The 144,179-nt window shown below is 40.6% G+C and overlaps 3 protein-coding genes across 4 annotated transcripts; 1 reads left to right on the forward strand and 2 right to left on the reverse strand.

Moving 5' to 3' along the window:
- Positions 1 to 19,646: 19,646 nt before the first annotated feature.
- On the reverse strand, positions 19,647 to 68,491 carry STXBP4 (syntaxin binding protein 4). Its single transcript, XM_010211745.2, has 22 exons — positions 68,415 to 68,491; positions 65,649 to 65,722; positions 65,370 to 65,465; positions 64,317 to 64,386; positions 63,367 to 63,441; positions 61,857 to 61,942; positions 60,987 to 61,116; positions 60,307 to 60,439; positions 59,234 to 59,340; positions 58,684 to 58,864; positions 57,408 to 57,486; positions 55,396 to 55,487; positions 54,796 to 54,892; positions 54,037 to 54,149; positions 53,457 to 53,543; positions 52,851 to 52,916; positions 49,526 to 49,702; positions 48,194 to 48,310; positions 46,856 to 46,905; positions 45,597 to 45,730; positions 32,585 to 32,642; positions 19,647 to 19,936 (listed from the first exon to the last, which is right to left on the reverse strand). Exons 1-22 carry the CDS (start codon positions 68,480 to 68,482, stop codon positions 19,825 to 19,827), a joined length of 2,202 nt encoding a protein of 733 aa, XP_010210047.2. The 5' UTR covers positions 68,483 to 68,491; the 3' UTR covers positions 19,647 to 19,824.
- Positions 68,492 to 73,864: 5,373 nt separating this feature from the next.
- On the forward strand, positions 73,865 to 76,181 carry COX11 (cytochrome c oxidase copper chaperone COX11). The gene is made up of 4 exons (XM_088535951.1): positions 73,865 to 74,116; positions 74,193 to 74,348; positions 75,229 to 75,354; positions 75,861 to 76,181. Exons 1-4 carry the CDS (start codon positions 73,865 to 73,867, stop codon positions 76,041 to 76,043), a joined length of 717 nt encoding a protein of 238 aa, XP_088392077.1. The 3' UTR covers positions 76,044 to 76,181.
- A 2,611-nt stretch (positions 76,182 to 78,792) lies between these two features.
- TOM1L1 (target of myb1 like 1 membrane trafficking protein) lies at positions 78,793 to 100,657 on the reverse strand. 2 transcript variants are annotated; one of them, XM_088535948.1, is made up of 15 exons: positions 100,526 to 100,657; positions 100,272 to 100,356; positions 98,030 to 98,108; positions 93,060 to 93,209; positions 92,466 to 92,585; positions 90,827 to 90,937; positions 90,023 to 90,139; positions 86,781 to 86,914; positions 83,896 to 83,956; positions 82,466 to 82,586; positions 81,982 to 82,078; positions 81,472 to 81,532; positions 80,729 to 80,816; positions 80,376 to 80,448; positions 78,793 to 79,415 (listed from the first exon to the last, which is right to left on the reverse strand). In XM_088535948.1, the coding sequence occupies exons 1-15, from the start codon at positions 100,581 to 100,583 to the stop codon at positions 79,349 to 79,351; spliced, it is 1,422 nt and encodes a 473-aa protein (XP_088392074.1). In that variant the 5' UTR covers positions 100,584 to 100,657; the 3' UTR covers positions 78,793 to 79,348. The 2 variants fall into 2 exon arrangements, with proteins under 2 accessions (XP_088392074.1, XP_088392075.1); XM_088535949.1 differs by lacking the exons at positions 98,030 to 98,108; positions 100,272 to 100,356; positions 100,526 to 100,657 and adding an exon at positions 94,285 to 94,307.
- Between the last annotated feature and the right edge of the window lie 43,522 nt (positions 100,658 to 144,179).

A 144,179-nucleotide genomic window follows, 5' to 3' on the forward strand; every position in this document is an offset into this window, starting at 1 on the left:
CGCCATTGGCGCGGCGGAGGGGCCCGCCCCCTGCCCCCCCGCGGCTGGCGCGCGCGCTGCGGCCGTTACCGCCGCCTGGGGCGGCCGTTACGAGGCGGCGGCGGCGGGAGGGGGACGGCGGCTCCCGCCCTCCGCGAGCCGTTTCCCCCGGTAACCGGGAGGAACGTTAACGCGCTGAATGTTTGACCCGGCTCGAGGTAACGGGCGAGCAGGCGGCGGCCGCCCCGCGGGAGGCGCGTGCCCCCCTCGGGGAGCCCCGAGGGGTCGCAGCTGATCACACTTTATCTGTTTCTAAAGAAAACAGTTTCGGAGCTCGCGAGCGTTGAGCTCTAGACAGGAGGGATCTTCTCCCACCCCTAATTTCCCCAAGAAGGCTGCCCCTCACACCAGTTAACCACCGGTACCAGGGCTTCACCGTTACCAAGATTCCCAGCGCCTAGTCTGTGTCCTCCATCTGAAGAGCGTCTCCTGTTTCTGCTTGCGAGGCTGCTGGGTGCACACGGAGCTGGTTTTCCAGCTGCTTTGGCCTTCAGCCGCCCTCTTTGCTCTATTCAACAGCTGCTTCTTGCTGGGGTAGCTTCCCCCCATCAGATACCTGTGGGCAGTGATAGCTCCACTTCTCATCTCTTTTGGGGAGACTTTTTGCCAAGCTGAACCACCCATACCCGGATTCTACTATTCTCTGTTTAAAAGTCAATTCTTTCATGACTTACACTCCCTATATAAGCTTACAGTGATTATTTGTGATTGTGTGTAGGTATATTTCCAGAATTTATTAACTCAAACATAAAATATTTAGACATAAAGGCACAACACTGAGGAGCAGGAAGCTGCCCTTAGCAATTACGTTCTCTGCTTATTGCCCAGGCAAAACATACCCAAATGCATCCCAAGTCTGTGCATTTTCACTAGTGTGTGGTCAGATGATCCGGCAACCAAAGCCCAGCAACCAGAGTCCAAAGTACGTCCAAATCAAGAGCATAATCACAGAGCCATAACCAAAATACGAAGGTTGAAAATTGCAATCAAAAGGCCCTTCAGAACCAGAGACAGCGTAATATTAACATACGTAGGGAGAACAACTGAGAAGGGATTAGGAAAGAACCTTGAAATGCTACAGATCTAGCACGGTTCATGACAGGAAGGGCTTCATGGAGTAATATGATAATAGCAGCAGAACAATTTGCAAGTCACCTACCCAGGAGAAAAAAAAAAAAAAGAAAAGGGGCACTAGATTATTAAACGATTAGACACATAGCAGTGTTGCCTAAGATGGCCAAATTGCTAGTTATTGGAAACCTCTAATTACGTAAGTACAGAGTGAATGATACAAAAAGGAGGGCAGTGATTGGCAATGCATATGTCGATGTGGCACAGATTTTTTTTTCTGTGCAGTGTAAAAAAACAACAACAAAAAAGAACATTTGGGAGATAGGGAAAGCCTCAAAGAAGAGGAGCAGAAATAGAAGATGTGAAAGTAATAGGACCTAGGGAAACACCAGTGAGAAATAAGATTGGAAGGAGCTGGGAGTTTCCCCATGGAGAAAAGTGAAACAATTCTTTCCAATGTATAGACCGGCCAGAAAAGCTGGGACAAGTACCAGGGAGTATTTACTGTGCCTGAGCAGTTCTTTTCAGTTTCATGCTGTAACAGAAGCAATAATTTAACTCCACAGTCCTGCCACATGGACAGTTTTCATACCAAAGAGCCTAAATTCATAATTTGTCAGGAGAGGAAGCTGTTTTTAAACAGCAGTGTTATGTCTACCTGCAATCTTTACTGGCTACACTTTCTCAAGGGTGATCTGCAATTAATCCATACTACTTCTAACAGTGGCTGACCCGACACGCTTCAGATAAGCCTAACACAACCAAAATAGAGCTAATTATACACTCACTGGATTTCTGCACTTTCCAGTTAGTCAAAAAATGCCATTTTTGGCATGTATTCTTAGCAAAGTCACCAAAAGAATGTTTACAGCTTACGAGGGACTACGGCAGTTATGTATTTATTTTGTTTCTGTATAGAAAACACCTTGTTTGAGCCCTTATTAAGGGAAAAAAAAAAGCCTCAGCCAACGTTTATGCTTCCGCTCCCGTTGTTTTCCTCACAGATGAGCTACGCGGTCCAAAACATGCCATTTTTTCCAATTAAGCGCACACAAGCTCATCCACGGCTTTCCAGCATCCTGACCGCACGTAATTCTTTCCCTCTCCAACGGCGGCAGTCGGAAGGGGCGGTTTAACCCTCTCACCAACCACCCCGGGAGCAGCCGCCCCGAGCGCCGACCCCTCCGCCCGGCCCCGCCGCCTCACGCGGGGCTCGCGGCCGCGCGGGGGCGTCACGTGGGCGCGCGCGGGGGCGTCACGTGGGCGCGCGCTGACCTACTTTGGGCCAATGGCGAGGGCGGGGCGGGGCGCGCGGCGGCTGTTAGCCCTGAGGGGAGCGGGGAGGCCGCTCATGGCCCCCGGCGCGTAGAGGCCGTGGGGAAGAGGCGCCGCAGCCCGCACTGCGGCCTCGCCTTGGCCCGGCAGGCCGCGGTTTGGGGCTGGTGTGGCAGCTAAGTGGCCGCAGTGGCTTCCCAGTATGTGGTTACAGAGGTACCCTAGGGAAAAATAAGTAGGCAAACAAACCCTTGAGGTACCATTCACCAGCGTTTTAAGCCTTATGACCAAAAACTACCCAATCCCTACCTTCTTTGACATAGCTGGTCTTCTATTAGGTCTGATAATCATTTCTAAATCTACTTACACGGATTTTTTTAAAATGGAGCTACAGATACTGAGCTGCATAGTTTGTGATGGTAATTGGCAATTCTGCTCTGAAATGTACTCTGGAAACAACAGCACAGTTTTTCTTCACACATAGAATAGAAAGCTGAACAAATATTTCTCTAAAGATCCATCTAGCGAGGGGGGTCCTACTGGTATTTTCTCTGTAAACATTGATAAAATAAGATGGGCTGGGCAAGGAGGACTGCACAGGAATCAGGACCAAGCATAATGTAGATACTGATAGATGGAAAGATCACTGATGCGGCTCTATACTAAGTATAATCAATTTATAATCTACATATCAGCATTTAATTTGTCCTAAAAGAAAGAAGCGAGCCCATTTCAGCTGGGGCTGCCCTCTCTCTGAGGGCACATCATATGGTGTATACATACAGAGGTCCCGAGGAAACCAAAAATATACATTTAGATGCCCTCAGCCTAATTGGTGCTAAGCAGCAGCAGCAGCTTTTGGAGGCCGGTTCAAGAAGCACCAAGGAACACTTCCTTCTTCCCCAATCGTAAACACTCTGGAATTAGCCCTTGCTTGGCTTTCCAAGCAAAATCCCTTACCAACAGTGTGGAATTACTTAGACATTGATGTTTGTTGTCCACTTGGTGTGCAGCTGAGCAAGCTGCAGTGGCTCTTCATAAGAGGGAAAAAAATGCTTTTTGAATGAACCATGATCTGCCCCCATTTTATTTTATTTTTTTTCTTTTAAATTGAATGCAGCAGAGACAGGTTTGGAACTGCTTTTGGATGATGGCAGAGGAACTTAAGTAATCTGGGATGGTTCCAAAAGGCATTCCAGTTCTAAGAAAAATAGGTATTACTAGTCATTGCTTATATGCTGTGAGTTGAAAGATAAATACGTTTTTCCCTGCCAAAGCTTACAGTCAGCCCTTAACATGACAGTAGATCAAATACACATACTTGCCTGGGCAGCTGACCTGGTTTGAACCGAACAAGAGCTACTCTGAGTGACGACTACATTTTTGGAACAAACACGTTGCTATGCTTTTTAGAGCAACCTTAACCTTGCAAAGCACTGACCAGCCTCGCGCTCACTTCGAGTGCACAGACCCCTCGCTGCCCTGGGGGAACATTTAGACTCAAGAGTTACGACTGGCCAGTTCAATAAGATGTCACGACTATATTGAGACAAGTGATAATGCAGTAGCTGGTCCCTCTTGCTGCCGAACCTCTCGCCAAGTAAGGACAGCTCCCAGTTGGTGCTAACAGGAGAGACTACTCGATCCTGCCATGTATTCTTCTGCACTCCGCTCCTGTTCCTTCCTCCCCGCTAGCTTGCATGCGGCAGAAAGACAGTTAGAAATAGCTGTTCTTACACGCTCGGGCTGTTTGATTTTGGAAGCTGGCACTGGTTTTACTGCATAGAGGAGAAAAGCACCCACGAGCACAGAATAAAACAGCCCTTCCGCAAGCAGAGCTGTAAGGTAGGAGAAGAGCGAAAGGTGAAGGAGCTGGGCATCTCCTCTGTATTGAAGCAGAATTTCTATTGAACTCGATGACCTAGATTTCTCTGACTTCAAATGACTGCTTTCAGAAAGCTTGCCGGAGGCACAGTGCCAAGGAAGGTCAGGGCAGAATTTAGCCCCAGGTATTTTGTGAACATAGGCTTACCAGAACCGATCCATAAAATTCAGTACTGAGTCCCCAGCTTTTTCAGTGAGGTCAGCGACAGTCACTGAGGTGCCTGGTGCTCCTGGGCTCCAGAGTCCTGTAAAGCAGTTGTCCCGAGTTTGTGATTTAATCTGTCACATTTCTGTCTTCAGCTCTGTGTGTCTTGCTCCCAAGTTCTCTCTTAAACACACACTCTTTAGGAAAGAATCATCATTGTGGCACGTATTGAAAGAGAGCAGGAAGCAGTTGCAGTAGTTCACAGTATTAATCTCTGTGCAGTTTGTCCAGTAGGATTGGATCCATTAAGACTTACAGATGAGATTTTGTACTTACTCTCACTTGGTTATATCCAGCACCAACACAACAATTTATAAATACTAATTTCAGACCAGAGTACCCCCATCTGCAGTCCAAACAGCAGATTTCTGTTAGAATTAATCCTCTTCTGCCTCTTATTGATCATTTTATTCTGCTTAAACCTCACATCAGATATTTAATTTGAAACCTATTTGCTGTGTCAGCATCTGACTATACACACTGAGTGTGTTCAATATGACTCTATTAGGGCCTCTCATTTTTTTGAGCCCTATTTTTGCAAATATTATAACAACATACAGACAGTATCAACAGACACTGACTTGAAGCAAACGTAGGCTGGCTTCGGTGCACGTATTACCCTACTTCATTTGATACAGAAAGTCAGACTGGATGTCTCAAAGCTATATAGGCTTGAGGGGGAGAAAAAAAAAAAAAGTATGAGGAACTTGAATTTTTTTTAATGTATTTTCAAACACAGAATCAGCTTTAGCAGCACTCACTGCGCATCCAAAGCTGGATTTCAGTTGTATGCCCCTCTCTGTTTATCTGCAGCAAAAGGAGGTATTTTCCCATAATCATGTTGGCTTTGTCTGAGCACAGTCCCAGGGCTGCCACTCGCGATGACGCAGGAGGGAACAGCTGCGTCCTGGGAATTCGGCTCGGAGTGAAAGGGAGAGATTCCGCCTGCTCAAACCCACGTCCTGCCCTAGACAGCAGCCCTCTGCGAGAGGCATCGCTGCCCTCGTTAGCGCCAGAGGAGCCGACTAATTACTGATGACCCCTATGAGGAGAAATGGGCACCGAAAAGGTGCGCATTGAGAGACACACACACAGCATTTGCCATTTCAAACAGTGTTTATCTCCATCATATCATCTTTGTAGAAATGTTTTCATGCATTAAAGTAAAATGCATAAGCTAATTAAGAAAAATAAAATGATACTTTATCATACAAACCTTGACTATGTGTGCAGACAAGAGAAACAATAACAATTGCTACGGTTTGTTGCTCCATTCTGCCTTCAAGCATGTCAGACTTCTTTTTTTTCCCTCCTTTTCTTTCTTTTTTTTTTTTTTTTTTTTTTTTTTTTTTTTTAAAGTGATGACCTGATCTGCAGAAACAGAGCTGCATAATTGACTGTATTTAGGCTAAACATATTCTTCTGTGCATGTTTCTGTGGGCAAGCATTTAGATTTTAAGCTATACTGAAAGCATCAGCCATAATTACTTTTAATAATATGCACCTCTGACAAACCTTTTTTTTTTTTTTTTTTTTTTTAAAGTGAATGGGGATAAATTATCAACTCTTGAAACTAACTGATTGCCTTGCAGAATAAGTTAGTTCTGAAGGCACAGAACTAGCACTTTTGTAAGCGTTTTTAATTGCCCAAGGGCATAAACATACAGTTTTCTACAGCCATCTGACAGTGCATGAAGGGAAATTAAGATACCCTCTTGTGTTTTCCCTTCAGTGGTTTTGACCTGGAGAACACATTATTTTGATTGACTGGCATAAAAAAAAGCTGCAATCTTATTTTTACTGTTTATTATAGCTATTTCAAACATAACAAAGGAAGAAATAGAGGCTTTTTAGATGGCTTCTTGCCAAAATATTTAATCAGAATTTTAATGATTGAGACTCAAATTATATTTGAATAACAACATATAAAGCAAGTGTACAGTGCCAGAAAAAGGACAGTCTATTGTCTGTTATATGGAATATGTTTTGAGCTCTTTACAAATAGAAATGTTAAACAAAACACATTTTAGTCCATTTTAAATATATGCAGACATCTTATTGTTATGCCTTAATTAACAAGTTGCCTTTAGAAAAATGTGGTCCTATACTTAATAACATTCAAGTCTCTGAAGGGGAAAAATGAAGTGCATGGCAGAAATGGCTGATCCCCTCCATATGATTTCCATTTATTTAATAGACTCCTGAGAAGTCCGGTCCAGCGCACGCCACTTCCACAAGATAAACTGGGCTTTTTTACTTCCCTTAAGTAGCCCTTCTGCTCCCATCACATCTATGGGCAGAGCACGTGTTCCTATTGCTTGTGGGCTGGATTACCGGCCCGCGGCTCCCGTTTCCCAACCAGCTCAAAAGGCACCGCTATATTTAGTCTCCACACACTGTTTTTCTCCAAACATCTAAGGCAAAAAATGATTAATAACTACAAAACACCACCCTCAAAAGACAGCATTTTTTTCCCCCCTCCCCAAAACTCTGCCTGCTTCAAAGAAAGAGGGGGATAAATCAAAACAACTTCCTTGTTTTCCCCTTGAAAGATACTGTTGTTACTTATGGTGCGATAGTTCTGTTTCCTCATTCTCTAGCTTATCTGGAGCATGTGAAATACTTTAAAAAATAAACTGCATCTGTTTAAAGATGGTTTAGGTGCATTAAAAAATGCACCTAAAAGCATGAAATTGCAGCCTATGCCTGAACAGGCTATTTTATTCACATGCCGAGACAGTTACATAGGAAGTTTCTTGCAAAGCTTTTCTCCAAATGTCATATCAAGTAAACAAATCCCATTTCTTTATTCCAGCTGCATCGATAATATCTTTTGATTCATTTAAGTGATGAAATTAAAGATGAGGAGAAGTACTAGCAATGGGGGGGGGGAAGAAAACCCGAAACACAGCAGAATAGAATGAATACAAAAAAAAAAAAAAAAAAAACCACCACAAATCTTCCCCCATAAACTCCAATTCACAAACACCTTGAGTTTAAGTGCACAGAGCACTTGAGAAGGAAACTTAAGGGTTGCATTAGACCTGGTTTATCCGCAAAGCTGTTACTAGAGTTTATACTAAATGGTAGCATATATATAGTTAATGGAATAGTTCAAGGCTATTGGTTTCTTCATAGGCTAACATGAGATGCATTCTAAGTTGCTTAAATACACATTTCAAATGTGTATTTCTAGAAGTGTGTAAATAAATATATTCACAGCAATTTTAAGGACGGAGCCAAACCACAGGACAGAGTGAGCCAGAATCATTTTGCATCTGTTACAACACTCAGGATAACATTTCGGTTGATTTATAGTGGAAATATTTGTTTTTCAGCTGGAATTTTGGTAACTCAGAACAGATGTTCAACAGCAGTGTTGGAACACTGTCTACCCATCCTTCTCTGTTGGTTCCTGTTATATGTTTAAACTAACCTAAGTTAGTTTAACCTGAAATATAATATACCGTGAAACTATTCATTCCAAGAAAAGTACTCAGTAAAGGGGGTGCTGATGGAATATAAATTCGGTTAAGTTTCCATTGTATCAGCACCTCAGTCACACAATAATGCATGCAAAAAACAGAGCTAATTTCATTAATTCTGTGCATCTGGGTGGAGAAGCAGCAGTTACCTATTAAAAAAAGGAGGCACCTTATATTCCCCTCTCCAAGTGCAAGCATCCAAAGGTATTTGCTGATGTGAATTGCAGATTGCCAGGGAAATTCTGCCTGATCGCTTTCCCTTATGATTTCTGTTGTTTCTTCTAGGAATTTTCAGCTACTTTACTGCAATGTTCCTGCTCCCCAGGAAAGATCCAAGTAAACTGCCATGGAGCTCTTGAATGTTTGTTCCATTACCAGCTACATTTCTTTCCAGGTGCATCGCTATATTCTTAAGGGCTGAAAGCATTAGTAGTGTCAGAGAAGATGCAGTTCCTCATTTCTGTGGGAGCAAAAGCCTTGAATTACACTTGTGCATTAAGCTCTGGAAGATGCACATTAAGATGCACACTAAGATGTTTCCCCTGCGATGTGATGTCTCAGCCTGGTGCCAGTGGCTCCATGGGGTTCAACCTGTGGAGCTGTCAGCTGAGAAAGGGAGAGGTAGGATGTGTGCAGGGGGCTCTTCTTTGGCCCTCAGCTGTTTTGAGGTTATCCACCTATTAAACCTTTTTATTAAACACATGCTGCTGCTCTGCAAGATACACTGCATATCCTTAACATCTCAAAGATCGGGATAGCAGCACAAGCCTGTTGTGCAAATCCATTCCACGCGCAGATTTTAGTGAAATGGTTTCTTTTCAAGCGAGCTGGTATTTATAGCAGTGACATGAATCACCTTCTCAGATACCATGGATACAGCACTTCAGCTGGTAGCTCCATTAAGCACAAGCAGCTTTTCGCAATATTTCACACTCGAAGCCGACGGTCGTCCGTTTGCTCCTCTGGGCGCTCCCCTGGCGTGGTAGGACCTCCAGCCAGGAGGTGTCAAACACGGCCAAGGAGCCTCCGTGCACCAAGGAGAAAGGCTCCACACAAGCAGCCGTTGTTCCACAGGCTGCTCCAGCACTTCTGCCTTGCTCTGACCTCCATCATCATTATTTTATCCTGGTCCTTACTAGCTGATCTCTACTAGAGAATTCTTCTTTGGAAGAGCTGTCCCTTCTGCAGGCAGTGCCATTCTGGATCATTATTTGGGATTTCCTTGAGCTTTAGATTCTTTAGGCATCTCTGAAGTCTTGGAGTGCTGTTCGCTCAGCTAGCTGCCTCCTGCCCTCCTCCCCCTGTGCTCGCCAACGGCATTCACGGGTGCGCTGTTCCCGATCCATTGAACCGGGGTTTTCATTTCAGAGAGTAGGAAACAAAACTTGGTACATGCGAGAAATCTGTTTGAAACATCACAGAAACCACCCCAGCTTTTCTATATCAGGTGAAAAGGCCAAAGCATTTTTTTTCTTTTTTAAAACACTTTGAAGAATAAGTTTCTCTTCCAGTTTTAATATTTACCTCGTGTCCCTGATCAGCAGCCTTCATTTCACAAGCCAGTTTAGTACAGCAGGTAAAACACTACGTTTTACCTGCTTTTGAGCACTCATCTCCAGCCAGTTCCACCAATGAGCTGTGTGACCTTGGCAGGTCCCCCTGTTCCTGCCAGTGTTATGTTTCACTGTTGGTCTCTATCTGTAGCTGAATACTCACCCAAGTTGGCTGCATTAATTGATATATAAAGGTAGTAACAAGGTCTATTATGGCATTGATGGAATGCAAGTTTCTTCTGCACAGCAGTTGGATACTCGTTTCTCATGAGAGGTTCTGCAGCAGTAGACGATACTTGTTTCAACCTCACAACAGAATCCTCTTGCCTTCTCCCTCACCACCTTTTAATGAGGTGCTCAGAGGTTGAAAGGCAGCATCTGCTTAGTAACAGAGTTGGTATTGATCTTAGTTATTACGAATTTATGCACTTTGCTAGCACAAGCAGTGTAATAATTGCTCATTATAAGAACCGGAAACTGTTTAGACCCCAGTTAGACCTCCAGGCTTTGGTCCCACCAGGCGCTGAAGGCTTCTCAGCCCCGAGCAGCCTTCAGTCCACCCGAGAGAAGGGAAGGCGCCCGGCACAGCGCAGGGTCAGCCTGGCTTGGCAGGTCTGTGCAAGACCTTGTCCCGCAAGGAAACACTTCGATTGTTCACAGCAAATAATAGTAAATACAAGTAAATTATTTATGAGCTCCACTGAGGTCCTTCGGAAGGAAGTCAAAGGCTTAATTATGCTAAGGTTAATGGCTTGTAAATAAACTCTCCTAACACAAAATCACCTGCTAGGCTGTTAAATTTGACAGATATCACATCTTACTACTATATGGGCTGTTTTTTTAAAGCTGATAGCTAGACAAGATGTAACTACAAAGAAATCTGTAGAACCACTGTATTTCTGGCATAAAGGTCAGCAAAAGGACCCATCATTAGCTGGGCAGCTCTCTCTTCTGCAAGGCTAAGACTGGTTTTATTTTAAGATGTCAGAAAATCTAACATTTAAGTTACTTAGGCATGTTTCTTTTTGCTAAAATTCATAAGTCAGTTGACTAGGATTCTACACCTCTAGCACACAGTGAAGTTGCAGAGACAAAACTTAGCCTATTTGGTTAATTCAGGAGATACACGCTTCAGAAGTCAGGGTTACCCTCACCATACAACATAGCAAAGGCAACACTAATGAGAAGCTATAAATCAACTAAGAAAAAAAAAAAAGCTTCTTAGTGAAAGGAATCTGCATCTCCTGTTGTCTATTATAAACTATGTAGAACAGGACCTCTTAAAATCAAGATGGTCAAATCAATTCAGCATTTTTCCTCCCAAAGAACACCACAAATAAAAGCTAAATGCATGTAATGATCATTTTGTCTTCACACTGAAAAGCAAATGCTTCAGCACGCGATGCACAACAAGAACAACTTAAGGCCAGTTTGTCAAGAAGCAAAGTGTTTTTTTTTTTAATGTTTGCAAGCATAAGCAAATAAAAGTTACACAAACTACAAATGTACTACAGCATTATTCATAGCACCACTTCCATCGATTTTAAGAGAGAAGAGACTTCACTGACCTCTGAGATCTTCACAACATATATTAGATTTAGTGACTTCTCCTCACGACTCAGCACTTGGACAATAAGGATATAAAGTTTTCCAGCTTTCAGATCCACACAGCTCACAGGAGGCACCTCTAACACTTGGTACTGTTAGCACTGGTACCAGCAGGGAGAGGTCACCTAGCAGCCTTCCCAACTTCTCCACACTTAGGGAGGGAAAGAAGAAGCAGAGCAAAGAGGAGAGGACTCCATACTGCTGCCACCCTTCCCTGATGAGGGTCAGAACTATCTCCTCTCCTTCTGGGTTATTCAGTCTTTAAACAGGTGTTTCAATGTGCTCCCAATGGGAGACAGAGCAGCCCCGTCCCCTCCGCCCTCAGTGGATCCAGCTGACTTGAATCTGTGAGCCCAGGAGTTCACATCTACTGGTTGGGCTTTGCTTTTCTTCCCACTGCTTTAAAGCACTAATTTCAGTTTGCAGCTTTCATGTTTCTCTTAGTCTGGGGCAGATGAAAAGATAAACATAGTTTTATTTCAGTTTGAGGTAAACTTTCAGGTTGGGATTGGTTCAAAACTGCTCTAGGTTTATCTTGATTTGGTGATCCAGAGACACAGAAGTTGCATTTGCAAAATCCACTTAAGCTCTGCTCTGGTGCAGACATGTGACACAACACACATGGATCCCCCTGACTCGCTTCTGCACCCACGAGTCTCCTTCCCCACTCTCAAAACCTTCAACCTCCATGAGAGAGCTACACTTCCTCTCACGGTATTGGGGATTAGAGCAAACTCAGCAGCATTCCAGTCTTTCCCTTGGAATGCCAACAGGGAAAAAAAGCAGTTGAGAACAGCTTAAAACTAGGGGAATAACCAGAACTGGATAGAGTAGGAAAAACACCAAACCTGTAGATGGACTGTGGCATGCGTGGTCCAGTGTCCTTGGTTTTAACAAGGAATTATGGACACATCTCAACTGCATCAAGCTTCCTGCCTAGAATTAGCATCTGACAGAGCCCTTCTGGGAAGAGGGCTCTCGAGTGTGGCAAGAAGACCTTCCCTGGCAAGGCCTCTTCCTCAGGAACGAAATCTCACACCCTGCTTAGCGGAAGGAGGGGATACCCCCACCAGACACGCTGTTTCCACCCCCAGCTACACAAGGTCCCTCACGAGCGGCTGGAGCAGCAAAAAGGCGGGAGGTTTCGCTCCTCCTCTGGCAGAGCCGCCATTTCCTCAGCCCCGTCTGAGAGCAGCTTCCAGCTGCCCCGCTCAGGGCTCTGGCACAACCCAGCCCTAATCCTGAGGGCTAACAAGGTTTCCTATAAGGGAGAATTGATATATTTATGAACACAGTGAAGCTGTTAAGGCTTTTTCCTCCCATTCCCTGAAACCGCATCCACTTAGAAGCAAATTTATTTGTATACACATAGCGCTCAGGACAAGCAACACAAAGAAACCGTGATTGAAACAGGCTCTCACAGCAAATAATCACCAATCCCAACAACAGAAGAGACTTTTCAACTCATCTGCATCCAGTCCCAGGGATGTCTTGTTAGTTTATATTTACTGCTCTTTTCGTTTTTTTTTTTTTTTTTTTTTTTATATATATCAGTTGTTGTGGAAATCTAAATGATCTTTGGAACAACCTGGTCCCAATTATTGTGCTGCTTTAGCATCTAAAATCAGCATGAGTTAAGCACCTACACTGGAGAACTTAGATGAGTAGATGGTGTTCCCAAAGATGAGCTGAGAAATGAACAACATGAGATTAATTACATTTACATGTTTTTCTTCTAAAGACAAAATGCTTCATTTTGGCAGCTTCTTCTGGACATCCAAATAACAAGACAATAGACTTTAAGCCAGTTGGTGTCCTATTTCCTCTTCCTCCTTATCTTTACCCTTTTTTTTTTTCTTTTAGGTATTTAATTTGATGGAATAACACGTTCTGAGCATGACAGGCAGCTTTCTTAATGGGCTTGTCTGCTCTTGTTCACACCATGGCATCAATTATACACAGTTGTCTTTGACTTGGAACGTTAACTCCCCTGGTGACTAATTACAGTACCTAATGTTAGGGTCCCAAGTGGCACAGACTGGAGATTAATAACTGCAGTTCATCCTGCTGCTCGGGGACTGAAAACTTAACTATCCCTGGAGATTTCAGTGCTCCTGGTTTTCTCAGACCTTAAAAGACGGAAAGGAACTGCAATGCATTACCAGCTTTTGGAGTGAAAATGAAAGTTTAGAAGGAATTTCAACACTGTGCCTTTCCCAAGATCCCGTCTCTTTCCCCTATCAGTCCTGTTATATTTTTGTTTTAGGCCACAAACATAATTTCTTTTTCCATTCAAATCATGTATATTTTAATGAGTTCTCCCCACAAACAAGAGTTGCTTTTAATGATTATAATAATTGGGACACAGGGAAATACCACTGCTAAATGGCTGAAGAGCAGTGTACTTAGAAGGAGATTAAGACATTCTTGGTTCTGAACTGTTTGTGGCTTCTGGTGATCAGGGCAGAATCCTGACTTGTCCAAAGTTAGTGGCAAAACTGCTGATTTTGCATAGTTTTAACAAGCAGCCTAGCACACAAATTATATTCCCAGAATGATTTCAGGCTACTATTTTTAGCTTAGCTCACTTCCCTTATCCCCAAAGTAATCTAAAAGGGATACGTTCATTTTTGTTTTGGAGTACGTAGTCTTGCCCAAACAGATGTCCTACATCAGAGACATCCCAGGTGTCACAACTTACCTGTGAAAAGCCCCTTTTTTTTTTTTTGCCTCCAACTGTGGTGATTCTTGTGTGACAGGAATGGTAAATGCTCCACAGGTTTGCAAGAGTTAGAGACCACCAGCTCTTGGAGTGCTCAAACCTTGCAAACTCTGTGTAGAAAAATGGATGAATGATACAAGAAAGTTTTCCTCATATCTCTGATTTGAAGCTTCAGAGACAACAGTATTAACCGGTCTGTCAAGTTATGTGTTAAGATCAGTCTTCAGTGTCTTTCTTGAGAAGCTGGATTCTTCCTTGCCAAGACCAGCGAACGCAGCTCCTTTGGAGAGAATCGTCTGCCAGCGAACCCCAATTTGCAGCCCCCAGTGAATAGTAAAGTAACATGTAATTGCAGTCCCATATTGTAATATCCTATTCCTGTGAGCACACAGGCCATGAATTTTTTTGGAGAAGAGGTTACACTCTTGTCTTCAAATAAGATAAGAGTCTTCAGGACTTAAATATGCTTTTTTTTTTTTTTTTTTTTTTAAGGAGTAATGTACATTAGGCCCTTTTAATGACAAAAATCAAACTGCGGAACAGAGCAAGCAGTTGGTCACAGCTTCTGCAGCGATTTAGCGGCAGAACCGGAGCGAGTCCGTAAGCCTCAAGTGTCACCCTACCCGCTACGCAGATCATCAGCCTCTTCCTTACGCTGAGAATAGCTGAACACACGCGATGCACACGCCAATTCAAGAACACATCTTTAGGCTGTATCCAACCCTATATATATTTAAGCTCAGCTAATCCTGGAATTTTTAAATAGAGACATTTATAGGTAAGATTATATATGTAATTATGGCCTAAGGTCTATACTTTGGAATAGAAGTCGGAGAGAGTAAACTTACCTGCTCAAAATGTTCACAAGTGGGCACAGCTGGGAGCAAGAGGAAGAAAAGTACTTTTTCATATACTCTTTTTTAATCAAGAGCCTTAACTGTTTTGGATTTGACTCACAGTACCATGGGGACAAAATCAATACTGGCTATTAGACCACAACTTCTCATCCCAATATTCAGAGACTCTGATTTTAATATATTTTGACCCATTCTGTTTATTTTTTTTTCAGCCAAGTGAATTAATGATGAATGATGCAAAACTCTGTCTGATTACATCCTTGTGGGAAGAAAATTCAATAATATTATCCTGCAATAAGTTATCTCAAAAGAATGTTACAAAAATACCAACTTATTAAATCCACAGTAACATCAACCACTGTCTAGGGGGGAAAAATATAGAATGAGCAGCAAATAATCAAGCTGCCAAAAATAGGAAAAGAGTTTGGAATGGTTTCACACAACCTGTGAAATGGCTGGTATTTTTTGTATTACATGGAAACAATCCCTAGGGAAAAGCAAAACCAGTTACAGAGGACAAAGGTTAGGACAAAGGTTATTCATTAGTATTTGATTTTTGGTGCAGTATCATTGCAAGCAGTAGGGGGAAAGATTTGCTAAGGTATTTAGGTACCTAAAGATGCCTAGCAGCATTTATAGCAGCATCTAAGTAGGTTAGGTGCCTAATTCCCATTAACTCCATCAGCATCTTTAAGCTGCTAAACATCTTTGCCAATCTGGCCCCAGGGTCTGAGCTGGCAGGTGTCTCTATCGACACTGATGGGGCTGTGTGTGTTTGCAGCAGCTCCTGCTGCTCCTCTGAGCAGAACTGACCCCCCACGGGGACCTGTAGCCAGAGGGGCCTTGAGGTCTGAACCTGTATTTGCCTCCCAACTTGGGCTAGAACATTTTGGAAGTCACTTGCCCGCTGTTTGCAAAGAAACCGCTGAATTTTGCTGCTAGACTTGGGATAAGCGTTAAGATCTTTAAGTAGCTCCCAGGGAGTTTAAGCTGAGTGTTAAACACCCTGTGACTTCCCACAGAAGTCAGGATTCCGCAGGCCAAGTCATAACTGAATTTGCTGAGCTTTAAGAGAGCCTTTCCCACTAATTAGTGGAAACAACCTTGACTATTTAACAACCACAAATTGTATTCTTAAAAGGATTTTCCTAGCCTTCAGTAAATGGCAATAGACACTCTCTGACTTGTCAGAAACAGGCCTAAAGAAATACCACATCATTTGTTTCGGGTTCATAAAACTGCCTGTCATGAGAGGCATTTAAATAGATGGTGAACATTACGTGGGATAGATCAACCTGTGTTAAACACTTAGCTTGACTGAAGCTGTCTCTCGGTATTCCAGCTTGTCAGCTTTATCTTCCACAGCAAAACACATACAGTGAACTGCAATTTCTTCACTGTGAAAACCCACTTCTCTCTGGCAATGAAGTAACTCCAGTGGGTGTTATGGAGAGGATAACTTGCTAACTCCAGTTTGTGCAAGGGGTAGATGAGGCCATGCAACAGATGGTGCCTATGAACCAAACATATTCTGATGTAAAGCAGCTAATTAAGAGGAGCAGTTACAGATAGGAAGTTTTAGGGAAAAAAGAAATTGCCCATTTATTATATTTTATTCTAAATAATTTCTAATTGCTTAATTTAAAGGAGAGACCAAAGCCACTAACCAGTTCCTAGATAGGATTCCATTAGCTTCTTAAAATCCAATTCTGTGGAGTATAAGTGAAACGTGAGGCTCATTGAAGACCAGCAGGGACACCTGCCCGCTACACGAGGATGTGGGTGATGCTGGTGGAAGGGCAGGTTTATGTGCGTATATTTATCTGGGGGGCTGATGAAAGGATCATCTAATTTATTGCGACACTGAGTCGTGATACTAGGAAGTTATTTAACACCTACTAAATTGAGTATCTAACAGGCCTGTGTAGATACTTGTGTCAAGCTACTTGCTTTGATCATGGGGCATGGGCTGTTTTAAATTTACTGGAGTATCTGTAGTGTTTGCAGGGTAGCATGCTGCGAGTATTCAGGTATGGATTAACACCAGGGTGTGCCAGAACAGTATTTCTCACAGTATCACCTTCACACAGAAAATAAATGCAGGTGGAGGTGTCAATTTTAGCCATTATTTTAAAGGATTATCAAGTTGAACTTGCATATTTTTCCACTTGTTTTATTGTGCAATAAAAATGAAAAGTAGCTGTTTATAGTGTTGCATGTTTTGACAACTGTTCTTTACAAATTCTTCTTAAATTATCCTAGAACCATTTTCTCAACATACACCGTACAACTTAATCAAAATAGTTTTGCAAACTATTTCACAGAAAGGGAGAGAGAAGGGGAGACAGAGAAATAACCTAGGAAACAAGTATGCCAGCTTACAAAAATAGATGAGAACATTTGGAGATTGTAGGGATGAAAATGTAGTCTCAGTAGTGGAGAATGTGAACTAGTAGATTATCTGAAGAGGTAATACTTACCGGAGGAGAAGCTAGATGGATGCAGGGATCCATACCTAAAGTGTCTTTAATTTCTAGGCAAAATTATAAGCGAGAGGGAGAAACTCGTTGTCAAGTTTCTGAAATGTTCTCAGCTGTGGGCGGAGAGAGTAAGCAGAGCAGGCGGGATGCCAGCGCTCTGCCTGGGTTTCTGCCCTCTCGTGCGCAGCAGTGCGCGTTGCGTGCCTGGAGCCGGAGATCATTCCAGCTCCTCGGGGAGGGCAGGCAGGACGCGCAGGGCTGTCCTCCTCCGAACGATCCGACAGGAGGACAGCTCTGAATTGCTGTTAGCCTCTAGAGTCTCTGCTGATGAAGCCTGCCTGCTCCGCAGGCTCTAGCTCTGTCCCTAAATAGCTTCTCTTAAGTGAATCGCTCAGCTGGCTGTCACAAAGCCACTAGCAGAATAAGCCAAGACTGTGAGGTCAGGTGGAGATTCAACTTCTCTTGCACGGAACTGCTAAACTGGAGTCTACATGTGATCTGCCTATCATAAAAGTATGAACTGAAAGCTCCTGTCATATAGAAAGCACCCTAACTGCTGCTAGGACTACAGTAAATACTGAAATCCATAATCTTATATATCTGCTGTGTATTATGAGTCTGGACCACTTTCAGAAAGGGATTTAAATAATAATCTAAATAATATATATAGTGTGTAACCCTGCACCTGAAGCACGTGCTTTGCACCTTCAGCTTGTGTTCTGGGGGAACAGAGAGGAAAGATGAAGTATGTGAGAGCCACTGGAGCAAGACAGGGCTGAAGCATTGCCACCTTAAGGGCTACTGCTGTGTACGAGGAGTTTTCTCAGAAATGTAAGTTACTGTGGACGTGCTGAGCAAGCTCTTCTTCCTAATCCACACCACCTGTGCAGATTCGTGGAAAAATTGGTTCTGACCTAGTTAAAAATACAAAACAATTTTTCTTATTTGCTTATTGAGTATATCCTGACACCTACTTCCAGCAAAGTCTGCAAAAAGCTCTTTTTCTGAGCTGGACTTCACTCCTGTACCTCTTCCTCCACCAGACCATTTTTGCACAGCTCACAGGCCACACGCAATAGATTGCTGCACTGCTGTTCAAAGAAGAGGCTAAAGTGTAAATTATTTTTGATTCAATAAGGCCAACGGCTACAGTGTAGCTGACTCGGCGCCGCTCTGTAATGCAGAGGTTGTAGAAAGAGTGGTAGAGCCATGGGCCTACTTAGGAGTACACTGATTTTTAAATCCTACCTGCCAGAGACAGACTCCAAAAAACGTGACACTGCAGCCTCCTTCTTTTGTATCATCCAAGAGAGAGGAGCTGGGGTGGGGAAGGGTGCCTGAATCTTTCCAGGCAAGTTCCCAAGTCCGTAACTGCAGGTTGCAGCCCAGGCCTTCCTCACATGCTTAGAGTACTGCCCTCCTCCTTGGCCTTAAGGTCACACATAGTTTTCCTTTGGCATATTCACTAATGCTTCAGCGAAATTGCAGGTCCTTAGCTCACTCATTAGTCAAAAGCTACCATATATATAATACATACACATATATATACACACATGTATATGTATATACACACCCACGCATAGAGTCTCCAGATGCTCCAGCACAGAATCAGGCATTGGGCAGAGCAGGCATCAGATGTAGTGCTGTAAATAATGAGATTTAAAGTATCCTGTGCTAGTGGGGTACAGTGAAACCCGTTCATTAGGTTGGAGCAGTGAAAGTTGTTCATTAGGTTGCAGTAGCACCCCCGTTGTTTTCTTTATCCTCTTTAAATCATCACCCATGTTTACAACAAGATTTTGTTCTACTTAAGGACCAACTTTGAGGAGGTGACTGATTTCTGCTGATCCTGGAGGTGGCTTCACAGGTTTCATTGTACTTGAAACTTCACAGCTTCCTCTGAAATGTTTGATGCATGTGTGTATCAGTTTAGCAGAGTACAAAAGTAGATTTTCATTCTTGCCTAATATTGTTGACAGAGTACAGGGTCCTCTACCAAAACAGTTTCTTTTTACTTGACAGCTTACAAAAACTCATTATCCTAAAGCCCAATCACCAGTATTAATAAAGTACTTCTTAAAAGAGTCATCTGGGCTCAGATACTTGTAATAATCTGCAAATATTTGTTAGTAATAAAATAAATTCAGAAATTTCTTTTATAAAAATGAGATAATATTCAGTAGTTATAGAAAAGGCATCTATGTTACACCCACTATCAGTGGTTAAAAAAGAAAAAAAAATGCTCACCTTGCATGTTTCAGTCAAACATAACTGGCAATTGCCATGTGAGCCACAGCCAAGGGCCCAGCCCTATTCTCCTGGGCCAAGTTGTGAAGCTCTCAGTGGATTGGAGTTATACCAATAAGAAAGTCAGGAGAGGACAGGATCAGGCCCTAATGATGCCTGCACTGCAAACTGGGGCAAGTAAAGACTGAAGGGAGTCTTCTGCAGCACCTGCATCTTTCGCAGGGGGAATCTCACCCACGGATAAAAACCTACCTAAACGAACAGAACACATGCTGACTTCAAGGGGAGGAGTATCACCAGGTACTACTATGTTAGACTAGGAAGTATATCAGATCAAGAACTGCACGTCTTCTCACTACCGTGCTGCAATCACACAAACTTTCTGTCAACTGACGTCCTCAGCTCTTGGACCCGGGAGGATCTCTTATTCCATCGTCGTCATCCTCGGGGCCAAACAGGCTTAGTGCACTTGTTACTGGATGGATCCAAGAGGTTGTCTGTGTTACATGACTGAAAAGAAACAAGAAAGTTAATGCTTATTTTCATCAATTTAATTAAATATGAAGTGCCATGATAGAACTTCTCTGGATTTACCTTCTCAAGTGAAAACAGAATTTGCCTTTCTGTCTTCAAAAATCCTCTCCTAAAACATCTAATTACGGATAGTGATACTTTAACGAACTGACTTGGGAGTCAATGTTGCACTACAATAGCTTACAGGCATGGGCAGCACTTTTCAAACAACACGACTGTGCTATAGTTAGGAGAAAAAAAAATCTATGATCACTGTGTTACAACATCTTGAGCTGCAGAACTCATTCCAGCAGTTGGAGAACCATGGAAGTTGAATGAACTAGACTCCATCCAGTCTGTTTTTCTGCCAATGCAAGATTTACCGCCTGCAGCACTATTTTAAGTGATTATATTGCCAGCTTTTATCAAACCAATTCCTAGAAATTCCTTACACAATATAACTAAGATTTTTTTTTTCCCCATTCAGGGTCTGTAGATATCCCTGTCCTAGCATGCCTTGATCTGCTATGTACTTTGTCTCTATTTTCTCCTGATTACACAGCATCAACCTTGAAAAATGAGAGAAAATGCAATGAAATACAAGAGTTATGTGGAAAAGCACTCGTGGTTCTTTGATGTAATGAATTAAAAAAATCTTCATTAAGTGTTTATTCTTCAGAGGATCCTCCTCCTACATACTTTAGGACCAAGGGGCGAAAGATAGTTACTTTCTGCTAACTGCTGTAAGAATTTGATTTTGTTCTTTTAGGAATAAATGCAAAAATTCTTATGATCTTTAATAGTGCAGCGCTGCAGCACTTAAATCAGGAGTAATTTTGCTTTATTCAATAGCATAACTTTGTTCATTCACGTGTAGGAAAAGAGAATTAGTTTTCATCCATTTTCAACCTATGTCGGCCACATTTTGCTCAAATGTCCATTTGCTGTAGATGCCTCTGATGTGAACTGAGTTGTTTCAGCCCTGCACTGGACTTTATCCCTTGAGCACTGCTAGTGGGATGGTTTGTTTGAAACTCTTAGCCGAAATCCTTACTAAGAAAAGAACTCTTAGAAACATTAAGTCCAGATACTGTCTCGCACTGTAGAACGACACGCAGATTATTTAGGTACAAAACAAATGTATAGCCACCCCTCCACCCTGTTTATTTTTAGTTCTCCACAAGTGCTGGTGCTGGGCTAAAGAGCTTTGACATAATCAGTTCGAAGAGATAATCCCAGATTACTGGTTTGCAGAACATTCTTGTATTAGAGATACATCCTCTCTGATTTGTATGTTAGAGCCAGCAATAAAAGTGAGAGGGAATGCAAATCTACCTCCAGGCTTTGCTTAACTGAAGAAGAAACTACTTTGAATATTGCAGGAAGATTTGGAAGGCTAACATTACAAATTCTAAATGTAAAACACTTTCCATTTGCAAATGTTCTTGTTCAAAAGACCCTTTTCACCACATTTTCAGAGCAATTAACAATATCTAAAGATTTTTAGGTTTTCAAACAAATTACTGCTTATTGGAGGGCAGCCAAATTCATTGTTGGGAAACAGAAATATTTGATTTGAGAATACAGCAGTGGCTTATTCTGCCTTTTTTTTAAAAATATATTAGGAAATTGCAGGACAAATTTTAGGCCTTGTAAAAACAAAATATGAGAACACAAGATTGTTTTGGCAAATAAATGGTAGTAAATTATTTAAAATGCCATTATGATTATTTTCCTTATGACTCTTACTTCGTGTGGAAAATGGTTTCTTTTAAAAACGAGAATTCAGGACATTCTTTTAAGAAAAGAATACTTCAAAGGTAATACAAATTAATGGAACAGAAAGTCTATTTGTTAGACTTTGAGCATTATCAAGGCATATTCTTCACCTTAAGTTATGTTCTCCATCAGGGCCAGCCTCTGGAGCCTCACAGGGGATGCAGAGAAGCCTGGCGGACAGCGGGATGCGGAGCTACGGAGCGAGCACGTCCCGCTCCGTGGAGGTTACTGTGTCGTGACAGGGGCCGTGGCCGTAAGTCTTGCCTTATTCTTCCAGCCCACCAGGGTTTCTGGGCTGGGGAAGGAACAATCTTGTGCAAGAGCCGTTTGTTTGAGAACTGTTCAGGCAACATGATGCAGCCTTAAACCATTAATTAGCCAAACTCTCATAATGAATGGATTCATTAGGGGCCACTGAATGAGTTCTGCCAAATAGGATTTAGTTGTATCTGAACTCGGAAAGCCAAATTCTGGCCTCATATGAACCCTGTGCTTCTCTATTAAATTGCGTGGCATTGAAGACGACCCCAGTGAAAGCAGAATTCTGCTCAGCTGAAATGGAAGACTGAGGTAACTCCTTTTTTCTCCTTAAATGAACACACCCAATAACCTAATCCATTTAATCTGCAATTGTAATTTTGCTAATGTCTAACCTTTATCTAGTTTTGTATTTCCCAAACTATACTAACCCCTCAAAATGCAATAATGATTTACTAGAGAGCATGGGTGCTTGCTGGAGCTTTTACTGATCTGTACCAACTGCAGAGTTTTGCAAAGCCACTGTTGAAACGCAGCTACCGCTGACTGGTTTAAGACAAACACAAAAAACCACATACTCCAAAAGCTTTAGCCTTTAATACTTAACGTTTTTGCTACTAACATGATCACGAAAGAATCAAAAAAAAGCAAATAACACTGCTAGCTATAAAGGCAATGGTTTGGAAATGGGCACGAGCTATACTACCCAGAATATGGTCCACATGTGCCCTTTTGGACAGCCACACTTAGCCCAGTGCAAAAGGGGGACGTGCCCACTGCTGGCTCTGTGGGGGCCTATGTGGGTTTCTTTGCTATACATTAATGCACAGTGGTGACTTGGGGGCTAGTGAGAGCTAGAGCAACAGGAAAATAAAGTGAAGATTCTGAAGCCTAATCCTGCACCTGTAGGTTACATCATCTTCTGTGTTTTCTCTTGCACAGAATCTGTCTGGACTACACGTGGGTTTTCAATAATGGCTTTAATTAATCTCTTTGTCTTTTATTGTTGGACCTTTCTAGTTTTGCTTCTCTTATTCTCAGGCTAAGGTTTGCTTTGAAAGGATTTATTTTCTCCTTAAAATTCATCCTCCCAAATCTTACATCTATGAGGAGGCCCTCTGTACTTTGCTCTTTCCCTTCCATTTCACTCATATTTCTCTTCCTCTGAAAACCTCTACGGTTGGGATCAACATCCCTCATGCACCTGCTGAAAGGTGCCTAATGGTACCGCTTTCAAAAACCTGCTCCTGCACAAGTGGATGGTCCTCATTTGACCCAGACACCTTGGTAGACCTTCACGTGCTGGAGAGCTGGGACAGAATCACTCTTCCTCGTGCCACCAGATGGCAATGGAGCATCCGAGGGAGTCCCAGGGACCTGCTGCTCCTCAAGGAACTCAGCTAATTCTGTTGCTCTTCAATCTCTACCAGATCACGTTTCTAAATCACTCTACGGTCTGAATAAGCAGACTAATACAACGTGTAGCTACTGGTACTGCACCTAACAAATTTTGTGAATGCAGTCCTAATTTTATTTAGGATTGCATGCATTTTGGGAACACAACTGTTCCTTAGCTTTTAATACTTTGCTGTTGTCCCTTATGAATTTGAACTTGTTATTCATTTTTTATTTCCTTAGTGTCAATGTTTACCATGAAATAAGTTCTCCAAACCAGCATCCACTTATAGACCCAGTTATGGTTTTTGTCATGTTTCGTATCCCCTTTGAAAACGTCAGCAGTTGGGAGGCTTGGAAGTTGGAAGTTAAATGCTGTCTGGATACCCAGAGTAAAGCATTTGCAAAGACTCTTGCTATTTTGAAGTGCAAATGCTGGGAGGATCTGCCAGGAGTAACTACTACTTATCTGTAACTAAAGAATTTTAGTTTTGCAGACAAGGGATTGGGATAAAATGAAATAACTAAGTGAAGTTGACATTAGCATAGTCAGTCAATCCTGAGAGCATCTAGGGAAGAGACTTTCCAGACCTGAAACCTATCAACAGTTTGGGAAGGGATTTTGTATTGCATCTATCAAAACCTGATTATTTGAAATCAATTTCTCTTTTTTTTTTTCTTTTTCATTTTTGTTAAAATGAGCTTGAAACTAGACTCGCTTTCAAGACTATGTATCATAAGAAACATACTGCGTATAAACTACTCTAAGAGAGGCTAAGCAGGTCCTGAAAGATGGCAGTGACCTTACGTTTATTGGCTGTAATAAGACTGAGAGTACTTGTCACCTCATTGGACTGTGCCCTAAGGTGACGTAAATCCATTTTTTATTTCCCTCAGGGACTGCAGATTTTGCTTCGACAATGATTAAAAACAGGGGATACAAAGTGAAACTCTAGTAGAGAGTCTCACTATTTATTCCTTGATTAAACCAATTAAGCATTTGCCTATCATGAAAAAAATATATGAGCAATTTCAGACAGCAGTTATCTCTGGAAAAAAGCATTTATTCATCCAAATAGCCTACTATATTATTAAAAATCTTCAACAGTAATGGCTCAGTCTAAAACCAAACCAGTAATCTGATCAAACAAGTAGGATCTGAGCCAAGGGTAAGGTGAAATGCTTCAGTGATAGCATATGCAAACGTTTCAGCTTTAAAGCTCTCACTGAAGTGCATCTCATCCCTGTATTAGCCAACTGCTGCTGCTCTCAAAGTGCTGTTTTAGTAATAGACGTGGTTACTCCCAATCCTGGGTCTGTACGTGTCAACACCATAAAAATGTATTTTAGTGCAGCATATTTACAGTGGCAGCAGGACAAGGATGAGCGGTGCCAGCTCTGCACGTTCAGCCAAGCAAGGCCAGCACAGCTCCAACGCGGGATGGGAACCCAGCCCGTTCCCAGGGCAGGCTGAGGGGGATCAGGCCCCTTCCCCGCGTGCCCATCCTGCAGGCAACACAAAGGGTCCTTCTAGGAGGAATCGTGCCACCAGTTTGCCCACTTCCTCTCAGTCCTATCAGCATAGGCCTGGTATCTTGATGGGATGGACACCGCGGACTCAAGCCAAGATGAGGTCAGATGTTCCTGCCACGGTCCGGAACATGCACAAAGCTGCTGCTTAAACCACTTGTGCACTAAAGGGGATTAAAGCCTGAATGATGGTTCAGGTCCAAGATTCAGAGGAAACACACGCAGAGGACACCTGTGCACCGTGTTCCTGCTTCTAACAGCTCTCCCAAACCCCAGGCAGATCTCAGGAGAAGGAAAGGTGTAGAGGATAAAAGGGATAGGGGTTAAAAAAAACAACAAAACTCCCAGAAAAACAAAACAAAACCTCCAAAAACTAACCAAAATCAGCTTAAAGTCTTAACATTCTTGTATTACAAACTAATGTTATCATAAAATCCAATGCTAACCTTCCTAGCATTACCACTGAGGTTTCTTCTTCATAGTCCTGCAAAATGGCTTCAGTGAAACATCACAGTAAATGAATTCCCAGCAATCACAATATTTGCAATTAAACCATTTCTAGATCCAATAAATTATTTTGATTTTCCATTGCATCCTGGGTATCTCCAAGTCTTCATGAATTTGCATTTAGCAAATGCCTTACACTAAATCATTGCTTTGCCTCTTAATAATGAGTCTTATTTCAAATAGTGTTTGTGAACAAAGAACAGCCAGGGGACAAACTTTTTGGAGAGAAATACTGTTTCTGAATACATTTATTCTTCATAACCATCTTGAGACACAGCAAAGGATCATGTAATTCAGATGACAGACATTAAACACTTTATGAAAATAAAAGTTCTCTGAGATGTCTCAAGGTGGTTATCCAAATAAAAAACAAAAATATCAGGATTTATGAACCATAAATTCATATGGTTACTTCTGAAAGCTCTTGGATTGATGCCGAGTTAAAGTCTGCATGGAACATTTTGGAACATTATGCATTAAAAACTTTCTATAAAGAAATAATAATAGTTAGCACTTGGTTAGGGCTGAATCAGTCTGATTTAAATATTTGTGTCTGTATAACTATTATTACCTCTATTTTCAGATAGGAGGATTTGAGGATGAGAGGTAAAAAGAAACATTCTCAAAAGCAGCCTGTTTTTGAGTGACAAATGTGAAAGAAGAAGGGTCCAATTTTCAGAGAGGTAAAGTACTTGCCTCTTTCTTTGAACTCAACGGAAACAGAATATGCCATGCCTAAAAATATCTCTTCTGCTCACAAATCCAAAGTTATTAAGATGGGGACACCTACAATGCTGATTTTACTGATTGATAATTCTGGTGCAACTGAATTGCCTACTGCTATGCAGGGAACTAGGAGAGGAGAAAGGAGCTTTGTGCTTTCAGTGTAGCATGAAGGAAGTAAAAGCAACTGCGATTTATTTTCCTTTTATGATGATACCTTTAGTCCTGGTTTTATAAAACATGAGTGTTTATACTAGAGAAGTTCTTCATCTATCACATGCTTTGCTATTCTTAGTTCAGTCATAAAATAATAAACAGTTTCTGCGAATGACCAAGTTCCAGTAAAATTAATGATGGCTCCTCCTCAAGCAAAATAGAATATTATAAAAACGAATAAACATGATGTGTTGGCTTTCAAAGTGGAAGTCTGATTTGTTCAGTATGATTTCAAAAGCTACTAAAACGCATCAAATACATTTTTATTAATCTTTTGCATGTATTGTTTCAGTTTAGATTGTTACTTAACATGAACCAAGTTCTATTCCCTGTTATACCAGCATATTTTCAGAGTATTTCACTGCCTGCTCTGTCACATTAAAGCATGCAGGCACAACTTCTGATTTCTACATATATTATGGGAGCAGAAAAAAAGCATAAATCAAATACTACTCTTTCCCCTTTGGTATAGGATAGAAAACTCTCAGGCCCTAATATATCTAAGGGAGAAGAAACAAAAAGATTAAAATACTTGGGAATTTTTACTTATTTTTTAAGAGAATTTCATTTTAAATAAATATTCCCTCATTGCTTGAAGAAAAAGACAGTTCATGAGGAAGAAACAGTGTTTACAGGGGCAAAATTCACAGCTGGTCCTTACAAACTGTACACATATGCAAGCAGTGGGTGGCAGTGGGAGGGAGAATAGCAAGGCCCTACCTAATTTTAGGTGCCGGTCTCATGATACAGAGCTACCATATGTTAAAGGTGAACAAAGTGGGAGGATGGAAGAAATCAACTGCAATGGGTTTCTCTGGGAAATAATTTGGTGTTCCAGCCATGCTTTTTTATACTGCTCTTAGGGGACTCTAACCAAAACAGTGTATGTCCATTAACCAATTAGCAAAGATAATACAACATTGGGAGAACAAAGTTATACACAGCTTTACTTCTGTAAAATTCATACTCAGGAGATGCCGATTCACAAAACCCATTCGATGTCCTTGCATTTGCCCTCATGTAACAGCATGACTTAGTAAACTCACTGAACGTTACATGTGGACTAAACCTGGGCAAAAACAGCCACATGACCAGCTTCGAAAGGGAGCAAGATGAATTTTCTCTTACTTAATAAATAAATAACTAAACAATCCTTCCCAGCTCACTGTGCATTTCACACACCTGAATGTAGGTGATGATTTATGAACCTGTACAAGCCCCTTTGTGTATCTGGGTTGTATGGATAAAACATTTTGGCTGACAGGAATTTCTATCAGAACATCAGTAACTGGATTTCTCATACAGAACTGCCTTAATCACCTAATAAATAAAACTCTATTAATAATCAACTTTTTTACCTGATTATGCCTCTTCAACACATTGGCCCCTCTGAGTTTGAGAGGCATTGAAAAATTGAAGGGGATCCAGTGGGAACACAAAGATGGTTGGAGCGTTGGAGAACTTGACACATGAAGAAAGGCTGAAGGAAAGGGGTTTGTCCAGGCTAGAGGAGAGGAAGCTCAGGGGGATCTAGGCATTCTTCCAACACCTAAAACGTTTATAGAAAAGACGCATTATCAGGTTCCAACTACTCAACATTAGCAGTGTTAGCTGGAACCGGATCCTGTGAAAAAGCCAAGGAAACAGTGTTGTAAACACAGGAACAGCTTGCCCAGACAAGTGGTCTCCCTTACTGCAGACATCCAAGGCCTGGTTTAGCAGGGCTTGGGATAGCTTACTTTTCAATAGAAGGTTGGATAAGGTGATTTCCAGAGATCCCTTCCAACCCACACACTTCTCCAATTCTATTCTATGATTGTGCTAATCCTACTGATTACTGAAAACTCTGTGTGGCTACATTCAACTGTCATTTTGATTAAACAGACTCTGTAAACTCAACTCTTCTGAACCAAATTTGACATGAATGTTGATAAAATTATGAAGTGTAAATTGGTAAGAAAACAGGCATGGGCAATGTGTTTCCATTAGGTATTAATTTTTGGGGGCATAAGTCTGGTATTGAGTATGACTGACCAACTGTATTGGTACATGCAAAATACACTCGTATTTTCCCTCTTCATTACTTTAAAGTACACCAGATAAAGTCCAAAGTGCATCTGGGGCCAAAGTTGCTCTTTATCCTTAGTACTGCAACAGAAGAAAACCTCAGCTCTACTAGTAACAAACCCCACACCTACTTTTAAATCAACAGCTGTAATTTTTTGCCTTTCTGATAACTGTTAATAATATTTTTAAGACACTTGAGCTTAATTTTCTCCAATACACACTGAGATGTAATTCAGAGACTTACATTGCTATTTGATACTACACAGAAAATCCACACACCTGACCTGAATGACTAGCACAGACTCATCTGAGTTTGTGACAAGCTACTGCAGTGTAAAAAGTCATTTTTTGACACTTGCCAATACTTAGCAAGCAGGTTGTTGTTAAGTTAATGGGAGACTGAAATGACCTCCTGTATAAAAGAGATGGCTTCAAAAATTGTCTTAAACTGAGCATGCATGTACAAGATGCAGCTTGCTCTGATAGCTCTACAGAAGCGTTCACTCCCTAAGGACTAAAGCCATGTAAATGTTTTATTCATGTCAGTTATTCACATAAGTGGGTTTCACTTTAGTGTGTAACACAAGCCAGCTGGTTTGCTTCTTTTAAACTCTGATTTCTCATGCACTTCATATTGCTACACCCCCTTCAGAGATATTTATGGAAATTTCACAGCAAGCTGTCTCAAGCTTATGTGCTATTAAGATGCCATTCCAGGGTGTTTATTGCATTAGACTTATAACATGGATTTATGGACTCTGCTACTTGAAGGACCAATAAAACACTCTGGACATGAATTACTTCCACCTATTAATTAAATGACAGCTATTAATTAAAAAAAAAATTGACTGTTGGTAGCACATCCTAAAACTGCTGTGGATTTAAACAGTGCCATTGCAGCTTCTGTATGTCCTCACAACATAACTGCATAGTAAAAGTGGCAATTCATATATGAGTTTATTTGTGGCAGCATTTAGGGAATTACAACCTTTTCTGTTTGTTATATAGATTGTAGAGGGTTAGTGTTGAAATAGTCTTAAATCCTTCATGGCTTTGCCTGTTATAAATAACAAAGAACGAAAGGACTAAAATTCACAGCCAAACAGCACAAGAAGGTTACAGTATTAGTGCCAGAGCTGAAAAGTATCAACTATTCTGCTAATTCCCATTCAAACAATTGGATTAAGTCTTATTGAAGATCACAGCCTGATAAAATGCACCTCCAGCTAAGTTCCTCCTGGAATGTTTTCAATATGAGGCACAATTTTCATGCTGAAATCTCTTCCATTCTGTGTCAGTAACAAGGGACTTGCACTACATTTGCTCCTTGCTCTAACTAACTTTCTCAAACAACTTGAAACGTATCACAAACAGCAGCAAAAAGTATGAATTCTTAATCACACAAAAAGCCTTACAGTCTGTACAGACTTTTGGAAACAGCGCTGCAAGCAAAATAAGGAAATAGGTGAAAGGAATGTTAATTACTCTGATCTCTTACTGAACGCTCAGTTAAGTTTGTTCTAATGAGCTGAAATAAGAACTGTTAGCCCAGCTCTTGCCCCCTTCTCGACAATTAGAACTGAGAGATTTTCCTTCTCTGCCATGGAAGGACTGACAGGGGGGGACTCCTGAGCACTGACTGCAGAAGGTGACGACAGCAATTCTGGAGCGGGATCGTCTGTAATGCTGGGAGCACATTAGGAAATATGGTGGGAAAGACATTCCAATTCAAGGTTCAGCAGTCAAAGATCAGATAGGCCACAACTCCTAAAAAACCTCCTGCCAGCCAGATCTGTAGCTTCAGCAAGGGGGATGATACAAATATCGGACGCTTTCTGCAAGTTAAGCTCCCACCACCTGGATTAGCTGAGATTCAAGCTCTGCAATATGAACATTTGCAATAATTCAGCTTCCAAATGCAGCTCTTTTAAAAGACAATTCTCAAGCATACTCAGCAAATCTAGATTCCTTTTAAGGACCAATGGAACAGTGCTCTATTCTAATAGTTTCTTTTGTATTTATTTAAACTGCTAAACAATTGACTTTCTGCAGGACAGCAAGACTCTTTTTAATTTCCTAAGTTATTTTTCTGCAATATTTCTGCTATAACCCCATGTACTAACCTACATCTGTCTGAAAATAAAAGCCACCCTTTGATTAGAGCTGGAATGTACTATCATACATGGTGTGTTTGAAAACCTCTGCAGAAAAAAAAAAGAAAAAAAAAACATGTCTGCTTTAATATATCTAGCTCGAGGCACCATGGGGTTAGTTAAGGACAACGGAGCAGCCAGTTTGGAAAAAAAAAAAAAAAAGAAGAAAAAAAAAAGAAAAAAGTCTCTGCTTTTCTTGGCTGCCTAATGCACAAACTTCAATGCTATTTACGTGACTTTGGTAAAAGTCTGGGATTAGAGATCTATTCACTACCCTTCTTGTATTTTAGGAGTGTTGATAGAAGCTCACCTTCAAAATACCATCTTTTTATATGCCATCTATAGGAATTAAACAATATGTCAAATGCAGTTGATAGAAAAACTGGCTATTAAATAATGGCTCATTATATCTACATATATACAGAATAGAGATGAATTATAATTTTAGCAAATTGCTTCAATCTTTAACAGAAATAATAAAAAGCTACTACACTTACATGGTTACACTTTCACTATCTTCTAGAAAAAAAAAGCAACAATCTGCCCAGTTCACTACCGGGAGCTTCTGGGAAACATAACATGAGCTGCTGCTTTTTGATGCATTTTTACTCCTGAACTGCAGAACACAATTAAAAATAATCTTTCCTTTCCTATAGAATAGAAAAAAAAATCCCACAGCTTTTATGAAGTAGGTCTTGGTAAAGAAGCTTGCAATTCTCTGCCTGCTGGACATTAACAAAATTTAAACCATACTGCATATTTTGTAGTCAGTTAAAAAATAATGTCATATTTTCTTCATTTGTTGTATATAATGAACTTTCTTTCATTAAAGAAGTCTTTTAATTAAGAAAAGCTGAAAAGCAAATAACTAGAAGGTCCCAGTCTTGGTGCTTTCTTTTTTTTTTAAATCTCTCTTCAGATGGTTACCGGTTTTTAAAGCTTTTGTAGAGATTTTCTTTGTGCACTGCATTATTGTAATATCTCTTCAATGTCACCCTTCCTCTAGCCCCTGGAGAGATTTGTAAAACGTATTTGTTTGAAAGAGCTTCCATACAATTACAGTTAGCTCCTGATAGAGACATATTTTTCTACTTTTTTTTTTTTTTTGCAGGACAGTATAATAGTTCCTCACTCTTACATCTTTCTGAACACTAAATGAAATTCACTATTGGTGAAGTAATGAAATAAATGAAATAAATTCACTAAATGTTTCTAATAAGCCACTTACAGTAAAAGGTATGGCTCTATCTTTGACAATACCTGCCAAATAAAGAGCAAACCCGTGGACCTGTAGGTATAATTTGCGTAGAGTAGAAATTCAAAACAATAAAGATTTTTTAAATGTATTTTGGGGAATACTGGAGTGAAGATAGTCTTGTTTAGTGGCTTGAACTGCTAGATTTGCATACATGTGACTGAGGCTTTCAACAGGCCTAATCTGCATGTCTTGACAAGTACTTATACATGCAGAATGAGAAATGCAACTTTGTAACAGGCAGTTTCAGTGGCACTGTCTATAGAAAGAAAGTTCTTAACCTGCAGGAAATGATCAAGTGAAATACCAAAACTCTGTGAAGCTCAAGTTAACTAAGCTATGGTTAACATCTTAGATGCTAAACCTACAGTTTAATGACTTTTGTCTAAATGAATGGTGCAGCAGCTTGACCTGTCTTGATCATTTAGGAATCATAACTAAGTGTTTTCAGTCCTTTTCTTTCATTCTCTTGCAACAACAAAATGACCTATTTCCAGACAAGGAAGCAAGATGTGATTTCAAGAAAACAACTCTGCTATGTTCTGATACAACCATGGATAGTTTAGGACACAAATGAATTTGCTGCTTAAGAGATACCCCACATGATTTTAAGTGATAAGTGATGGCAGTAATAAAGCTGGGCATAAAACATATCATAGCTTTGTAATTTTACTAAGCTTTCTGTTGATTCCAGGTTTAGAAATGCTTACCTTGCTGGGTTTTTATTTTACCTCCAACACGTTTTTCCCCAGAAATACTCACTTGATGAAGTATTTGATTCCATCAGCTGTATAAGCTTCTTCCCATCCATAAGGTAGACCTAAGGTGAAAGAGAGAAATAAGATGACTTGCAAAGATAGGGAGCCACAAGAACCATACAGTTTTGAAATCAGGCATAAAAAGATTATACAGGAATTCTTAACACTTTTGTGACGCCTAATATAAACATTAAAGTCTTTTCCCTTTTTAAATTTTAATTGTTGTGCTACAAAGCTATAAGCCATTAGACAAGACTTTTTCTGCTAACAATTATTTTGCAGAAGCTGACAGTTTGGTAGAATTACAGAGTCCAGCAGATGGAAATTCCTCTCCATGGGGAAAATCAGTAATACTCTTAGTAGGGTACTCTGCTATAGCTCTTAAAACATTCAGTTTTCATAGGAAGTCTTTACCGTTTTTCTTACTGTTGGTTCCACACTAACTGTTCACAGAGCTTGAAGAGCTGGAGAAAGCAGCATCAGCCAGTGTGCAAAAATGCTCCCCATGTATTCTGTTGTGATACTATATCATAATGTACATAAAGTGCAAGGTCCTAAAAGCAAATAAAACCCCTTCAGCCTCACCCATTTTAAAGGCTAGAAATAGCTATAAAAATAACACATGTATAAATATTTGTTCCTGTGCTTTAGCTTGAAAGTCATCTGGAAATGTTAGTGTCTTAGGAGTTAAACTACTTTTTTTCAAGTCACAATATATCTCCAAGACCAACTCATTAGTACCATCTGGGAGCCTGCTTTAGATTTAAAACTTTTATTTGGAAAATGTGCTGGACTGCACGCAGCATATGGTCCTCTAAAGCTTCTTTGTACCAAGACATGTCTTAAGTCTACTCAAATTTTCTTTAAAAATCCTTTCCTAAACCACTCAATTTCTTTTCTCCTGTTTTCATACCTCCGTCTCCAGTGTTGTTATTACTTCTTAAAAACCTGGAAAGGGAAGACTCCACCTCTTAAGGATAAACAGAGTCCATCAGAGCTACAGAGTCATTACTTCAGGGCACAGTGAACGAGGTACAAACTATCTGAGAGGTCACTAAGGCTTTGAGGCACCAAATGTATCTACTGACACACCAAAGTGCCAGAATTCAGAAAGGTAACCTGAGAATTGGTACACACAGAGGCATGCCAGTTTGAAATGCTAATTTGACTGATTTTTTTTTCCCTATATCACCTTTACCTTGTATCACTCACTCATTTCAGCATTCTTCCCATTTTCAGTTTAGCACAGACCTATACAATCTGCTCCTCAAATATGCTAAAAAAAGAGTAGTTCTGAGGCAATAACCCACAGCGACTTCCCTTTAAATACAAGGTAGTTGCTGTTTAACAATTTTCAAGATCTGGCAGCTATGAAGAAAGGAAGAAAGAGATGATTTACATTTTAAATGTGCTAGACATGATCAATAGATTTTCCTCCCTCTCCTAAGAGATAGAAATTTTATTCAAAATGGAAATTTTCTAACTATTTAAATGGAAATAGGACTGCATCCTTTAATTGCTACCACCTTCCCAGTCTTCCCTCACTCCTGCATGTCTCCATATGCAAGTCCAAAATAAAGGACAACAAATTTGCTGAATTATGAATGAAACCCATGTCTGATCTTTGCTTATGCTTTCAGAAGTCTGCTACACGTCTCCCATTTCATTCAGCGGGGACAGTTATACTATTTTTACTATCTCATTTTTTTTTGTAAATGAAAAATGATAGGGAAGTAATTGATTTTCTGTGTTCTTTTCTTAACCAGGAAATACTATGCTTTTTAAAACCACTGAATATGTCATCCATATGTGAAATGCTGTATTTATTCTCCACTGCTTTATCTCCCCTCTTAATGCGCATCAGATAATATATCCCATGCATTCTTCATATGCTTCAAAGCTCCACCTACATCAGTGATTTTGTCTTTTACTTTATTTTCATTCTTTCCCCATGAGTCTTTCCCTTTAGTCTTTGTTTTCACTGGCAGATTTATGCTTGCACTTCCTCATATCTCCCATAGTAGGCAGGAGACTCCTGTTTTCCCTGGATATCCTCATGGCTTCCAGCTCCTTTCCTCCATGAATCATACATAAATTGATCCACTTCCTAGTGCTCTATTTTCGCGCCCTCCAGGATCAGATTTCTGGCCTGTCCTAGAGCTCGGTTTGAAAGACTCCTAGGCTTTCACCTGCAGGTAAAGGAGCTCAAACAGAAATGCACTCTGAGAGCTCCAGGATTTGACCTACTGTTGTAGTTTCAGTTTCCTACATATTTATTGTTTCCTCTGTGAAGCACTACATTCTCTGATGGAACTTCATAAATAACATATCTTGGATCAAGTTAGCTTCATATATCATCTTTTAGAAAAAAAACCCCACAATGTTCAAAAACAAACTTCAGCAGAAAACACAAGGCATTTTGCTAATCAAATATTTGTGGGTTTTTTTTTCAAGGTAAGTAGAAGGTAATAGTCTAAAAGTAATTATCAACAGTGTCAAAATAACTATCAACATAAAAGAAGAGGAATATAGTCCAAAGCACCCTTTATCAAAGTAGAACAGCTTAACAAGAGAGGGAACGTCAGCCAAAACACGTTCTAACCTAATATTATTTTGTTCTGAGTGTATGCACTTAATTAGGGTTAAGGCAAAGGAAATGTGTTATTCTGTGTGGGAAAAAAAAAAAGAAATGAAGAAACCCCACAAACCTTTTGCAGTGTTTCAGTACTGCTGCAGCTAAGAGAAGCAGCAAAGCAGTCTCCCTGGTGACCGCCTTCCTTCTCAGCTGCAAGATGTCTGCAGCGATAACCACTGCTGTCGAGTTAATGTTACATAAAGCAGAACGGGAATGAGAACAGTAGAGCTAACAAAAATTCCCCAGCAGCTGACAAAGTCTGCATCTCACTGATTTTATTTATCACTTCTTGGGCCAGAAAATTGCCCCAAGAATGATGTTTTGTTGGTTACATATAAGTAAAAAAATAGACATTGGGACAAATTATGAACTAGTATGAAGTTTGGGATTTTGAGCACTGCTTCTAAGAGCAGATGCATCTGCTCTCACCCAGACTTCAGTACGGCTTTCCTGGGATAAAGGCTGCAAACAGCTTAATCAAAGAGTGTCACCATAGGAGGAAGGGGAAACTCAGTTTGTGACAACTGGCCTCAGGGACATTTTACAAAGAAGGGCCTGAGAGGCCAAGGCTAACAGGCTGATTCAATGCAAAACAAGGTATTTTTTAAATTCATGACTAAAGAATTAGAACTATTCAACTTCAGTTTGCAGTTCTGTTTCAGTGCCCATTTTAAAAGCAATTCCAATTCATTCCTGTCTTGATTGAATTGAATCTTGTCTCAACTGAATTTTCTTATGTACAAAGAGCCTAGTTTTATTAGAGTTATCTAACCTATAAATTGTGTAGTGCTATAGATTCATTTTAAATAAGCTAGTTAAAATATTATTTTAGAAAAAGAAATGTGGAAATGATTAGGTGAGCACATACATTCAAATGGAGTAAAACTGGCACATACTTAATATCATACTCTAGTAGCTAAACACTACAGCCCAAAATGTTTTAGTTCCATATTTTCTGACAAAATTATGTGGAGGAAATGAGCGATTCAGAGACTACATTAAGAACTGACCAAGAGAATTACTGTTCACTAGGATTCTATATAGATTTGCCCAAAGTGGGACTACTCAGGTGCTTGAAGACAAACATGCTCTTAGAGGCTTTAATTGTGCTCTCAAGGCCAGACTTTACAACCCTGCTCCCATTAGCAGCAGTTGCACAAACGTTCTTGATGAATCCAGACACGCTGCTTAGGGATAGCTGCTTCCCAAGGTAATCACTGCTCTCTCAAAACTCTTTTGTGAAGCATTACCTTATTTCCAGCACTGTTCACAGCTTTGCAATCCACAGTACAAAGGCAGCCTGTCTACAATTCATTCTCCTGTCAAGGCTAAACAGCTAAACAACCTCACGGCTGTATCATTAAACCACCTTTGCTGGAAGAAATACAAAGCATCAACCTAAGGGATGCCATTTCTATCTAGATTTCCCAAGTGGAACGGTACATTTATTCAGTCTCACATTTTTTGACCAATAAGAGAAACAGAGATGTCTGTCTGTGTATTCTTTGACATAGCTTGACTTTTTTTTGTTATATTTTTCTAAAGAAACAAGTCATGATCTAGCTCTGAACTACCTTTTGATTACCTCTTGATGTTTTAGTTGTATTTAATGTTAAAGTTCTTCAAAATTATGTTTTTCGAAAAACAGTATTGCCTGTTAAAAGTATTTCTGATCAATTTGATAAGGGATATATTAAGCATTTTTCTCCTTGTCTTTTGATAAAGTGAAATTTTGAATTCTGAGCTCTTTTCAATACCTAGAAATTCAGCAATATACTGTTATCAGTATTTAAACCTTCCTCATATGGCCTTGGTAAAAAAGGAAAATCCCTTTGCCTTAATGCAAAGAGGAGAAAGAGCTGAAGACCCTACTACCTGCATCATCCAGCTTGGGCTCCTGAGGACTCCTGGAATATGGGAATATCCCAGGTATGAGACTAAATAACCATATGATTTGAGGCTGGCAGAGGAATTCCTTGGTAAGCTATGCAATTTGGCAGAGCTAAAGCAAAAATCTGTGGAGAAATATCTAACCATCCTTGTCACGCATGTTCTACTGCATTCAGGCATAACATGGCTCTCTGTTTTTGAGGCAGTCAATAATATTTATTGTGTTCTGTTGCTCATTCTTGAGTTACCTATAAAAACTCAGGTTCAATAGAAAACAGCTTTCCGAACAGCGTGTTGTCTGGCGGCATTTGTTTCTGTGCCACTTTATTTTTTCAGACCATTTCTAGTGCTTTTCTCACAAACAAATGTCTTTCATCTAATGAATAATACTCCAAGGGGACATTCCATTCCTTTCTTCTCCATATCAAATTCCATTCTAAAGAAATCATTCTTTTTTGTCTTTTATGTTGGTGACTTAATAAATCAAAGATGGAGTAAGTAGTTTTCAAGTGGAGACAGCTGGGAAATACTAGCAACTGAAATTTATGCTGATTTTGAATACGGTTGGCAGATTGGCTCCTCTCCCTTCAGAAAAGTTCCTGTAAACTGTCCTTCAGGAAAAATATTCTTCTTTTTTGGATATTCAGAGGTTGGTGACAGATGACAATGTGCTTCCCCATTTCCTATTAATCATACGCTATTGACTCATCTATGTTGGCAAACTCATTCGTCTTTTATCAAAACAGTAAGTCACACCAGGTAACAATTAAGTATCAGAGTTGTAAAAAAGGGATGTTTCTTGTGCTGAAACTTTGAAAGACCTTGATTTTAGCAGAATACCTGATGCATCCCCAAGCTGGATGAAGAATTTTGTTCTTGAAACATTACCTTAAAAACGCACTTTTATTCAAGAAGCTGGAAAATCTACCAGAAAGTAAATTACTAAAACCAAGCTTGCTTAAAGAAAACAAAACAAAACAGCACTGAGCTGCCTATATCAAACAGATACCGTTCTCTAAAGGTACACTGTGGATGGTGCATAAATTTGTGAGATAGAGGTAAATAAGCCACTTGCAACAATGCTCCAGGATCATCCAGCTTGTAGTGTTCCCCCAAAAGGTCCTAAAAATGCAAGCATGTGCCTGATCCAATTCTTTCAGTCTTTCACATTAACCAAGTAGAAGCATTTAAGAAATATGTTCTGTTCTATGGATTAATTGCAGGCTCACTTCTACAGACTCACGACAGTCCCTGTTAATATACTGCTGCCTGTTTGTGTCTGGATTGGATCCAGATGCATTATTGCCATTACTGATTGAATACACTCTAATTTACACAGTAATTTGCATAATTTAACTTCAGATTAATTTTATTTGTAGCTGTAAGTCTTAAACTGCGATGAGACGACAGGGAACACATTAAGTATAAGTATTAAGTATACTAATGTCATATGCATATTGGATTTTAATACTGATTCCTATGTTCCTCCACCTATATGCTAAGAAAGTTTTTTTCATAAAGTATTCCCCTTGAGAACATTCTTATTCTGAATTAGTACAATCCACTGTCCTCTGATTAATCTGGAATAACAGCGTTACTCCAGAAATATAAGGCTCTGCTCACGGGCCATGCACCTGGACTTGCTAATTAGGACCAGTCTGGAATATTTCCCTGTATGGACCAGCCCTAACCCACTTCTTTCACTTGATTTTCCCTTCTCTTTTGCTTCCTTGACTACTCTCTCTGTCCCGGAATTCATCCGTCTCTTCCTTACCAGATCGACTTCTCTTGTCACCATCTATTGTGCTACCCACCCACATCCATCACTGTCAGCTCACATTGCTCACTGACGCATGGGATTGTTAAATATAAGCTTAATTAGAAAGCATGCACTGGTAACAAATTAAAAAGCCTGTCTAAAATTAGAATTGGACAGAAATTGTCTGAGATTTAAAAAGCAATACTATTACATGACATGCCCTTATTGCTAAGTAATATCTTACTTTTATGCACTGATGATGAAATTAAACTGTGCAGGGGGCTGGCATGAACCACCTACAATTAAGAAACAACTTTCTGCTGAGCTCATTTCACACGAAGTACAAACAGTAAGCAGTGATCAAATACGCTTGAAAAAAACCAATCAATTAAATACATTACTACATGATAGCCTTGTGGTCTATCAAGCATAGCTACAGCCTTTTTTTTTTTTTTTTAAAAAAAGTGTGATGTACAGACAGACATGACCTCAAACCCGGCATGTTCCAAAAATTATGACAAAATTCTTAGAGATTAAGATAGGTACCTTCCCTCTTCATTATAATTCTGAGGAAAAATAAATCTTGCATATGCCTAAATTAGCATACTTGAGCTTACTACTACTTTAACTGTAAAAGATCCAAAAGTGGTACCTACAGCAATGACAGACACAACACCAAAATGATGTCCCTAACTTCCAGTTCATGATATACATGTTTTATGGAAGAAGGTAAAATTTGGCCTTCCAGGGCCCTAAGTCTGAGAGTTACGCACATATGCGATAAGACAGTGCTTATTACTAAGATGGAAACATTTGGGTCTCCGTCATAGCAGCAAACAATTATATTTTCTCTTGCAAACCCTGCTTAAAATATACTTTTGAAATCTTCCTATACCGCTCTTGGCAATCCACTTTCTCTGCACTCCTTTCCATCTAAATTATCACACTTGTGCACCATACACATCTATGCAACTCTGCTGGCCCTCAGCCTCTCACTCCTACCTACTGCAAAAAGAAAAAAAAAAAAAAAAAAAAAAGGGAAAAATATGACAAGTGAAGGGAAAAATGCGACAAGAAGAGCCTGCCATCCTCCTGAGGCGAGACGAGCACCAATAGCTTTAAGGTACATTGAGACTCCAGGCACAGGTGATGCTCTTCGTTAGCTTTAATCTAGTTCGCTCCGAGTGCCGATAATGCGTGTAGCTGCGGCAGCATCAGGTCAGCATAAACTGCCCCGAAATATGCTCAATTCCTTTAGTGTTTTTCACAGCTTGTGGTAAACTCTATATTTTTTTGCTGAAACACCACGACACAGGGGTTTGCTGGCGGGTGTGAGGACACACGTAGCCACACAGACCGCTGCTCACGCAGCGCTGCCGACACGCGGGCAGCCGGGCTTGCCCGTCTCGACAAGGGGGACGGCAGCCTCGAGCCCGAGGCCATTTCTTCTGATGAGGAGCAACTCGTATCTCCACGACACAAAACCTGGAAGGCATTTCCCGCCCTCATCTCTTCACTCCGACGTTTCCTAGCCCTCCAAGATCCTAACCCAAATGTCCGAGATGCTCCAGTGCCTCCATAGAGCTGAATCTGGGCAGTCCAGACTGGTCTCTATGGCTGCCATGAGCAAATATAACTTGTTTTGGAAAGAGGCACAAAGTCATTTCATTTTCTAAGTCATTTCATTTTCTCACAGCGGGGCTGCTGTATGACCTGAATGAACTCCTGCACGAATGTGTCCGTAGGTTCTTAAAAGGCTGCTCTTTAATGAAGTCTTCCATCAGAAATGCTAGAATTAATCCTAATGAGACTGTATTGATCTTATTAGCTCACCTACATTTTAAGGTATAATAATATCACTTACTTGTTTTTCATTATTAAAATGTTTTGATTAGAAAGTCAGTACAGACAGTGCTTATTCAAAAAGTTGACTCATCTTTTCTCATTAAAGGTAACTGAATGGAGAAGGAATAAATCGCTTTTTTCTAGCGGCAAAAACAGGTTTCTGCAATCTAGGTCACATTAAAGAACTGCCTCCAATACATGTTTTAGACAATGAATTGTCTTTTTTTCACTGTGAAAAATAATCAATAAATTCAGTCATCAATGAATTAGTTAACAACATCTTCATGATTGATATTTAAAATACTTTATTTGATTAAATTGTAAAACTATTCTGACCTTACAAATTTTCACCTTTTATCCAGCATCTCTACTTGTCCATAACTGCAAGTGGTAATACTTGGATTCTTGAATATCCAACACATGGGCTCTGATTTCTAGGCCCTATAACATCCACAAGCCAGACCAGGTAGTTGAGATGTTGAGAGTTATTCCTCACTTGCATTCATGCGAGTGTTCTGCAATTTAACCAAAAATATTAATTTTTTTTTCCTACCCTGATTTTAATTTTTTTGACAAAGTCTTCCTATTAGTTTTATGTTGACCACTGTTTTTTTGCAAAGCGTCACTCACTCACGACGCTTGGTTGATAGCAGGGGCCTGCAATCCAGAGCAGCTTTGAATGAGACACGGCTCCTCCTGGCTGATCAATATTCCGGATTTATTTTTTCTTTTGAATTACCAACTGAGAAAGGATTTAACAGGGATGTAAGAGTGAAAAAAGAAGAAAAAAAAAGAAAAAAACCCACCTCTTTAACCTTCAGGGACTAATAAAGTAGTAAAATATTCCACTGGATAAAAAAGCTGATAAATTCTCTATTGGGACACCTCGCCTCTTTTTTTTTTTTTTTTTGGTGGTGATGAAAGCTTTAAGGGAATAATGCCTTTTTATAAAATATTTTAATTTCATCACAATAGTATTTTCTAATGAAAGTATTGTGTCAGAAAGTTATCAAATCTAACACCTGAATCTTAAACACAGAGTGTTCTTTTTAAGACTTAATTCTTTTTTCCTAGTCAAAAAGCTTTTACAAAAGGAAGCTGTACACTCTATAATTCAACACATCTTTTCTATTTCTGATTTCAGCAATACGCTGAAATATTTATGGCCTTGCCAGAACAATGAATACACGGAATTCTCCCTTTAGTTATCATTATGCTGCTCTTCCCCAAGCAGTTCTTCCACAAGAGGAAGAAAAGGTTTATTTCTAGTTCATTAGCTGAAATGCATTAAAGGCATCCTACTTCCACAATGCAGAATTGTCCCCAGAAAAGCATTCTTGCAGGAAAGAGTTTTCTCCTTCTGGTACTTACAGTAAAAAAGCACATGGCAGAATAAGTTTCAGCATCTGCCACCAATCAGATGACTCTCAGGCTGAACTGAGGACTTGTATTTTGATGTTCAGCCTCTATGATTGCAATTTTAGTATTGTAAGCCTAATTAACAAAACACTAAGGTTAGCCAAGGTGTGGCTACCCGTATTAAAGTTATGCCTATATTGTAACACATAGAGATAAACCAGAGTGGGGTGGAAAGTCATCCTGTGCTTTCATGTCAACTTTTTCAGGGCTCTGCTGAAGAACAGTAGTCAAACAGCTGTACAAAATTACATTCCTGCTATAAAAATATAATTAATTGTAATAATGTACCTAGCATTAATTCTGTTGTAATTAAAAAAATAGGTTGCAATGTATAAGTAAAAGGAATATTATTTTTTAACAAAATTAACTCTCCTCAAAAGAGCAAAATGGTTTGAAAAGACATGCCACTTTGCCTGCTTTGCTGCACCCACACCAAGCAAACAGAAAGGCTCAGCTAACAGTTTGCTGAACGCAGAATGACCCTGGCAACTCACCATAACGTACTTAAGAAAAATCAAACCGAAGAAGTGGATAGCTTCCATATTCCAGTTGTTAACAACCAAAATGCAAGACCTTGTCTATGCTTCAAAAATGAAGAGCAACTTGATTATCATGAGATGAGGCACTAATCTGTGCTGATCACCCACAATTTCCACTGATTTCTTTTTATAAATAATACCCAAAATAAAACCCAAAATTGGGCAACTGCACCTAAGCTTCTGTCTGTAGGATGTTCACAAATAAATGTGTTTTTATATGGTGACTTGCAAGATCGACATCAGCAAGAACACTGCAACACTTAACATGGTAAGCAGGATTTTTGAAAGATGTGTTGATTTCAAGATCATTTTAGTGAACTTCAGTGTAACATCCATATTGAAGACTTTAACCTAACAACAGATTAAAGGAACGTGATGTTTAGAGATGCACCTCTCAAGTTCCTGCTGGGCAGAGAGGCAGGCTTTATAGCACTTAGTGGGGTACTGATGACTAGAATTATATCAACAAGAGCAAGACTGTATTTTGGGTACAGGCAGAGTGAGAAACCAGCAGAGAAAAAAAAAATCTGGAAACTTGCACTACCTTAATGCAACTTTCGAAAGGCCTATTGCTTCTATATAAGGAATAAATAATTATGTCCCTGGATTAATCATATTCTGGACATTATCAATATCAAGTGGTTTTTTTAAAATTTTGTAGTAGACTTTCTTAACACTTTCTTAACTCTTTTGAGCAGGATTTTCATCATATAGACTATTGAGTGCAGTCAGCAACTACTTTTAAGTGCTACATAAATAATGCCTTCACTGAGGCATTATTTATTGTTTGTACGATGAAAGTGCTTTTTCTTTGTATCTTCAGGAGATGCTTGTATTCTGCAAAGCAGAAAAACCTCCCAGGATTTAGTTTAAAAATAGCTAACAGTCTTCAAGAAGATGCAGAATGAATCTTTCAAGGGATGATCTTGATTATACTGTTTATTATTTTCGTATCTGCATTTCTGGATATCTTGAGGATCCTGTACAATTTTTTTTTCTCTTTTTAAACAGAAGCCTTACTTAAGGAGTTGCCAAACTGACTCCAAATACACAGCACAATCACAAATTAGGCTTGTAGATTCTGAAGAATATACTGAACTTTAAACCTCTTTCCTCAGGCAAAAAGCGGTGCTATTATATTGGAAGAGGACAGTTTGTGTGGCTAATTCATACATATGTCATTCTGTCCTGAATGTCAAGGATGATCTGTAACAACCGTGCACAGACCAGACCTCAAACCCTAGACTTTGTTTCACATGCACCATAAGCAAATCAAAAAGATGCAAGATAATTTTTGTTGGGGCATGCTCCTTTACTTAATTTTGCATAAAATGAGTATTATGTTGAGAACACCTTTCTGAGAGGGAGAGAAAGAAAGAAAAGTCTTTCCTATTCAAAGTAATATTCAGTATATTGCTTTTTTTCTTTGAAATATGACATTTTTGAACTGGCATATCCGTAACAGTCCCTTTTTAGGGCAGCCCATCTGCAGGAAGATCACGAGAGAAACATTTTGCGGGAATCTGGCACAGAGCACTGCAGACAGAAAGCTGCTGAACAGCTACTCTGCCTGAACTGCCTTTTCTTTTTTTTTTTTTTTTTTTTTTTTTTTTTTTGAGAGCGTGCTTTAAAGCTTTAATCTCATACCCAAGCTCGTCAGAGCCCAAGTCTATCTGTAATACTCTCCAGATCAGAGTGAACCCAGAATGACGACGTTCAATCTTTAAATCCTTCTCTGCAGAGCTATTTTTAAACTCTCAGGTTTATAAAATGGGTCCACGCTACGGCTCTAGAGCTCTCTAATCCAAACTCTATCTATTATATTTGACACAACCACATGTTACACTTCAATTGCATTTAGGAGTGAAAAGTATTCCTCGCATGATTTCCTGGGCAGTGTGATAGAAACAACCTGATGTGACAGAGCACTTCCATCGTCATGGGTGGAAAACCATCTCCCCCTCTCCTGACCACAGCTCTTCTGTTCATCTGTTCTAGTCACTCTAATTCTGATTTTCTGGACACTTCTGCACAATGTTTTATTTTGTTTTCTCCTCCATGCAGTATTTGATACAATAAGCAAACGATGCATAAATATTGCCAAGATTATTTTTTTATATCTTGAAAAGTTTCTTCAGCCAATGTACTTATTCAGTACTTGTCTGAATTAATTCCCAAGCAATAAGTAAATAATATAGAAGCCTATGATACTATGATCATTGCCACCATAATTATCTTCATTAAGATACTGTATTCTATATACATTCATGTCTTCAACCTTCACTCTCTTCTGGTGCAATGAGTGATTTAATCTAACAGTTCACATCCATTTTAAAATTAAAACAAAAACTCTCTGCTGCTGAATTGATGCCAGATTTAGAAGCTGTAATCAGATTTTTAAAGATTCAGAGAAACCTCCTCATTCTGCATCTGTCACAGCTTGGAAGAGGGATCTATATCACTCAATGTAGAGGTGTGGTTTAAAATACTTGGTTTTAAAGCTAATATTCAGAAATATTTTTCACACTGAATTCACCTTATGGCTTTTGTTCAAAGCCCACCAAGCTCAATGGAAACATTTCCACTGATTTCAGTGAATTTCAGATGATGTCTTTTGCGCAAGGAAATCCAGATCTCTCGACTCCTATGTGACGTTTACTACTGACCAGTTCCTCCCAGTTTTTAGAGCAAGGTGATCTTAAACTGAAAAAAAATCCCTCACATATGTTTTTGGAAGACTGATGCTTTCAGTAACCTTTCAACATGATACCTCCATTTCTTCCTCTGTGCTTTTTCAGGTTAACACCTTTTGATGAACCGGAAAGTAGAGAAACTGTGCACCTGACACAAACAGGAGAATTCAGAGTGAAAAATGCACTATTTGGCCAAAGAAAAGTATTTATGTGTGTATGCACACACATATACTCACAATCCACTTCCAAAATGGCACGGACAGATTTGGCAAGGTCCTTGGCTTCTGCTGCAAGGGCTGTTGTGACAGTAGGTCCGATCCTTCCCAGTCGTGCAAGGAGCGCTTTAGTAGACAACGTTGTTCTTCTGTCACTGAAGAACACAAAATAATGACTGTTGGTTTGTAAGATCACAAAAGAAAATGCTACTTTCAATATAGTAAACTACTTTTTCCAAATTGGTTTTGGTTTCATTCTACAAACAAAAAAGATTTTTATTATCAAATTGAGGAGTTCAGGTTAGAGGTAATAACATACCTCATTCCTCAAAATCCAGTGTCAAAAACTCACTGGATGTCAGATAAGTAACTTGCTTAAAAGTATTTTGATATTAGCATTTAGGAAGTGACATTGCTTTAGGGAACCAATTTTTCTCTTCTGGCTGTTAGGGAATCAGTTTCTGACCTTGGCTTTGTAGTTTACACTTCAATCATTTACTAAAAAAAGATTACATAAAACATATAACATTGCTCTCATGCAGTGCCAATGGGAATTGCATTTAATTGATTAGGATTAGCATGAGAGAACAGAAATAGCTAGAGTGTTAGTAGCTGATCCTGCAGATTTTATTCAAAATAAAGTTCCCACTAGTTTCACACAAATAGACTTGATTTCCTTCAGAGCTTTACTGAAAAATATGGCAGCACCTAGACCAAAATAATGTTATGTAGATATTTATGGCAGACTATATGGGAGATATAGGTGAGATTATGTCGAAATTATAAAGTAACAAATGCTGCTCTAAGTCTTGTTGAATATTCTTAAGCACTTTTTAAAAAATGAAAAGTAATAAAACTTAGAGATACATAGAAATATGTATCTATTTATCTGTTATCAGATTAATTATGATGTAAAAATCTCTTGGGCTTCTCTCCAAACTTCTTGTAAGAGATAAGAATGAATTTCAAACCATTATAAGGTTCCTTGTAATGTTACCTACGGCTCTGTATAGCATCATTCACTGATGGAAACATGGAGACGGCCACAGCTATGCAGTTCCAAACTGTTTTAATTTCTCTCTCCAGTGTTTTAATGAAGCTTTATCCTAAAAACTTAATGTACTTTTTTTCCTCTAGTAGAAGTGACACTCAGAAACACGTGGCAATAAACTACAAGAAAATTAGTCACAAGATGATTTGTGAACACTTCTAAAACTGTAGCGAAGTTTTTAAATATTTATAATTGTCATTTCATTACAACACAGTTCAGATTTGCTTACCTTACAACTGTCGAGGAAGCAGAGTTATCTGAGAGTATTTCATGCACAACCTGTTGGTCACAGTCAAGAAGTTAGTACTTTATAAATCACTATTCTAATTGGGTGGATGGGAGGCAGGGGGGGAAGGGTGAGGCAGGGAGGATTGACATGTATTTATAAACTGCCTAGTCTCTCCCAGCCAGATGGGTAAAAGCATTTTCCACTCATTATGCCATCAATAATTTCCTATTCCAACAATGCAATCTAAATCCATTTCTATGCTGACATTTCTCTGTCATCATAAAATGCAAGATACCTTCTCCATACCCCGACAACGGGTGTACAACAAAACAGTGATTTGAGTAACTGATTTTCCTGTTGACTTCAAAGATCCTTGTCACTCCATCCCCTCCATCTTCCTATCCCTCAATAGCAAGGGTTCTGCTAAACAACTACTACAGAACTTACAAAATGATGCAGGTTGATAGACATTTATAGTTACTGTCCTGGCCATTAGCATTTTTCAAAATTGCTGCTTCTCATTTTTCAAATATTAATGTAACTGGTATTTCCAGAAAAAGCCTATGACTGGAATTATTAATCCACACACACATGCAAATTCTTGGCACTGAATCTAGTCAAAGCCTGACATATCTTGAACTTGTCAAACTGTTCCATTTCAACAAAATCACTTTCATCTACAAAAAGATAAATATTTCAGAAACATTAAGTAATTACCCATCAATATTTTACATAATGAATAAAATAGATTAATGCAAATATCTTTTAGTGTTATATTGTGAAAAGATGCATTGACTGGTAGTATACACTTGAAAAGATTGCCCAGGGAAATTGTAAATATTGCCAAGGACGGAGACTGCACGACTCAGGAGGACAAGGTCCTGTCCTATTTGACCCTGCTTTGAGCAGGATGATGCTTGCAAAAGTACCCTTCCAACTTCAGCTATTCTGGGATTCTGTATGCTAGCTTTAATATAGAAATAAAAACTAAAAGAGTAACTTCTAAGTGGAGTAAATATTAGAATTTCATTGGTTTTGCTTTATAACTACAAAACGTTTTCAAAAATTATTTCTGCCTCTCCCCTCTGAGGAATTTCACAGAAATTGCCATAGTTTAAAAATTTCTGACTAATTTCATTTGTTTTGCATATATACAAAGATTAAATAAACTCCTACATGGCCTTGCCTTATAACACTACTTTCTTTTCTATCAAGTTGTTTTAAGTTGTGAAATGATCTCCACAAAGTGTTTGTGTACAGTTTAGCATTTAATCTGTTTAAATGCCAATACACAACTTTTGCAAATAGAGTGTTTCTATAAATAATAGGCTAAGTTACCTCTACAAATTGCAGCAACTTTCCAGTAGCCACCTCAAAGGTCTTCCTAGCCAATTCTGATTTCCGCAGCTGGCAGTCAAGCACTGTGACTCTCTTTCTCAAGTCTTGGATATTATCCTAGGAAAGATATTTGGTCCGCATTATTTTAAGGCTTTCCTTTGAATCATATTCTTGTAGGGTTGGCATACAAGATGGGGAATTAAAAATGGATGTCCAAAAAGTTTAACATAACATTAAAAAAAAAGTAGCTATTCCCAAGGAGGCATGTCTAATCTGCTAGAAAATCAGCTTCTAAATTACTATAGTTTCCAGCTTTTAGTATTACAGTAAACAAAAATAAGAAGATAAAAATATTAAGAGAGATGAAACTTAGGCTGGTTGGAACTGAAGGGATCAGGAACCGGCAGGACCTGTCAGCAGGGTGGCATAAATGGCAAGTGCCCTAACAAACTCGGTTCACTGAGCTGAGTGGGAACATCCGCTGCCCAGTGGGGTAATTGCAGCATATCTGGGAGAAAATCACCCCCTAGGATTGCTCTATAGGCACTTGTGTAACGTACTGACCAGCATTCAGCATCCTTTCTGCACTCCAGCTACACAGAACGTGAGCCCCAGCTACATTTTGTCTCATTAGCTCAAGTCCTGGAGGCTCGAGGTCTCAGCTTGTGTCCCCAGTACTGTTCCTATGTGAGGACCATGAGGAAGATCTTCCTTTGTTTCTGAGCAGCTTTGTTCAGCTAAACTGTTTGCTAAACAAAAGATTTAGACCAAAATAGGCTCAAAATTAAGAAAATACCATTATCACTAAAAATCAAATTTACAAATTTACATTTAAATCTTCTCTTAAAGCTCACCATTTAAGCAATATCTACCTAGCTCTTTTAGATTGGAGGGGGTAGTAAAGGGAAAAGGAACCATATTTAAAAGATTGCATTGATTAAGTCCAAATTTAATCAAAATAGAATATTCAAATTATTACTATTTTCTAAATGAAAAAATAAAAACGATGAGGTCATTTTTACATATACACGAAACCTACACATATATGTATCATCATCAAGTATTCCATGTTAGGAATGCACTTGAGATGTGTCATATTGACCTAGGACACATATGCATCTGGCTCCTATTTTCCCAGCCGAGAGCTATCTGGGTAAAGAAAGGCTCGTACACTTTGCATTACCCCCTTCACCACGCATCATTCCAGTTATTGAATAATACAAGACAAACAGTGACCTACTTTAGAAAAGCAGATGAAAAGAAAATGAAAACAAGATACATGACAACAGCGAGGAAACCATGGTAACCACGACAGGCGACTGCTTTGCTTACTTTATTTTGGCCAGAATTATTAGTGAGCTGAGCCTTCAGCTCTACAATTTCAGCTTCTAACAGGCGAATTACTTCTTCGTAGTCCAGCTCCATTCCCCGCGCCTGCCGCTGCGCCGCTTCCGCGAGATGAATCCTGCTCCGCAAGGCTCTTGCCTCTTCCACAGCTGCCTTGGCTTCCTATAAACGACAGAATTTAATTGAAAAGTTGCAACACCTGCTGAGAGAACTAGAGAGAGGGGCGTATTGATTTAGCTCAAGAATATTGCAGTTGTCATTAAGGCTGCCTTTCAGAATTGATGATTAGATGATTCATTTCTTAATTTTCAAATTTACTATGTGCAGTGAAAGAACAGGTTTTTGCAAATAAAGACAATTTTCCTAATAAGTTAAATTGTGAATTCCATGAATACTGTAATTTAATAGAACGAAATTTTTATAGAAATGTATCTGACACTGTTACTCTGTCCAATCACTTCTGTATTAAGAAAACACTTCTAATGGTATATGTTATTATTTCATATATGATTATTACTGCCTTAATTCACACTTAAATCAGAGTTTCCACATTATTTAAATGGACTTTAGAAGGTATTCAGTCCAAACTATTCTTAAAATATGTATGAATGATGTGTCCTATACAAAAAAAATCAGAGTAAAAAGGAAGATACACACACACTTTCTGGAAGTAGCTAATTCAACTAACTCCTGGTTAAGCAGCTAATAAAGACTCTGACCATTTGCAGTTGAGTGTCTGCAGTACACTGTGTAAGAACAGGGGTCCTTATTCGTGTCTTTCTCACAATCAATAAACTCCTATGAGCCTTAATGCTTAATTAAATTTAATGCAAAACAACTGACATAGGTCACAGGACCCAAGTTCACCTAGAGCACAAACTCTTTCCTTCTTAAGTGTTATCAGAAAACACTTGCTTCTTCAGGAAGAAAAATAAACAGCTTTTTTCAGCCACAACTTTTTAAATCATTTCATCACAAAGTTATCTACATCCAAAATTGCCCCCATTGCAAAGAAAAAAAAATATACAGACATATGTAGATACACAGCATGCTCTCAGGTTTACTATCACCAGACACACTAAATTATTTTTCCCCTTGGCTTTCTTTTAAGCTATGGAGAAATATATTAATTTAATAGGAATATATTATTAAAATTATAAACTTTAAATAAAGGAATTCAAAGAAGTTCAAATTCTTTGTACAAATTCTTCAGCCAAGGACAATTGGGTGAATATTCTACTCCTATTCTACTCCAGAATTTATTATATCCTACTGTCATAACTGTATCCTGGGTGGAAATGAGGCTAGATGGGGACAGAGCCTGAACAGAAAGACACACTGAGAATCTATAACTAGGAAATAACTTTCCAGTAATTGGCAGTGAAACCAATGTTCCTGGAAAATCAAAGGCAACCGGTTCTTCAGTCAGGTTTTCTTATACCACAATGTTTTTCTTGTAAAAAGGTCACCATTCCTACCAATCTCATCCTCAGATGATCTTTACTCTATAAACCTTTAATTTTAATACAGGATATGTGTTTTGGGGTATAAGTAAACTTATCTGAATGACATATATAGGACATCATCTTCCTCATATTTACAATGGCTTTGCAATATGGTACCAGTTTGGAAGATTGCCAGGGACATTCTGGTCTCTCAGAAAATATTTTTAAAAGGTAATCACATACATAGCAAACACTAACTTCATTACTGAATACAGGCAACGTTGATTTTATATAGTTTAGAGCTTTCCATCATGGGACTACAGGCGATAAAAGGTACATTTTAAAAAAACCTTACAATGACATCATGCAATGATAACACAGAGTTTTTTGGAGAGGTTTTGTATTTTCTTTTTAAACAAAGCATTAGATGTGTGTATTTTATATGATTTCCTATTTTCTCCGCCTGGAAACAGAGTCTGTTTCAAAGCTTGTTGCTGTGTGTGTGTCTGCTGGTTTGAGAGCTGGCTGCTTGCACAGCACTAAGGCAGGGTAGGGACCTTTTCCTAACACACTCCCTAAGGCAGTGGTGACCCTAACACATATGCACAGATCAAACCAACAAACCATCAGCAGAAAAAGAGGGGGCCCTATCAATATGATGAGGACTAGGGGGTCTTCAGGATGAAGCAGCCTTCAGCAACAGCCTGGCCGTGGAATAAATTTCTGTGCCAATTAAAGGAAGGTGTGAACTTTTGCTCTAAGCTACAGAAAAGTATATAAAATACCTGACAGCACCAGAAGTGTGAACAGCATTCCAAATTCTATGAAAAGCCTCCTACTACCTTCTAAAAAACAGGCTCCAAATAAAATATTGCTCAAACTGCCTGTAATATTTGACTTCCCTTTCATTTCACTATCTTGATCCTTTTCAATCCCAATTAGTTAAAGTAGTTCTGAGAAAATAATATTTAGTCCCTGGAAGTTCATACTCTTCCATGCAGAGCTGACCTTTAAAGTCACATGACAATAGTTCCCAGAAAAATAAAAGTTTGACGGCCTCATGTGGTAGAAAGTGGGTATTGCCTTCACCACAGACAAGCTATTTACCTTAAATAGCCTTTGGCTAAGTCTGCCTTATTGACAGGAGCACCCAGGTAGACTGAAACACTCAGTCCTGAGGAAATGATGGCCATAAAATCTGCAGTTTAGTGTTTTTACTTTGTACAAGCTCTAGTCTAGACTGATAGACTGAACACCCCTATCAAGTGCAACATGAGATGAGCTCTTGTAACACATCTTCCAATTAAGTTTCAGTCAAAAATCAATCTAGTTTATTGCACTGCAGAGCACAATATGACAATATGAACCAAGAAAGCTTTAAGCAGTTATATTATATTGAAGGTTATAATAAAGATGCTCAACAAATACACAGTTATAAGGAAAAATGTAAACCTAGTCGTAATGTAACCTAAGACGACATATTTTTAAACTGCTGCGTTTTTATTTATGATATCTGATGGAGCAGACAGTAGTAAGACAAACCTACAAGGAGTGTCTGTAGCAGTAGAGAAGAAAGGCCAAGCAGCTCAGTAAGAGAAAACCACTAATAAGGATAATGTTGGGTAGAAGTGGTAGGAAACTGGTTAGTTACCTGGTTTTGAAGGCAAGCTATAAATGAAGGACACAAACACAGCTGGAAATTTATCTTAAGATATGGAAGATGGCTAAATTTGCTAAACAAATGTGATTTCTTCTCCTGATAATTTTCAGAGAACATGGATGCAGAAACAAGATATTCCCCAAAACAACCGAGAAAAAAAAGAACAAATCTTCAGAATTATCCATTTTGAAAAACTCCAACATACTTGCTTGACTGTCTGCAGCTCCTCTGATAACTGCTTCTGTAAGCTCACAGATTCAGACAATTCCTCCTGTCCAGAAAAGAAGGATGGGAGGGGGAACAAGAAATAATTAGATCTAAGAGAGAAATAGTTGGTTTTTATTCTCAATTTTCACTTACGACCAAGCAGCTCAACCAAAAGTACAGCTAGTAACACTCAACATGACTGTACTTCTACCAATGTACTTACTAATGACTTCTATAATACTGCTGCTTCTAAGCCATGACATAAGGTTTACTAATAACATTAAATAAGCAAAGACACTCATTTTGTATATATTCTTATATAAGTTCTTAATATTCAAGTTATTTTCACCATTATATTTATGACCATTGTTTCTATCAGAAAGGTTGTTAAAATACTGCCAAAGGTAGATACAGAAGATACTGAGTCAGACCATGAGTATTTGTAACACAATATCCTGTCTTTGATTGCACGTTTAAGAAAAGAGTACAAAAAAATAGGGCCATCATAGATTGATTCTTGTCAGGTTTGGAAGTTTTCGAATAATGATCATTCAGAAAATAAATTTTATTGAACAATTTAGAAGCAATGAAAATTAAGTATTACCTTTAATTTGCTTATTTCTTTCAAAGCTTCATTTCTTTCTTTCTTAAGCCTTTCCATGTCATCCTCCAACAAATCACAAGCTGCAAACTGTGCATATTTAAACAGGCAGAGTTAGAAACCAGTGCTAACTGCATCTCTCTGTCATTTACCTTTTTTTTTCTTAAAAGGTGTTGTTAATAAAATGAGAGCATAATATTAATTTTAAGCTTATTCAAAAATACTCATTTGCAGAAATACTTAACAATTCGTTCTTTGTTAAAATTGTAAGCACCTTTTCTTCCAATAGAACAGTAACATTATTGTTCCTCAGTATGGAAGTTCAAATCACACAGTGAGTAGTAAAACATAACCCACTTAAGGAACCTCAGTAAATCACTATTGTCCATACTCTTAACAATCACAAATAGTTATGTGAACTGCTTCCTTCAAAGTAGGTTGCTTCAGAAACTAGGTTATTTTAAAGAAAGTTCTGATGTAGATGTAGATGTTCTGATGTTCTAAAAAGTTGTCTCAAATAGGAATAATCTTTAAAAATAAATAAATAAATAATAATAAGCTTTCCAATAATCTCTTCCTTTACCTGTGAATCTGAAAAACTGGTAATTTCATTGGCTTCAAATGTTTCAGGCTTTTGGTCACCATCTGTTGCATTCAATTGCAAAGAGAACAGATTCCTTGAAACCTGAACAAAATCTAAAAAATGCATTGGACTGTGTTGCTGTAGTCTGTGCTTTCAGTTTGGTATTAGTATCATCAAATATAATACAACTGCTAATATCATGAAACCCTTTATAAATACAGAGCCTTTCCCCCATTAGCTTCTTCCTTCTTCTATAGTTTTCTTGGACACTACTCTTAAAGCACGAACATTAGATTAGGCCATGAAAAACTTGAACAAAATATTCAAAATAGACCTGAGATGAAAGTTCACCTTTAAAGTGAACTCTTTAAGCACTTATTTCTTATGTGTTCTTATTTTCTACAACTAGTTACAACTAAAATGAAAGCCATTATTTAACAAAGCATCTTAAGACATAAGAGTAAATATATCAAGTGTTTAAAATGTATTTCATATGTCATTTTAATGAAATCTTTTAAGGATAAACCCTTTTCTTTGAAAAAAAAATCCTTACACTATTAAGATGCCCTATTTGCAAGGCAAATTTAGAAATTTAGAAAATTTAGAAAAAAAGATTCCTGTCTCAGAGTTCCTTTTTATTTCAGTATTTACACATAGATGCAAAAGATATTTAATATAAAATATGTATGAATTGGTATTATCTATCATTTTTATACTTCTGTGTTGCATCATTTTCTAGGGCAATTAACAAATGATTACCTCCAAAAGAGACTGTTCCTTCAGAATCCTTCTCAAGTTGCTGCCTTAGGGCTTGTTGCTGTTCATCTGTGGGCTGTATCCCCAGATAATTCAATGCCTGGAAAAGGAAGACTTATTTGGAGAAAAAGAAAAAAAAAGGCTAGGGATAATGACTGCAGGAACATGGGTGAAGTAATTGAAAAACTCCACTTCAAACAACCTTTTTGTATCATAATATCCTCTCAGGGACAACACTGAGACTTTTTACAGAGACTCTTTATGACTGCCTTCTAATTGAGAGATATTCAGATATTATTTATCCTTGAATAATAATCAGTATAATAATGTAAAAACCTTTTCCTTAGCAACAGCCTTAAAAATCCTGGTGGACATTGAGATTCCCAGAAGGTAACAGAGTTAAACACTAACTAGACTGGCAAAAACAGTTATTTGTCCAATATATAAAATGAAGCATCAGTTTGCAATCTGAAAGAACTATCCAAATAGAATATTTTATGTATATTTTATGTCTTCACGCTTAATGAGCTAGAAATACTCTCATGTTGCTTTATATGCACCAAGGGTGGGAAAAAAGCCCTCTCAAAAACCAAAAGTACTTACTCTCTCCAGCTTTTCTGCTTTGAGACGAACTGTAGAGTTCAAGATATTCTTCCTTTGCAGCCCATAATCATCAATGTTGTTGGGGGAGATAACTAAGAAGAAAAAAAAAAATTTAATTAAATGAAGATTGAGTTGTAAGTTTTGTTTTCTGAATAATCTGTTCTGAAACTTTGCTCTTGAACAACAGAAGAGGCGGCACCATTTGGAGCCTTTGAACACAGGCTACAGGCAAAAATAACAGCTAACTTGCAATTTCTTTGGCTGTTTAATGTATTACTCTCCATTTAAATGAACAAATTAATTGGCTACAATTTTGCAGAGAAAAAAGGAATATATTTTAAATCTTAAGTTATTATTTCATTAATGGAGTAGAGCGGTGCTCAATCAAAAAAAAACACAATTTGAAAACTGGAAAACCTTGCAGTTTGAGAATCTATCTAATGCAACAGAAGAGTTCTTTTTATTTTATTATTTCACAGAGTATCTGTTTCCAAGCTCAAAGTAATTTACATTCTCTTTCTATGCCAAAGCATAAACCAAAGCATCTTGAAAATCTCTGACACTACCACCTCTCACAAGCTATATTAAATTCTGAAGACAGTGGGCTAGGACATCCAGTGAATTAGCACTCTTCCTTTCATCTCAGAATGAAAAAGCTTTCTGCAAGAATTTCTGCAAGAATTTCTCAAGATTATGCTCATTTTTATTACAGAATTTTTTAAAATTTCAGAGCTACTTGAATTTTTCAAGGTTCTTCTTGAAAAAGGGCAGTAAGAAGTAACAGCTTTGACTAAGGATGTGCTATGTAAAAGGATTAAGTAAGACTAAAGTGAAAAAGTGACAAGAGACAGTACACTGGGGCTGTCAAGAATTTCCACTTTCTGTTCTAGTAGTGATTTTTGCAGTCATTAGTTCTATGTTATTCAGAGATGTTAAAAAACTGTGACTTTCTTGAGCTCTTTTAAGCAACTGTGACCCTTCCATGTATTGCATAATATTAATCAAGAGTCTGATAATCTGAACATGTTCTGCCTTATGCTTAGTTGTGTTTTTTGTGATTAGTAATCAAACAGCTTTGTCACACTAAATTAAACTTTAATAAATATTACAATCTCTCCAGTTTCAAAAGTTCATATGCCATAACAGGGAACAGGGAGCAAACTGATCACATTTTTAATATGGAGATTGTTTCATTTAGAACTAGAATATCTAATATGGGTCATAATAATCCCAGGTACAATAATGGCAGTGGAGCAACCTCTAGGATAAATCAGGCTCGATATGTTTGTCCTCTCCCTTCTCAGACAGGTACAGATCATTTGGAGGGGCAGGGGATATCCTATTGCTATGGATATGCTATCCATACTATTGTCAGAAGAATATAGTTCAGGTCTTCATGCAGAAAAAAAACATAAAGCTACACTTATGAAATGAAACAATATAACTTATCATGTCAGATGCATTTTTACATTTTTTTCTTTTTTTAAAAATTCAAAATATATATTTTAAAATATGATCAAAGTAAATATTGTCTTTGTTTGAAAACCACTGTCCCGTATACATTCAGGAAACTACTCTAGAATTCTATTTGTTAAAAACTAGAAAACAAAACAAAATGTTAAGGAGGTTCGCACATATTTCTGTTCTTTCAACATGCTGTCCTGATTTTTTTTAAGGTGCAGGCTGTATACATCCGCAGAATTTCAACAAATCATGAAAGAACAGTTTCTATGGCAACCTAATCTTGATCTACATATAAGTCTTCATTATCTGATTTCAACTGAGCCTATTACAATTACTGCTATATAACAAATGATAACATTTGGTTACTAAAGACACAGTCTGCTGCAAGATAAATAGATTGTTCAGTGACGTTTTTCAAATAAAACTTTTTTTTTATGTGATATTAAAAAAAGGCCCAATATTTCTTTCTATAAAGTCTATGGATTAAGTGGTATTTTGTATAGGACAGTCAGTGAGGAAAAAAAAAAAAGAATTAAATTGGAAGTTACCGGGGGCAGGTGCATCGGTAGGGCTGCTGTCTACAGTTGCAACTGGAGATTGCTCTCTCTTCCTTATTCCAGATTCCATCTGTGGGGAGAGAGAGTGGGGAAAAAGAAAAAAGTCATGAAATGCCATTTCCTAAAACAAGCGAAAAACAAAAAAAAAATACAGATGAATTGGACAGGCATATTAACCTCCAAAAGAGGGAGAAGAAGGAAGGCAGAGGGGAGAGCAAAGGAGTGGCTAGACTAAAACAATCCTGAGAGAAGAGCTGCGCAAGCTGGGGAAAGTGAGAAATGTCATTAAAGAAGAAAAAAAGCTAAAGGCATCTGTTCAGATCCACTGCACCTACAAACAGAAATTTGCTTGTTTTGTGGCAAGGAACCACTTAAGAAAGTAAGTGGTCTAGCCCATACATAATTGCAAGCACACTCAAGCCAGTGCCAATTTAGATCAAGGACTTGTACAGTTGAGTGAGTTTTGAATATTTTCACAGATGGAGAATGAATATTTTCACAGGGGAGTCTCTATGGGCAACCTGCTTCTATGTTTATATTTCTGATAAGAAAGAACAAATGGGCAGGAGTTTCAAATATGAACGTAAGAACAGCTGAGAATCACCTCTTCTGACTTCATAGTTAACATGGAACATTTTCCTCTTTTTTGTTCAAAAAAATTAATTTGGTGTTAAAAAATGCTTCAAATTGTAAAATATCTTTGAAAAATCAAAATAATGGAGTAATTCTAAAATGTTCTTTCTTGTCTTAAGGTCAACACTGCTTTGTACAGCAAGGGTGAACTATTTGAATTAAAATAATGAATGGATTCTGGTTTTTGATCAAAAAATCTCATTACCATGGAGGAGGTGTAACTTGTGAGATCTGTACTCGCACATACATAGTAAGCAATGACTCCCTAACTTTGAAATATATAATTGACTAAACAGAAAATATCTCCTTCTTAACCTTTATTGCCTAGGAAACACCAAAGAAAACCTTTGCATGTAAGAATGCAGTCAATGTTTCCTTCAGCTGATTTCTTTTCTCATCACAAGTCAACCTGTATTCTTATCTCTCTCATCAGTTTGGTTTATTCTACTGTTACACAGTAAGCCATCTGAAAGAGTCTTGATATTCCAAATAAACGTTTTGTAGGAAAGGAGCCACTCATTTTTCTTACTAGAATAGAAACTGAAGTAAAGGAACCCTATACTGAAGCCTGAGTAGAATTCAGAAAACAACCATTTGCTCAGTTTATACTAACACTTGTCCTAAGTCTACTCACAGCATTAGTGGTGAGCCTCGAAACAAGCTTCCCATTAGGAGATGCCAGGGGACTAACTACTGCAGCCTGTTGCTCTCCATAAACTACAGAGGATGATGTTAAGAGACTGGACGGTCGCTGCAGTTCCTCTGAATAGCTTTCATTTTGTCTAATGAAAGCTATCTCCCAAAAACTTTCAAATCTAAAATGAAAATAAGAGAACACGTTGCATATGACATTGTTCATAAGAAGATATGCTCCTCGCAAAAAAATTCCCAAACACCATGAGTGATTTTTTTTTTAAGGACATTTCATGTCCTAGCACTAGAACAACATGTAGTATGTTTTTGATTTCCTTTAAAAGGAAAGAAAGTTTGCCATAATTATACAGGGATAAATGACACATTTGGTCCTTTTTATAAGAAACAGTGTCATAGCTGAATATTTCAGAATCAGGAATATCCTTTTTATTTCCTCAAACCACACATGACAAAATGTTTTACATTAATGTGAATACAAGTATCACACAACAACCATTTTGGAGGTTTGGAAGCCTGACAAATACAATTACCTCATGTTTATTCTCTCGATGATACTTTTCGCCTCTTCATAGGAAACACCAATCATTGACTCTTTGTTTATGGATACAAGCTGATCTCCAGGCTTCAATCGCCCGTCCTAATCCACAACAAATCAAAATCAAACAAACACACACAAATTTTTCAACAACTGTTAATGCTACAGGAAGAATGTCTAAGTAGAGCACGTTGGCCACATCTTTCCATCTGCTAAGGACTGCCACATTTTTCTAATGTAACATGCATTAAATACATGCAACATGTCTGCATTCTTCAATTTCTAAGAGATCAAACACAGAAATAGCCTACAGGTATGCAACAAACTTTGTATAAAAATATTGTAGGAAATATAAAAATTAAGCTGGTATTTACAATACACACACGCATTATCTGCTTGACAGAACTCTACTAAATTTCTTGTTACTTAAGTCCTGCATCCTCCATTCTGATTACGTCCAGCCTATTAAAAGATGTGAACTTCAATGCTGCCCTCCTGTGGCAAAAACTCTAAATATATTTTCTGTCTAGGTTCCTCAAACTTTGGGATAGTCAAAGTGGGACAATTATCTCTAATATTGCTAATATTAGAATCTACTGCAGATTAATGACCCTCATTCCATTAATTAAAAATGTGATAGGCTTCAAATCAGATATTTACGATGAGAAAATGTTCTAAAGGCCACCATGAAATAGCACGAAAAATTACTGTTTATCGATTAAAAGAAGTTTTGAAGAAACACTGTACTTTTTCTTGCTGTCACTGCATTTTGGGATTACCCTTAATCTAGAAAATCTGGGTCAGAAATAGCTATAGACAAAGTTTGTGGCAAAATCATTGCTGGTGAAATTAATACATACTTGGCAAGAAAACACGAGCATCTATCCATCAAAATAACCATAAGAACACAGGATACAAAAGAGCACGCTTGGAAAAGCAGCTTTGTGTGCTTGAAGCAGATGAAAGAGTCCTCTGCCCTTTTTTTAAAAAAAAAAACTTATAAATTGTCCTGGTTTATGTATTGCAATTGTTAGAAACAAATGAAAAAAAGGTCTTTAAATTTTCTACCTTATGACAGTCACCACCAGGGATAACTTCTTGAATATAAACCAAAGGCCCTTCATTTCTGTTAATTCCTCCTACAATATTCAAACCTAGGCTTGTTCCTTTACAAACAGAGATAATCTGAAACACACTATCCCTAGGAAAAGAAAAAGAACAGAATTACTCCACAGAAATATATATTCAATTTAGAGTCACAACTGATGTAACCTTTAGCTTGTTGATTTCATAAATATGTATTACAGCAATCAAATTGAAGTAGTAGACATTTAATCCAAATGTTCAAGCACTACAGTGTCTACTTGCTACAAAATCAGCAACTTCAGTTACTACTTTTGGCAATTCCGACTTATCTTTTAAATAACCAATACACCATTTCACAGGACCAAACTCTGTACTACAGACAGGTTTAGGGAGCATCTGTGCACACATAAACCAGGGGCATTATTCATTAGATCTAGACAACTCAATTAATCTACTTTTACTCTGTAAACAATAAATAAATGAGAAAATGAGGAGAAAAATAGCTGGTTAAGACTGAAAGAATTTGAAATATCAGTAGTATTATCAGTTACATAATTGAAAATGTTTAAGCATTCAGTGCTTAATGCAGTATTTTCTTGAGCAACCTAATACAGTAATTTCTACAGTTTGAACAAGAGAGTTTCAGTCATTTCAGAAGTTACTTTGCCAGCTTTGGGGACGGTGCTAGGACAGAATCATTTCTGCTGTTCATGGCAGTAATATCCTTTGGATGGAACTGAGGACTCTGTGACCTTGAGGATGACCCAGAAGAAAGGCTGTCAATACGTTTTGCTTAAAGGAGACAAAAAAAAGGGAGAGGGAATAAGAAAAAAAAAAGCAAATAAAACACACATTTGCACACATTTGTTTCAATTCATGTAAATAATTCCACTGGATTATTTTCATGTTAGAAAGCGCATGCACACAAAAACAAGCATCTAAATAAAGATTCTGCCCAGCTAAAAATTAAGAACCACTCAGGTTTCCAAAAGCACTTTTTTAAAAACCTAGCAAGTGATGATTTTTTTTTGTCCAGCTTGGAAACAAGCAAACAAAAACTCCAAAACATCTCGAGTCTCTTTCCTGAAGGATAACTGCACAGATATATGAAGACATTCAACCACTCCAGGAGGATGAGAACATCAAGAAATCTAACCCAAGTCTTTATTGCTACTCTGAAATCTTATGTCATGTTTTATATACAAATACTAAACACCTTACTATTAGTTAATTAAAATCACTGAACATAGTAGTAGCATATTTATTTTAGAGCTGGGGAAACTGAGGCATGGACCTGTCAAGTTGCATGTTTAAATTACACACTGAATGTTAAAGTCATTAGTAAACACGTGTGTTTTGCCTAACTTCAGACATTTGCTCTGACTGGTCTAACACACCTTCCCCAAAATGAAAACTGTTTTAAGTACTACATATTCTACTCCACAGAAGGATGACTATAGTCCCACGAGGCTATACCAGGATTGGAAGCAATCCTGTTTTCCCTGCCATGAAAAGCACAGTAATATCCTTACCTGCCAATAGTTGTGTTGGAGAACTTCTTGCAGAGTCGGTGTTGCTATGAGAGCCATACTTGTCCATCAGGTGATGGAATTCCTTTCTGTGGCAATAAAAAGATGCTCTTTGACAAAATTTGACAAAAGGATAAGGATGGAAGAGCTACAGACTACAAATACAATGGAATATTGGTAAAAATGCTTAATTACCTCTCTTTACCCTGTAAGTTTTTCAGTTTGAGTTATAACTGCTTCAGTACTAAGAGTTTTTTTTAAATAGAAAATAGAAGCAAAATTATCTAGAATGATGTAAACCAGAAACATCAGCAAATTAATCTTACAGAGTTAGAGAACAGAAATTGCACTTTCTTGGGATTGCAATTCTCAAGTAATTATCGGGACTATAAAGGGTTATTAAAAACTCAGTTTGATGTATTATTTAAAAATAAAATAATAAAATTAACTGATGCAATCCTACAAGCAGATAGTGCTAAGCAGCAGAATTGATGGATTTTAAATATTCAAGGAGGTTAGAGGAACTAGGTCATTATGCTCTAGATAAAAGCGGATTAAGAGAGGACCTCCTATCTATACTGTCTGGTAAAAAAGGAGAGAACAGAGGCTATGGAGTCATTTAGATTTCTGCAAAATACAAAAATAAAGCGACAGAAAACACACGTAAGGCAGATGGAGGGCTAAAGGAATTTAGAAAAAAAGTCCTTTATGAAAAGATTACTTCAAACATCATATGAAAAGCAAATAGCAGCAGACACCCTTCCAAAAACTATCCAATATAGTTACATAAATCTTTGGAGGAAACAGCTGCTACATGCAAAGCAAGCACAGACCTGGATGGGCTTCCTGGCTTCTTTCCATCCTAATATGCCCCACAATTCTATGCTAATATTAGTTTATATGCTTAACTTCAAATAACAAGATTAAAGCAGTATTTTAGTACAAATGTCCTCATAATGGAGGAATTTTGGACTACCTGCTACCCTGAACAGTTTAACCTACTTATCCAGACTAATTCAGAAGTCATTGGAGACTGAAAAGTGAACTTTGGGTGGGAAGGGATGAGAAGAGATAACCATATTTGCCTTTTTTACATAGTAAGACCTGCTTAAATCATAGTTTAGTACTCCTGGGGGTTAATATTATTTTTGCTAGCACTTCTGATATTCTAAAATAATGAAAAGCAACATATTATTATCACAACAAATAGCTTTTAAGACTTTTAGCAGGTAGCATAGGGTTTCAGTCATTTCAAAACTGAAATTGAAGCTTCCTACTTTAACTGATGTAAAAGTGTAATTAAACTGAACAGAACTCATTTCGCATTGCCCAGTACACTAATAAAGTGTTACCATAACACAGAAAGCCCTGACATCTTATGCAATCCCACAACTAATTCTTAATCTGGAAGAAATCTACACAAAATCCCCCTCTCTACTTTAGGTATAGCATTGAATTTTATCAGTTTTGAGGTAGAATGCTTTTTTAAAACAATGTTTTATTTTTCTCTTACTTTGCTTCTTCATCTCTAGCAACTAGCAGAGACATATGATTGGATGCTGATGCTGTTCGCAAGATGTCAACAGCCCTAAAAGGAGGAAAAAACAATAAAGTACATATATATACTGGTGTTCTGTCACAAACTATACTCTGAGTAACAGTAAAATAGTAGGAAATCAAGAGATTATTGAAGTAGATAATAGTTTTCACTGGCAGACAGAGAGAAGAAAGCTTGTCAACAGCATAACCCACATTGGGCACTGGAGAAGGGAGTGCCAGGCTCTGCAGGGACCCTGGCTTTGATGACAGGAGCCAACTGGAACTGCCATCTCTTTCTCTTCCCTTTTACCCACATCTCTTCCAGGATCCATCCTACTGCTTTCCTAGATTTCCCAGAGGATTAGCCATCTAGACCAGGGTATTACTTAGGTATGCCTTGTTGCTCAGGAATTCCCTTAGCAATGCACACTGTAATTTTTATCTGTTTGCACCTCACTCAACCCTGTGGACTTCATATTGATCACTAATGATCCAGCTACAGAAAACATCCAACACACTCCACAGAACATATTCTACTTCTCCTTAATTGCTTCATTACAAACAATTGATTCTTGTTAGCTGCATCACTTACTTTCATGTGTATGAAAGCAACAGATAATTACTGGAATGTTAATATTGTAACATATCAATATTTTAGTGCATTCAAATACATTTTATAATCTAGAGCCTTAAGAATTGGACTATTCTGTCATTATCCAAGCATGTAAATTGCTGTCATGTTCCATGACAGCTTTGCTGAACTAGACTTACAGGACACCTTCATTCCCAGTATAACTAACTCCAAGGACTTCTGAGGAGTTAGTTACTCCTAATCACTGGTCAGTGTGATTCAAAGTACACTACAGCAGAAAACATGTAGTATTCCAAACTCTAATAAACATCTAGTCATTTGTGTAAACATACCTTTCATTGGTTACTCCAATTAAGTTTTCTCCATTGACATCTAAAATGAGGTCTCCAGTAAGCAAACGGCCTTGTAATGAGATTAACAGGAGTTTATGAGTCAACAGGAAAATGGGGAACATACTACACCACCAGGACAAAGCAGAGCTTTTCCTTTCAGTTTGCAGCAAACATAACATCATGACTTTAGCACCATAGGTTCTGATACTAATTTAGCTAAAATATTGTGAAGACTATCAGCATCACTAATCTCAGAATAGGCACTAAAAACAATGTTATTTAGCTGTTCTTTATTATTTACACATAACACATAGGTATTTGCCAGACTGGAATTTATACTTCCTTCAATTCAATTCCAGTTGTAGAATTAATTTTCAGCTGATTTATGCTACAAGTTATAATGTACAAAAATATTCACGGTTTATACATTCCAGAAAGCCATTTATAAGATTTTTTTTGAACTAATTTTATATTTTAACTTTCTCCAAATGTCAAGTTTAGGAATTAATATTTTCGAAATAGATTTAGATCACCTTAAGTAATCATTCTGCATAAAGCCAAGGGGAATCTCAAAAAAAAAAAAAAAAAAAAACCCAAAACTCAAACACTGCTCTGGGACAGAATTATATTCCGTAAATTTTTTTAGTATTGAAAAATATGTAGGATAATTTATTCCTTCCACACTGAACACCTAAATGACAGTCAAAAAAAATGTACTGGATCTCAACAAATACAGATTCTCTACAGGAACAAAGACTCTTAATGCCTCCAAACTAACAGGGGCATCTCAATTCTTATTTGACTATGCTGAGAGCTTACCAACTGCTTTTGTATGTAGGTCAGAATATATTCTCAAAAACTGAAAATATTAAAATATGTTCCCACGAATCATCTATGCTTCATGTCTCTTATCTTAAAGAGAAGTCACAGTATCAGGAACATAACCCATGCTATTTTAAGTACGTTCATACACAAAGTAAAATAAAGATGACTGGACCTAGCAGCTTTTTGTATAAAACAAGTTTGTAACAAAATTTAAGAACAATTACTGACTATCTACAGCAGCAATCCCTCCAGGCAGAATTCTCTTAATGAAGATCCCATAATCTTCAGCTGTTTGTGCCCGATAACCTCCAATAATTTTAACTCCTGCAAAACAAATGGGAAATAAGTTGTTGTTGTTTATTCCACCCTCTGTGCCACATGGTTTTACAATCAAATTCAAAGACGGATAAATTGAATTTCTGCTAACGTCAGTGTGAAGTGGGAAAGCTCACCTGGTACTTTTAGACCCAGTTTACTCTTAATAAAGAAAATGTGCAAACTAATTACCTAATCCATCCTGGCAATCAGAAAAAGAAATGCGGTGAACAGCTCGATTGATTCCATGAGGGCCCATAATAGTCCTGAGAAATAAAAGTAATCACATCTGTAATTACAGAAATACATAAAGTGCTATGCTAATACAGAAAAAAAAATTACAGGGACATATCATACAAATAACTGTAATACACATCAAAACTAGTTTTTCTTGACTGACAACTGTCTATGAGGGGATACACGATAAAAAAGAAAAGCAAATCTGCAAATAAAAATTTGATAGTAAGGTAAAATAAGGTACACTGAGTTTAGTCCCTTTTCCCTACAGCATTTCAGCCTAATTCTGAATCATAAATTTACAGTTCCATTCCAGCATACTGTGCTGAGATTACAAAGTGCTAAGAATCCCTATAAATCCAGATTAGACCTTCATCATTTTGTACTTTCATTCAGATGAGGTATTACAAAAAAAAAAAAATCAAGTTATAGCATGTATCCCCTGCCCTTCCATGGGTCAGGTTTGCGCCAGCCCCATGGTACGAAAAAGCAGATGCTCTGCTAATTTTTTTCTGCTTTGACCTACATATTGTTCTCTGTTAGGTACTGGCTTGAATCTTCCCATGTATGATGCTAAAGTGAAATGGAACAACTACAATTCATTAATGGGGGAGAAAAAAAAAAAAGAAGATCAAACTGGAGGACACAGTGACCTAAATCCTTTCACACAACCAAATCCAGCACACAGCTTGAACTCCAAGCCTGCAGCTGGTTATTTCTGCAAAAGCTGGAATAAATGTACTGATAAGGATAGAGGAAAGAAAGAAATCCCAAAGGTCCAAATGTTCCTAAATTCCAGCACCGAGCAAGGGATGCAATTCCTACAAAACATTCCAAATTCTTTCAGTTTTGTAAAACAATCAGATTAGATCCTTGCACTTGCTCTGAAAACAAATTATTCATTCCACGATTTCAAATTCCCAGGGATGTGCAAAATTAGCCTTTTATTTTAGGAAAAGGCCAGAAGAATGGACCTAAAAATTCATCTTTAAAAACAAAAATAGAAACCTATGCTTCAAATGTAGAATTTTCACAGCAGTATTTTGGTCACTGTTTGTTCTGTAGTCCAAAAAGAAATGATAAAATGGTATTAGTATAATTTGGCACTGCCAGGATTGTTAATTAACTTGCTACTCCATGACATAACATAAGATTTACTTAATGCTAAAAGTAGTAGTAAACTACTTTTATTTAAACACATTCTAGAAAACACTCGAGAAAAAAAAATATTTTAAAAATTGATTATGCTTTCTAATGTGAAATTTTTGGTAAATTACATGCATACTGGAGCAGCATACTATTTTGCATTAATACCTACTAGTGTCATCTAAATTATTCCGATATATTAATCATCATCTTTACAGGTCTGTTGCTAATTTGTATCCGTCTTTGAAATCTGAGAAGATTTAAAAAAAAAGCCACGCTTGCGGCCATTTGCAGGTGTCAGACATTGCAACATCAGCACTGCAAACAATTGTTATTTACTTATTAATATGTGAACCTTTCAATAATATTGGAGATCTCAACTTAATTGGATTTTCCTTAAGTAATTATTTCTAGTGCATCAGGACTGTGCTAGTTCATCAAGAACTTTTTACTTTCTCCAGATCTTTTGATGCTGATATTAGTGAAGTCTGAACAGTTGTAGGCCTGAATAGCCGTTATCTGAGGAATTTTAGTTTATGAATATCATAATTAAAAAGAAATACTTAATATTGTTATCAATAGTTTAACCATAAGTTTTTACAATTAGCAAATAAAAGCAAGAACAAAAGAATTTCCAAATGCCCAAATTAGTTTAGGATATCACATCTTGCTGCTTTTTCAGTATTCTTCCATATCACGTAAAAGATGGATCCTCAAGACATGCTACCAGTCACTATTAAAATAGAGTGTTTTATCAATTTGACTACACAATGATGTGGATTTAGCTCCCATTCAACAAACATTACTGAATAATGGTAATCTGAATTGTTAGCTATTTCCCCAAAACATTAGAAATGTGCTCAGCAATATAATGAAGGAAACAGGAAAATGAAACAATCGGCAGTGGTAACAAAAACAATTCCAGTGCTCTTTGTAGAAAAAGACATTAAAAAAGTCAATCTTTTTATCAAAAAAAAATCAACAGGTATCACTGGTCATTCCTACGGATGTCACACTTGTAAACAAACTTTTAGTACATAGAAAAAGAAAAAAAAGTTAAAAAAGTGATTAAAAAAGAACAAGGTTACACAAAACATGCTATGACTTTGTTACACTGACATCATGCAAACAAAAATACTAAAAGCACTTCAGCTGAAGTCCTGAAATAGCAATAGACCAAGTACTCATTTTTGTGTAGAGCACCTAGCAAAGGCAGTTAAAATTAAATCTTTAACTTTTTTTTTTCTTTTTTAACAGCACATATATGTAGTTTCAGCAGCTATTTTATGCTTTCTAGACACTTAAGAACGTGACATTCTGGATACTCTTCTGATCTGCAATCCTCTGAAATTACCAGTCGCTTTTCCACAAACACAATAATTATATATATCAGCAGAATACCCTCCCATCACAAAATATGTATTATTTGACATTTCCACAATCATCTACATGATAAACTCCAGCTTACAAAAAGGAGAAAGTCTCCACATGGCTACAGCTTTAAAACTATCCTTACTCTACTTTTTCCAGTTACAGTCTGGGGAAAATTCATCAAAACCCAACTGCTCAGCATACCAGTACAAGAGAGAGAGACCGTCGAAACGCTCCGGTTCATCTTCATCTCCTGGCGAGAGCAAGGACATTCTTCAGCACAGCAGAACGTAAAACAAAAAAAATTCCAAACGATCCGAAGTTGGAGGTTTCCAATTCAACAGCACAGAGGCTACATGCAGAATAATGTTGCTACAAACTAAAAGACAAACAAACGGAACCCGAGACGAGTGTCTCTGCCTACTTAATCTTCTCTGAAGCCCTCTGCATCACGTGGACTAACTCACCTATCAACGCAATGCTTAATTTCCCTCCCTTTTAAATGGCAATTTGTAGCAGCTCAAGAGAAATTTCACTTGCATTTATGAGAAATGTGATTATGCAATCTACATCTAGCAGCAGCCAAAGAAAATAAAGTAATTAAAACATTTACTGTTCCCTCCAAGCACAGTCCGAAGTGGTAAATGATGATCTCTCTAAAGCTATCTTGCTAATAGATTGGATTATAAACATCCACACACCACAGGAAAAGCCAACGAAGTAGACAGACTGAAAGCATTAATGAAACAAATGTCATTGTGCTAATACTTCCTATCTCCAACCATGGTATGGACTTGATGATGTTTTAATTTAGCTACACTGTTTTAATATAACAGTGAAAAGTGAACACAGAACTTAATTTACTTATTTCCTGTAAAAACAGAAGCAGACATGTATGTTTTCTTGTGAAGGCAAATAATAAAATGGTGCGATGGAGCTTTGCAGGGCCTGTTTGAATCAGATCACCTAGTGGGATGTCAGCAAAGCACCTAGAAAAAAGAACTTCTGAATAGGTACCTGCACTCTGATATTCTTCCTCTCTCTGAAAGATCTCTTAAAAATCACTGTTCGAAACAAAACCCAAAGACTCTGTGTTCACTCGGGCCCTTGTTTAAGCAGCAGGATGAGCCCTCTCTAAAGCAGGGTCACCCCGTGAGGAGACGACATCTGCCAGTGTCTGGAGCTGCACAGCAGGGCCTCGTGGTTGTGCCAGGGATGCACACGCTCACCCCACACACTTGTCTTAAAGTTGTAGAGCTTGTGGCTTCATTAACGTGTGATTGTTTTAGAGGACGGATTTTTGACCTCTCTGATTCCAAGCAGTGTAACCTGTGTTCACACAAACGCTGAGGTCAGTCCCCAGAGCAAGAAAAGCCTGCGGGCTAAACACAGAGATGGGCAGAGAGGGCTACTAGAGATTAAGGAGCAGGTCAATGATGGAAGTGGGACCACAGACCAGCCTTGTGATGGCCACACCGTGAACAGCTTCACTGGAGTCCTGTGGATGCTCACGTATATTCAGTGAGAAAAGTTTCACCCTTCATACCCTTACCTGATTCAATTTAACTCTGTTAGCACTACTAATACTTGAGTCCAAGAAAAGCCCTTGATATTTTAAGCACCGTATCAATCAGATGTACTCAAAGCAAATTATGTAAGATGATGAATAAAATACCAGTGCCCTTTCTACCACAATATTTCCACTGTTCTTAATATCAATAGAGTTCAATTTATTACATTAGTATCAGGCAAGCTTGTCAAAAAAATCACTTTGACCAACATAGCTTTACTTATTTCTGGTATCCTACCAGAAACACAAAACAATATGAAACACAAAATACACGGCTGTGTTTTTCAATTCTTAGGAAGGTAACGCGTTTGTTAAATAAACCAGGCATGACAAAAAACTCCCAACATCAAAGCTGACATAAAGCAGTGTAAGTCTTTATTACTCATTGGAATTCTGTTATCACCAATACACCTTTCCTTCAAACACTTGTCCCTCCTTTGCCTCTCCAAGGAAACACTACGCACTGCTGAGCTTCCTGAACTCCTCCTCTGGATTTCTATCCCCCTTTATCACAAAATCCTGCCGCAGCTTTTGTTGTTTCTAATGGAGTCATATAGAGCATTACTGCTTCTCTTCCCTGTTTTCTGCCTTTCAAGAGCAAACTTTGTGGAACACCAATTACAAAGAGCTAGCAATACAGCAACCCTTTTAAAACCCATAATACATAACATCAGCAAGCAAAAGCGAATTTTCACAAGATATTTTTTACTACCTTGTGGGCCAAGCAGACTCAGATTCTTTTTCAAACAGCCAGTAAGTTACTGTCTTCTGGCATCATTATTCATTATGACTCACCTTCCCCCAAAGAAATTTTGTAATCATTTAGCAACCAGATAGAAAGATTTACCTAATCTTCCATCCTGTAAATCTTGACAGCAAGACTTACCAGATCTGTTTATTAGAAATAAAAAAAGGCCTTTGTAAAAATCCTATAAAAGTTGGTTATGCAACTGTAGCCTTAAAGGCTGAATATTCATTAAGACATTAAGGACCACAGTTAAGAGAACGCCTTATTATATAGTGTCAGCAGACACTTCTTTCTGATCTTTCCAAACCCACTAATTATTCAAAATACACTCTGCCTATCGGGTCATTATAAAGATTAAAAGAAATCATATATCATTATATGGCATAATGTTAAACATGCAAGAGAAAAAGCATGAGCCATGTTGTAATTGTGGAGAAATATGAACGGTTTGGGGCTACTCCCTTGTGTGGAGAAAAATACACTAATTAATGTTTAGGTTAAGCTCAATTAACATCTAACCAAATACATTCTTCAAGCATTGCACATTGAGACCTTGTCTCCCAGAAGGAAAAAAATATAGAAAATAGATAGTCTTGCATCATCATGTAGCCAACATGTGCAAAGCTATGTGCATGTTATTCAGATAAATCTTTTATTCAAAAAATTGTTTATGGAGTGATCTAGTAACTATACAGCATACCTCTAAGTAAACTTTGTAAACTATAGTTGTTTTAAAGATGGAATAAAATAGTCTGATCTTTCCTGACAATGTTGGCATGGTTATTTAGCAACATGGGAGAAGTCTGGAATTAAAATTTTTCAGTTGTGATTGAATTTGAGTTTGACATTTAGAATCCAAGTCAACTTTTTACTAAAAAGAAGTGGATACCATTACAGTTCATATCCAGTGCAAAAGCACTGGATATAAAACGTTAGAGACATGCAGATCTATTATTCTGAAAAATACATAATACATCATAATACATGAACTCCATACTGCATGGTATATTACTGTAGCTACCACACATACATAGGGAAACAGTTTGTCATAGAATCATAGATTCTATGATCAGAGATTGCAAGTGCTTTTACATAGTTTAAGAGCATTAAGGAACTTTTATGAGGGGTATTATCTGTAGAGAACCAGTTCTACCTAGTGTTGATTAACTTAATGAGAAGTTTCATGGCTATTTCCTTCCTTTATGTGTAAATTTGATAGTGTTAATATTAGCTTTTGTGAGAAACTGCTTCAGCCTGTTCCAGTGCCAAAATGTTTTTCCTTAACAAATTATCCAAACCAGATCCTATGAATCAAAGTAGAATAATCTTCATATGACAATGAAATAATTGTTATAGTTTTGTCTGAGGGGAGAGGAAAGTACTTACTTTTTAACTGGATTTGTTAGGGCCTCTGCACAGGACATCTTCTTAGGTGGACTATGCTAATAAAAGTTCAGAACGAAGAATTCTGAAACACGAAGCACTAGCTCATAACCAAGACAATGACTGCTGTAAGAAAAAAAAGGAGAAAACACTTTTTGAGACTTAAATGGCTGTGTTTATTTTCAGACACTGACAATTCTTATTTAATACCCACTAGCTGAAGATCTGTGAGGAAAGAACTTGGGCGGAAATCCACATACTTCATTGCTAAAACATGACACAACTAACAACTCGGACTGACTATGTGCTATACCAGAATATCTGGCATCCTCAATTTCTCTTAAATTATGGGTTTGTATACAGGAGTAAACTCAAAACCCCCGTGATCTAAATATTCTGAAAAATCCACTAATGGAGATTATTTTATCAGAGGGAACTCACATTTTGTGCAAAAGACAAAATAAAGAGCTTTGATTTTCTTCTAACAAAGGTTATTGCCAGAGAGAACTTTGTTATGAACAAAATATGGTGCCTTATTTCTTGTCCTTCTTTTCACTGAAAAAAAAGGCTCAATGTCTATATTCAGCACCAGATACACTTATAAATTCTTAAGTTTGTAAGGCATAAACCAAAAAGCATACCAGATGCAGCCACCTATTACAAAAATGTATGTCTATACTGAAAATGTATAAAGCAGTAATTCAGATTGTAACACTATCTATACAACAGACCCATAAGAAATACAACATTTGAGCTACAACGAAAGGTAGCTATGCAGAAATAATCTGTTTTTACCAGCAGCGAATCTTCACAAGCTGTTTGGTTAAATCCTCAAACAGCCAAGAACCAGATGACTCTCCAAGGGGCACAAGAATTGCTCTAAGTGCCCCGTGGGCAGCAGAGACCCACGGGCGCTCCCGTTATCCGCGACAGAACGGGGCTAAGCTGGACTCAAGCAGGCTGCCCCGGCTGTTTCGGGTGCATCGGCCTTCACAACCGCCCGCTCAGCGACTGATGCAGGTTGTACTTCAGCTAGACGGGACCGGCAAACGCAGTCTGCAAGAATACAGGGCTTTTTTAGCAGCAGCTTGCAGTAGATGTTTTCACGTCTCTTGTTAAAGGATCAGAAATAATGCAATATAGGGAGGGAAATCTGCCCTGCTGCTTCATTCCAGGCTTTGTTGTTTCACTGTTCATCCCATCTAAGTGAAAAACGACACCGTGAAGCTGCAGCAGGAGCTGCTCAAGCCGCCATGGGGCTCAAATTACCAGAGTTGGCCAAGAGGGAAAAGCAACGCTCCACAGCCTGCTCCAAAGCAGGACACCAGAAACGTTACATCTGCCAACCTCCCTCTATTTACCGATTCTGAAACAAATAACTGCTGTTTACAAACAGCTTCGAATTACTCTGCAACGTATCAGTATTTTACATCTAAGCAGAGCAAAACGAACAGACAACCAGGGGAAGCTAAACATTAGCCAGGGCACTGCTTGGTGGGGGGGAGGTGGAAAAAGAAAAGGAACAAAGACTGGGTCGGTGCCCATAAAATAGAAAAACGGGGACAGTGTCCTTAAAATAGACAGGACAGGAACGGACAGCAAGAAAAAGGGTGGAAGTCACTCGGCTGTTAAAATACAGTGATATCAGTGTATGATGCCTAAATGAAAGAAGCGTCTGAGTGAAGGGCTGTATTAAAACATCAGGAGCGCATGCATGGAGAAAGAAACGAAACAAAACGAAAACTAGAACGAAGTAAAACAAGCAAAAACCGCCCAAACTTCACAGCGCTCCGCACACCGGCTGCCAGGGCGGCTCGCGCCGCTCCCCTTCACCCTTCCGCGCGGCGACCGCCGACAGCCTCCCCGGCGGCGCCGTCCCGCCCTCGCCGCCATTTCCCCGCCCGCTCTCGCGAGAGGCGGCTCGGCTCGGCTCGGCTCGGCTCGGCGCGCGGGATGGGGCCCGGCGGGGGCCCGCGGCTCCGCGGGCCGCTCTTGGCGCTGGCGCTGGCCCGGGCGGCCCGCGGGGGGCTGCGGGCGGCGGGCGGGCCGCGGCGCGGGCTGCGCGGCGCCAACCCCTACACGCGCGCGCAGGAGGAGGAGTGGCGGCGCCGCAACCGCACCACGCTCACCTACATCGCCGCCACCGCCGTGGGCATGGTGGGCTTGTCCTACGCGGCCGTGCCGCTCTACCGCCTCTACTGCCAGGTACGCGCTGCCCCGGCGGCCGCCGCGCCGGGAGGGCCCCGCGCGCTCGGGCACTCACCTCCCTCCGTGTCCGCAGGCCACGGGCCTCGGGGGCACCACGGGCGAGGGGCAGGACGCGGAGCGCATCGAGAGCATGAGGCCCGTCAAGGAGCGCGTCGTGAAGGTCACGTTCAACGCGGACGTGCACTCCAGCCTGCAGTGGAACTTCAGGCCGCAGCAGACCGAGATCTTCGTGAGTGCCCCTGCCCTCCGTAACGCACAACTACCGCACGGAGCCCAAAAGAGAAGCTTAGACTGTGCTCAGGCCCTTTGCTGTCACCCTGGTCCTGGGGGTTGACTCACACATCGGGGTGTTTTATCCAGAAAAAACACGAATGGGTGCTAGGCCAGGGCTGCTTGCACACAGTACCATTCAGAATTGCATTTCCCCACTGCAGGGAGAGGCAGAATTCACCTCTCGGACCACAAAGTTGTTGCCGGCTTTTATTGCTGGCTGTGCTGCAGTTTTCCTGTAGCTGTTTCGTTTTCCCCATGGAGCTGCCAGAAGAGACTTAAAGCTGTTTACAACTGTCCAGAACAGACTTACTCTGTACAAGTGTGAAAAAACCTTCCACTCTAACTAGCTCCCTTAGACTGCACAGTTGTGCCAGGCTGGTACTTTAGTTTCTTACCACTCAGCTTCCAAGATTGTTCTTATGAAAATGATTTTTTTTTTTAAATCCCATTTTACAGTTTCAAAATTGGCTCCTGATACAGGCTGTCAAAATCAGTTGTTTCTTAATTGGTTTCCAATTCCATTATTTAAAGAAAATAATCTTAAAAATGGAAAAGTTTGCTCTATATAAATATGCCTGTTAAAGCTCTGTGCACTGATAAAGTGCCAAGAATAGTAGAAGTGCAGTGGTAAACTAATCAATGCACATACATGTATGCTTCTAATATTTTTAATTTAGACAGGGGTGAGCTACCTATAACCAAGATGTTAGTGAAGCACAGGAGTAATCAATTTGAAATGGCAAAAAAAAAAATCTCAGCTTAAAGTAAATGACTTTGAGGGATAGAGGGCTCCAGTATATTAGTGATCTTCATGTGATTTTTCTTTTTTTTAACAGGTGGTACCAGGAGAGACTGCACTGGCATTTTATAAAGCAAAAAATCCTACTGACAAGCCAATAATTGGAATCTCTACCTACAATGTTGTGCCCTTTGAAGCAGGACAGTATTTCAATAAAATACAAGTAGGTGTGAACAATTTACTGCATTTTTCTTTATATGAATGTACTGGAATTGTTATCCACAACTGAGGATTGTGAATTTCAAACCTGGAATCCATTATTCTAGGTATATGAGAAAATACCTTCAAATTTTCAAGTGGTCATGTTTATTTTGAGACTTGCTGTCTTTTAGACAGGCCACAGCATTTTAAATTAGACAGGTTCCCTAATGTATGTTAGCAGAAGTGACTGAAGGTATTTGTTAATGATGTGGGGTAGCCTGTCCAGTTTGTACCTCTGGAAAACTTACTAAAAAGATTATTTCTTCTTATAATGCATGGGGAACAAAATTGCTGTCTTGGGTGTCAACGTTGCTGAGATGGCACTTGTTATCCCAAGTGCTCATCCTTCCTTGGATGTCAGGAATGTACTGGGAATAAGAATTGATTTAAAAGATCCAGTGCTTCCTCACCTTGGCAGAGAACCTCCATAGTGACTTTAGCTTTTTTTCTCTTCCCTCTCCACTGCAGTGTTTTTGTTTTGAAGAACAGCGGCTTAATCCTCAAGAGGAAGTGGACATGCCTGTCTTTTTCTACATTGATCCAGAATTTGCAGAGGACCCTAAAATGGCTAAAGTTGATTTGATCACACTCTCTTACACATTTTTTGAAGCAAAGGAAGGACAAAAGTTACCACTTCCAGGGTATCAGTAATAGTCCAATCTACATAATTGGACTTCTGCTGCGTGACCACCAGTTGCGAGACCATTTTCCTATGGAAAGAGACACTGAAAACTACACACAGTACTGCGCAATGTGAAATTATATTATTATTAAACCACTGTGGGCACATGCTGCTGTTCTGACAGATTTTTTTTCTATTTTTTTTTAACTCATGCAGTTATAATTGCCATAGGAACAGTATTTTTATCATCAGAACACAAGGACTCTCTAAAGGCAGCTGTCATCTCTTATAACGATACATGTTATGTGAATGTGAGGAAGCAGGTCGCTAAATCCAAGGGCAAACTGGGATTTTCAGTTATTTTTAAATTAAATTGTTAATTATCTAAAGTTAATTGAATTAAAGTTAATTATCTGAAGTAAATTGTCAATATCTAAAGTTGCATTGCTGACTGAAGAATAACTTCTATTTACCTTGTATTTTCAGTGATTAAACATTTATAATAAAGTAACACATTTAATCAATTCATGAAATCTCAAGCCAAAAGTTAGAGTAAATTGCTAAATTACCCTCCTGCAGCAGAGGAAAAGATGATGGAGTAGATGCTGCTGCTGCCCCTTGAGTTATTACTGAATCAATAGTTGATCTGGTAAGAGCAGACTGCTCTGGAGCTGCTATCATTTCAATGCCAGGTGAAGTAAATTAAAGGTCAGCGTTTCAGAATTGTCGACTCCTTGTAGAAGTGTCTGAGACTTCAGGTGGAACTAATCTTTTTGTCTTTGTGCACTTTCTGCAGGGTTTGTGTTTCTCAAAGTTTGGATATTGCGTTCCAAGTCATTTACACCTGGTACTAGTTACTGCTCTCGCATCACTGAGGGGGCCGAATCCCAGGCACTTCTAAATGGAGAGAAACGAGGGTTCTGTATGAAATGCTTCGAGGGCAAAGGCACCACATAAAAAACTGTTCCGAATTCCACTCGGTAGGTGCAGGTGTCTGCTCAAACCCCAGTCAACCACAGTCAGAGGTTGAAGCCTGCCTGGGAGCTTATCAGTGGATGAGAGGTGCACATTGGTATTCAGAGTGTTTACCACTGGAACACGTCAGCCTGTATTTATGTAGCTTTTTGTCATTATGTGTGTGGTAGGGATAATAATGCTCTATCATTGCTTTGCAAATGAGCCAGTTGCAGAGCAAGTTTAAATGACCTACCCGTTCTCAACAGGAACTACTCTCAGCCCCGGGTCTCATTTACCAGGCCAGTTCTTTCTTTCAACAGGCAAGATCTAACAGCAGACATATGTTAGTCTGTTCTGACTGTAAAAAGATAATGGGTGTATCCGAAATAACTTTCAATGACATGATCTCAATTATGTTCAAATAGAAATTTAAAAAAAGTCTTTGAAAATACATAGAAGCTACCTTTAAAATGCATTATTGTATTAAATATCTTTGTAACTTAAAACAGTCTGGATGACAGTAATGTCAGATTCTCACTGTGTATTTATTAAAGTTATTTTTTTAAATTCTTTCATTACCTTCAATGCCTTTTGTCCAGCATAATATGTGAAATATCCATATAAAAATATCAAAAAGCCTTGCTATATTATAATCCCTAAGTCAGTTGTGTTCAGAAAAATGCACTCAAGGTAATTCTTTGAGTCTAGGTTAGGAAAAAACAAACAAAAAAACACTTACCTGAGTTGTTTTATAGCTCCATTTTCTTTTTGAAAGTTCACCTGGTTCTGGCAGTTTTCCATGGATTACTTTATTCGGGTCCAGTGTTTCAAAAGAAAAAGACGATAGTCTTTTTCTGACAAAAGCATCATGAGACTGTTCCCAAGTGCCCAATTTCCTAAAAATGCAAGTTTTCCCTACGTTTGAAAGCCCAAATTTGCACAAAGAGCATATTTCAAAAGTAAATTCTCCAAGCTGAGTACCCAGCCATTTCTCTCACAACTGTAACCATTCTGTTTTTTGAAAACAGGCTGCAAAAGTTCATCTAGCAATCACCCACCGTAGATCACTGCTGATAGAGCCCACCTCCTGCCCCCAACTTTCCAAAACGGCCTTTTTCAGAGAAAAAAGGTGGTCTGCTGGCCCAACAGGGAGCTGCAGAACTGCTAGCCAGGTACTTACACCACCCTGGATTCACACTTCAAACCTGCTTTTGGCATTTCAAGAGTTAGCCATTAGCTGATAAAAACCCAGAAGTGACAGAGGTTGAATTCTCAGTAAGCAGTTGGTTTTATTTGGAGTTTTGTACTACGGAACCTGTGTAACAGACTGAGAAGTTGGTATCACCCACAAGGTTATTATACTGAAAGCTTAAAACGTAGTACTTAGGCTGACAGTTTCTACCAACTACAAATATGAACTGGTCTCTTTTTTTTTTTTTATCAATTATCTCAAGTTTTATATCAATTCAGTATTCCTGAATCTAAGTGCAGATTTTACATTCAGCAGAAAAATAGAGAAGGCACTTTATTAAAAGCCAGAACTGTTATTAACAGTTATTAAACTACTTGATTATTGAATAACTAATGCTCATCTGCATTGTACCAGAACAAAAGTCTCAGCAAGGCAGGAACGCTGAAGAGAAAATGAATGATCCCCTTCCATTATTTACTGAGTACATAAAGTTACAAATAACAACAGCATAGGAACAAGCAGCTTTTTCTGTTCTGTTATCATGGATGACAGTGCCTAATGCCCCAGCTTGGATTCCTACCAAGGAAAAACATCCAAATATTCCGTGCATTCAGAATATAAAGGCAAGCAGCTTAACTCTGAATGTCTTTAGACAACTAGGAAGAGGCCCAAAGATTTATATATATGGGAAAGCCCTTACCAATTTCCATGGAGATTAACACAGGCAGTAATGAGGCTAAAACAGAGATCGGATTATGGAATTTCTGTAAATACAAGTGGTGTTTTGGTTGCTGCATAAAAAGATACAGCTGTACAATGGAGTGAACTTGGAGGAAAAGGTTTCTTCTGTACTTGCAAGAGACTGTTTGCTTTGCTTGTGTCAGATGTCAAGTGTTTCTTCATACACAGTTGAGTTTGGAAAAAATATTTCAAAGGCCCCAGTACCTTAAAAGTAATCATGGAAGGCACCACGGAGAGTACACAGCTGAACATTTCAGACAAATTATCAAGGTGCAAAAATCCAAGTAACTTTTCCACTTCCACATGGCTTAATATTCCAATACTTATTTTTGTTATGTGAAAATACGAGATTGTTCTCTTATTCACTTATACATGAATGGAAACTGCATAGTACTGGCACCAGAGAATCGTATGTGTGTTCAGTAGAAGAACTGACGTCCACCCTCAGCATTCTGCATCCTTATTAACTTCTGGCTTCAGAAGATTGTCATCAATTTCTTCATAAATAGCTCTGAAAGAAGATGAATAGGGAAACTCCTACATCACAGCCGATTCATTTTAGTTAGAGAAAAATGCTCTAATAAAATCCTACCCAAGCTTAAACTGCCAAGAGCTTAAAGCAGTTGCTTAACAGAGTAGCATCAGTTGCAAGATGCTCAGATTTACATAGAAGCAAAGAACTAATTCTGTGGTATGTTTCATTATACATTTAATGAGATACCTCTAGACGTTTTCACTTTTGATGGAATAAGTTTGGAAACATGACTGCAAAATGTAAATGGCCAGTTTACCACACAGTATGTAACTGGCACACTAGTTAATTAAAAGAAATGCTTTGTTGGGATTTTTCTATCTCAAAAATCAATGGTTCCTCAGAAGTAATTTTTTTGCAGATGCTTAATTTCTGTCAATCTATTGGTAGAAAGTAGATTTCTGCCACCTGTGGATAGTTTCCTAACAGTTTATCTGACTGGCTACTTGGCCATCTGGAGAGCCCCAGCATCCATTTGCTTTTGTAGCTTATGTTTTAAATAATGTTTTTTGCTTCAGACTCAACAGAACGTTTTTAAAAATCAAGATTGTCATGAATGGGCATTGCTTTACTTACCTAGCTCCAAAACTATCTGCACCAAAGTGCCAAACAGCCCCTTCACCAGGGTCCCTTACTGTGTTTTATTCAATTTATTCATGTCATTGAATAGGATTATAGTAGATTGTTTTTGACACAGTCCATCGTTTCTACAGAAGCTGATTAATGAACACACTAAAAAAGTTTAGCCTTTGGTTGGTTACACCTGGCACATTAAAAGAAATTGTACAAAACGCAGCCGTTCTCCAGTCTAGTTGGTCAGGTAACTCAACCTAATTACTGTGGCATGTTTTCTAACTCAGAAGAAAAGCCCTTCCAAGAAGCCCTCTTGCCTCTGGCACTTAAGAAAACTATAAATAATTTATTTTAAAAGTTACTTACTCTTTGGGAGCCAAGGGATCAAATTCCATTATGTCATAGTAATGAGGTGCCTGTGACTTGCTCTTTGATGCAGCTGAAGGGTAAAGATGGACAGATTAATTCATATTTAAATGTAAATGACAGGTGTGCTTAATGCATGCTACTTTTCCAAATTCTTCTGAAACCAGAAGTCTACTTCCTATGTATCTGCTGCTTTAAATATTAAAATGTTCCAGCATCTCCAAGACAGACCACAAACTACATGTGATTTTGCAATCACTGTTGCTGCTTCTAGTCTTTAACAACCATTAAAGCTTGTAAGCACTAACAAGCACTAACACCCATATCAAAGTTAGGTTTGCAGTATTTTTTACCTGCTGGTGATGCTCCATTTAGTGATGTTGTATGTCCAGGCTGCAGACTTACTGGATTCAGAGGCACGTGGCTTAAAACAGTTGTAAGCTAAGGAAATCAAGCAAAACAGTGCATTAACAGATTGATCTGTAAAGAACCACTGTGACTTAGTTTCATAACTATTGACTTCAGAGTCTCAGATTACAGCAGATAAATCCCAAAGATCAGGTCAACGCTTATCAGTCTAACTAACATAGGTTCTCCATAAAGTTAACATTCAAAACATCTCTTAGGTTTATCCATAGCACATCTCTGTAGTTTATTTCGGATGTGCTTCATTATACTACACAGACTCAGACTGCAGTAATTGGAATACAGCTGTCTGCTTTTACTTGCTGTTTAAATAGAGGTGTGAGTGTCTGTGTGGGGGGATTGTTTTTCATTTTTTTCTGTTTCATACTGCCTACCACAGAATAACATTCAAATACTTAACACTAAACACCTTAAAGTCCCTTCGTATTCTTTATTTTCCTTCTGCCACTGGTATTTTGTGTGCAGCATATACCCCCTGTCCCCACAGGAGCAATCTGGGATATCAAGCACAGCTTGGTCACCAAGGACAGAGCACTCTCTGATCTATGGAGAAGGGTTATAAGGTAGATCTTTGTATCCCATTTGGGTATCAATCAAGGTAAACCCAAGCAGTTCTCCTTTTGCCATTTCGCATCGCAGAATGATCATTCTGAATATGACTGGTACTCACATTGCTATATGTATGCCCAGCTGGGACGCCTGCACTATTGTTTTGTGCACTGCTTGCAAGCCTAGGAGAGAATAATAATAGAAAATAACTGAGAAACTATTACTAGTGTATATTTTGATCATTATATTTTTTGCTTGTCTTTTTTTTTTTCATATGTCACAACTGAGAGCAAGTGGGCAAGTGTCCCATTTGTGTAAAAGACAGCAAGCTGCTCCCATTTTAACCCATTTAACTTACTGACCTCTACAGTTCATCCGTTTCTTCCTTTTACTCACGCAGAAAATCATACTTTAAGTGTATTTTGACACTTGAGATAAAAGCCTTTCAAGTTAACGTCTAGAGCAAAGGTAGTTCTTCCTCTTATTTCCTGAATGGATGTATAAAAGTATTAACTAGCTGTGTTCCCTGAGCTTTCCATAAACTCACTGGATCAATTGCATAGGACAGATCTCTCTATCTTGTTATCTAGTGCCATTTAGTGCTACCATCTCTTGATAAGAGATTACTTACGGGAACTGCTGGGGTTTTGTAGTAGTTGCTAAATCTAGCTGTGGATAAATTGATGCAGGGTGCCTCTTCGTATCTTCAGGGCGTGCAGATATACAATCTAAAATACAAAACGACAATTAATAATCACTTAAACATTACTAAATAAATGTAGCATTTGGTGGGGAGTAAAGTTTTGTTAGGGAAGCATATAAAATTCTGAAACTCTATTTTTTAAACATGAAGACAAAATTATTACAACTCCAGGAAGATTTAGAATTCCAATTTCAGTAATGCAGAAGAAAGATTATTGATTCCACTGTAACCAGAGGCCCTTAATACTATCTCATCTGTTTTTCTATTTATACACATCAATTCTCACATTCTTCAAAGCTAAAACGTCTGCTGGTTTATTTTCTTACAAGGAACTTCTTTATCCTTCCACTAAGCTTTTATTGGTTTGTTTTAAGAAACTAGTCTGTAAGGAAAATATGAATTCATCACTCACTATGGCCTGAAAACTGAGACATCTCAGAGTTTGGTGCCACCGCTGCTGACGCAGGAGATGGAGAATCTGTAGAGAGGTCAAGTAGATCACTTGAGGGGGCAGATGGCTGCTTCCTGTACAGCTGAACATTTAACAAGGAAGAAAGTTAAAATAAATAAATTTTGTGTAGCTTTAAACATACAATTGCTATTTTCACAGAATATAAACTTTCAAAATCATAATATATTTATTACTAAGAATTGGATAGCAGTCAACAAGAAGAGGATGTTTCGTTTTGAAAGCAATATAGCTAATGAAACAAATGAACATTTTCCAAAAAATGAAGCTTCAGCAAGTTTACCATTTCAAAAATTAAGAAATACAGTTCCAACGTAGGAAATGGAATTGACTCAATTCCAAAATATAAATGTGAATATCTTTAGTTACAAGTTTGGTATCAATTTTCTAAGTGACAATATGCAATTATTTTTAGGAGATGGTTTCCTATTAGGATTAAAAATGAAACAAACAACCAAAAAATGATTTTTTCTAAAAAAAGACTTAATAAAACCACATCATTGAACGATATGATTTCTCCACAACAGATCAAAAAAAGAAAAAAAAAAAACAGATGTATTTTAAATCTGATGACTCCTGAATAATTTTAAGATGCAGAGACTGCATCACTTGGACTATTAAGTATTCATCTACTGCATCCATTAAGAAAAACAAAACAAAACAGCATGAAGTAATAGCAGTTTCTCAAGGAAAACAAGATTGTCTTCTACCTTCCTTTAGTAATTATTGGCTGTATTTGGCATTCATAACAGTCATTTTCATATCAAGTCCTGTATGACTGCGCAATTGTGACTCAGCAGAAGCTGGAACATGTGCAAAATTACTTTGGGCAACATAATTAGCAACCATAATTACCAATCAATAAAGGACAGCCATTAAAGATCTGCTGAGATGTATCTACAAGCCATTCTTCAAAATTCTGAAAAGGCTTTAACTTGCCAGAGGGGAGAGAGAGCATCAGTAACTGTAATTCTGATGGTGTAACAGTGTATTTTAGTCTATAAATGCTCACACAGAATAAATGAAAAGAAACATTATGGTTTCTCATTTCATGTATGGCAATAGTACTTAGCTTTACAGAGGATAAAACAGCATTTGAACAGATTTCTTTTGCTGTTTTTTTCTTTCTCATTTTTCCTTACCAAGCTTCCATCTTAGACTTGACATTACTAGCTATATGAGCTTGTATGGAATTGTCCAAGTGAGACTTCTGAAAAATCAATAGAGCCGCAAGCATCCTACTGAAGACAGCAAGCTGTAGCTCTCAATTAGAGAATAAAAAAATCTGTGTATATCAAAAATATATTTCTCAGAATGAATAGAAAGAAACACTTAGAGCCCTGCAGTTTGTGGGTACATCTACAATCACTCACCTCCTCCCGTTCACGTTGTATTCGCTGATTCTCCAGAAATCGAACTCTATTTCGAGAGAACCTGTTGAAATTGCATAATTAAGTGTTCATTCTGACAATCCAGTGACATCATTCTTAAAAATCTGGCCTTTATTGACAAAGGCTGATTCCAAAGAACTCCAGAGAGGAACAGGACATGCATTACAGGTGCTTTTCTCTGCAGTGATTATCTCTGTACTAGTGAATTAGTTTATTGCTCCAGTGCTGTGGTCCTCTCTGATCACATTAATGCCAGTTTGCTTACTCTGGGCCTCATTTTTGGAGACAATCATCTGTTTCTTTCAAATAAAACCAAAGCACAGTTAAGTCTGCAGCTGTACTCATGCCAGACAGGCGAGGGAACTCAGAACTCATCCTGTGCCAGGTCTGGCTTCTTCTGACCACAACAGTCTTCCAAATGTATCCCAAGAAGCTTTCTGTGCTCCAAAGTCCATCGTGCCCTTCCCCAGGGTGCACTGCACACCTACTCTGGGACATATGTCTGGAATAATGAGAGGCCTTTTGAAACTTGGAGGGAAAAAAAAAAAAAAAAAAAAGGAAAGATGGAAAGAGAACACCTGCCAAGAAGAAAGAAAAAGAAAAAAAAGTGTGTGTACTGGGAACAAAAACAAGTGCTACATCGCACCCAGAGGAGACCCAGGTAAGTGAAACTTGACACATACAAGGCCATTCAGAAATATGGATCTTAAGCAGTAGAATCTTATATTGAGACTGCCTACAGAACTGCACTTGTAGGCCACGGTTATCTTACTGGTGAGGCCTACAAAGAACATAAGCAAGGAAAAGAAAGAGGCAAAAACTTTCCAGCTTCAGAAGGTCAATGTTATCCACGATACAGTAAGAACTGAGAAGCTGCTAGAGCCGCTAGAGGGAGTCAGGGCTACGCACACTAAGGCAGTTCATTGCACAACGATGATTGCTCCCAATTTAATCCTTACTCTGTATTAATAAAGAGAAACAGAGAATGCAGCATAACTTGTCTTCAAACAATAAAAACAGCACGAGGTAGCTGCTAGTTTGTACTTTGCACTTCACCCTGCTTAGAGAGATTCCCAAATAATACATCATTTTGTTGCAAATGTGAACCAAATAAATCCCCGCGCTGACCAGACTGACCAACTCTACAGTGCAGTGCATCTGCACTCAGAAGGATAGGTTTAATATAAAAATTAACATAATTGTACTAAACTGCAGTAGCTTTCTTTCCAGTTTCACAATGGCCAAATATTTGCTCCTTCAATCACTGGGCGAGTCTTTCATAAGGAATTTGTAGAATTAGAACCACAAGCTACTATTGAAACTTCAGGAGATTCCTGGCATTGCCAGTATTCATTAATGTTAATAAAAGTGTAAGCCCACAGTTGAATAAAGCAGATTCACAGAAGACAGAATTCTATGTACTTTACTAAAATGAAAAACTAAGGAAATATCCAAACCCCCCAAAACACATGGTAAGACATATAGTAGTATTCCAGTTGAAACAAATCTTGGAGCATGCAGTTGCTCTCTGTGAAAGCGATACCAGGAGCAGAACCAAGCCCGGAGTTGCTCACAGTAAACAACAAGAATGAAGTGGAATTTCATGACTGGCTCAAAAGGAGTTTCAAGGACAGCAATGGATGTACTTGTCAGGGTTCTAAGCTCTGGTTAAATTCTGTTGAATCCTGTTTCTTTTACTTTGTGTTGTGCAATTCAAACAGAGGCCTATCACGATTTTTCAAAAACTGGTAGGATAAATGCCTGTTAAAAATGCCCTTTTCTTCTTCTTCCTTACTCCCCATTCATGTCTCTCAATGCATTTCTCTTACTATTTACTTCCATGTGTTAGATCAAGGTAGCTGGCAGGTCTCCACACCTCTAATGCTTGTCAGAAGCTACAGCACTCAGAGGATGGCGGCCTCAAGCCCATCTACCTAAGGCAATTTACGTTGCCGTAAGAGATAAGGGATGGAGAAATGTGTAATGGATAAAGCACTTCAATCCATTCAACCTTCAAAACAGCACTTCAGATGGCCTTGGAAGATCGTATCTTCCATGTGCATAGAGCAAAAGTCTTTAATTTGTTCCTTAACCATTGCCCCATGATGCATAATCATTTTTAGAACACCACCAAAGGTTATTTCCCATTAAAGCACAATGCTCCCCATGATCATACACACTCTGACTTTGCAGGGGAAAATGCTGGAATTTTCAGTCTGAATTGAACTTACTTTTTGCTAACTGCTAGCCATGCTACCGATGACATAATAGACAAATACGTGGGATGTCAACACAAAGCACTGTAGTGCTTCCGTGTGTGAGAGAATAAACATTTTCTCCTGTAAGACAGGTAGGACAGCTTGTTTCAATTCAGCTGAGAAAAGCCAGTAATTCTCAAGCACGCAATGAGGCAGAATGCTATTTCATGGCTGATTTCTGCAGTAAAGCTGTCCAGGATGTTTAGAAAGGAGGGTGAATATCTGGAAGCGCGTTTACAGAAAGGAGGACTCTGTAGGAAGAAAGAGCTTGTAGCTGACTAATGGCAAATCCACTGCACATTACAGGAAAGGAACAGCAAATTCCAGAACAGTTTTTGCATAGTTTTCTGTCTCATTTCCAGTGCACACTGTTAACTCGTTTTAATCCATTCTAATAGTTTTCTAACTACTTTTATGAACTACTTCTGAAAAAGTACAGGGGATGGCAAACATGTAATTTTCTCCTTTTGTGATCTTCTCTTCCCTTGCTCCAGATTAAGGATAATATCTGCTTCTGTGAAGAATCAGCATTAGTTATATGGACCACTTGTGTTCACTAAATGCATTTATCCAGTCAGGACATCAAAAGGAGAGAGGTTCTGGATTTACCTTTCATGTCCCAGGAGAACATTATTCAGATCTTCATTCACTTGTATTAATTCAACTATCACATCTTCATTCTCCACTGTCACCAACAATTCCATGATCCTTTCCTGCATCATCCGACAGGTCTTATACAGTTTCTGCCCAAGGTGGGGGGAATTAAAAAAAAAAAAAAAAGAAAAACATAACTGTGGTTTCCCCATTTGTCAGTTCTGGAGAAGAATGATAAGGCAACTGAGTGTTGCAGACTCGTGGCTAACATTCCTTAATTTAAACAAACCACACACATACCAAGGGTTGCAAACAGAGTAATTTTCATGTCTTTGATGTCTCCAAAACAAGGTTGACAACTTCTATCATTGCAGGCAGCACTCCAATCCCTACCCTACCCCCAGCTGTGACCCACCTTCATTTCTGAAGGCCCATTTTTCTCTAAAGACTAAACTACAAATACAAATTAAAAAAAAAAAGACAGAGAAGAAAAGACAACCTCTATGGGGAATTCAGAGAAAATCTGAACTGAGCATGAATCTACGGAATTAAACTCTGTAGGAAACTTCACATGAATTTAATGAATGTGATTCAAGGCTTGCTTGAAGAAAGAAATCATTAGTCCAAAGGACAGAGGGCTCTGTGACACAGGTCCCTAGCTCTAACTGTTCCTCTAAGTATAATTTGGATGTGTTTAATCCAAGCACATTTTAAGAAAGTAACACAAACCTGGCAGCACCAGCAGATAGGAGATTACTGGAGATTTACTGAGTAGAATTTTACATTACCACCAGCTGAAATGAAAGTCAGTTTATTTATGTTTCTTTCCCTGCTGATTTTGCATGTTCAAAGGAACAAATTCTTTAGCAACAACAACTTGAACGCAGTCAACTTGTTTTTTCCCCTTCTCTCTCCTCTCTTCACTATGATCAAAAGAGAGGCAAACACTCATCTCAATCACCGTGTGGTTTTGCTCCTGTCCACACCAGTGCACCGACCCTTACGTTTTGAAAGCTGGAATTGCACAAGGTTGGGCTATCGGTTTAATAAAATGATCAGCAATTGCAATGAATTTGGGCTAATGCTTCCCAGTTGATGACCTGGGATCCAAATTTCTGCCTGTCCTGCTGCTAAAAGCATTTATTACTCCTTCTGTCTGACAGGGGCTCTTAGCTATTGCTTAATTACTGTTACTGGTTAACATAATATTTCAAGTGAATCTGCTGTCTCATGCTTTGCCTGAAACTGGGATGAGGAACAGAACTGAGATTATGTTGCTCTGATGTCGTTTAACCCGTTATAATTTTTATTAAGAGACACAGGATAATCATAAGGACAGAAATTAATCATCTCCAGCTCACTCAAAGCCTAAAACAAGCAACTCTCTTCATAATGGACTCTGTTCTCTAACAGCAAAACCCTAATGAAAGTAATCCATGTAAACTAGAAACAAAATGGAATAGTAAACACCCAAAGAAACACATGCTGATGCTTTACATGTCTCGATAGAGAAAAACAGAAAGGAACAGAAATAAACAAGAACAATAAAATGTATGAGGAATGAGTTTTAATCCCTCCTTCAGGAATGGGAACTCCACGCCCTGTCCTCAACCTTTTGCCAACATTTTTATTACTGGGAGTGTCAATAAGAATCCATTGGTTTACTGTGGGCAACTTAATATATGCATCCATGTCCAGAAGACCATTGTAGGAGCCTGGAAATGAAAGACACACTTTTCCTGTTTCACAAGTGAAACACCCTGCCAGGGACTGAATGGAGGTGGCCAAGTGCAATGAACCAACGTTACCTCCTACCTGGGGTATCTTTGGCTGCTTAAATCCAGACCAATTTGCATCCTGGCATCCAGTAAGAGGCAGCAGCAGTACAGAAGCAAAGCATTGTGCATGCAACCAGCTGCTTAGGTGGTGCCCATTGCTGCCACATCCTCTCTTGAACTCCTTTGCACAGGTAAAGCGAGGCCTCTGTAATCTACTGCCAACAGCTATTTGCCTCCACTTAAAGGCTGCTCTGTTCAGATCCCTGCTGTCTTGCTATGGAGACACTTCCTCCTTGCACCTATAGCTCCACAGATTTCTGCAGAAGAGACGCTGTTGGAGGTGCCAGGAGTTTCAAGGGTAACAGAAGGCTCTGAGGGAAAGATTCTGTCTCTCTCCACGGACGTAAGGGCTGTCTGGTTTCCCCAGACCAACAGTGCTGCTGCCAAAAAAGGTGCGATGCAACAGGAAACTGCTGCTGTCCCTCCACACCTTTCACACTCACAGTCCTCACCAGTTGTGAGCCAATACAAAAGGACACAGTCAAATAGCTCAACCTTGAAGTCAACTCAACACCTCTCAGCGAGAGCTCCTTGCTGAGGAAGGATGCTGCACTGGGCAGGAGAATCACACCTAAAGGCTGTGGAAACTAATCAATTCTCCAATATATTTAATGTTGACAAATCATGAGAAATGTTTCCTTGTCATATGAGTTGGAAGGTAGGTTTAGAAACAAAAGGATGTAATTTCTGAATTGCTGTAGAAAACAAGAATCAGAAAAATGTCCATTTGGTACAGGTCACTAGCTACTCCAACGCTAGGGTAGTATAGCACTTTAAGTTTCTAAAGTAGAAAATACAGCCTCAGAAAAGTGTTTATAAATAATGACATCATAAAAAGAAGACTGTATCTTCACCGTCACATCCAAACTTGACTGTTGCAATATACTTCCTTCAGGCTACACTTGAAGAGCACGTGCCTTCATTTGTTGCACAGCAAGCTCTCAGTCTTTGAGGTCATGCACATAAAAAACAATGCTTCATACTCCTCACCGGCCTTCAGTCTGCCTTGAAGGGACTGGCAGTAATAAAGAGATCCCTGAAAACTCCAGGATGGATATGTGAGAGATTGTGTCATCATTTCTTCCCACAGGGCAGCTACATTCAACTGGAATGTTCTTGGGGCTGTTTGACAGAACATACTTAACAGAGAACCCTCTATTATGGTATTCCTTTGCCTTCAGAATTCCCCAGAGCTTAAATTTACCTTGCAAGCTGCCCTGTCCTTGCCAGGCTATCCTGATGTCAGGGGAAGGTGAAGGAAAGGAGAAAGCTGAACATCACCAGAAATAGAAAGCTGCTGTTGGTTTCTATTTTGCAGTCTGAATACATGTGTCACAGGAAAAGACACAGTGTATATTTTAAAATTAACATCAATCAAAACAAAGCAACAGACCCTACCAAATGAATTTGGTAGCATACCTGTAAAAGATTCATATCATCCGGATTTTCAGAGCCAGGAACGTTTTCTTTTAATATTGATGACATGACTTTCACATTCATTTTTGCCATATCCAGTTCGCTGTACAGTTTCCCAATCTGTTCAGTTCAACATGACAGAATATTGTGTATGTAAACAGAGTGGCGAAAATAATTCTTACTTCTAATATTTACTTTCTTCTCTGTCAAGTAAAATACAGGCCTAATTAGCACTGTCACTCCGGTGTCTCTCCATGAAAATAAATTGAATTAGGCTGGCTTTTATACATCCCATCAAAATGAGATTTAAATCTGAATTTACTACTTGTCTTTCAGGGGTTTCAGGCAAGCCTTCCTACTATTGACAAGGCTGTTGCTCTTTTCAGTTATCTACAACACAAATGGAAATGAAAGCAGACTGCCTTTTCCTTTCTCTTTTTTTATAATAAATTCTTTGCACAACTCTCAGGCAAAAAATAAGTTTTTTTTCTCACTTATCTTTGAAGTAACTTCTATGAATTTGCATACTATCATCATAAAAGATCACTGGAAATTTTCATGATCAAGTAAATGATTCCATTTCCCACTTGAGCCATTAATTCAACCTACTTTTTCATACTCTGCTTTGCCATACCACCACAAAAACATTTTCAGGATAGGACAAACCTAGAATGCTGAATACAGAGCTGTGCCACTTAAAGTGATGGGTCTTTCTAGTGGCTTATGCACTCGGCTGTGGAAATCATAAACACATCTGCAGGATTCTGCTAGTGGGATCTCCTACCCCCAAATCTGTTAGTCCTGTACCTGCTCAGAAGTCAGCAATAATGTTGGACCAGTCGGATGAGGGAATAAAGAATGTTTTGCAGGGGAAGTGGAAGATGGGGAGGTCTTTGCAGAAGGCTGAGATGATTTTTGCTGAAAGAGAGGAGACCAGAGCTTTAGTTTAATGGAAGAATTGAAACCAGCATCCAGATCAGAGCGCTACAACACATCTTTATCAGACTAGATAACTGGACATTAGTTTTTTCACAGTCAAGACTCTCAAGGAATTTGTTTGTCAAGTTACATTTACAAGAATAAATCTAATAGCTATTTTGTATTTTAGAATTCAGGTATCTTTCAAATGAGTTTGTTTGCAAAAGATTCCATCCCAAGGTAAACTGGGAATGACCAAGATGTCTCCTTGAGCTCTTAAGCTATGTAACAGAAAGAAGAGTCCCTCCTAAAACATGGCTGTAACTTTAAAATATGGTTTAGAATAGGATCACATGTGTAAGCAGAAACAGGGTCCAGGTCTCTGTGACAGAATGCTAACAAGTTTTTTTGGATCCAAAAGCTGGAAAACTTGGACTGCAAAGAGCTTCATTTGCATTCTGGGTTGAATTAATAGCAGTACAAAAAACTTGCAAAAGACTGTACATTTCTGATTCTTTATTTTCTGACTCTGAGCCAAACATTGTATTCAGGTCTGCTGGTGCTGAAATCAGATGTTTCCCACTGATTTTCCTGAACTAGATGTGGTAGGCAAAGTCATCTTCTTTATACTTAGTGTAGAAAAATAAGTCTCTATTGAAACCATTCTCTATAGAGCTTGTTCAAACAGTCCCAAATGAGTTTTTGTGCACTTTGCTATTCAGTCACCAACCAAACACAGGATAACTCTGAACCATTCCTGTGCACACTGATTATAGATCTACTTCTGTAATTGCAAGGTTCCACCCAACGGTTTCACACCTCTCCAAAGTCTTGTGAAATAATCTCTAACAGAAAACAAATTCTGAAAGGATTTCCTCTAAAGAGTATACTGCATTTTCAGCTGATATCCAATGCTCAAGCCATATTTATAATTTAATGCAACCTAGATACTATGCAATAATACTTATGACATGCAGGTTTAAATAATGAAGGTAGAGATTACCTCATGCAGGCTTTGCAAATATCTGGATAGATGTATAGATAATCTTTTGTTACAGGTTTCTACCCTTCTCAATTTAAAAGTAAACATATATATTGCCCCTATTCTGAATGACACTGTTTTCAGAAGGATCATACTCAGTTTAGTGGAGACTTTCAAAAGCTGATGAGTTTGAAATACTTGGCTCTCATTCATTTTGATGTAAAAAGCATACCCAAATCCTTCAAATGCTCTGAAAGTCCCCAGAGACAGATGCTTCCTTTTTGAGAATACATTCACTCATCTGTGGTTTGAAATGAAATAAAGATACTATTATTTAGGCCAAGTTCCTTTGTTGATCTTAGTAGTTATAATTGAAACTGATTTCTACTCACGTCCTTAAGGAAGTTGGTCATAGATTGCCCTGGAGCATTTCAGAACAAAACAAACACACCTTCTGTCTACAGAGCTCATACAATTAAGACATCCTGTTTCTGACTTACAATGGGTAATGCAGGATCCTTATGCAGGATCCTTATGTATCCTCACCTTAGATACCCCTGTGCTGGAGTCAGAAGACGGAAATTCCACACCTTTCTTCAGCAGTTCCAGATAAACTTCTTTTACTTCACTCACATCCACCATTCCTTGGAACCCTCTGGCCCATGTCTGGTTTGGTAAAAGCAGGAATAGTAACAATCACAAAAAAATGGAGAGTTAGTAGTTCCAAGAAGCGCTTCTAAAACAGTGGTACTAATGGCAGGGGTTTCCCTTCGCCTGAGCTACTTGTTTTTTCCCTTCTCCCCCTCCAAACAACTGCATTCAAAGCAGCAGGAATGAGATGAAAGCTTCGAAGTTTCTCCTCACCTGGCTTGTTCAGTGCAACCACAGAGGGAGCTGCCTACACGAATTGGGAGGAGAACGCCAAAAGGCAGAGTTGGACAGTTTTCCAGAATTATTTCTGGTTTTCTCTCTTTGTATCTCACTGTGCTGTTCCTGCATGAAGCAGGCACAGCAAGAACAAGCAACAGGTCCTCTTTAATAAGAGGTTCCCATGAATACATTAGAGCACAGCAATGTGCTGCATCATTAAATATTTACCATATAGCAGAGACAAATACACACTGTTTACTCAAGACTTACCATGATAAATGTCAAGATTTTCTCCTGCATGTCGATTGGCAAGTTGTATCTTGGATTCAGCAGCTTCACTAGTTTGTCTTTACAGAAATCTTTCTTCACAACTAAAGACTGGAATCTTGGGCCACAGTTCTCCATACACATGTCAAGCAACTGCACACAGAAAAATAAGCTTCTCTTACATAGATGCCAGGAAAAAAAAATTTACCTGCTTTTGTTTCCTCTCTAATTTGTTCCAAGGTGCTATTGTGAAGAGCACAAATAGGTGTGAACAGATAAATGCCTGCAATTTCAATAGAACATCTAAAAAGGTTACTAGGGATGGCAGTTCACTGTGTGCAGTGTTATTCCTAAGCAAATAAAAAATGGGTTAGCCAGTTACTCTATTTTTAAAAAGAACAGGAGGTATGATCACACCTGTTCCCATGCCATAGCAGTTAGTGAACATACAGCACCCTAGGCATGAATCTGTTCATAGCATGAAAAATGGCTTACATACATTAATAGTAGTATTAATTCACTGCCTAGCTCACAGGTATCCCGCCTGAAAGATTCTGAAGAGCTTTACAGGACAAGAAAATAAGATTAATAAATGCTTTACTCCTACTCTTTCCTTCAACTGGAGACTAACCAAAAAACGGGGAGGAAACAAACAACAACAACAACCCTAAATTCTGCTTTTAAAACTGTGCTTGGATCATTCGGATTAGGAGCCCTGCAAATAGAATTTCCCCTAATTGCACATAAATGTTCGCAATAACAGCATTATAGACTCGGAGATGGCTGGTTACATTTTCCATTTTACAGAAAAAAACCCCAAAAAGTATAGGTCCTAGCAACTTGAAATCAGGTCAAAACAAGCCATGATAGGAAACGGGGCAACCAGACCAGGTGCAGAATGAGGAACAGAACCTACTTTGCCTGACTCTGATCTGGAGACTGACCACAGGGCTACAGAGCCACATCTATGAAGTGGGCAATCTTGAACTTTTTATTTCTCAATTGTATCTTTACCTTCCCTTCCTGTCTGAGAGGGAGATGGGAAAATGAAACATGAGGGTAGGATTTGCAAAAGTTTGCAAAATGTCATGTTTTTATAAACATACAACTGCTCCTTAATCACACAATATACAGGAAATATTTCTCAAAAGGATACACAGATTTTAATGGACACTACCATGCTCATGACCAAGCAGATGAAACAGGCTTTCCTAGAGCATCAACTCACTTTCTAGCCTCAGGACTTGGGGGGTATCCTCCAAGTGTGATCAGGCCTTATGGAGGAAGAAGTGTAAGATCAGATGAAAATATACTGCTGAAATATATTGCTGAAATAAAGAAAAGGCAGAACAAAGAGAGAGCACCAGCTGTGCAAAGAAACAACTGAGAAATAATTACCAAAAACTCTTGGCTCAAATCATTACTTTTTATTTGAAAGAGTACATGAAACATATGCTAATAGGCCAACTCATTTGCCTATGCAGTACTTCAAAGATGGTTTGTGCAAAACATTTTCAACCCAGTACATGGGAAATTTGGTATGCTACTCCCTACTATTAACCCCCTACTTAAAGAACTGATTATTTACCCTATAAATGAAAGTACTGGTCTAGATCCTCTACTCAGTCATGCCAATGCAGCCCCCTTACAGTGAAACTAAGCTAGTTTCAGGAAAGAAGAACTTGGCTCCAGTATCTTTACCCAGATCATTAAAGAACAAGCTCCTTTAAGGCCAATAACATCTTTTGTTAGGACTTCAATATGCTTATTTTTATCATTTCATATAGGACCTCATCTTCCCACATAGTTCCCGGGGATACAACGGGCCCGAGGCCAAGTCAAACACGCAGGATAATGGAAACTCTCTAGAAACATGTTTTAAGAACAGCAACATCAAATATAGTCTTTTACTTTCTTTGAAATGTTTTGCAATAATATAACAGAAAGATTAAGTAGTCTGTCTCAAGTTCCTCCCGCTGCTATTGTATATAAGTGTGTGTGTGTGTATATTGTATGTGCACATGGGTGTGTGGACAAAAGCACCAAGGGGGCACATTTACTGCTCCATGTGCTCTTTGTTCAGCTGTTAAGCACTTACAGGTTTTACAATGTGGGCACTGCAGTAAATTCTTTACGAAAACAAAACATGGTCTAAGGAGAAAAGCTGTTCAGGTGTCTCAGTGTTCACTGCGCAAACATATTTTATGCAGTCTATTCAAAGTCTCTTATTATTAAGGACTGAACTAATAAATACTTTACTGGATTCCTGCCTAAAAGTCCTAATCCTCCTCATTCTGTGATTATGAAATCAGCACTGCCAAGCCCGACCTCTTGGCTTTATCAAAGACAGTGAATGATGCAACGTTATGGCCTGACACACATACAGCTCAGTCCACGTGACATCGAAGTGCCAGGTCCCGTCCCCAGATCAGAGTACACGGAGCTAAGGCACAGCCAGGAGATCACCCAGCTGGCACTCACCCTGCTGCCTGAGAGTAAATACGCACACATCTGAAAGACACACAACGAGAATGACGTTCCGTAGATTTAGCACATCTCAACGACAGAATTAGGACTGACACAGGCAATCCTGCCACTCCAGGCCAAGACTTTCACAACATTTCAGTCTGTGTATGTTCTCTGGGAATGGGCTCCTTAAGAACGCCGTTTCATTAGAAAGATTAAATTCCAGAATTTGAAGGTCGAGTAAATAAAACCGGATCAAAGTATGCGTCAAAGCAAGAGTCGCCTGCAGATTTGTAGTCTTCTTCATTACTTTATTGTGCCAATTTCTCAAAAGCTGGAAGACAGCACGTGCTTCAGCAAAGGCACAGTTCACCAGAACAAAAAGATTAAAAAAAAATTTTTTTTGGTAGACATTTAGAAGAAAAGCCAGTAATTTATAAAATACGGGAACTTGGATTTGAATGTTTTTCTTGTTTTTGCTTTTAAGAAACTGAAAAATATTTCCCAGATTTTTATTTGCAATGTCTTACTGTTTCATTCTAATATTTGAAAATGAGCAGTAGGACAACTTCAGTATGACAATCAAGAATACGTAAACCAAAATAAGCTATAATCTGTAGCACACAGTGATTTGCAAACAAAGGAGCAAAAAGTCAAACATGGTCAGCATGGAGGTCACCAAAGGAAAGGTTTTATACCTGCAGTGTTCATGTCACAACAGGGAGAAAAACAGAAATAGGAGAGGAGCCAGGACAGTTACGTAAAAACAAAAGCAGGAAATGGGAGAGCTGAAGGAAATGCTGGCATCTACATTAAAATAAACAAATAAATAAATGATTAAGGAGCTAGAAAGTTGGGGAGAGAAAGTCTGCAGTCTGAGAATAGAAGCTGGGCCAAAAGGATGAGATTGCCTGGCAGGCAGTCACATGTGGGTTGGTGAGAAGAGCCCTGAAAACTGGAAAAGATGGTGAGAAAAAGGTTAATTTAGTTGCGTAGCTGCAAGCTGGTAGGCAGTTCAACTCCAAGCACATACAATGAGCTTCCAGGTCAAGATGATAAAGCTCTTCCTCGGGTATAACAAAAACATATTTTTCTCAATTTTAATGTTCCATAAGAGCTGAACTAGAATGTCATTTTGTGCATATCTACAGCTAAAGACCCCTAAATCTACAGACTATTTTAATTCCAGCTGATTCTGCCTGACATACAGAAAAGGACTAAGAGACAGAGTCTGTAGCATAAAGAAAGCAGATCTGATACAGGGATAGCAATTATAGAAACAGTGTGTTTCTGTTATGCAAACACAAAACACACAGAAAGGTGATTCATAAGACACTGCAGGAGGAAACCAGGAAAGACGTGCGGAAATGGAATGAGCTAAAGGTCTATGTTGGTATATTTAACATATTTATCTCCATCTCTGACTTGTCAGGTGACACTTGGGCAATTACTAAGTGTCCTACAATTTGACACTATCAATTGTCTATCTTCCGTAAACATTTCTCAGTATGTGTTGATACAGATAATGATTTTGCACAACAAATACCAAAACTATGAATAATGGTATCTAGAGTGTAATGCAGACAGACCTCTACATCTTCCCAAAAAGAAAATGGTGAAGCTATTTCTAGACAAATAATGAATCACAGAAATCCACAACAGTCTAAAATATAAAAGTCTTCCTATAATTACTCCAGTTTCTTGAGAATAATTTAATTACATGAGAATAACTTGAGAATAACTCAGGAAACCTAAGTAGTGAATCAGTAGATTTCTGATAGTATTAGGAACCTCTTGATACTTCCTACACTATTTACATAGTAGACAACAAAGAACTATGTTTTCTTGCTGCTATGAAGCCTACAATGACCAAAATCACAACTGTGGCCCAAACTTTGCCAAAGTTCAGAGACTGCCAAATTCTGAAGACTAGATATTTTCAAATTAGGATATTCCCTTCAAATGGGATATTCCCAGTCACTCCAACTTTAATCATAATATCTGAATCTTATGGGGCTTATCCTGTACCTTGCTCACCCCACCATTGTTACCATATTGAAGTTTCTCACCTATATGCAATAACATTTGGTTTTAGAAAACAAATATCACACATTCCGCAATGCTGCATAACACGCTTTAACTAAGATCAGTACAACAATGTGAGTAATAGAACGGTTAAACACAGCTTTTATGTAATACTCCAGCCCCTGTATCTTTCACAAATAGGCGGGGCGCTCATGCACAGACACTCAGAGTCAGTAAGAACCATATTATTAGTATAGTGCCAGCTTAAAAAAATAGCTCAGGAAGAACTAGAATCATCCAGTAGCTGTATGGAGCCATATATGCACTCATATATGCATATATGAGTGCACTCACCTGCAACTGTGCTAGTGTTATATGCACAGAGGACATTACAGACAGCTGTGCCAGTGATAACTTGCATGACATCCTAACCTTTCAAATACTTTTTAGTGTCTAAATGATACAAATATAGATATACTTACAGAGAGGGTAAGTCTGATCTCCTTATGGTTACAGTTTTTGGAAAGCTTTTTCTTTAATGCTTTAACTGCATCTTTAGGCCTGTGATAAGATATTAAATAAAAAAAGATACCAGTGAAATTAGACTGTTTATCAAGATCATAACTTCATCCAAGATCTCAAAATAATGGCCTGAGATATGGGACCAAATTCATCCCTATATTTACATCTCCTATAAAACTGAAGTAATTGCCCCATTGATTTCAGCAAAATCACTTGAGCACTGAGCTAAGGTAACAGAGCAGTGAATCAGGTTTGTTACTGCCAACCATACGTTACTCCAGAGACTTGTGCAGAGGAATGAAGTTATTTCTCTCTGTAGTTTCCTGCAAAATTATATTTTCACTGCTGTACAAGAGATTTACTTACCTAACTGCTTTTGCCACAAAACAGCAAAAAATGCCAAATGTGTCAGAGTAGGCTAATACTCATTTTTTAAATATAATGCAATTAAAAATATTCTTCCGGGAGGGCTGTCAAGAGTAGGGATGTCTTGGCTAGCTTCCAATCTTTTAATGGCAGGACGCTTTTACCTAAGCTGCGTAATTACCACGTACGGATGGACAACCCATTCCATCCCAGAGATAGTGGCATTTCCATCCTAGTCATTTTGATTTCTATATATACACCCTGTATCTGTTTACATATCTACGTAGGAGGAAAGAGGTGGAAAAATCACATGCGAAAACAGTTTTGCTTGTTTCATAGGACCTCTGTATAGTGTACCCAGATATTACAACAATTAGGGTCACCTCAGTGCTCATGGTAAACAAAAACAATATGTTCTGAAGTCTCTTCAGGCTCTCTCTAGAATCTAAGATAAAGCAACACGCATAAAGGTTAACTTTTGAACAAGAAAAATCCATTTTTGGGGAATTTTTTTCATAGTAAAATTAAACATATATTTGCCATTATTGTGCTTTTCAATTTGAAAGGCCTGTTCATGAAAAAGGAAAGATTTCTCTACTTCTATGGCAGCAGAGCTGCCACACTTACTCATACTAGCAGAGCACCAACTCAAAGTAGAAGTGACGGAAGGAGAGAGAAAGGGAAAAATTTTGCCTGGCAGAAAGCTCTTCCATTCTTGCTTCTTGCTCTTTCTCTGGAGCATCTGGAAGAACGCCAGTCAGAAGCTGCATATTGCGTTAAAATAACCATTCACCTAATTAGATACAGCAGTTCTGCTGTTCCTAATATCCTGTTACAGACTATGACCAGTAGTAGTTGCCTGGGAGGAAGTTATAAGAAGTTCCTCTGTGGGCATAAGCTGCGCACAGGAGGAAGTTGTTTATTTAAAAGAGCTTTGTTGCAGAGCTGCTCCGCATAAAAACTAACGCTGAGGGTTAAAGCACGCAGCTGCCGATGGCGGCGACCGGGAATATTACTGACCTTCCCAGCTCTATGTCCTGGCCGTCAATGAGAGCATGGGATCAGGAAAAAAATGAAAGGAACGAAACTTGCATAAAACAAAATAACTGTGCTGACCCTACGGCATGCCTTGTTCTTCTGAGGAAAGTCCTCCAGCCAGGGCTAGGAACAGGCCCCGGTAGCAACTAGTTTTTGCAATGCAAAACAGCAGAATCTTACGTGGCAATTAATTTCCTTCTCCGTGTTTTGGATATAGGAACAATAAAGTATCAAAGCTCAACCATGCTGCTCTGCAGCACCAGCCACACACGCCAGGTACCTGGGTGACACTACAGCTCTTTATTGGACAGGAACTCGGGTGTCACGCGACCCCTGCGCTGTCATGTTGTAGGTAGGCTGAGGAAACACCTGACGGGGAACCCTGATAGGGTCAAAAATGCCAAATTCACACACGTTTGCTCCAGGTTTGCTCCCAGCGGGATTTTCTGCTCGTGCAGAGGACACACTCGTCTGTGCACAGACCGCACCTCGAGTGTGGTGGCATTCAGGCGGCCACAGCTCTCGCTGACAAGCAGCACAGGCTGGACAAAACCTGAACTGCTGGGACGTTACCACCTTTTGTTCATCTAGGAAAGCGTGTCCAAGTCCTGACCATAGAGTGAGGTGCCCACCTGGCTGGGCAAGACTCTTCCCTGGCCCCCAGCACCTGCACCTCACTCTCCACTGCTTCCCCTGAACTCCACGGGCGCCATCGGCCAACTGGACGGTCCCCATTCCCAGGACAGCCGCGTCGCGCTGCACAGCCCCGCGCCCGCGGAAAGCCGCGGCCACGCTCACCCCTCCTCCGTGGTGTTGATCACGTCGCAGATGTGCAGGAACTGGCCCCACTCTTCGGTCTGCAGCGCTCCGAACGTCGCCCGCTCTGAAACGACCAGGGTGGCCGCCGCTTACGGGGGAAGCCCGGCGGGCTCCGCGCCAGGCGCGAAGCGGCGCCGCCGGTTCCCCCTCACGGTGCGGAGCGGTGGGAAGCGGCGCCCCCCGTCCCTCCCTCACGGCCCGGGCTGTCAGCCCCGCGCCGCCCGGCTACTCACCGACCAGGCGCCCCACGGCGGTGCCGAAAGGGTCCTTGGGCGCCTTCCCAAAAGCCATGGCCGCCGCCGCCGAGGGTCGCGCCGGCTCCGCGCCTCAGGAGCGGCGGCCCCGCGGCGGATCCGGCCGCCCCGCCGGCCGCTCCCTTCCTGCCACCGGGGAGGAGCCGCCTCCAGGTACCGCGGCGGCTCCCGCGCCCGATCACGTGCGGGCCGGGCCGGCCCCGGCCCCGCTGGGGCGGCGCGGGGCGAATCCCACGGAAAGCGCCCGAAGCCCCGGCCCGGAGCTGCCTCCAGCGGCCCCACGCGGGGCCCCGTCACCTGCGGCGGAAAGGGCCGGCATGGGAATAAAGTAACAAAATAAAATCTACCTCGCCACTTAGGCTGCACAAATACTGCAATTTTGTCTTTGTAGGCATTTCTGAATACAGGCCGTTAAACAGAGCCTTTTTAAAGGGTCAGCTTGTCCTGTTAAGTGTTGAGAGCTTCATTTTAGAGAAAAGACCTGTGAGAAAGGGGCTTTTCTAGACAGCAGGATTGACTTGCACTTTCGGGTTGGTATCCACATGTGTGCTCAGTGTGTCTGCTCCTGAGCATCCATAACACACCAGTGTTCGCAGGCTTGTCCTTTCGTGGCTTCCAGTGACTGAACATAACTGATTTATTTTTAAGGAATACAGCAGAGACAGCGAGAACGACAACTTGTGCAGGACGGGGCAGCAGACGACGTGCTCACACCCGTACTGATCCAACGTATTTTGGCACCTACCGGCCCAAAACCGCAGGGCAGCCTGTGGGCTCCCGCGGCCTTCCCAGATCGGCTTCCTCGGCCCCTGCCTGTCCCAAGTGGGCAGGGGACGGGCGCAGACCTCCACGCACAGGAAAAGCAGCACCCGCAGGTTGTGCCTGACGCCAGGCAGGAGCCGCTCACCCCGCACACGTCCCCACGCAGGGCCCTGCTCGCTGCAGGCGTCGCCCGTGATTTCCGCCGCGCGGCTTCCTCACAAGCGGCGCGTGTCTCGGACCTGTGGGAATACAGGAGCGCGCTGTCAATGGAAACTGAAGCCTCGCTGTAAGTTTTGCCAATTGAAAGCCATAATTATTTCAGTATCAAACATCTAATCGTATTAACCTACACTTGAATACAGTTTAATCGGGTTTACAGTCAGAACACGATATCGCCAATAAGTCATTTGCTTGACATGCGCATTTCGTGAGTTAACAAAGCTGTATTTGCACTGATTATGAGAGTTCTCCCTGGCATGAACTCGCTCTTTTGCATTTTCTTTTGCATTTTCTCTAACTCTATGGCCCCATCTACTGGATAGCTTCGACAAAAGCCTGAAGCAGCACACAGAATTTTCTGTGAACTTGCAACTATCTCTACAAAACTAAATTATTGCACGAACTTTTTTTTAGGCAAGGTGATAATTTATAATGAACACAGAAACTGAGTCTGCTTCTCTCCTACCATCTACATACAGTTGAGATTCCGTTTGAAACTCTTATTAATTAATGCATCTCAGTTTTGTACACTGATATTTTTCCTGTCATTTGGCTACAAGCCAGACAGCAACTTTCAAAATAGGAGTTTCATTATTCTCTGATGATGAATTTTGCAAGACACTGATGAAACTTTGGTGGTTATTTCTATATCCATATCATGGAAGCTCTTATTGCCTTAGGTGAAATGAGGACCTTCTAAAATTATCCCTTTTTAAACCTGTGATGCCGGATCTCATTTCAGAGACCCTATTTGATGAAGCTTCTTGGGGAAAATAAAATAATAGTAAAAAGAAAAAAAAAACCCATAACCAACCTGCTGAAGCCTTTTTCCATGGACATTCACTGATTAAAGTTACTCGCTGATACCTGCCAGTGGCCCAAGTCTGTAAACTTGCAATGGGATTCAGGAATGGTTGTGAGTGAAATGTGCCCGACTACTGAGCCTCTGCTTTCCGGAGACCTTGCCGTTTCGGAGTCAGTGATCACAGAGTCTCAGGGAGTCCTACGGCACTCCTTGCAATTTCACTATCATTACAGATCTAGCATTACACTTAATTAGCGTCATTAAGGGATATTTCAGTCCTTTGCAAGCACACATAGAGTATATAGTAGTGTAATAAAAAGAAACAAGGAAGAGCCTAAAGCAAGAACAGGGAAGAATCCCAAAGAGACACTACAGAGTCTTATCAGGAGTGTGCAGAAGAATAACTTTTGGCTTATTTAAAGTCTCTATGAAGTTTAGGTTTCCTCAGGGTTTGGTGCTGCCTGAGGACATGTTTCAAACTTCTCAATTCTAGAATTAGGAAATGAAGTGGGATTTCAGTGCTAAATTTTATGTCTTTTTAAAATTTCCTAAAAATACTCTGAAGGCAAATAAGGTTCCAAAGGTCTGCCTCATGTTAGTTTAGAGGTATTGCATATCTGTATTCTTTGAAAAATCCTACTAATATGCTTGCAAAAAAGTGATTTGAAATATTTGATTTTATATAGTTATGCAGGGACTCTTAATCTGGATTCTTAATCTAATTTGCAGGCCTAAATGCTCCAAGTTATACATCATTAATTTAATTTTAAAAGATCATATCTTTTCCTTATTTAATCTTCAGCTGTTTTCAAGGATTCATGCACACAGAAACAAAATATTTTGCTTCAATAGCTGTCATATGCATGAACTCATGCATGATATTGAGTTACACCTGCTATGATTTGGCTTATGAAAATTACAAGCCATGGTGACGATTAGCTGAGGAGTTGCAAAATATTCTCTACCTCCATCTTCTAAGGTCTGTATTTACAGTTTTCACCTAAAATCTGTTTCCGTTTGCTTTTTCCTCGTTATCCAGGACGACAACGATAATCAGCAGGATTCTCGCCGTAGCTCATTAGACCAGATGCGGGTTATGGTCTGTGCTGCTAGTTGAACTTGAACAAACAGCTAGAGGGCTAAATCAGATCCTTTCTGCATAATCTCCATTAGCTCGTTGCCTAATCAGCAAACCTAATCAGCAGCCATTTGGGCAAATTAAATTAATGTTTGTCTGTTTTGGCACGCAGTCCCACTGAGCATACAGACTGTCTCCAAATATCTATTTAATTATTATTTTATAGTTAAAAAAAAAATCCGAGGCCAATTATATTGTTAGCACATAATTTGCCTGTATAGAAAACGGGAAAAAATATTGCAGCGAAGTGGTGGAGCTGTTTACGGCCGGGAGAGGGCAATCTTGTTTAACTAATGCCTAATTTTTCATGAGGAGGCTACCCGAGCTAAAGGATAGTTTGTCAAAAAAGGTAACAGCCCATCCAGCCATATTGGGGTTTATCACAGATACAGTATAGTTCAGATGCAGCTCGTTAGAATTATAATGCTGTCTTACCACCCCAAATAAAAAAATAAATCTGTATACGCAACGCAAAGCACTCTGAAGGAAATGGAGGGCTGGGGAATATGGTATTTTTTTTAGGGCTGCAGAAATATATAGGGGTGATGTAAAATAACAATGCCATAATTTTTCAGACTATACTAATACACATGTTCCAAGCAACATCACAGCTCTACAGGCACAGGTACTCTTCTAATATTAATAAGAAACAGTCTTGTTGCCCGGAATACCAAATCCCGGGTTAGGAAGCACGGCTGCGTGGTGCATCGAGGCTGGATCCCGGCGGACAGCAGCCAGGGTTCCCCAGCGGCTGCTCCATGCCCTGCACCGCAGAGCCGCAGCACGCAGGTGCCTCTTCACTTTCAGGTGAACTTGGACCAATCTAAACCCTTCTAACTTGGGGTTTGAGCATCACATGGGACACACGTCCTTTTCTAGTAACTCCTTATATGAGCTGCGACTAATTTAAAACTAACACCAAGCGCATCTTGCTTTGCATAAGGCTGAGCGACTATAAATTCCTTCAGAAATATGTTTTACATCTACTCACATATTTTTTCTAAAGCATTACACATTATCTCCTGCTGTGATTCTACCCTCTCAACGTGGCATTAATCCCAAGCTAGCCTTCTCTCTCCTTTCCAAAAAGGATCCTTTTAAAAAATTCCTCTTCCCCTGAATGAAGGCTGGAGATAGCTATTCTATTGCACACTTAGGGAGCTTAGCAAGGCTTTTCTCAAGTTTACCTTCTCACAGGCACAGATGCATTCAATTCCCCCAGCTTTTCTCCAGAGGCATATTTTCCTTCCTGTTCATTGCAGTGGATTCTAGATGTATATAGAAAGAATGAAATCATTATTATACAGCAGAATTTTGAGAGTCTTGACTTGACATCCCTGTACGAATTAATTATTAAATATACCTGATCTACTGGAAGGTAGAACCGCATGTTTAAATCTCACTGGAAAAGTTATAAACAAACAAAAACTCCCTGTGTTTTAAATTACAAGAACCGTTGATAGTTTGTATCAGAACAAGCTGAAAATGAAAAATAAAGTATGGGCTTGCTACATCAGATTTACAGTAAAGTAGCAAGCGAGAAGCTAGGCACTTCGCTACCATCTTGTCTACAAAGGAAAATGGGAAATAATTAGTTCACTCTTGAGCTGTCAATAACAATGTATGAATTGGCCAAGCATCTATTTACATAAGAGCATATTAAAAGGTGTATTCCATAGGAGCTCTTTTGTAAATTTTGTCAGTGCTGAAATGATGCTGTTGTCAGCTAAAGCAGGAATGTGTTCCCAGTCATCACGATTGCTGCTCGTGTGACCCACATCGGGATTGCGGCCAGTGCCCAGCGCTGAACTCGAACCCTTGGGCCAGCTCAGGAGCAGGAGGCTGGGCCTGCACCACGAAGGTCACTTTGCTCTTAGACCCAACGGCCACTTTGCAAAAGCGGGAGCTGAGCTCAGTTCCTTCTCCTTTTCTTAATATTTGGTGATTAGCAATAATTAAAAACAAATCCATTGAAAATATTCATTGAAAGAAAACACTTTTCAAGCATGGAGTCCAGATTAAATAACGGCAGCAATATTTGACTGCCCCCAAAATGGGCATATTGGCTCCTGGAACCAATCTCCCAGAGCTTGGTAGTAGCTCCATGTCACCCACAGGAGCCTGGTTCAAACCCAAGCTGGCTCCAGCTAATGCTGCTCACAGGGGTATCTCCTGTCCTAATTAAGCAGGAGTCTCAGCTGAGCTCTCTGCTGGATTTTAATTACAGAGTTATTAATTCACAGGGAAAAATTGACAGATGTTTCAGGTTGGTCGTAACAAATTAAAAGGCAGGTGCTTGGCATAAAAACTCAGAAATGATTAAACAAATGACTCATGGATGTTTAGCTGTTTTTAGAGTGAACAGTGCACACAGTGCTATTTAGTATGTTGCAGCGCAGGGTCACTTCTCAGGATAAAAATAACAAAAGCAACAGATTTTGCTCTCTCCAGTGTTTAAAAGGTAAAGGAGTTTATATATTTGTGTTCCTAATTTTGATTATAGCTGGATTCATCTTATTTCCCTTTCCTCTAAAGCAGAAAAAATCAGTACATTTCTAGATCCTTACTTTAGGAAAAAAAAAGTATGAAGCCAAGGTTAAGTGAAGGAACCAGTAAAGGGAAGGTCAATCTGCAGGCACTGTTACTGAAACAGCATATTTATAATACACAATAAAAACCTAGTATGTCTTTTAAGGGATGACAATTATTGTCATAGCACTACTAATCACCTGAATCACTTGAAGGAGAAGCTCACATTGCTACAGAGGCCTATCAGGATCCAGTCATTTTGCAGTTTGCTTCACTACCACATAGGAATTATTTGGAGACTTTTACCTGGAAGCTTTTCTTGGTGGATGACGTGGCACAGCTGGTTACTACACAGGCAGCTTATCAGTGAAAGCCTCATGTTTGGGGCCTTCCAGGCAGCCTTTGATGCCACAGGAGAGGGCTGCTTGTTTTCCATTTCAGTTGACCTCTAAACTACTACCCAACTCACTCCTTCACCCTTTCTCATGATAGAATTTATCCCTAAAATATTTTCCATCTGCTTATTCCTGGAACTGGGTCCACAATAAACATTGCTGCTCTTATTAACTGGAACAGAAAACTACAGCAAGAGCACTAAGATCGCTGCTCACTCGACCACTAACACTTCTACATCCCTTATTTTCTTTACAGGTACAAAGGTACCTATTCTGCAGCCTTGTCTGCAGGGCAGACCTTTATATCCCGGCACATCATTGCAGAACAGCCCCCCGGACAGCCCTACCTGCATGGATCACGGATCAGACTATTCACTCCCAAGAGCTCCAGCCTTCCCACCATATTCTCCTGTAATGCTCCGTGGGGCTCAGACTATCAGCAATTATAAATGACAGCATCTATTAATCTTGGCTGCTTATATGGCCCCCATTGCTCCAGTCTCTGAATCCCTCCTGCTCGGCAATGCCTTCGCCCTCACAATTCCACACGGAGTTAGCGAAGCAGCCACGAACACATTAAGAGCTAGAGTCATTCATTTCTCCAAAGTCCCTTTCTCAGTGTTTATCCCCAAAGCCACAATGCCTGAAACACGCTCTCTGCTGCAAAATAATTCTGCCTCCATTCCTACCCACAAGGGCCTTGGCCGCCACTGAACCCAGCAGCCCATTCCTCACCCACACCTGCCCCCAGCTGCAGCTAGAAACCAGGGGCTCCTCTGGTCACGTAAGCAGGACCAAAGGATTCTCTGAAATATCCAGGAAATAACTGGGAGGATGCTGAGAGTGCCACTTCTAAGCACCCGGCTGTGGTGCTTTTGAGTTTGCGTGTCTTTTTATGGGTCTCACTCCCCTTATGCACCGGGTAGGAAGCCTAAACATTATTGTTGGGATTCTAAACTTTTCTCCAGGCCAGTAAATGTTATTGGACCTAGAAATAAGGAATTTGCCCAAGGCCGCACAAGAGATCTGTGTTAAATCACAGGATTGAGCCTAAGCCTCTTATATCTTGGAGTAGCAGCCTAACTGTTGCTTGCAGAAGAGCTACACTACATTACACCAGTGTCTGGCTCAATCACCATTCTGTGGATTACCAGAGGGTAGATTAACTCTAGCCTATTGAATCTTTAAAACATAAAATAAATACCTGTTAAAAGTTCTGAACAGTTTTCTCCCAGCAAGGCTTTGAGGCATCTCCAGCACTGTCTCAATTCTGTGTCTATACATATGCATAGAAATTGATGATACCTGCACCTACACAGTTGCAGAATAAAGCCTCATAACATTATTTAAATTTAATGAAAAGCAATGTCACTCCTGACATCCCAAATAAATTATGTTTTTCATTGCTTCACACAAGTGTGCTGAAATGCACATAGCATTTCATCTGCTATGCAAAATGCCCCCAGCTCCTTTCATTCTGGAATTCTCTAAGCACCCACAGACAATAAGATGTGCATCTACCATCCATTTTCTGATTTTGTGGGGAATGAGAGCTGAAAGCAAGGCAGACAGAGCCTCTCATGCAGTGGCTTGTTACTTATTATTTCTTAACTGTGAGTTCATGCCTATCCCCAATTTAACTCAGCAGAGTCAAATCTATATGCGGCTGCATCTGCTAATACAAGACTCACAGCTCAAGGTCACTAGCTCTAAATCAGCATCCTGTTTCTAACTGGTCTCACTTGAATGGCCACAAGTCTCAGATACTGCTTAGCCTCAGCTTTGATTCAGTTAATTGGGCACCATCATCTTGTGCACAGGATACTCGAGCTCCAGTTAGAGCCTTGTTGTTCCCATTGCTCAAGAATCTTGCAGAAAATGAGCAATATAGTGCACTATCACCAGCAGAGTTCTGCACAAGAATATACACATTACTACATTGCAAACATGTAGCTTTAATGAGAAGCCTAAGTGTGTATTTGGATCCCCCAAACCACATAGATCTTCTGCAAGATCTCGCTGTCAACTACAACTGGCAAAAATAATAAATTCTGTAACAGCATTTTTAAAGTAACGTCCCTTCAATATGCAGAGTGTTTTGTTTTGCTGCATAGAAGATCCAGCGAGTCAAATCACTGCGAGTGGTTGCTCATTATTTAGAGCTTGCTGCTGTAACAGAATGGCTGCTAGAGCTTTGTTTCCTGGAAACTGGCACTCAGGAGACTGCTTTCATGTTTTGTTGCCTTCTCTGTTTAGGATTAACCTTCTCAAAAACCCACCTCTCATATCCATCAGCTTGCTTTCCAAGGCCCAATCTTCTTTTTTCCTGCCATTGATCCGGATTTCAGCTCAGCTCTTGCCAAGCACAGCTACCCTTCTCACAAAATGCTAATGCTGCCTTTGGAGAGAGCTCAAAAAACCTACTCCTTGCCTGCCTGCCTTGCTTGCTTGCTTTCCTCTCACATGCTTTCCTTCCTTCCATTCACCCACCCACAAACACGCTTCTCGTTTTACAGGAAATCCAGTCCTAGAGCACACAGGAGTCACGTCTTTATAATCACTGAAACGGGACGAGGAACGTGAATTTGTACAAGCCAGGCCTGCAATCTGGGCCTGGGGAGTGTTAATGGCACTGAACTTATTGCCTGCACTTCCACCTGTTTGGTTGGAGGCAGATGGACAACTCCAGCAAGAGAAGCCGAACATCTGGTTGCCAGTAGTTAAACAACTTCCTAAATATGAAGACTTAAGCCAGTATTCACCTTTTGCACGTACTGTTCTTCACAGAAGCCACAAGCGCAGCCGGTAACATGTGTCCTAGGTATTCCTCTGCAGAGAAACCAGAGATAAAGGCAGGGTTAATCACATCGCCTCAAACCACAGAATTACTCTTTTCAGCATCATTTCAGTCTGGTTGGGCTGTTAAGTGCCACTCACAGCTGCTCTGCTCCTGATGCTGCGGAAAGCGGCGGTGCAGCCTCGGAGCGGGCGCTGCGGCAGCCGCGTGGGCGCCCGCACGGAGCGGCGCTTCCCTCCCTAGCCCAGCTCCGTGAGGGGGGTCCAATCTGCATCACTATTAGCCAGGCAATTTGCACATATCCCTCATTATCTCTTTTTCTAATTGTGATAAATCCTCCTCAAATTAGCTTTAAAACACCACTGCCTTAAACATTCCCTGTTCCTGTTTTGCCTCATGGGATGGTGATGTTTCTTCAGCACCAGGAATTACTATTTAATAACCTGGCTGTTTAACTAAGATTAACGTGAAGTCTTGTAGGGATCACATATACGTTAGGATTAGGATAGACAGATCCCTTGCCATGAATTTAGCAGAGAACCACTGTGTCAACAGCTGCAGCACAATCACGGCGGGTAATCTTGCACGGTGCTGCACACAGGGAAGATGTCTGGGCTTGAATGCACTTTGTAATTTAAGAAAAGGATTATAGGTCCAAGCAGCAGCATTACCAAGCAATTAATGAAATTACTCTTTGGGGATGGCTCAGTGTACAATCTTAAATATGTTGAAAATTAGCCACAACCCCTTAAGGAGTCCGTATGGAACAAAAGCCAGTTTTATAGCCTCAGCTTAATGAAATAATGCAGAATAAATCTTGAGACTGCTGCCCCAAAAGTTCCCACAACTTTTTTTTTTTTAAAAACTATTTGAAATTAGCATTTTACCCAATGCACCTGCTTCTTTATCTGTTTATTACTTTTGGATTAATATTTTATCCCTCAGAATGTTATTTCAAGAGTAATACATTTAAATATCATAATCTCCCTGAGTGATGGAAGATAAAGCAGTAACATGCACTAACATGAAGCCCCGTTCCAAGCAGCCAGGCACAATCCTGTACTGCTCCAAGCAGGAGCAGCCCGGGTCACCAGCTAATCCCTGGCAGGGGAAGGAGGCACCGCTGCTGGCATCTCTGGGAAAGGCTCTCTTGCAGCATCATTTTAACTGCCTAGGGAGCTGTTTGACTAGCCCTAGAATGGAGAAAACCCAGTCACTGATGCTGAACCAGATTCCTAACCTGTCACTTGGAATTTGCTGTGCTTACTGGCCTTTTGAAACTATTCCCTGAGTAGCCACGGGAGGATTTAGCAAACAGATCTGGACGAAATGGTGCTGGTGCCCAAGAACCTGAACCATCCTTCTAGCCCCTCTGCCTCTCAGCACTCAGGACTTTCTGCTTATGAATCCATGAAGATGCCCCATGACGACCAGATGGCCTTAAAGGAAGGTACTGCCCAGAAAAGGGATGAATTTCACTGTATTTTTTTTTCTTCTCTTTCTCTCTCTATTTGGTTTATAATGTCCTAACTACAATAGACTGGCCACTTTCCAGTGCTTCATTAAAATGAGTCTCTGTATTTCAATAGCATCTGTCAGACCTGGTTTATTCTGCCTTCCTTTCATCCTGCCTCTAGGGAGAACTGTGTGAGACATGAAGTGCTCAGCTTTAATTTGTAGGGCACATACAGTTTTTGTTTGTATTTTGACCTGCTCCTCTGTATTTTGTGAGAAAAAAGGCAACCCAAAGCAGGTTAGTTGTTTCTGATATGGAAGGTGGAAAGGTTTGTGGCAATCCTTTACTCTTAGTACTTGGCTTTGCAGCCTCAAACCAGTAGCTGAAAAATCTCTGCCTTCTGCCCCAAAGAGTTAAAATTACTCTGGATCAGAGAAGGATTTGTGTCAGAAGGACGGATGTGTGCAGGTGAAATACTCTGCTCAAGAAGCTTAAGGTACTTCACAAGTCATAACATCATCTTGCAGCAGTAAATGTTCTTATGTCTACCGGGAAAAAGAAGGAAGCTGGGAGTTTTGACCCAACATCAGAATGAAATACCCCATCACTACTGCCCAACTTGACACCGAACCATTTCTAGGAGACCATGGTTAACCTTTGGTGTGATAGAAGTACCACTGAGTCTAACCCGTATGAAGCTTGAAGCTGTCTTTATGGAGACATCTTTATGTCTCCAAACATTTGCCCTTTATCTGAATGGGAAATGAAGCTACAGAAGTCTATGTAAGTCATTTTCATTTCAAATCTTCTCAGCAGATCATGTTAATTAAAGATGAAAAAGCTCTCCCAGGATACTGGGTCTGTGGCTCTGTAGGTGAGCGGCGCAGTTCATGCAGTATTTCTGTGAATGCTGCAGTGAACAGCGTTTGTTCTGCAGCACCATTTCCCTAATGGATTCTATTCACAAGAATAAAATGAAGAAATAAGTGTGGAAGGTCAATTCTCCGTTGACTTTGAGGTTTAGGACCTTTTATAATTTGAGAATGTCTACTTGTAATGGGAAGAAACTTACTGGTACTTCCTACTCATATGAGAGGTAAGTCAGGAATCTGCAGGCATACTGGGAAATCACAACGGTAAGAACTCGACTTCAGAGAGAGAATTTAACTCTGTCTAGACTGATGTCCAGAATCAGCAGAATTCCAGCAGAATTCCGTGTCCAATACCACCGACAAAGAAATTTAGTTGGGTTATTTGCTAAAGAAACTGGAGTTAAAGGAAAGGCAGAGAATTTCATTTGCCTGATATCTGATGCTCATCCATATGCCAAGAGGCAAAAGCCCTTCCAAAACACATAAAATAGCAGCTGTATTCCTTAATGGCTTAATTTACCAGTTACTGTTGTTTATTTTTGACTTGTGTAATGCTGAATATTGATTTTTTGCACCTAAGGTTGTAGCATCTCCATTTGACAAGGCTAATGAGTGTTTGTCTGCATACAAAAGCCAAATATTGCTGTCACAGGCTAACAGAGATAATATGAACAGTGCTCTGATCAAAGGGGGAAGCTGCAATTCTCTGGCTACACCCAGCATTGCAGGGTGGTGTTTAAGAAATACCCTGTCCTGACTGACAAGTGTGAAGAAAAGTGCCTTAGGACCGGGAAGAGAAATGGAAAGAAATGGATATATTTAGCAAGGTATGGAGCAAGATGAAACTGTTTACCACAGACAACAGCAGGACTTGGCCTGTAAGGAAGTAATATACTTTCTTTAAGGAAAATCACTGCAAGCTTGTGGTTTTTGCCATGGAAGAAACACATGGTCAGACCATGTTAACATCCTTATTGTTACCTACCTTTCCGTGACTAATTTAGGTCTGTGACAGCTCCGGCTCATCTTCCTCTGTTCCTAAGAGCATCTCAAATCCTAAGCAGGCTGCAGAATGGAACCACTGCTGTGGTGGTGGGTTTTGTGCTAGAGTGCCTCGCTAGATAAACTAGGGTGAAATTCCCTTGCATTATTTCACAGTATGACCTTTCCAGGAGACAGTCCCAATGATTTTCAGTCAATGATCCCCGTGCTTGATTTAGAAGCCCATTCAGGAGGTAAAAAGGCCAGTTCTCTGAGGCAACTCATTATCCCACTGCTCCAATCTGATAGGTAACAAATCTGACCTTTGTGATAGAGATAGGTTGTTGTGGGGAATAAAAGTTCCCTTTGAGGGACACCGCGAAGGCCGATGCTCCTGTAGACACGGACAGCTTGGGGGCAGAGGCTGCTACCAGCGGTCCATCCTGGGCTGCTTCCTGAAAAGCTGTGTGAGAACTTGTGTGATTTTCATATTTCAACAGACAGGATTCAGCCCTTGAGCTCAGGTCTCAATTGAATGTCCTGGGAAGATCAATAAGCCCAGGGGGAAAAAGACAAAAAAAAACCACCACTTAATTCTTATTCAGTCAAGTGGGCATTAGTTGAAAATAATAATAATAACAATAATAATAAATGACAGGACAGTGGCGTCCTGCTTAGATCTAGGAATATATTGGCCATATTCTCAGGGCTGGAATGAAAACTGAGCTCTTGAAAACCTCACTCCAGTCAATGCTGGTGAACACACAAAAACCGCCCCATAACTGTATGGTAAATTCAGCCCTGACAAAACATGTGCTAGTGAGCTTAGGAGGAGTGCACTCATTATGGCAGTGTTCAGTGGTTCCCTATTCAGAAAATTGATTCTGAGCATAAAAACTGATTCGTACTAATGCCATCTGACTTGGTATACTGACTTACTGTTGTCCTCAGGATTTTTCTTCAGCATCAGACAATTAAAGAGAAGTTCGGATAATCCATTTTGCAAAGTTTCATTGATGAAACAACAGTATTACCCAACACCTACCAGAGTCCAGAACAAGTTAGGTCACCAAAAATGTTTATCCATTCCTGATGCAGCTCTCTCCACTAAATCAATGTGTTTCTATTCCCTGCCTTCTGGCCAAAAGAGCTACCAAATGAACAAAAAAGACAAAGCCTTCTCTAGTGAACTGTTGATCATACACCCACCCTGGTGATGAATAAAATCTGAGATTTTTTTTTAGAAAAATCTTGTTCTAGATTAGTCCCAAATTGAAGTCTCAGCTCCAGTGAGCATGTATGTATACAAAAGGGAACAACACCTCCAACCAGAAAGACTAGTTTCAGGTCAGTTAATAACCTGGGAAGGGGTAAAAATGAGGATAATGTCCTTGCTTGCAATCAGGCAGAGTTTTGCTGAAGATAATAAGATGCCACAAGCACTTCATGTTTTGCTGAACTGATTCAGAGGAATCCCATCCATCTTTATTCAGGAAGTACTCAATCTTTTCTCAAGCAGTTTCTCATTTACTTTCTACTTGGTGAATCAGCAACAAATACAAGTTCAATAAACTAGGTTAAATAGCTGGCAAACATCCACTGGAGAGGGACAAATGAACTGCACTCAGAAGAAGGCCTCACCTTCATTCCTGTGAGCAGAAAAGCTGCCTGGTGAAAGCCTGCAGCCTTTACGTGCCTGTTCTAAACTTACTTGTTGCCTTTATGCCTCAGGGTGCTGTGGAATGAGAAACTATTTCAGTATTTGGTGCCACTTCAAAAAGTGTCTACAGGAAATATTTCACTCACCTGCATGGGGAGAAGATTAGGAGAAATCAGCTGGCAATACCTCTCTTGCACACGCAGACCCTGACGCTTACAAAGTGAAGCTGATGCAGTTGAAGAAAAAAAAAGTTGCTCTGTATTTATATGTGGTAATGATGCTACCAAAGAGAATGGAGCATTTTATTATCTATTGTTTCTCTATCTAATACATAACTATATCTTGTTATCTATTGATTTGCACTTCTGGCAGACCAATGTTTTGCTACACAAGTCAAGGCATGGCTTGAACTAGAGGTACTCACTAGAAGTGACTTTTAAAAGCAGATGCCATCAGCAAGAGCCCAGGAAGAGTGGCACATCTGCAACACCCCTTTCCATGTAACACGTTCACTGCAATGAGACATTTTACTGCCTGCACCGTCCTTGCATTTTTTCTGAATCTGCACACTGAAGGCTGATTTGAGAGCTAGCATATGTCACCTAAGCCAGTTATAATGATTTAGAGTGACAGGAACCATGAGCTTGCAGGCTGATTACAAGACAAATGGGTTTTCCAAAAGACCCTTTGGAAAGGTGATACAGGATACTTCGTAAGTTAGCAGCGATGAAAAACAGATTCACTCTTAGTGACAGGGTACTTAGACCTGCCAAGAGGCTGCATAATCATTTGCTGCTTTCATACAGTCAGCATCAGAAAAATGGATATATGAGAATGAATGATTTAATAGGTAAGGTATCACCTTTGAAATATCTCATCTCCCTAGCTAGAACCACGCACCAAATCTGGCTTGGGTTGATTCTCATCCTTGTGAGCTAGGCATGTTTGCAGCCTTCTCTATTTACTTAATAGAGTTGGTCAAACCTTGGAACTTCTGCAAAATGTTTCTAAACACATTTCAAACTGCATTAAAACAAACACGTGAGTAAAACCCAAGAATGCCCTGGAAAGAAAAGAAAAGCTGAAAAACATTGGCTACGGAAAAGCACTATTTGGTATTTTATTCTATAGTTTTGTCATCTTGCATATTTTTATATCATTTTATGCCAAGCCAGTAGCAGTGATTCATTATACGAAATTGGAATATTATAGATTCAATACAGAAGCATTCGTCTTAGTGACAGGAAAGGATCTTTTAGGTCACTGAGCCACTCCCCTGCAACTACAGGAAATCACATTCAAGAGAGTTAAGCCAGAAAGATCCACAGAAGCTTAACTTCATTCAAGTGTCCACCCTTGGAGTTACGAACCTCCAAACACCTGACCACCCTGTAATAAAATTAGAACTGTCAGAGCTAAAGAAAAGCCACAAAAACTGATCTGTGTTGTAAATCTATGTTCACAAACCTCAACAGTGCGCTAGGTCCTTGGACTAGCACAAACTCTGTGAGGTTGCACTAAACAAATATTCAGATCACAAGTGTCTGACGTGCTTAGAGCCCAGACTTATGCACAAGACACTGATGTCCACGCATGGGTCTTCTCAGCAGGCTCATTTAGAAAATAATAATTCCCTGGCAGTCTTTTTCATCCAAGCTCCAGTGACCTCAGTGCCCTCTCTGCTGTTATATAGTCCACTATGAACTTGAAAACGTTGCTTCATGTCTCCATGAGCAACATTTCTTGGTGCTGCCTGCACAAGAAACATGGGAATAAAAGGAGCTCCCTAGAAGTAACAAATGGCAACGTCTCTATTCTCACAGCAAGGCAAGCTGTAAGAAGAAGCTATTGGCTTACAAAGGCTGATAATGTAAGTAGCACCATTGTACCATTATTTTTATTCCTTTGATATTCTGTAAATGAATTGGCCATAGACATTTTACTGTGTTTGATTAGAGTCTTATTAATACACTAAAACAAAAGTGCCATAACGTGTTTCAGGGAGCTCACTGAAGAGCTGGTGTGGAGTATCTAAAAGCAGCTGCTAGACAGTTCAAAACCTAACTGCTCTGAGGGTATGCAAAAAGCCAAAGAAAGTGGGTTTGCATTCACCATAGATATTCCTGCAGGGGCATAACTGAAATGGAAAACGTACCGAGAAATCCTGAAAAATGAGGTGATGTAAAACTATTTGGAAGAATTGTAAATGGAAAAGAACGTATCAGAAAGTATCAAGCATTCAGGGAACTTGGTAAGTTATATATTCACAATTAACATGAAGTTGGAGAAAACGAAGATGAAAAAAAAAGCAACTGAGAAACACTATCTAAGCAGGAGAAGCGATATCAGTAACTAAGATCCTTGTGTTCTTTGGTTGGAGATTCTATTAAAGTATCCCTATAATCTCCATTAAAGAAAAACAGACCCTTTGGGCATCCAGAACCGAATTTAGCGTTTGATTTTCTGACAGTGACTATCAGGAACAGTTACACTATTTTAAACTGAGTATCATCTCACCATCAAGAATTGCTTAGTGTCCTTCAGCAACAGCAGAGAGCCCATCAGGGATACGTCGCTTACCTGGAAACACCCTCGCAGGCACTTCGAGCATCAAGGGCACAACTCCATGTTGGAAGGTGTCCTTGTACAATAGCTCGTATCCCACTGTATTTGTACAAGTTCTTTTCCTTAATAGGGTTCTCCCGTGCTTTGTCAACTGAAAACAATAACAGAATTTGTAAAATAAATAAAGGGAAGCACTGACCTTGATCCGTCATCCCACTGACAATTTAGCTGAATCATACATCCAGTTCCAAAAACTCATTCAATACAAATATCCAGGAAAATGTAAAGCCAAGTATTATAGCACACAATCAACTTGCAGAGAAATGCAGGGGTTAGTTCAAACAGAAATAAAGTGATTTCTCATTCAAATCCTTTGGAATGCTTTGAAGCTTTGTCCAGCTCTTTGCTGAGGCCAAAAGAAAACTTTTGGTTTGGATGGAGTTGGCTGCTGGTTAGTGTCTATTTGTAATGCTGTTCCTCAACACAGGATTAGGCAAGAGTCCCCTTCCAGACTCAGAGACTTATGAGCAGCAGAAGAGCAGGTCTAACTATGTGACTTGTCTATGGACCTGGTCAGTCACGGAAAAAATGAGGAGAGAAGCACGAAACTGTGGATTCACAGGCAGGTCCCCCACGTCACCAGAAGCTGCTTTGGCAGTTTGGAGGCTGCCAGCCAAGCGCGTGCTTAGAAGTACTTATAAACACATCTGTGCTGCCGTCTCCTGGGTCCTAGGTTGCATCTTTCTATATGCAAAACTCTATGAGGAAAAACGCATTTGCAAGTGTTTTACAATTATGAAACATGAATGTCTGATTAGAAGTGTAATTATGTTGCATTTCAGTATGTCAGCAACAAAAAGCATTCTCATAGGCCAGATCATAACATACCTGAGCCCTAAAGCTCTCACATTTTTCACCTGCCATTTGAAGGAAATAATGAAAATCCATGTTTTAATTTCTAGTATTTTCACTGCCTGTTCTTGCAGCCATTATGTATTTTGGGAATGAACAGCTGAATCCATCATTCTGTCTGCAATTGAATCTCCAGAGGCATTTTACCTAAACCTTGCTGCTTTTTTCTTCTCCTACACAGGCTGGCTATATTTTCCTTTTCTATTACCAGGCTGTATATTAACAATAAGGACATTAACTCATAAAAACATTCACTCAATGGGGGAAAAAATACACAAAAAGAGTGCATCCAACCCCCTCATGTATTTTGACATTCCATTTAGTAAATTGTCTTGCGTTTTAAGAGTGAGTAATCCTGGCTCTGAACAACTGCGAGGGAAGTAGAGGATATCTGAAAAACGTGGAACAGGCTGGAAACAGAGACGTGCATCAGGCCTGACTGTTTGAAGAGCTGTCAGAACCGAGCGTGTGAGCACAGAGCTTTATTTCTGACTGCTGGAAAGTGGGGGGCAATGCTCACCCTGCTGCTTTCTTATCCGCTATTCAGGAGCGACGGTGCCACGGAGCCCAGGGATGCTCCTGCCGCCTACACACATGTCCCCGCGTCCCTGCACAGACCCTGGTGCTGCCCTGGCTTTCTTTTCCCTCCCAGGGCAGCTCCTGCAGCAAGTGAGCTGTTACCGTGCCTGGTAATGGGAATGATGGAACGCGATCCATGTGGCTGCTACTCATGTTTCTCCCACTCACTAAATTACATTTAACGATTTCATATGTACCACCCCGCATCTGCTACTGTTCATCCTCAGTTTTGTTCTTTATGCCAGGGCTGGTATCACACACAGCTTGTTTATTTTGCTGCAAACTTTGCTCTGGACTGCACAGAGGTTTCCGGCACTACATTTCACTTCTTCATCTTCAACTGAGGGCTGCAAAGGGGATGGACACTCTCTTATGGCTCACCAAAAAATCAATGGATCACACGGCAGCAAAAACAGCGGTTCACCTATTTTAAGGCACACAGTAAGTTCTTCTCCTGCTGCCCAGTGCATTAAAAACAAGCTTCTTGGTTGCACAACAATTTGGTGGAGTTCGTGCCTTCAATGAGAGGTCTAACAGGGCTACGAAACCGAAGGGTTTCTACAGCCTCCCCTTGGAAATCCCATTCCACATTGAACTTTAATGTACTAGTACTTTTAAGTACTAGTAAAAGACAGCAAGCAGCCTTCAGATTCCCCCAGCTCCTCCCCAGCTGTTACCGTGCCTATTAGAGGGGCCGTTTCATCTTCAGGGAAGGGCAAGAGGCGGCTCTGGGCAGAGGCAGGGCAGACTGCAAGCAGACAAGCTTCAGGCAACATCACATGTGGAGCAAACAGCACGAGACTGCTCAGAGTGCAAAACCTGGCCACACTGAAACAGTTTGCTTTTAGAGGAGGGCTTCCTGATCAGAAAATCTGTTAAGGAAGCAGGATTAGAAGAGACCAAGAGCACGGATACTCGTGGAGACAGTTTTGCACTCCTTGCTCGTCTGCAAGCTCATAGCTGCGTCAGCTCATCTGCTCCCACACACCGAGACCGGCTACGTTAGCGCAGGGCTGCAACTGTGTTAATGCATCTGCATCTCCAGAAGGGACCCATCTTCCACATCCATGGAGTGAAAAACCTCCAGAAATGCAAAACTAAAACCAAGATGCTACTAAGTGGCATTTAAAAAAAAAAAAAAAAAAAAAAGAAAACAGCAGAATCTGATGGAAGTTTGGATGTTTCCTCTCAAATCCCGTGTTAGTATCAGCACTAAACAGATGTCCCACATTCCGAAGAAATGGTAGGTTTGGCACCTCTTCACGGTTAGCAAATTTAATTATGGCTTCAAATGCAATAATGGAGCAACCTTCTTCAGCTATAATTGGATCTGCAATTGGCACAGCCTTTCCTTCCCTCACTGTGCCATATGGGCAACTGCAGAACAAGGTGCTGCATATGTTCTTGCTGAATTATACTGGGTCAAATCGGGGTCAGATGAAATTATTACTGAAAGGAAGGGAGGGACAATCAGAAATGAGAAGTGGTGATAAAACTGGTGTTTTCTTGCAACAGAAGCTTCTGAGACCAAACCCCGCTTGGGATCTGATCGGATGTTAGCTCCAATAAAACAGCTACTTTAATTAGGAGCGCTCCCACTCCGTCTGGGCTAACAGCATGTTCCGGGCATGAGATCAGGAGAGGCAGAAGAGCTGGCATTGTCTGAACACAAGAAAGTCCTGAGACAGAGCTGGGGAAAGGAAAATAACCCTTTGCATATACCCCCCATTCTGGAGGAAGAGGCTCCTCTTTTTCCTGTTTTGCAGGGCCAGTTAATTATATTTCAGATTTGGAAAAGGGGGAGAGAAAATTTTCTGTCAAAAGTAAAAGTAAGAGGAGTAAAAGGAAAGTAGTGGCTGTCGTCTTACTTGGTTGCATAAAATACCCACTTTAGGCAGGTCAGGTAGCAATGTCTATGAGTGAGACTGCCTGGTATTTTCCATTATGAGCTTCTCTTTTCTGTTTAATAACTTTTCCAGACTAAAGCTACTTTGGCTGAATTTTCCCTTGCTGAATGTCTATCTTTGGCGGATTTGGTTGGGAATGTTTCCATTCCGGTCCTAATCCAGAGCAAGATATAGCAATCGGTAAAATAATTGCTCCGAAAGCTGCAGCAATGATAAATAACCTCAAAATAATCATTGAGTCATCTTTGCTGACAGAAGAACAAAAAAAACCCTCAATACGTGCAATGCAGTTGCCACTAACAAAAAAAATCCGATGCTAATGCCGAACTGCTTACCCCCAACCAATGCCAGCAACATTCATACGTAACGTTTTAACACCATTCGCTTTTCATTTAGTAATATTCTGACACACGCTTTCTTTCTCTTGACAGAACTTTAATTAATGGGGTCCCCAAAGATTCTTACTGTAACCTCTTCTAGAACTGCACCCCTCTTCGACATCTCTTAAGGCGCTGTGAATTGCAAACCATTTATGCTATTTACTGTTTGAAAGTTGGGTTTTCAGCCTTGACACTGATGAGAAGTTAATTATTCTTATCTTCCTTTCACCATACTTTTTGCTTGATAATTTGAAATTATAACTATTATAGATTTAGAATAAAACATGAAATTACCGCAGACAGCACGGAGACCAGAATCAACACTGGAGTCAAGCTGCACTACACTGCACAGCAGTTATCTGAAAGAGTGGGCCAGTTGACTCTGCAATTAAATAATGTTGCCATGGCATCGGCTACGTCCAGGGAATCACATGGTAACACCAATTACAGAAGACAGAACTGGAAGATTGCTAAGGGTGTCTGTTGCACTAGAATTTGTTTTCCCTATCAGGAAACAACAGAGCAATTTATAAATATTAATAATGATTTGCAGCACCTAGAAGTATGGAAAGCAGCCACGCTTTTCAGGGAAGAATAATGAATTCAAAGCACTATTATGTTTTACAGCAATTTCTGTCCAGCATTACAAAGCAGGACACAACAGAGCCAACACACTGCAATCCTCAATTCCTTCTGTCTTGAAAAAGGTCAACGCTTCCCCTTCATCTTCATTTCCGAGAGAAGCAGCAAACTTCCTCTCACCAGGGACCCGGCTACAAGTCCTTACACAGACTCACCTACTCCAGCCAAGCAGAGAAGAGGCCAAAATCCCAGGAATGCCATTAGCCACCATGGCCACCACCACGTAGATGGTTCCATCAATGAGAAGGGCTGCAGAGCTGCGTATCATGAGGCACTCGTGGAGCTACAGTACTTCTCCATGGCACTCCAGAGCTTCGCCTCACAGAAGAGGTTAACCTGCACTGCAGGTGGGCCTGGTTACCCACTTAAAGTGCTTCTAACCTTTCAAACAGCTGCCTGGAAGGAGGAACCATTTTTGTATCATAAGGAATGAGGCTTGGATTCACACCCTCTCTTTCCCTGCTTTACATCTTCAAGGAAAAGAATGAAGCTCCAGAATTACATATTCCCCTCCGGAGGAAAGAGAAAATCAAATAACGAGAGCTGAAAATGGCAGAAGTTTGGAGCTGGGGCTCCTCACAAGTGGGCACATCTGAAAACTCTCACAGCCGGGTCTGCAGAGGCTGCATGTTAATGCCGTCCTTGAAACGGCACGAACAGAATGCTTAAAACTCAGCATGAATAGGAGCAAAAGTTGGGCAGATATATTTCATCATTACTGTATCCGGGTATATCATGCTGGGAAATAATTCAGTACTTGAGGAGAGAGCAGGAAGGCTGCAGTGATGTCCTGGTTGCCAGCCTAACCCTGCACTAGCGCTTCCATCCCTGCTCTGAACCCCTCTCCAGGGGCAGCCTCCCCGCCATGAGGCCGCCACACGCGTGACAACCGTCACCACCACAGAGCTCGGCCCCAATCCCTTCTGGAATTCCAGACGCGGCTTTCAACACAAGCTGTGCTGATGCGGCCCAGGGCTGTCAGCCTCGGGGCCATCCTCCCCCTCCACACGTGGGTGACAGGCCCGGCGCAGAAGAGCCATCGGGCCGCAGCGCGGGGCGGCCTGCAGGCACGAGGCGCACCCAGTCTCGCGCTCGTGTTTTTGTTACGTCTGTACAAAAGAATTGGTGGATGGAGACTGATGTGTGGGTACATAAATGAAACGCATTTTAAAGCGCATTTCTTGGAAGAAACGTTCTTCACTCCAGAGCTATCCCTGATGCGGAGGTTGCTATGGTGAGGGCTTTCCGTGAACAGAGGCATAAGGAGGACTCTCTTGGGCAGGGCTGTTCACTGGTTACAGTGACTTTTGGGCAGCCATTGATTAATGCAGCCGCCTTCTTCCATGATGTTTCAGGAAAAAAAGAGTCTGCACGAGACAACATTAAGCTGAGCACAGTGGCCTTCTTCCCGCTTGCTCCTCAGCACACAGGCTGCACGTTCGCCATCTGCTCGCTGAGGAGGAGGTTCATCCATGGCACGTGCAGCCCGGCCGGGCGGCTGCCCTCAGCAAAGCGTTGAGTGCCCATCAGAGCCCATTACATGGCCTCAGGCTCGGCAAGCCCTTTGTCGCCCTGATACACTTGCTGCAGAATCCAATAAAAGCCTGTATGATTACCTAAAAGGCAGAGGCTGGAGCATTCCTAGTTAAATTACTCAAAATGATGAGTAAGCATCAGTGCTTGTGTCATTTGTCACTTGACTTCACACGAGCTCAGCATGTCATTCCAGATAACCTTCCCCAAAGTCTCCTGCAGCTCCTACAATCTTGGAAAGATTCCTGCGTCAACTTTCCAGCTACAGCTCAGCAATAGCAATGCAGCAGAGGAGTTTTGTGCCAGGCCCTGGACTCTTCAGTCTCTTGGTGAGGCTTCCTAAGCTTATAAGAGGGCCTATAGTTACTCAGAGAAGCGAGGATTCCCTAGCTCTTCATCCTCCCTAATGAACAGGTTTTACTCTGCCCATCAGCTCCAGCTGGAGAACATGGAGGACTCTGCACAGCCACTTGCTCGCTACTCAAGAATAAGATGAGAACAAGCATTTGAAAAGACAAGCATACATTAATTCCTCTTAGCCCTCAAAAGACAGTCAGATATGGCTTGCTCATATACTACAGTCAGTCTGCTCATCAGCAATGGCAAAGCTACAAAACCCCCGGAGTGCAGGCTCCTGGTCCCTCCAGCAGCTGGGCCGCCTTGGTGAGCACAAGCACTATCAACTTCAGCCTTTGCTACAACTGAGGCCATGGCGTGGCTTTTACCAGCCTGGCTACTGCGCTGCTTATTCCACTAGCAGCCATTACAGTCCTGCAACTGCAAAAGGGAAATTTGCTCTTCATTAGGCAGGCTGAACTTCACCAGCTTGGGCTGAGGAATCACCTGGAGAAGAGCCCTGAACTTGCAACTTCCAAAGCTAATTTGGGCTCAGTGGCTAACACAGTAATATCATGAAGCAATTTTTCTTTGTATTGCAGCAGTATCCCATTTGTATGAGCAAGTCTTACAGAAAGAAAAATGATGATTTATTCTCATTTCAGTAGGAAAATTCCCTCTTCTCATCAGTCTTTTATAACACTGTGACAGAGCCTCTGAAGACAAAGCTTCACTAGCAGCACCTGGTGAAGTCCATAAGAAGAAAGGAAAAGAAGTTCCAGTGGCTTTTTGATTAAATTCTTACAGACAGAAATGAAAAATAATATACTTTCCTGATGCCAAGATATCATAGAAATGGCTACATTGGTTATTAGAAAGATATCCATGTCTGAAACACTTCTGCAGATCTACTCTAGACAACTTGTTTTACCTCTCCACTACTGTGCCCAAAGAGAGAACCAGCCCAGATTAAGAAATGGGAGTTTACAGAGTTTTACCTAGCGAGCTAGCTCATAAATTCAGCATTTCAGCTGGCAGCCCTTGGCAGAGAACATCCACTCCACTACATCATTCTGGGTAAAACCTGTCATTTTGGTGAATCACGAGAACTGCTAATTCTATTATAATGCGTGCTTCCTTGGGAAAGGTAATTCAGTGAAAGTTTTACTTCCGTCTTTATAGCGTCCTTCACAAGATTATGATCCTTGCTGCTTTTCCCTGTTGTCTGCCCAGTTTCCAGAGCGGCCGTTAAAAGTTTCAACAGCAGCAATTAATAAAGACAAGCAAAGTATAAACCCTCCCAACACCCATCCCTGTTTTGCGACTCCCCTGGTTTCTGGCATTACAGCCCATCATCAGCGGATTTACTAGTGTGCAGCAATCCAGGGGTGCTGGGGTTCAGCGCTCGCACACGTTTTAGGATCTCTGGGCCTCATTCTTCTTGCTCTTGCACGTACCCTGACACTCACATTGGAGCCAGTTCAGGGTAATCAGATCACTACAGAAAGCGGTAACGCGCTGACATTGGGCATTGCTTTACTATCCGCTCCGGAGGAAGGCTCTTCCGTATTAGTTACGGATGCAGGACTGTGCTTTATCAATTACTACAGCTTCCTTTGAATTCAAAGTTGCAACCTAATTTTAGCCCAATAGCATACAATGACAAAACAAATTCTAGGGAGAACAAGTATTCTTATTAACTACTAACTGAAGATTTCACAATCCAGTGGGGAGGGGGGAAAAAGAAAAGAAAAAAAAAATCAACATGCAGCAACACACCCTTAAAACAAATTCAAGAGCAGAGCAAACAGGACTATCTCAACAGGGCACATGGAGCTGACCTCTGTAGAGGGTTCTAGTAGAAAGTGTTTAACTTGCACTTAATGTTCTTTCCCAAGAGCTATGGCAGTAACTTCTATTTGACCTTAATGGTTCTTAGATGTACAATTTACGCAAAAGATCCAAGAAATTTTGCCATGTCGCCACCACACATAAAATACGTAAATCTTCTCCCAGATAAAATATGTTTACACCTTTAAGGTGATACTAAATGAATGCAGTGAGATTTGAGGAATTAATCCACTTGAAACAGTACAACTTACATAATTCAGTATCAGCACATTTTATGGGAAAGTGCACAAATCCAAATTATTGGCAATTTCAAGGCCATATTTTTAAAGTATATGATTTAATTCCATGTAAAGGAAGAGATAAAAAGCAAATTTGTTCTTTCTTCCACTAATGAAAAAGTACTTTCAAGGGGCAATAAAGAAAACACTTGACAGATCTTACTGGGGCTTGCGTTTGGAAATGGCACATACCCTGTTCTCGATTCATAAAATCTTGTATGTTTTTAGGTACTAAAGAAGTTGACACCAGGTTTTGTCACCAGTGTTTACAAGACAATTTTATCCATTTTTGCATTAGCAGATGTAAATTGCCAGAGGCTACTCTTAAGCCCAAGTAAACATGTGCTGCCTTTTAAATGTTGCGGTGGCTGTAGCAGGTCAATGGTATAATTACAAATAAATGTGGGGCAGGAGAAGGGGGGACACGTAGGGGACATAACCAGATCACGAGGATCACTTCACTGCCAATCAGCTCTGGCACATAACAACAAAATACCCGGCCCTGCTGACTCTGTCACCATGCACTCACAGCTTGATGGACCCGTGCAAACAAATGACGCCTGTGTTAAGCAGAGCAGAGCACACACGGAGCCGTGGAGAGGAACTGCGGCGTGTCCTGGGCTGCAGAGCGCCCGCGTTGGCTCTCAGGCCCTGCACGTACGGAGCGCTCCGAGACAGACCCGGCTCCGGACCGCGCGCGGTAAATCCAGCGTCACGCCGGGCACCCCGGCTCCCAACCCGAGTTACTCCCTGTCTGCACTCTCATGACCAGCAGCAGAATCGGACTCTTAATATATGAAATGCTGACACTTAATGCCTAGAAGGAGAAATTCAGTTATCTAGAGCAACTAAAATAACACAGTGCAGCTTGTCATACCCAGTCCAATTTGTTCCACAGTTTTTCAGAGACGCTAGGGAAATATTCCACCCTCCAGTTCAGCAACCTTCGTCTACAGTATATATTGCTTCTTAAAGAGTTGCTAGGTGGTGAAGAAAAGGAAAGAAGAATAGAGACTTAAAACAAAACTACAGGCTTTCCACCGTGGCTCCCATCAACTTCTATTACAGAATTTAAATCTAAAGACATTTTCCCTTTGAGGAAATTTCCAGTCTTCTCTGCTTTCTGCACTATTCTGCACATAGCTCAAGAATTAAACTGCTTTAAATTTAAGAATTTAATTAAAGAATTAATTTAAGAATTTAATTAATTTAAGAATATAAATGGCTTTAAATTTCCTTGCCCATATCTCAAGCCCATAGGTAACACAGGCTGCCTGGGTTATATTTTGACTTTGCAAGCTTTGTTTCTCAGAACTGAAAGTTCTTGAATCCATTATGCTTTCTCCACACACAAATGAAATTCATATCCTTTCAGCTTAAATTATTGCTAGATGGGGAGATGCAGAAGTAAGTACACGGAGAGAGCACAGTGGGTTTCTCTCGGTATGTTCGGAGCAAAACCCACACGGAGCTGCTCTCAGTACCCAGCAGACTCCTAGGAAATTACAGCCACGCCACGGAGCAGAGGTGATAAATCTCCGTGCCGCTGGCCCGACACCCGCGCTCCCTCTCCCCATGCCAGCTGAGGAAAAGGTAATTGGGAGAAAAGGTTCTTTGTGGGGCTGTTTTTAGGGAATCCATCACCTCCGGATGACAAAGAATCTCTCCTGCTTTTGCAAAGCCCCTCTGAGTCTGTCTGGGGGCTGCTGAGGAGGGGGGAAGCTGGGGTAGGGTCCCCACCGCCCCACACAGCCCCAGGCTCCCGCGAGCGGCCCCAGCGACGCGGATGGACCCAGCGGGGGAAAGCGCAGCCACAAAACCCAAGCAGGGAGCAATGAGGAAGGAAGGAGCAGAGCAGCTGCCTCGTTTGACGTTGGGGTATTTTGTTTCATGTATCCTCAGACAAGCCAACAAGAGCTTTCGCCTTTAAGTCAAATCTCAACATGATTCGCCCTGCCAGCCACTGGACGGAAGAGGCTGCGTCTGCCTGTCCACGGGGCCGGTTACATGGCCCCACTTAGGCCCTCTCTGTGTCACAGGAACCCTTAGAGCACAGGAGAGATGTTGATGACGCACAAACCCCAGAAGGATCCAGACTGCACTAATTTAATGGATCTTGCGGCTAAATAGGAACCACTATTGCTATGAGTACTTACAACCCGGAAGAAATTTTGGAAAAAACGTTGTGAAAAAAAACCCCAAAAAACAAAAAAACCAACCCAAACCAAAAGCATTCTGGAGTGACGCAGAGCATGTGCCAGATGACAAGGCCACCTGCCTCCCCTGGACAGACTCCTCGAACAAATCACATCGGCAGGTAGCAGCTGGGCTGGGAATGTGCCACCTGGACCGCTCCGTGCCCACCCGATCCTCCTGGCACAGCCCTCTCCCGCCAGCTCCCGTCTCGCGCTGAGCCTTCTCCACGCGCTTGCAAATGAAGTCACGTTCACATTTGGTCTGACATGTCCTGCAAGAATCCTTTATAGTCAAAATTTGGCGGAGGAAAAATGGCTTTTTCTGACCTAATGGTTTCCCTCACCTTTAGGTGAGCATTTGCACTGGGAGATGTTTGCATCGTACAGCATTTTTTTTAATCTCTTATACACTGAATTATCCCCATGCCAAAAACAACAACAAAAAAACACCCCACCAAACCAAACCAACTTAAATCCAGCACAGCATTACATGATAACAGCTAAAATATATTTGGCCCATTCTGCCTCTGCCCAGGCGCTGCTGACAGCAGGGGAGCTTCTTGGGGATTCTGCTCTGCACCTTGCCAGGACACCCACCATTCCCAGCATTAAGTAGCTCCAAGTTGGAACTGATTTAACCTACCCTGTGCTGCGACAAAACAGCAGGAGCTTTTGCAACATTTGGAGAGCTGTGGAGCTCCAACCATCCCACATTCACATTTCGGATATTTCCATGCATGGATGTTATCTCCTGGTGGGCACATCTGCTACCTTTACGGCCTCAACGCACTACGGTGGAGAAGGCATTACCTGGTTATTTCTGAACAGGAACTACTAAGGGGAGGAATGAAGGCCTCCTGGTCCGTGCCAAGAACTGCAAGGATCTCTTTATGCTGGTAAGAAAGCTATTAAAATGCATGGTCTCAAAATGAAAGTGTCTTGGGCAGAAATGAATGGCGCTTCGAAAGCCTGACCTTTAAGTCAGCAAGCAGCAGCTGGGGAAGGAATTTTGTTTCCAAGGTTCTGCTATGAGCTCCAATGTAAGAGGCAGAGTGTAAGATAAGGTGATATAAACTTAAAAGTTCCCAGTTCTCACAATTGATGATGATGTTTGTCTAGTAGACATGTAGACATCTACTGATGGATGTCTTTAATCCCCTACACAAGCAGCTGGTTTTCTGGAGGCTGCAAGTTCCCCTTTCCCATCCAGAAGAGCTGTACTACAAGCAGAGGGGAAGAATGGGATCTTACGATTCAGCAAGACAGCTTGATTATAACAAAAGTACCTCAAGAAGCGTATACATGTATTTAAAAAAAAAATAAGTAACCCATTTAACTTTCAAACAGGGCTTCTCTTCCAGCAGCTACCGGCCTCACAATAAAGCAGCTGTTGATGGTATTTCCTGGCCACCTCCTTTTGCGACATGCAAATCCCGTTCCACGTAGCGGCACGTCCCACTCTCAAGCCAAACCCTTCCCAGTCCCAACTCAGCCCAGCTCTGCTGTGTGGCAAGGGGACCATGGGGATAACTGGAAGACAAACTTGGACAAGAACAGCGCTGAATTCTCCAGACCTTTCTCCACACCCCGCAGACATCCTCATGCTTACGGATATCCTCTCCTCTTCCATCAGAGGTCCAGGACAAACAGGGCTCTTGCCTTTCCAACCCTGCACAAGCCAAACAGCTCTACCTGATACGTGGGATGCTCCTATAGTAGTAATGGAGAGGTGTATAAGAAACACTCTTACGTCTGGCTGTTCCAGGCTATAAGGGGTGACCACTAAGAAGCACATGAGCCTGCTTTAATTTGAACACTTTACATAAAAAGGCACCACTGGCGGTTTCAGTAGTCACCACCCCAGGTTTCCAACAAACTCAGAAAACCAGCACTGAGGTTCTAGTTGCCACGAACATGATTTTTACCTGAAATAGCTCAGTGGGAGCTCCAAGAGCTGTGTCCCCTCTCCACTCGTCCCACCGGGATGAGATAGTGTTGACTGTCAGGGCAAGACAGTGATGGCCGATGTCCCCAGCCCGGCTCTGAAAAGCGGCTTTATTTAAAGGCTACAATTGCTGCTCAACGCGACTGATCCTCACTGTGACAGACCCTGAAACACAAAGCTGTCAAACTTGTCACCCGCCATCTAAACAAGGCGCTCGTGATCCACGTGCGGGCTCCCCACCCCGGCACGCGACTACAGCTCGTCATATAATCGCCCAGCGCCGTCGGAGGTTTGTGATTACTCACAGAGCTGTCAGAGGCTTCAAAAATGCAACAGTCAGGCCAAGAAAAGGAGTGACAGACAAGAGCAAATCCCAAATATTTTAAATGGGGAATAAATACTTCAGCCTAGTCTCTGCAAGATCATTTCTGCAGAAGGCCGCATGGCTGATAACCTCTGCTGGCTACTAGTTAGTCTTGAGACCTGCTCCAGGTCTCCACAGCTTGCAACCTGAATTGGGCAAGATAGTCCCGACACCCTCGTTTTCCAGAAGCAGAAAACAGGTAAGGAGAAAAGATACTATTTACACAAAATGCCTGGCAAACACATGACCTGAATCGGAGCTCAGAGGATTTAGGAGATGTTTTAACTGAAAGCCTACCCTCTTCTAGCTGTGAATTTCCCCAGTGCATGCATCTGAAGTCCTGTTGCTTTCACTGTATTCATAGACTTTGATCCTTCTGTTTCCGTCAGCTAATGTAGGCTGCCTGCTTAGAAGCATAAACTACCAAGGCCTTTAAAGTTATTTCTCTTTCCAGTTCCAGTTCAGTGTGTCTGGCCTGGAAGAAGATCTGGTTTCCACTGAAAAATCTCATGGTTCTGTCTTCTGACAAAATGCTTTGCTTCCTTCAAAAGACCATTTTCTGATGGCCAGGTGTTCCTCAGATTTCTGGAAGGGGAAAATCCCTATTTCTAACACGATTCCTGCACACTTTTGATGGACTCCTCCACTATTCATCGGCAGCCACCACAGGTTCGCTGGAGCAGGAGGTTTATAGAGCATCCTCTCAATGCTAAGGAAAATCATAACAATGTCTGGCATCCTGCCTTCTAGCAAACCTAAAACGAAGCTTCCTGAACTGATGCTTCAGAGGACAGCAAAAGAATAAATAAACCCTTTAGTAATATGTCTAGCCAACCGTACAATGCTTTACACGGCGAAAAACATCTTTCCTGAGCCCAATAGGAAATCATTTTGTGCCCTGAAGCATGATATTTGTTTACCCTTAACTTAACATGCATAATGCTAGTTTTGTTTTTTTTTTGCAGTGAAATTATCCGTTCCCGTTATAAATCCAGCTCTTCAGAGCCCTCTGAAGAAGCTTATGACATAACTTGGAGAAATAAACCGCTGAAACGAAACCGGGAGCTAAATTACTGTTATTTCTCCTAAACTATCTCAACAATTGCACAGGTCAGAGAAAAGTTCACACACGCAATCACGCTTCCTGGGCAGCATTTTGCTATTAACGTGAGCATACTAAGCATTGGCTAAATAAAGGAAGATACATTTTATATTTAGTTCCCCTTCAAATGCAGCAATTAAAGTGCAAATAAGAGAAAACTGAAGACTGTGTCTTCAGTTAACACTGGCTTTTTCTATTCCGTGTTCGAGGTCACTTGGTTTTTGGAGGCTGATGGTAACGAATCCCAAAGGCACCTCATGCAGACACTGCTCCTTGGTGCACGAGGGGTCACATCGTTAAGCATCGTTGGGCATGGGTCACATCTCCAGGATCATGGAATCTGATTCTATGGAGGAGTGCAATTCTACTGTATATTCTAAAGAGCTCCAACTCTACAGAGGTGATACAGCTTTTATAGAATATTTAAGGACTTCTATGGCAGGATTCTGCTAAATATTAGAGGACTTCCCCAGAAATGTGGATTTATAGCAAAGATTAATTTGTTCTAGCAGCCGCATGGTGTTTTGCTGCCATGGAGGTCCCCATGCACAGATTTAATCAAATCTCACATGTTCTTTTTCTCCCGTGGGCTGCAGAAGGGCTGCAAAAGCTGCTTGCAGAGGTGAAAAATCTTCATTTTGAAGACTCTAGTGAGAAGAGAAAGCAGAATGAATACATCCAATCCAGACCTGATATGTTTGTAAATATTGATGAGAATAAAACTTGCTGATTATGAAGCAATGCAGGGATGGGGGCTTCACGAGGGCTACGTCAGCCTGGAGAGGTTAAACTCCCTTAGCTCCTTTTTGCAGCGAATAAAGCCAGACAAGCCTTCCCTGATGACAAACCTGATCAGCCCAATCAAACTCTTGCTCTGGCTGCCCCTCCAAGCTGTAGGGTCCTGTTTTCATTAAATATAGATGTGCCCAGGTAGATTAACTTCAGCAGACAGAGCTTACACCATCTACTTTGGATATTTATATTAGGAAAAAAAAATCAAGGAATCAGTCACCTAATTCAAGGTGGCAGCATGATGTAAATAGGTATGATATCCGAAAAGGAGAAAGCCCCGAGTGTGTTAACATGCACTTATGCAAATATTGACACTGAGTCCAATAGGATCCCTCCCCAGAGAGGTGTTAAGAGTATACCTAAGTCTGTGGGGAATTTGGGCCTAGCTTTGCTGAATAAACAGCTTTCTGAGAATTATGCATTCAGATATATTTTGCATCATCTGTAGGAATACTGATAGAGTCATTTGAATATTACAGAAATACAGATTTTATAAATATTCTGCTAGTCTTCTAATGCAGCTGAAGGATAAGACAGGTATTTACAAAATGAAATGAGGAATTATGATAAATCTAGTTACACTATAACAAACATTACTCGTTTCTTTACGATAATCAGGCTTATTAAAAGCAAAGGCAAATTAATATTTCATATTTGCACGCATCACCTTCCTCTAGTGTCCTACAACGTGTTGCCCGCTGCGTTGGGGCAGCGTTGGAAGTGCAGCTGGGGCAGGTGCCCCTGCTGTGAGGGCCCCGCGCGCGTCGGCAGCGCCGGCCCCTTCACCAACCGCAGCAGAACTGACTCCCAGCTTTCACCTAAACACTACTGCTCACGTTTGCTTGTTGCTAATTAAACCATTACAGTCTGAGTCAAAAGAATCTTATGGAAATAAAGGGCAGCCAAGACAAATGGAAGTGGTGGCATCTGTATTAGGGCACCTGTATCTCCAGCTCTGCCCCTGTGTTTTAAACCAGGGCTTAGAAACCACTGCGTGGCACAAGGCAGAGCTGGGGACACACACGTCCGAGCTCTCCCCTTGCTGCCTGCAGGCCGTGGGTGTCAGCAGAGAGCGCAGGGGACAACGGGGCGAAGCCACCACTTGGACAGAGACATCTCCCCCCAGGGAAGCCACCAAGCGCGGGGCCCGGCGCCAACCTGCCCGGGGTCTCCTCGCTCGGGCCTCCTGCCCGCGCAGAAACCCATCAGGCCCGAGCTGGCCTTGGCGACCCGCGGGCAGCCCACAGGAGGGTTCCCAAATTAAGCACCGCTAGAGGACAGTGGAAGCTAAGAAATACCTGGCGGCACTTCCCAACAGGCCGGGGGGCTGGCGGGATTCACCTCAGGAAGCGCAGGGGGACACGGAACTGCCCACGGCTCCAGCACCGCGGCCGTCACGTGCGGCGGAGACACTGGGCCGCGGAGGAGGCAGCACCGCGGCCGCCCAAGCCAGGCCGCGCTCACCCGCTTGGGCACGGGTGGAAATTCGCTGCCGCGGGGCCCAAGCCTCCCAACCTAGGGGCAAACGGAGCGGAGGGCAGTGCAGTCCGCAGCTGAAGGGGCTGACGACGGCAGTAACGTGCGGAAACGCAACTGCTCTGACGCAGAAAAACATGAATCAGCCACCAAAGAGGGGCCAGCTGCTTCTTTGATTTCATTTACAACTAATTTTTAGTGTTTGCCTAATGACTGAGTTGCATTTCCAAAGAGAGCTGAAAATATTTTTGTATTTCATTGAATGATAAGTAAAAGCAAATGTAATTTAATGGGGGTGACTAACTCTACCATTGCTTGCAAAACAGCAGGGATACAGACAGAAAGTTGCTTGGAAATCTCTTCCCTGGATTGCTGAATATGACTCGCTGCAAAAATCCCTGCTGGCTGTTAGTTTGAAATAAGTTTGCAAAGTCTCTGTAAGGGCTGTTCTCACAGATCTAAACCTTCAGGCCTCTCAGTCCTGAAGCCCACCTAGAAAAAACACTTAACGTATTTTACTGCTCCGGAAGCTTTGTGTTTTCAAGGCAAAACATGTGCAAAAATACATCATAATTGCTATGCAGATTTCACACCAAAGCAGCCTGGGTCATTTTGCAACCATGGGAAACGACGCAGTGTTGCTGTGAAACAGCAGCATTTAGATTGCCAGCAATATTGGCCCTCCCAACCAGAATGGGAAGGCCCTTGCAGAAACATGCACATTATAATGAGTGGTCAGAGCTGGAAAGGCAACGCAGAGCCTGCCCCCTCGATGCTCTGCTCCGCTCCCTGGCAAAGGCACATGCTGTAATATCTGTGTGGATAATTCCTAAGAACTTTATTCCAGAGCTACTAGCAGTTTCCTGGCAACTTAGGGCTTATTGTTCCCACTTTCCCCTCCTGCTCTCACATTAGAGCGCCTATCCTACCATTCTGCATCTCAGTTAAGTATATTGGAATAGACCCCAAGGGCTAGACGGGATTTACAGATGTGACCCTCGACACCCAGCAGCAGCAGAGCTCCCAGTTTGCTGCTGCGAACACTATGGTGCCTACCCTGCACCGTATAGCTCGGGATGCGGGGGGCAGACCTTATGTAGGAAACACTCCTGCCTCACGAGGTGTGCAGAGCACTCGGCAGCTTGCTTGTTACGCCTCCTCCCAACCTCGCGCGAAACAGTTTTACAGATCCGAAGCAGCAGAATATTGTGCCAATTCCTGTCTTTTTGGCTTGCTGTTGGCTTTTAAACCCACTCTAGTTTGACATTTTCTGTCAGTCTGGCAGTCCAAGGGCATGATTCTCAGCATTCTTTAACTGCGAGGTTTTGTCAATGAGCTCCTGCACATGGGTGAGCGGGTGAGCAGAGCGCCCGGCCCTCGCGAGCGGCTCCAGGGAGAGCCGGGGCGCTAGGAGACACCCAGGGAACGTGGCTTCCCTCGGTGCCTGCAGGGAAAACACGGACTGCATTGAGATTCATGCCCTGCAGTTCTCTGTTTGGTTAATGAGGAAGAATCAGCAATAAATGCAGAAAAAAAAGGAGCATACCCAAGTGGAAACTGGAGGGCAAATGGGCTTAAAAAAAAAAAAAAAAAAAGGCACACAGAAGGACAGAATCAAGATCTCTTGAAAAACGTAACCAACAGATGTACCACATATTCATTATCATACTGAATACAACATTAAAGGTATACACCAAGCAAGAAGCTTTCCAGCAAACTCTACAGACAAGTAGGCACTAGTTCAGCCTCTGTTTCTCAACCTGTTTCCACAATAGGGCAGATGGGACCTGATACCTGTTTCCAATCTTGCTGCAGTATCGCCTTGGAAGTACCTTTGGAAAGGATATTGTGCACAGCAGGAGCTGTATATTTGAACTGTAGAAAGGATTGGATTTCGAGCACCATTTGCACACCCCTACACCCACAGAAGAGTTCTGAAAAGGCCCGTGATTTATGGTTTTTATCACAAAATCATACTTCAAGCAATGGAAGATGTGAAGTTTGCAAGGTTCAATGCCTCAGAGTTGGGTACGTGCTTCTGAGACATCTAAACTTAAGGGCAACCACTGAAATTTTGGCACTCTGTCATCATGAAACATAGGCCTATGGCATTTTTGCCAACAACTCCTCAAATTAAGGAAAGCCTCTAGCCCTCTGACAAGGCCAGCAAGGCGACTAGCAAGGCAAGAAATTTCTGTTCCTTTTCAGAACAGATTGTGGCACCTGCAGTTCCTTACTGAAGTAGAGGATATCTGTAAAACACCCAACATGGGTAACATTGTGATTAGGGGTCAATAATGCACTGAAAAAAAAAGGAAGGAGAAAGAAATGCAATTTAAGTTCATTTTAACCCCAGTGTATTATCATTAGCGGAAATTCCCACGGTAACCTCCTTTTCCACATATATGTAATAGCTTTCAATTTCAGGAGGTCTAGCAAGAACTGTGAAATTTCAAATGAGGACCAAGAAGTGTGGCTGTAGGTAACGCATCGTAGTAGACCTTAATACCTCAATTTCCGTGACCTTTTCTATATATGTGGGTATTATCCACCAGGGAGAACTAAATAATAATCCTTTCCTTTTTCTTCCTTTATTTTTTCCCTCCCAAAGATCATTTTTCAGCAGCAAACCCAGGTGATGGTGAAGGAGTGTGACAAGAAGAATGAGCCGCTTCTGCGCGGCGATGTCGGAGGACGGATCCTGCACGGCAGCCTTGCTGAAACGGCAAATGAAGCAGATGTTCCCCATTACTGCCTCTGTTGAGGTCCTCACGTTTCCTCCTCACCAACCACACGCTGGAAGCAGCGATCATGCATCGTCTTCTCCTCTGCTAACGGGTGCCCAAGTGTGTAATAAGTCGAATTCCATCTTGTTGATGAATCTTATTTTACTTGTTTGGCATGGCAGGGTGTTTCTTTGTTAAAAAGTGAATGGAGACATCTGGCCTCAGCAGGGCAACTGAAACGCGCTGCGCTTGGCCAGTGGTTCTGCTGTTTCACCCCAATCTGCTGACACCGGGCACTGCACTGACTGCAGACTTGGCGAGCTGGCTACACAAGTCACCCTTTATGTCTGCCCTATTTTGTCTGAGACAATTTTATCTCCCGTGGCGTTAAACGCCTCGGCTGTTCCTTATGGCACTGGAAGAGTGCCAGTGCTGTATCCCCCCTGCACCAAGGCACTAAACAGCACGACTGGTAGCGTCAGCGTTAACCCCGAGCAGCGGTTTCAGCTTCTCCTTGCCGCGACTCGCGCCCACCTCACGCTTTCGCACGGGCACGGGGCCCTTCTCATGCTTTAGCACTCCACAGTCTGCAAGACCCCTCGTCTGACCTCAAATCAGACCTGCAAAGAGATGGGCAGTGATGGGTTTACGGTTGGACTTGATGATCTTAAAGGTCTTTTCCAACCATAATGATTATATGATTATATCAAATTAGTGCCCAAGGGAAAGAACTGGGTATGTTTTCGGTAATCCACAAATAAAAGAAATGCTCCACACAGCAAACTGGCAACCCATGAGAGTCAAGTGTAGCAGGCTCGCATCCTTCCTGCAGGCAAGCACATCTGCACTGGGCTCTAGCTTATCACCAGGCTTCCCCAATAGTAGCGATAGGCTTGCCCTAGTAATGATGAATGGATGTTTTCTTCCTAATCTTCTACTTGCCTATTGAATTTTTCTCCATTTACATTTCCTAGTGCCTGAAGCTCTCTTCTATTCCCTCCTTGGTGAATTATCAAGGAACTTATTGATTAATGATCTTTTAAGAAGTCCATTTCTACAAGCAGGGTTGTTACTACCAGCACAGCACTAAGACTTTCACTACCGCAGCGATTTCAGTCCCAGCCGCCTGTCTACTGGCTCAGCAAACAGCCGTTTCCTTCTGCTCCACTCCTGCTTGTCTGGGACCTCTGCAGACAGCGGCCCGAAGGGGCCGGGCCTTGGTGCCCAGGGACCCGGCCTGCGGATGGACACAGCCGCACGGAACGGCGGTGGTGGCACAGCAGGACGCTGCCAACCCACTGCTCTGCCAGGCTTCCTCGTCGGACACCCGCTGCCCCGTGGCCTTCGTCCCATCTCTTTCCAGCTGCCCCACCGCTCCGGCCCTTGGGGAACCTTTCTGGGCGCTGCTGCTGTTCAGACAACAGGAAGCTCCGGATCCCCGAGCGGCCTCCTCGGCAGAGCTCCTGAGGCGGCGCCACCAGGAACCGCAGGTCTGGGCTCCTCTACCTCTGTTGTTATTCTGCATGCCAAATCCCAGGAGCACAGACGGGCCAAGAGAAACAAGGAGAACCCAAATGCTGTTCAAAACTGCCTCATATCTTACACTTCACCCCCTCTTTACAGACACGGCCGCGCGCGACATGCCATGCAACGTGGCACAGCCCCAAGCTCTGCAGCACATCCCTGAGCTCCTAAGAGTTATGAGACAGCCAGCTCGGAGGGTTAAGCAAACCTCCTGCCGGCCCAGCCAGGCTCACTGCCTTGTTCCCAGCAAAACACCATTTCTTATTTTTCACCCTTGGTAGATGAAACAGGTATGTGCTGAACACTGGGAGCAACTTCTAAAAGACATAATTTTCTCAGCCCATAAATGTCACTTGCTACCGAATTAAGTATTTCCCCACCCCATTTCTCCAGCACTTCAGCATTTTAATTTGAAATACAGTTGATAGAAATTACTATTTGCAAGCAGCAGTCGGGTTTGCATGTGATTCCGAGCTAAGTACTTGCCTGTTTCTTATGCACCTCAGTCCTCTACTGCCTTGGAGTGCAACACGGAAGGCGAGAAACAGAAATGAAAGCAATCAGAAGAGGAAGGTATCTCATAAAGCCAAGACAGATGAGCTGAAGGGTATGATTTGTTTTACAGGAGAGTAACCACTCTAAGGCTTTCATAGTGGAAATTCCCATTGTATGAAACTGATTTTGCAGTGCAGTATTTAACATAGTTGGAAAGTAAGCTTGGCTGATTCAGAAGAAATGAGACATGATTCCTACAACAAAACCATTCACCTAAAAAAAAGAAAAAAAACACTAACTTGGATTTTTTGCAAGGTTCAGATACCTTGCCTTCATCCACAGGCCCCAGCTAAGACCACAACATATAATACTTTTCTGCAATGATCAAATCCCAAGGTGCAGCTGAAGGTCAGAAACAAAAGTCCTTTCCTTTAGCAGACTGCAGTCAAACTACCATTTCAACTTAAGACTCACTTTTAAGTGCTAATTTCCTTATTTGTTTACAGTTGTAGTAGAAGCGTAACAGATTATTCTCCAATTCATGGGCCACTGGCATTATAGGACCCATTAACTTTTGCACCAGTTCGGATGAAGTGAGCTTTGACCTGGGAATCACCATCACAGTGGACTCAGCTCCTGCAGATATCAATGTTATTCTTGTAGATATTGTGTACGTTAATTTGAAGTACTTCAGAGAAGAGGCTAAGAGATTAAGAAGAGAGTATGAGAGATCTTTAGTCTTATTTGAGAGAGGTATTTCTAATTAAATTATTTGAATATGCAGAATAATGAGTTGCTCAATAAAGGAGGACTAGGGAACAACAGTAAAGAGAAGAATTGCTTGACAGATCTTTTACAGCCTGAACACAAACATGTGTTCAGGCAAAGAACAGCAAAGAAGCATTACAGAAAAGCACATTCTTGTCATTAGTCAAGAAAACCAGAAAACAAAGAAGGATAAAAAAATAAAGAATAATTGGAGATAATGATGGTAATTTGTTTCCCTATTCTGAGATAATTGATCCACACTGAAGATATAATTATTGTACATTAGAGAGATTAAACATAAGGTCTGAGGCACAGAGTGAAGACAAGCGTGAGTCTGAGATACTGTAATTATGACATTTTGGAAGTCATAATATTTTGATGTTGGCCTTTCAAAATCCAGGGACAATGACAATACAGCGAGCATCATTTCAATTGTCAAATACCTGCTATTTCTGTCCTTTCTCTCTTTTCTTCAGTCTTTGACAGAGCGCCTGCTGCCAGCAAGAAGCCAGTTAATCTGTGTGACAGTCCATTTGCTTAGGGATGACAAGGCCGCTTGGGTTGTCTTCTTTTGGTTGCTAATCACCCTTCAGAAAAAGCGACTCCCTTATTTACTCATGGGGCTTCTGAGCCTCGCAGTCTTCGCCTGTTTGCATCTAGAGCTCTCTGTTCCCTGCAGGTGACCTCATGCCTTCCCCCTTATTGCTCCAATACCCACGGCGGTGTCGCAGCCCGTAACGCCCCATGCGTCGGGTCGGGCAGGACGTGACGCACCGGCCTGGGCAACCGCAGCCTTCAGTCCTCATCACCCTCTTGCATTAGCTCCCTCCGAAGAGCTCCCAGGCCAGGGAAGCCCCATCCCACCCTGCTATTAATTGGGATGCTTGTTGGGAAGGCACCGCAGCTGCATCCTGCAACACAGCTGTGATCACAGGTTCAGTAACCAGCAGTGCTTACCACAAGCCTACTTTTCTTTTTTTTATTTAACTAAATCTCCTTTCTCTTTCTAAAAAAATTATCTACTAGATCTTGTAACATTTACAGGACATTTAGTCTTGCAAGCTCTTTGGGGTAGGGGCTGCCTTTTCCTGCCTTGCACAATGTGGTACAACTGGAGATCTCTCAAGTGTCACCAGGTCACCCCCACTAAACTGTAGTAACAACAGAAGCAGCCCATGCTCCCTATGGTCTTCAGACCAGAGGTGCTTCTTGTCTGCAGAAACACATTTCTAAGGGCCAAAGGGGAAGAGGGAAAGAGGGGAATTTCCTCTGCTAGTTCTCCTTGCCCTACTCCTGAAACTGCAGGTGCTAATGGTGAAGAGGCTGATAAGCACTCCATGAGAACACTGTTTAAATACCCAGCAATAATGAGAAGTAATTCAAAACCCTGGAAGAAAAAAGTCAACATTTGTATTTTGCTGACTTTTATAATGCTGCTCTTATTGAACTTTTCCTCCAGTATCGACTAGAGGGAAGAAAGCAGCGTGACACACCATTGCACGCTGCCGATGAACCGAGGCACGAGCCCACTTCTGCTGTCAATAAGAAAATATTGTGCCATTTCTCCTGGAGAGCTCTCTGACACTTTGATTCTTTGTTTTTTAAAGAAGAGATAAAACGCCCCATACACTATGTGGGCAGCGAAATGGCTTCTTTTGAAATTCTGGAAACGACAAAGCTCCTTTGATATAAGGCACACGTTCCACCTCTTCTCACCTCTGTGTTGAGCAGTGCTTATTCTTGTTATCTGGCTGGGAACTGCTGCAATATCTGTTCTGATTTCACTGATATCATTTACTGCTGCAGTTCATCCAGCCTTGGTTATGTCCACATCTATTAATTACATGAAAAAAGATGTCAGATATTCAAGCAGAAACGCAGGGAGGATTTTGCTTTGGGGGAATGGACTCTTCGATACTGCAGCGTGGTGACAAAGGGAGCAACATGTCACAGGTGCCATTGCTGCCTGGTGTCTAATGTGATAACAAGAGTTATGGAAAAACATGTACAAAACATCATCAGGGGACATATAGGAAACACATGATTGTGAGTGGCTCTTAGCCCTTAAATATCCAAGGTGCTGGCATCTTTTGCATTTCTACAGTATCCCAACAGCAGATAAATGCCTGGATACTGTACAACACCATCCAGATAAATGCCTGGATACTGTACAACACCATCCAGGGCCACAGTGTTTGACACGTCGGACTATGAGCACCTAAAAGGGGGCACAGATTTCACCCAGGTATTAAACAGACAGTGCTAAACCTCCGCCTTGTCCCTTGAGCACCAAGGATTTGCATACCCAGCAGCCAGGTAACACCAGTTTTGCCTCCACACATGCCAGACCTGCTTCCACCTTGAGGACTGAGCTGCTGGGCCAAAACCACCCTCCTCTGCACCTGCAAATCAACCTTCCCCTTGTCCAGCAGTTGAAGGCTCTGCCCGCAGCACCATTCTGCCTTGTGCAGATGCTTCTGTTTAACCCATCCCTAAACTCAGAGCGTTTTGATCAAACACTCTTAATAATTTTTCAAAATCATGTTTTATAACCAGAGCAAGAAGACAACAGGCAGACAGTAACGTTTTGGAGGACGTAGCCCTGACCCCCTCGCGTCTCTCTGGTGAAGACGCCGTGCCGTCCTGCCCTCGCTGCAGTCGCTCACCCCAGCCAGCAAGCACAGATGCTCACCCTCATTTCCCAATTAAAGCCCCGAGGCAGGAAAGCAGCTAGTGTGTGCTATAAACCACCCTGAGCAGCGTTTAAACACGTGCTTAAACTTTAGTGCACATTTAAGAAGTCATCTCAACAGGGATGAGCCCTGTCGGTGCCTCCCCAGCACATCTGCAAGGAGCGAGAAGGGACAGTGGCTGCTGCCAGCGGCGGCTGAAGCCAATAACCCTCCTGCTAAAACCACCCGCGTGGAGAGGAGCGGTTGATGGGGCACAGCTGGCAAAGCCCTACGGCTGCATTGCCCCTTCGTTAACATCCTGGGCTTTCTAATCTCTAAGAAATCATTTTCTCCACCTGTTTTCTACTTACAAAGCTCCAACGAGGAGCTTTTCCATCTATTCAAAAGCAATCCTGCCCAGCGCACTGAGATCTGCTGCTGAATTGCTACCCATTTAAAGTACTTCTTATTAAAAAACAAAACCAGCTGATTGTCTATCTGCAAGTAAGTTACTAATTAAAAATATATATTCTCAGGTCAGGTTCATATTACTCTCTACTTTGTAATAAGGGCAATTCTACATTCAAAGGCAGTGTTTACATTCATCAAATGAACTAAGCCTGTCTTGGTAATTAACAATTATTCAAATCCTGTCCATTATTACTCAAAATAATAAAGAAAATAATTTCCTTTATCATTAGCTAGCTAGGTCAGTGAACACAAGGGCAATGTAGATCTTAAAATTCCCAGTAAACAGAGATTATTTCAAACACTTCTAAGAAAACCCCTACATCATTGTCAGCTGCATTAGAGAGTCCCAGATGTAAAGAAAGGAGGAAAAACTCATAGTACATCACAGCACGCACACAAGTAAGGGCCTTGCTTTCTTCCCTTTCTCTTTCTCTCTGTACTTTGAGATCACACAGAATCAATTATAACTATTTGAATAGATTATTTTTAAAATTCTGTCCAATGAACCCAGTTTGCTTTCAAGAAGCAACTTTGCATTAAATATTGATGTATTAATGTATTTAATATTAACCTTCAAGATTATTTGGACGAGTGAAAATTGCCTAAGAGCGTCAGGGCAGCTGTGCTCTAAACAGAAAGTTGACTTTTCAGTAGGGCAGGTTCTCTCTCTGAGTTAGAGCTCTGACTTTCAGCTGATGGGCCCAGTGTGACTTCAGCATAACCTCAAACACAGTCACACCTTCTAAAACAAAGGGGAACCAAATCTCCTAATTTTAACAAAAGACTCATGTTCAGGAGTCCCAAAACGGAGGTAGGCACCTACGCTTGACTCAGGGCTGGACTTGCCACTTTCTTTGGACATCACATGTGAACTAAGGACCAGGAGCCCAAGCGCCATCTGCGCTGGCAGGCTGGGAGAGTCGACACCCCTTTTCCATGGATTCTTTTCCATTGGAGGCTGACGTGAAACCTCCAAGCTCCCTGTGAAAGAGCCACCATGGTGGCCCCAGCTGGGCAATTTCCCTCCACCTCTCTGGAATCTCTCACCCACCCTAAAGGAACAGTGAGAACATGCTGAGGTTTCCTCCTGCTATTCAGCAATTCCCTCTGAATGACATACAGCTCCATAGCATCTTCTGGAGACTTCGGCTGGGACACTACAGCCCTTCCTTCCCGAGACACAGGTGCCAGATCCTGTTCCAGGGCACTCAGAGCATCCACACAGTCAACTTTACAAAGAGCCGCTGTCCACGCTCGTTCCGTCTGTATGGGATTCTCAAGGAATTCGATGGGAAACCATCTCACCTGGAACTGCCGTAGGCTCTTCTGATGTTACCTAAAATCAGGCAACACAGTATTACAAGCACCTTGGGAGAACACTGAAAATAAACCACCTCAATATAATTTGATATATTTTTCTAATAACATTTCTAATGAATATTTTATTTTCCGTAGTGCTGGACTTAATTGGCTTGGAAGATGATTGTCATTACATTAAGGAACAAACAGTTCACTAGAGCTGAAGAATGCAATAATTGATTTTTTAATGTGGCAGCAGAATTAAGAAATCATTATTTTTATGTTCTTAGCCACGTTAAGAAAAGATGGTGTGGATTCAGGAATACTTCACTTGGAAAGGCTTGTTTTGATTCTCCAAATTTCCTTTTCTTTAGCCAATTTGGATCAATATCCACCTTGCTGTAGCCAGACTTGCTCTCCTGATGCAGGTCGAGTTGTCTGTCGCTCTGGCAGCTCTCCAGGAGGCCACACCAGGCCTGGGGGCTGCAAACGCCTGTCCTGAAGGGGTGTCACCTGCCTGGAAACCCAACGCTAGCAAAGGACGAGGCCTCTTCTAGCGCTTGCAGGGGCAGGCTCTGCTCAGGGCTCCTCCTCGCCAGCCGTGTGCCCAAGTCTCACCTATTCTGATGCCCTGATCGAATGATCCTGTGATAGAAAATGTGGGTTCTCATCTGTCTGAGCCTCCCTTCCCTGTGTTTGGGAGCAGAATAATCCCTGCAGCTTGCAAAGGTCATTGATGTCTTCAGATGAAGAGTAATGAGCACTAATATGACTATCATCAGCATAAAATTACTGTTTCCTCTCTAGCCCTTGAGCTGTGTTAGATAGGGCAATGACACTTAATTCATTTGATGTAGCTATGTAGGAACGATCATATATACACAATTAAAAACATCATTTTTATCAATTATGTACTAGCATCTCAGCTGTACTCTACTAATTAGAAAAGGAAAGAAAAAAGATAGTGGCTGAAAATTTATTATGCCAACATTTCTATATTGTTTAGAATCTAGTTACAAGAATTAAATATTTATATAATTATGGTTGCCATTATGCATCCTAATGTGATTGCCTGAGAGAAAACACAGCAAGGAGCTCCAGCGTTCACAGAAGTTCAGATTTTGGCTGCTCCTGGGAGCTGATAATGCCAACAAGGTTGTATCTAAATTTGATACTTTAGACAAGAACCTGCTCTCCGCGGCAACCG

Source organism: Tinamus guttatus, unplaced genomic scaffold (genome assembly GCF_059628265.1).
Source record: "Tinamus guttatus ecotype Peru unplaced genomic scaffold, ASM5962826v1 Tinamus_guttatus_pri_ptg000649l, whole genome shotgun sequence".
Taxonomy (NCBI): domain Eukaryota; kingdom Metazoa; phylum Chordata; class Aves; order Tinamiformes; family Tinamidae; genus Tinamus; species Tinamus guttatus.

Excerpts from the sequence above, each read along its gene's own strand:
- STXBP4 (XM_010211745.2), bottom strand. The coding sequence starts at position 68,482 with ATGTCCTTGCTCTCGCCAGGAGATGAAGATGAACCGGAGCGTTTCGAC. Across the intron at positions 61,117-61,856 it reads TCCAACACAACTATTGGCAG|CAAAACGTATTGACAGCCTT; the intron begins GTAAGGATATTA and ends GTCTCCTTTAAG. Across the intron at positions 60,440-60,986 it reads CCGTCCCCAAAGCTGGCAAA|GGATAGTGTGTTTCAGATTA; the intron begins GTAACTTCTGAA and ends TTCTTTTCCTAG.
- COX11 (XM_088535951.1), top strand. The coding sequence starts at position 73,865 with ATGGGGCCCGGCGGGGGCCCGCGGCTCCGCGGGCCGCTCTTGGCGCTG. Across the intron at positions 74,349-75,228 it reads CGCAGCAGACCGAGATCTTC|GTGGTACCAGGAGAGACTGC; the intron begins GTGAGTGCCCCT and ends TTTTTTTAACAG. Across the intron at positions 75,355-75,860 it reads AGTATTTCAATAAAATACAA|TGTTTTTGTTTTGAAGAACA; the intron begins GTAGGTGTGAAC and ends TCTCCACTGCAG.
- TOM1L1 (XM_088535948.1), bottom strand. The coding sequence starts at position 100,583 with ATGGCTTTTGGGAAGGCGCCCAAGGACCCTTTCGGCACCGCCGTGGGG. Across the intron at positions 93,210-98,029 it reads AGATCAGACTTACCCTCTCT|TTGCTTGACATGTGTATGGA; the intron begins GTAAGTATATCT and ends TTCTGTGTGCAG. Across the intron at positions 83,957-86,780 it reads GTTCTCCTGGGACATGAAAG|GTTCTCTCGAAATAGAGTTC; the intron begins GTAAATCCAGAA and ends CAATTTCAACAG.